We start from the raw sequence: 123,707 nt of genomic DNA, 5'->3' as shown, positions 1-123,707 counted from the left end.
TAAGGTGCAGGCTCCCACTTGCAACAATTTTTTTTTTTGAAAATTAATTTTTTAATGGACCTAACCTAGAACTTTGTCAACACCATCTGATAAAAAAAATAATATATATAAAATTATTTTTAATGACCCTGTTAGTGATATTTTACTCAGTTTACAAATGCTTCTCAAAAAACAAAAGAAATATTATTTAAAACAAAAAACAACATAAAGTTGACACAGAACTGAAGGGGGTGACAAACTAGTGAGTAAAAAGAAATACTTGACATATGTGAAGAACAGTACATTTACCAAAATTAAGCATTTATTTCACAAAACCTCATCAAAACAGTAAATTGTCAGTTATGGTGTCGACACATCATTTTTGTGACGAACAACGTAGGAATAAAACGGAAGAAAAATCTTAATAATGAGCTAAACAGAGCTGCTTGACCCTCTTAGCAAAGGAAGAGAAAGAAAGAGGTCATGGGGTCCTCAGAGGTTCTGATGCCCCCCAATATGCCTGATTTTTTATTTTTTATTTATTTATATATATTTTTTTACATTCTTTTGATGTTTGATGGTGTTTACAAAAACTTGAGACAAATTTCAATTGAGTTAGAAAATATATAAAAATAATTTTTCATTCATTTTATTGATGCTTTTAGAATTATTTATTTGAATACTGATACATAATTGTCATAATATAGTATCTTAGTATTCCCTTATTTGTTTTAAACTACTATAATGTATTGAGTTCTGCTCCAGGACAAGGGATTTTGCAGACTACAATCTTTAAAATAAAAAATATTCAGCAAACACCAGGAAGACACACATTGTTGTGCTCACATGGCCCAGGTTAGTTTAGTCAGATGTTTGAAAGAAATTATATTTTATTAAAATGTTGTGCTTTATCCATAGGACCTGTTTTTTCCCTCTTCTCAAGAATCACCAAGTACTATTTCCCCTCTATTTCCTGGTTATTTATTAGCTTGCCCTTTGTTTGTCACTTAACCTTTCAGTGAAACAAATTGAGCTTCCTGGTTGTAATGTGACACAAAGTGGAAAATGTTTCTGTTGTCTGAATATTTTTGCAAGGTGAAATATTTTAAAGCAAAACGTATGGGACCCTGAAAGGCAACTTAAGACATAAAAACATTTCAGGTCGTATTCAGACTGATTCTGTTTGTCCACAAGTGATCTTAAAGTTGAATGCAAATCCAGTGTAAACTAGCTTCAAGTAATTCTGCCCGACAGAAGAAAAACAAGATGTTTCCCAGATATGAATTCAGCTGGCAAATGTACAGGACTAGAAATACTTTCACTTTCACCAGCCTTATTTAAGTCTTGAAGACATGCAAATTTTATGGAAACCGATGTGTCTTACAAGTGAACAGACGATGACTGCTCACTTTGATGCAGATGCAAAAACACAATTGCGAAGAAGAAAGCTATTCCAGTTATGCTAATCGGTCGTTTCTACAGCAGTGTGAAGTCGTTGCATGAATATTTAAAGACAAGGAAACATCACAAAAACATTTGCTCGAAAGGCCTCGAAGACCTCTGATCGGCAGGTTTACTGAATCAACACTGAATAAAACCAGCATTCGGAGCGTCTAATCGATACATCTGAGACATTCCCTCAGACTGAAAATGAGAGAGCGAGGCAGCAGAGCAGCAACTCAGGTCACTGCATCGCATACAGATTTGAATTTAGCCAAGAAGAGAGGATAAATACACATGATGGTGAGACAGTGGGCAGAACAGAAAAGACTTGGACCTCTGCAGCTCCATGATCCCAGGAGTGTCAGTGACCCGATACTTAAGGGAACAAAAGAAAGAAAGTAGGGGAGGCTATAGCAGGGGCAGCAGGCAAAACTTTTCATCTGCTTTAAGCTCCTTGGACCTGCCAGATAGTGGGACCATGGTTTCTCTCTCTCTGTCTTTCACACACACGCGTGTGTTTGTTTGCAATACTTTGTGGGAACCATTTTCTTGACACATACCACATTGTGGGGACCTTCTGCTCCTTGTGGGGACCAAAGCCTGGTCTGTCACAAACGACCAGGCTTTGTATGTGTGTGTGTGAACACACACACATACAAAACTTTTCCATTAGTAGCCAAGAGACCCGCAGCGTACAGTTTCATAGCCTCAGCATATTCTGAGCAAAGAACCTCTAAAGATAGCATGAAGGACAGCGTCTCCTTGTGTGCCGATGGAAGCAAACGAATCCATTTCCAAGAGGCTGATAGTGAGTCGGAAATTTAACACGGGTGTCTCTCTGCATTCCTCTCGCAGAGGCAAAAGCGCACACAATAAACCTGAGAGTAGCATCAGGCTGAACCATAAGAGCTCACCGCTTATCATAATGGTGAAAGCAGGATGGCTATTTAAGTGTGCTTCATGTGGAACGTCCCCGTTCTCCTCTGCTTTCTGAGTTATGTCACTGGAGTATTAGCAACACCCCCACAAGATGCTATACCACAGTCTGAAGAGATTTGGAGGCTTTCTGAAGGGAAAATGTTTCCTGCTCATTTCTGAGATTGTTTGCAGGCACACGAGGATGACTTTCAGAGCTTGTTACACAAGGCAGGCTACTGTAAATATGAGTGACATCATCTCACAAGCGGCCAAAAAGTCCCGCTCCAGTTCCAGAGGATGACACAAACACCCTGGATGTGCAAGATGTGGGATTTTGTGACAGTGCAGTAATTTTCACGATTGGCAAAAACAAAAATCAGCTGTCTGAGTGTTTCACCGACTTAGTGTCGTCACATGTCAGAAAAAAACTGATTTAATCAGTGGTACATGTCTGGATGAAGACCACCATTTCCCTCCTCTTTTGTGGTTTGTTTTTCATCCTTCCTTCCTCTTTGTCTGTCCCTCGTTCACTGTTGTTTGCTCTAAAACTACATAATGATTGTCACAGGATGGAGCTTTGTATACCCTGAGATGTTTTTCTAAATTTTTTCACGTTACAAGCACAGACAAACCCAAAACAGTGCTCACCAGCGAAGCACAAGGAAATTATAGATGATTATTCTGGATTTATCACGGAAAAATGACAAATATTTTACCCCCCTGTGTCAGTTCTTCATAAAGCCGCCTTCAGTTGCAATTACAGCTTGTTTTTTAGGTGCCCACTTTGCACAGATAAGAGATTCAAATATTCCTATCTCCTTCTTTGCAAATTAGCTCAGCCTCAATTAGGATGAATGAATTTAGAATTTGTAAACACTTCCGTCGTGTTTAATTACACCCAAGTGGATAAAACTGACTGATTAAGTGACTTCTGAAGCCAGCTGATTGCACTGCATTTTGCTCAGAGCAGAATGAATGCAAATGCATGCCAGCTTGCTTTCTGATCATTTTGTGAAGGGATTGATTTTTATCTTCCACTCACCGGTCCACTCACGGTGCATTGTAGAGTTAACTTGAGTAAAAGCGAACAGGTTGAAGGGCTACGGATACTTCTGCAAAGCGATTCAAGAGTTTTTTTTCCTCTTGAAGCGTACCGACAGGTACGACCCCAAGGTGGAATTCCCACCGCCAACAATGGGTTTTATTTAAAGCCCTCAAGATGCAATCGATAGTTTCTTTTTCTTTTTTTTTTCTCCACTTACAGCAATGCTCAGGTGTTATAGAAGCTATGCTTAACCTGTATTTCTTCATTCGTGAGACGGTTATTGTTTTTTTTTTTATATTAACTAAAGCAGCATAGTTCACGCTGAGCGAGAGCAAGAAAGGTTTGACGTATCCACTAGATGTCAGCTCGGATGGCAAGAAGCAGAGTTTCCTGGTGGGAGTGGCGGCAGAAGTGACTAATTAACACTGCTGGAAAATCCTTACACAATGGAATATTCTTTTTATGGCTCCCGGTGCAAAAACATGAAGTCACTGATAAAGACAGAAACGTTTCAAAGAAGTGAAAGCAGAAGTGCTTCCTCTTGAATGACTTTTCGGTTTCTTCTTCCAGTTGTGAAAGACGCTAAGGATTTCGGCAGACACAGGGGCTGTGAGCAATTAAAGAAGAAGAAGAAACAGACAGTCACATGAGGTCAAGTTTGACTGAAAAAGATTTGATAAGTTGCTATTTTAAGCTCCCTTTTTTTCCAACAGTTGGTGACGGCAGTGACCTGATGAGTAATGCCAGGGTTTTTGTTGCGTTAATCTTTCAGCCCTCATCTCTACGGCGGGTACGTCATTTGTTTGTTTCTTCTTTTGAAACCTTAAATAGGTCTTCTGGAGCTCAGGGTGACCGTTCTGTTTTCTGCCCCGGGTCATTTTGGCGACACGTGATCGCCTTGTGTCGAAGTGCAGCGGAAATATGTGGCCGCTCAAGTCATTCATTAAGCAACGTCGGTGGATTTTCTTCTGTCTGCCGGTCACACTCCAGTTACTGTTCTGTTTGTTTGTTTGTTTGTTTAAATGGAAAAACTTTTTTTAAAAAAATTTAAATTTGATTCTCAATCTGGTTGTGGGTTTCAAAGTTCTTGTGTTGTGTCAAACTCAAGCTTTGACACAATAAAGTTTATTAAAACTATGATGCTATAAATGGATCCAATTCTGGGAATAAAAACATTTTGTTTCCTTTGTAGCCAATAGAGTGCTAGTTAGTTAGTTAGTTTTTTATTTTTCTTTACCTCACATTGAGCTTTGAATCATTTAAACATCGATTGCTTCATTTGTATGGATTTGTACAGACGGGGTAAACAGATCATTTTTTAACATGATATTACCTCTTTTGTTGTTGTTGTTGTTATTTTTCGCATGTCAACAACGCAGCGTTTGCACACTGCATGTTAAACGTTTGCATGTTGGTAAAGCAGCATGTGAACAACACATCACATTCAGGTCTGTTGGAGAAGATGAATCGACATGTTGCAGGACGGGGAGCTCTCCTGCATCCCTGAACACACCGTTGACAAATAGGTTTGATTTTCCATAAGCATTTCAGATTTGTCGCATTGTCAACACACAAACAACATGTTGTCGCTTTGCATGCATGTTGTTTTTTCACATGGTTTATGTGAAAAAAAGAGCACGGTTTCACCTGCTACAATAGTTCACTCATAAACACATTTTGCTCTGATAAACAAATTATTTTTGGACCCATTTACCTGAAGCACTGTCCAGGAGATTGTTTTGATTAGAAGGTTAACAGTGTTTGTGGGACTTAAATACCCTATTGTGACTTCCTGTGGCTCATCGACTTGAATTGCCTCCCACTGATCAGACTCAAATAATATAAAATCCACCAAGGTAAACAGAATCAACTTCCGTTGCGCAACTCAATTTGCTTACATTAGAATATGATTAGATTATTGATAACTTATCGGTTATGTGAATGTTGTACAGGAATGGCATTAAGCATCTTGCGGCAGGTGACTCCATGCAGTACCTAAAACCCACCAGGCTATTCATCAAAGTGACCCGCACACGTCAAAAGACGAGCGAGCTGGGAACCCGGAGCTTCCACGCGTCTGGAGTCTCGGGAATTCACCTGGCTGACGTCACACGCCGCGCGCTCATTCCCTAATGAGCCGCGCGCGAGCCGGCCGGCAGTCAGAACCGCAAAGTGTCCCGAAAGAGCAGCAGCGATTTGAGGCACTTCCTCGTCAGCAGGCTGAACAAGACGGGGAAGTTCGGGAAGAGCGACCTTTAAAAGGCTGAGTTTGGTAGAAATTCAGGACCAAGAAAGTTCGAGAAGAGAAGAGAGAGGTGAGTTACTGAACTTTTAATCCCCCCAGTCTTTAGTAGAACTTAGAAAGACGGTGTTTTGATTATTGGGACAAGAGTCCAGTATCCATCCACCTGTGCTCGCTTCCTCGCTGTAAAGCGGGTTTCGACGTGCCCGTGTTTATGGAGGACGGGTTTTGTTGTTTCTCTGCTTCGCAGCGGAGCAAACCGTGGCAAGAAGAGGAGCAGCGTTGCTCCCTCAAGTCTGCTCGCTGTGCGGGTTCGTGGACGCTCTGAAGAAGCTGCAATGAATCACGTGACGTCGAACTTTTCTGTGTTTAGCGCTGTCAGTTTAGCGCTGTTTGTTTAGCGCTGTCTGTTTTACTCTGGTTCACATAAAAAACTCGAGCTGAAACACAGAAACTCATAAAATAAAGTCCCCTTTAAAAAAATGGCTGTATTTTGGTTAAATATAAAAATAAAATAAACCTCTTTAGATTGAGCAGTGTATACCCTCGGCCTCTTTCACTTGGGTAAAAAAAATACATCAGTATTTACACAATACTTATAACATGGACTAATGACTTTTCTGCAAAACAAAACAGTAGCATTACTATCACTACTAAAATATAATTTATTATTGCATATGTATTGCTGTGCTGTATTATTATTACGACACATGAAACCAAATATACATTTTGTTCTCTATAAAAATAAATACAGCACAGTAATAGTAATTCTAATAATAATATTGATTTTATTTAACCCGGATGATCAATATGCGTTTTGTTTCCAAATAATTGAGTTTATTTATTTTATGCCTGCAAGGAAATCAAGCGAATGGCAGTTTTTTTTTTTTTCAGTCAGCTGATGGGCAGTGTGCAAGAGTTAGTGCTCGTACCTCATCCTCACACTTTCTCACTTACATGATTTTAAATCTTTAAAGCCTAAAATTTTAAACTTGCCTCTGAAAGTCAGCCCGTGCCTTGTTCAATAACTTTTAAAATGTCGAGTCTCTATTTCTAAATTGAAGTGCAAGAGGACTGTAATTTGGTTAAGTTTGGATATTAACTCTTATCTCAAGGACTATGATGTCTATTACTATTAAGTTTTTTTTTTCTTCTCCCGATCCTGTTGATTTTTGTCCTATCTCATCCCAGACCTGAAAAACAACAACCGGGCACCTCTGGTTACCGTGGCTTCAACCTGCCAATGTTTATGTTGTGCACAGCTGAGACTAAAGTCTATAATTACGAGATATCAAAGGTGCCTGCCTTAACTGCACGGGCGTTTAGTTGTCTGTTAAGTGAAAATGTTGGGCTTCAAAGTCACCGTCTTCATTTGACCTTCTGAAACCGCAACACCTTCCGATTCACCGGACCCACGCTGCACATGACCGTGTTTTGAAATGTGCCCTCCACTGGTTGCATAAGTCTTGAGTCACCCAGTCTGCAGTTGTGTTTTTGTTTTTTTGTCGAGGCAGCGCAGCTGTAGAGCACGGGTAACATTATCTGGCTTAGTGCTGTGTCAGTATAAGCTTAGGGGCATTGTGGTTTGCTTGGAGGATACAGCAGAGACATCTGCTCAGAGAGGAGCTGCCTCTCTGCACCGATCACATGAAAACAGGACAGGCTGTAGTCGCATGGATGTGCAACTATTTAACAAGAAACGCTGAACGTTGTCATGTTCTTAAAGAGTAACGCTGAGTTTTGTATTTGTAGAAATCACCCCTATTAGAGATCGGACTGTGTAACACCTGCACAGACCTGTTCTGACAGGCCTTTCTAATAATGGACAGTGAGAATAGATGCTGTACCTCTGAATGTCTTAGAGGCAGATTGGGGTTTAGTATTTTGCCTAAGGTCATTTCCACATGCAGGCCGGGATCAAGCTCCTAAACTTTAACTGGAGTGACTCCTGAGCCACACTACCCCGCTTCTGCTGCTTGTTACTGTTACAAATGATCTTGTTTTTCTCTCTCTCGTGTTCTGCTACATTTGAGAGAAATGACACATCATATGTAGCTGTTAGTCTTGTCAAAGCAGAGATGCACAAATTAGGTTTTCTCTGATTTTATTAAATTTTTGTTATTTTCAAAGAACCGCAACAGAAAACATGTTCATTTATCGACGTTGCATTTTTAACTATTTTTATTCTGAAATTACTCGGATATCTCCAGTTATGCATCTAATGTTTTTAAAATAATCGGACACACGCGTCAGTCAGTCAGCCAGAGGTCAGAATCAACTAGTTTTTCAAACTATCAAATCTGATCAGTAATCATCACAAAGGGTAAAAATCCGATTTTTTAAAAATAAATTTTCCGTATTCATTAAATAGAGTAAAGATAAAGAGTCATATTTCTATTAAAGCTTCAAACATTGCTAATAGAGCTTAGAGACATGTTTTGATGGCTAAACATAGACAATGGTGTAAACGCTAATTTACTTTTGGATTTAAAGCCTGTGCTTCTGTAATAGCTGAGAAACATCATATTCAGCATTTCAAGGAAGAACGACAAAACAAGAACTAATCAATTCTCCGATATTCTATTGAACCTTGTTAATAAGACATCTGCTCTTAATTTGCACGCAAAGGCAAACACGCACTTGTGTTTGAATTCCTCACAGAATCAGTTCTGGGCGCTGATGGCTTCGCTCATCACATGCCTTTGTGCTTTTGTCACTGCTCCTCTCTTTGTCCCAAGCAGCCGCTCCTCCTCACAACCTGGCATCCTGTTTGACTCCTCTGGCTCAGAGGCTGTTTTGTCAGGCTTTAACTAAGCCTTTGTGAACTGTGAACGAGGCAGAAATGGATACCCCCTGTTTAATGCACGCAGAGCAAATGCGGATGTTCAGTCTCTCAACGCGGAGGCAGGATCCTTTCCTCGTTTGTGCAGCGGGTCTGACGTGATTTCAGAAGTCGGTGGGAGAAGCAGGAGAGCAACGGGGGAGGAGATGCAACCCCTTGACTCTGTTTGTCAAGAGACGCATCTCCTTATCTCTGTCACTTTGCATCGCAACATAATTTGATCGCCGTTTATCTATGTGTGGTCTGGTGCAGTTTGGTTATTAACCTTTTGTTAGGGGGAAAACAACAACCGTCACTACTAATTTTAACTAAATACGTCTTTGTTTAGTTCCTGTTGGTGCACAAAAGTAGACTGGCATACTGTTAAGACAGACATTAATACGACACAATATCTCAGAAATATTTGAGAATGAGGTAAATGTTTGTAAAAAAAAAAAAAAAAAAAAAAAAAAAGGCCTTACTTATATGACCAGGAATGAAAAAAAGACAAATTATGTCACTGAAAAAGCCTCTTCTGGGATAATGAAGTGAGTTTTAATTAAATGATTATCATTTGTAGTATAAACGTAGCTTGGCATCTTCATTTATTATGAATTCTCTGTAAGTTGATACTTTAGGCTGAGAGGAGATGTGACTAAAACAAAATCAGCTCTGATCTCAAAGACATTGTGCACAAGGACACTGTCTCATCGAATGTTAAAACCTTGTCATGTTTGCTTTTGGTGGTCATTTAGACAGAAGATGATGATTGGAAATGGAGTAGGAGGCCGTAGTCCTACAACGATCTTCCTGTGTGAAGCAAATACTGAGAACAAAACACGTAAATAGTTGCTGTTTGATTTGAAAGTTGGGTACATCAAAAATAGCACACTGGCTAAAGCGATTTAAAGAAAAATATCCACCTTCTGCTGGTACTGTCTCTTTAAATAAGTGTCTGCATCTGTGTAACTAACCACCCACTAAAAACATGCACACTACTGAACAATTCATCTAACTTAGTGACTTACAGCAGGGAGGATATTAACTGTTTAATTGTTCCTAATTTCAAAATCTTTGAATTTTCCAAAATTAACAAAAAATGCACCCTGTTTCTCTTCATATAGACCAAATGTATTAATTTGGCAGATTGTGACCACATACTCTGAGTTTGGTCTGGTTAAGCTTTTGGTCAAGAAATCCTCTTATTTTCACTGCCGTTGGTCTTATCTGCATATTTCTATATTTATTTATTAGCATGAAAATGAATTTGAATTCAACCTAATGTCCATCTGCTAGTTCGTCACGGGAACGTAATCGTGTCGGTTGGCGATCGTCTCCAATACGTTGATGAAAGCATGAAGTTTGTGCTCACACACTCATCAGAAGATCGGCGGTCAGGTTTCACAGCTGACCCGCGGGTTTGTTTCATTAGTACGTCCAGGTAAACTTGGGCACGCTGTCAAGACGACGGTGAACAACAAAACAAAAACAAAGCAGGTGCTTGTTTACTTCCAGCTCTAAGTGAAAAAGCGGTGGTGTATTGTTTTTCCTTTATGCCAAGCTCTGCTTGGCATAAAGCAGAGCTTGGCATAAAGCTATGCTGCTGTCCAGCCTCTGTCCATGGGTCCCCATTTGTCCAGTTATAGTGAACTAAAATAAAACCTGTTTTAGCTTACAGACAAGAAATTACACTTTCAGTCTTTATCTCTAGTTGCAGATCTGGCAGGCTCAGAAGACATTGCAATATTAAATCATTTTCTTTCATCCCCAGCAATGACATCTTTAAAAAAAAAAAAAAAAAACTCGATCAATAACAAGCTGGTGACTTTTGGAAAAACATTTGGACTCTTTCCAGTTCGTTCTTGGTTAAAGAAATTAATACACAAAGATAAACCTGCACCTCAGCAGTCAACCTAATCATGCCACTTTTTATCCAAACACCTTGCTCCGATTTGTTTCTTACGTGTTTCAACTTAACGCATTATTTGTACATATAAAGAAATTTAATTGTAAAAACTCTTGATGTTTTCTGCAAGTCAAACCAGTAGCTACTACTACGCACCAAATTCTCAGATCTTAATCTAACAAGTAAGATTTTGTTTGTGTGGGAATCTGGTTTTTCTAATCTCTTCCTGCTTTCCGTCCCCCGTTACATGAATGGCATCGCCCCATTTAAAGCTAGTCTGGAAATGTAACAAATATTCAGCATAAAAACTTGTTCATTTGAGTGATGAGGTAACAGATATCAGCCACTGCTGACTCGGGTCAAGCTTTGGGTTAATGCGTTCAGCTCTCGACTACACCATCATCCTTCAAACAGGCTGGTCTGCTTCTGTCGTGAACACGGTTTAATGGTGTGTCCCGTGGCTCTGTCTTTGATTTATTTTTGGCAGCCTTCTTAAGGGCCCTGGAGAAGGAACACAATGTGGAACGACAGGTTTGCTTGTCCGGGAAGGTGCAATCAGAGAAAGCTTTTCATTTTTCCGAATCTCAGATATTTCCTGCTGTGACTTACTGTACGTGTGGGAACTTGCTCAACCTTCCTGGCATCTTCAACATCTGAAACCTGTGACAAAAGAAAACAAAAAAATGTTAAAATTACATTTACAGCAGTCCTCTTTCAGTGAGTATGTAGTACTATCTAAAAAGAAAAAAGACATTTGATGCATTGGAGTTTTTATAAAGAACATCTTATGCCTTATAACTTACTTTTATTGGCTTTAAAGGTTTGTTTATTCGCAGTTTTCATTTCTCAATGTTGTCCAATATTTGCAACATCCTGACATACTTTGTCCTTTGTTAGACAAGGAGAAAAGCAAAGTTGTTTGTCCTGAAAATATGGCATATGTTACAGTTAAGAGATGTCTCAATCAAGACATTTTAATCTGACCTGTGACCCTGGCAAAATTCCAGTCCTGATATTGGCTGTCGACTGGGATTTTTCTCAGACGTCCATCAGTGAGTGAATTTTTAACAATCACAACCTGTTTTGGTGTTCAGGGCTTACAAAACTCTATATGCACATTTTAAAAATAACAAAACAATGTTTTCTCTCACAATAATAGCCGTGTTTCACTATTGCAAGTGACATTGAAAGTGAAAGAGACGGTGTGGGTGGCTCCAGGTTTGTCATGTGACCTGCTTTCCCTCGGTGAAGGATGCACACAACAACGCTTCTCATTACGTTTTCAATATGTTCATGTCAAAACACAATTAATAGGATTAACAGATGAAGGAGAATTCACACAAGAAGAATTTTTTTTTTTTGTTAAAACACAATTACCTGGAGTCACAATCAAATATATACAGCAAGTTGATGAAAGCAAGTTAGTATGAAACAGAGCAGTAATTAGCTCATCTCTTGAGCAAAATGTCACTTTATTGAAAATTCTGGCTGTACGTGTTGTCAGATATAGTTTTATCAATAACTAATGAGGTGATGTTCATTTTAGGGTTTGTGCTGTTTGAATACTGTTGTAGGTTTCTTAATATAGTGAAGTTGCATTTCACAGCTGTCCTGCAGAAAAACCAGTTAAGGTAAAGTGGAGGTTTGCAGTAGGACTGAGTGATATATATTTTTTAAATGTAGTGTTTTAATACACTTTATTTAGACACAGTGAGATTTAATTATATTTATGGCACGGAAATAAATGTCATGTTGAAGTTATCGAGAAATGAAACTTCTTTAATAATCTATCTGTATCAGGAGGAGAAACAAATCCACAGTTTTACAAGAAGTCGTCTCAGATTTAGCTTGGTGTTGACACTGACAGACTGGTTTCTGCTTCACGACGAAAGTATGTGGAATTGCACACTTATCTCAAGATGGCGAGAGTTTACAGGAACAAATGTACCTCTGCTTGGCAATAACAGGAGGTATTCTTAGACTTCGAACGTGTTATTCTTGTTCCACTCCCCTATAAAATGAAAGAGATGCAGAATAAATGACAATGCATTTAATGATGTGAAAGCTCGTAGCATTTATCGGTGGGTTGCTTGAGTTTGGACTTTAAATGTTTTCCCCCAGAAGACCTGCTAAGTGGTAGCAGCACTACGGCAGCCCACCAGCAGCCCATCGAGTTTTTGTGTTAAAAGTGTACAAATTTACAGAAGTTTGGGGTGCTGTGGTGGCGCGTGGGTTAAGCACAGCCCACATAAGGATGCTTTAGTCCTCGACGCTGCCGTTGCAGGTTCGATTCCAGGTCCGTTGACCTTTCCCTTTCTCTCATTTCCCACTTTTCTGTCAATTCACTATCAAGTAAAGACTACTAGAGAAATAATTTTAACATTAATCTGGAGGTACACTAGGAGATAATACCGTGTGAGGCCAACATGCAGGCGCACGGACAGCCCAACTGGCACACGCCCAGTTCAAAGATCCATCTATAAACCTAGCTTAATCCAATCCAAGAAACCCTATTCCAAATAAACAAACAACATTCAGCCTGGCGGGGAGGCAAGTAAAGCCTGGTGGCCCAACAGGCCTTTGATACACTGGACTTTAAACCCAGTGTTCTACCTGAACAAACAGCAATGTCATGTTTTAGGTGGGTCACTCAAAAGATATTGGATTTATGATAAATATCCTGTCTGGCAAATATTTTATTTAGAAATATAAATAAGGTATTTTAAATCTTTTATCTTTACATTTTTTACTGGTTTCATCTTGAGCAGTTGAGAATTTCTGTTCTTTCTGTTTGTTGGTTTTATATCCACTGCTTTGGAGCGCTTAAGGTTACAAACAATAATAAAAAAGTTATCTTGACCCTGAGCCACATTTCAGCCCCTCTTTTTCACAAGTGGTCAGCGTTGCACATTCGCATCGCAGTTTAGTTCACACTACCCGACTGGGTCCAGCGCTGCCTGAAAAAGATTTAAACACGTTTGACTGCGACTTGTGTGGAGTTTGTTCCCGTCTTCACTTCCTCTAACACTGACATATTTTTGGGCCCCAACTGCTGCAGATTGTTTAAATCTTTTTCAGGCAGCGCTGGACCCCCTCCCCCCAATTAGGTCGCGTAGCCTAAAAAACCTAAAAAGAGCAGAAACTGTAACGCATGCCTTTAACCACAGCATGTTTCGACATTTGTGTTTATCAACGCTCTGTTGCAGTTTAGTTGTTCATTAATCCGTCACAATAAACCAGAATGCACTTTGTCAGACCTCTGCAAGGAAAAGATGTAAGATATAGATTGTTTTGTTGTTTTTTTTTCTTTGGTGCTGAGATACTTTTGTGTTGAGTCAACAGGCTTTAACAACTGCACTTTTTCCACATGTAATTGGAGGAAAAAGTCCAGGTAATATTGACAATACTGTGAATGACTATGTTGAAGTGGGACAGTTTCACTGGCCTGACTCGGTTCACGCTGACTCACTGAAACCTGTGAGCATCCTGTCAAAACATTAGAGGTGCAGCTCACGCTTCAGAGATTTCAAACAATTTTTTTTAATGTACCAGCAGCTGAGCGATGACAGCATGATTAGACAGTACCTGGAAGATATTTTCATACCGGTGATCAATTATATAACAGCCCGGGAAAATTACAAGTTATTTTGCCATGTATTCACACTGGAGACTCTATTCGGCCAGATTGACACTTTATAACGAAACTATTTTCTTACAAACATCATCATGTCAGTGGTCTTTTAACAGCCCATTTATTTATGTCTATTTCTAAAACGAAGATAAGCTCGCTGCTCTGCTGACGCCGTTCTCGCTCACCAGGAGCTCCCGAACCTGTTAGACCTGCTTGATCTCTTCTTTCTCCTTCGGGCCATTTTTCAACTCCTCAAGCCCTGTGAATTATGGGACTTGTTTATGATGCATCCTCTGTGCATGACTTTGATTTTAATCTACCTATTGTACACAGTTACGTACGTTTGGCTCCACAGTTGTGTTGTCTTTAATGCGATCCCTGTCATGGAAAAGTACAGCCTTGTTTCCAATTGATTTCTGTGCCAATGAGAGGAAAATTCTGAGTTTTGCCCATTCAAAAAAAAAAATGCTTAAACAATATTAGTTTTTAAAATTCATATGTGAATTATTCTATAATAATTTTTCTATACTTACTCTATAAAGAGAATTTCATGTGATCTTTATTCCAAAGGTAAAATGATGCATCAAGCTAACAAAGATGATAAACATTGTTGAGGTTTTAACGAGATTTTTTTGGTGAACCTTACATAAATGACAATCTGTAATTGGTGTCGTACAATTCAGAACAGCTTCAATGAGTCCAAATAGGAATTGCTTTTTAAGGGTGTTTGTAAAACATTTACAAAATGTCTTCATATATTAAATGGTGTCATAAATTAACATGGTTTTGAGGGATTCTTTCTGTGTGATCAGGTTCAGGCTTGAGCAAATTATATTGTAGATTCACAGCAAAAGATTTCAGATTGCCTGTAAATCTGTAAACTGTAGTAGCTCATAGTTGGTGGCAGCGAATGGCTAGTCCATCACGGTATTCCCACTGTGGGCAAAAACATTTTACATTTGACTTCCTGACAGTGTTTTTTTTGTTCTCTAGGGCAACAAAAATCTTGCCAGATGAACAATCTAAAAAATTAGGATAATTCTTTAAACAGTGTTGATAGCACACATCTCAAAAGCTCATGTGACAAGATTTATTTTTAATCTCAATACCCTTACCGGCATTTTTGTGTCGACCTATGATATCAAGTGTTTTATTTCTCAACACGCTCTGACCTAATTTTATGATATTTTGTGTGTGTTTGGGGTCTTTTTGCTGATTTTTTTATGTGCCCTAGTCTACCCTCCGGTGATTTGTTGATTTTCTTGCTTCTCGTTTGGCGTTTCCTCTTCCCACTCCTTTTTGCAATTACATTTCTTTCCCCTCCCTCTGGGGAAACAAGACGCCAATGAAGATGTAAGGCAGGGATGATTTTGGACAACACGTATTTTGTGCTAAAGAGACTAATTGCTACTAAAGCATATTTCCATTTGTGAAGAATTGGAAAGTATTTAAGTATTGAGTGAAACATCCCTAGGGGTGAAAAACATATCAGCATCTTGCTGATCTAACTGTGAACAATAAACTGAATATTTCAGGTGCTTAAAACCTGCGTGCAGCAGTACTGCATAGTTTAGCTGCTGAGTAATGCTGGACCTTTCTTTCTTTTTTTTAAGTAGGTTTAGGCTTAATGAACACCTTGGAGACCGCTGTTGACACATCACAGGTTTTTCACTGAACTTGCAGATCATAGGCCAGGACACCTGCCCTAGATTTTACAAAGTCTTTATTATTTTTATAATTATTATTATTCATTCACCCACATTATAAAACAACACACTGCTGCTTGAGATGTGCACATTGTGGCTGGATTTGAGGTTTTCTTTTTACTGATGATTGTGGTTAACAGTAGAAGCTGACAAAGTGGGAATTTCCATCACCTCTCAAAGCTATTTAAAGGCAGTAAAGAAAATGTTCAACTAAATACTTTGTTCACCTAAGTGGAGCAAAACAAGGTCTCTGTCCAGAAAAAGGGCTTAAAATAGCACCTGGATTACCTCTCAGTCTACTAGCAGGGAGGCGTGTACATTCATGACAGAATGTACTTGTTCAGTCAACTGGTGATAAATGTAACATGAGAACAAGGGAACATTATCATCTCATCAAGGATGAATGGTGGCTTAATTAGGAAGAATAATGCTACCTTATAGACAGTGTCTCAGTATATTTCTCATGTCTCGAACTATAACTGGTTCTACAACGTTGATTTAATATCATTTGTCAGATAAAACCTGCAGACTTTAACCTTTTGTCAGATTTTTTGATGGCCAGACTTCAGAAGGAGTTTTCAGGACCGGGGCCCTGAGTTTTGGAACGCCCAAGAAATATATATTTTCTATGATTTTTTATTTTTTTTAAGAGCCCATTTAAATGAGAGAAAATGCGGCTTGAGAAGCTGCCTGGGCAGAAAGCCACTTGACACACCGTTGGCTGGTGTTTACGAAGTAGCCATTCATTTTTCTTGCTACTTACTGGCTGTAGGCCAAGAGAAGAAATAAGGAATACCATGCATGTTAGTTTCTGCAAAAATGCCAAGACAATTTCCAGTTTGTGTACTAATGCATATTAAGGTGTGTTTGGTGTTTGAACTATTAAATTAGGGCACTATTAGTGTTTTCAGCTACTTACTGAGGGTCCACTATAATATTGATGTTAAATCTGCCTGGAGGATGAATGATTTTGAGCTTAACTGTTAGATAAAGACATGCTCTGATTGATGGTTTGTTGTTTCTCTAGGAGTTCGGGGTGAGCGGTCACCATGGCACCCTTTCTACGAATCACCCTGCAGGGTTATGACCTGGGCGCTCTGGACCCCATGGATGGCGCACCGACTTGTGCCGTCAGGATCAAAGAATCTGTCAGTACAGGTATGTCCAAATATACGTGCATGCAATTGTAGTTTTGAGTATTTGTACTCATGCGTGACGTTCCTATAATTATCCTGTTTTTCCACAGAGCGAGGAAAGACCTTGGTTCAAAAGAAGCCAACCATGTACCTTCAGTGGAAGTCCAGTTTTGACGCTCATGTCTATGAGGGTCGTGTCATCGAAATGATCCTCCTGAAGAGCTCAGAGGAGCCTATGGCTAAGGTCACTTTGGGAATGTCTACTCTGACGGAGCGCTGCAAGGCCTTGAAAACCAAAAGCCAATCTGAATTCTGGGTGGACCTTCATCCTTCGGGGAGAATTCAGATCTCCATGCAGCATTTCCTGGAGGACACGGATATAAGTAAAAAAAAAAACTTCTGCATTGGCCTGATTTGGCATTTGTAGTAACTTAATTTGTCGATAAAATTTCCTGTGTTTTGCATGCTTGTGTTCATGGACTTCTTATAAAGTCCCAAGACACTCAGATCCTATAAGTTCCTTAGTTTGTCACAATACATTTTAAACAAGAGGGAATATAAGACATTTTGGAATGACATTTATTTTGGGGTACAAGGTTTAAAAACAACTAAAAAGTAGTTCCCTGACCGGGAATCGAACCCGGGCCGCGGCGGTGAGAGCGCCGAATCCTAACCACTAGACCACCAGGGACAATTTGTGTGTTCAGGGGCTGCAGTAACCTTACACTCACCATAAACCCTGTGGTCATGCAGCTCCATTGCCTTCTACTCTAGTGTTGTATGTTGACCTCTACTGGAGGAAGTGCTACTAAATAGGCTCTTATTTTCTTGAAACACACTGGTATTCAGGGATATATATTACCTTAATCCATTATCTCTAAGCCATATACATTTAGCTATGTAAAGCTGTATGTCCAAGAGATTTTTTTTCAGTGAGTTAGTCTTGTTGGGTTAAATAAAAATCAAATTACTCTTGATTTTTCACATTCTTATTTTAATCCTTTTAAAGTTAGTGGTTGATGTGTAATTTTTCTTTGCTACTTTGCCCTTAATTGCTTTTTTTAGGTCTGCGTTCCCAATTTTTGTCATTCTGAGCATAATACGAGAAAAAATGGGTTGCAGGTTCTTTCATCAGTTTCAAATAGAACATCAAGTTAAAAAATAAGCCTGTTCCCATTGCTACATCAAATCTTCCTTCCGTAACCTTTATTTTAGGGTTTACTAAACGCAGAAAAGCTTTTGATGCTGTAGATCAGTGGTGTACAAACTTCCCATAGAAATCAAAATCCTCAAGTTGAAAAGATGACAAAGTAAAAAAACAATACATTAAAGATGCAAAATGGTGAGAACTAGGTGTCTTTAAATTGGTTTTGTATTGTGGGAGTACAATTTGAGTGTTTGGACCTCTTTTAGGAACAAGCCCCACTCTCCATCAGTCCACCCACCCACTCCAGTGTTCATTTACATATGCTTAAACAGCTCTGTGGCTTTTCCCCCCCTGCTTTTTCAGTCTAACTTTCTCTTCCAACAGAGGGAAAGTTAGATTATATCTCTCGGTTTGTCACTCTGTTCTTCCAGAGGACATTTGTAAGACTGCTTCTCTTTCAGATTGTTCCTATGTCAGCCCCTGCCCTCCTCCCATCCTCCCACCTTCTCTTCTTCTCTTCCACAGCTTTTGTCTGCTTTGTTTGCTTCTCCCACACCTTCCACGCTGTCTCCTCTGAAAGACCCCCGCTGTACTGACTCTGAGCAGCTCATTTAAAAGAGTATTTGTCTGCATTTAGCCTCCAAACCCAGCTCAGTGTTTACAAGGTCATGCCCACATTAGAAAGATGTATCAACTGTGAGATGGTGAAAGCCTAAAGAAAGGTGAAATAACTTGATTACTGCTCTGTACGTTGGGCAAGGAAGGTTTCTGAGCAGTTCTGGTTGACAAAATGAACACGTTAATCTTGGGATTTAATGTATAAATTTACGTTTCCTCCTCTGTGGCAGGCAAGCAGTCAACTAAGGCTCCTCCTCCAGAAGGCGTTATGACTCTCAACAAAAGGAGAGGAGCCGTTAAGCAACAAAAGATTCACGGCATCAAAAACCACGAGTTTATTGCCACGTTCTTCCGCCAGCCCACCTTCTGCTCCGTCTGCAGAGAGTTCCTCTGGTGAGACCATTTCCAGTCTCTGTTGCAGGCCAGTGGTAACTTCAACAACATCTGACTGTTCTTTTGTGGACTTCTCATGATTGTGTGCCCTTCATACATTTATTTAATCAAATTATGCCCACAAACCTCAGGTTAATGGGATTTAATCTGATCGACCAGCACAAAATCACACATAATTATGAAGTGGAGGGTAAATGCTAAAGGTTTTCCTAATATTTTTGGGAAACTGCAGCAAGCAGGGATTTTTTCCCCTCTATTAACTCTGCATAGCTGGAGACCAGGTTTATCACCAGGGATTGAAAATTTTATTTTTTATCTGTTTAGAAAGGCCTCCAGCCTGTGTTTTAACAGTGACTTATATTTACTTACTTATATTTACTTACAGGAAAAACTCTTATCTTGAGTTTTTCCTGTAATAAAAGCAAAACCACCAAACACACGTTTACATGTGGAGATCATTCCATACTGATATTTTTCAATATGTCAATAAGGTAGAGATCTACAAACAAGTCCTGGTGCGACAGTCACTTCAGGCACTTCAGTCCACAAATATTAAAATATATATATATTTTCTCTTTCATACAGGGGTCTCAACAAGCAGGGGTACAAGTGCAAACGTAAGTGGCTTCTAAGCTGATGTCCTCATGTCTGCACATTTTTACCCTCTGGACATTTGTAACCCAGACTTTTTTCCTCACATCCTAACTTTAACATTACATGTCGTTTGTCCCAGAATGCAATGCAGCCATCCACAAGAAGTGCTTTGAGAAAATCATCTACAACTGCACTGGAACAGCAACAAATAGCGTTGACACCATGGTGAGTGGAGTCATTGTCCTGCAGCAAAACGTCAACATCAAATCTGGCAACGGCAGCGATTATCAAAATTTTCCTTTTTGTTTCCATGTTGTGGTTTCAGCAATGATTTGAAAGTTTCTCTTCATCTGAACTATTCGTCACACCAATAACAATACCAGTGTTTAATTTTGACCTTTTCCCTACAACCAGCTGACGCGTTGTAATCTCTGTTCACGCAGTTCCAGAGTGAACGTTTCAACGTCAACGTGCCGCATCGCTTCAAGTTCTACAACTACAAGAGCCCCACGTTCTGTGACCACTGCGGCAGTCTCCTGTGGGGTCTCGTGAAACAGGGCCTGAAATGCGACGGTGAATACCACAAAACGCCTTGTTTTCATTTGTGTACATCCTTCTTCCAACTCTGCTGTGGTGCTAACATCCTCACTTCTACTTCACGCTCCGTCCTCAATCTAGCGTGTAACATGAACGTCCATAGTTACTGCCAGGTGAAAGTGGCCAATCTGTGTGGCGTCGACCAGAAAATGTTGGCAGAAGTTCTGGCCAATCTTGCCACGGTGGGTGCAGAGTTGAGCTTTGTACTCGATTGTTTTTAGAAACTATGTTGATGCCCACCCAAAATAAAAATACAAATGTTCACTGCAGAAAACTGACACTCAGGAAGAAAATGGTTCAGAAATTGGGATTTATGACGACAGGAGTTCAATCACAGATCCTAAAGGTAAGAGTTAAACACCCACTTTTATCTTCCTTGTATCGTTTGGTTTATTTTTTGAAATACATTCTTGAATTAAAATGCTTTGATCATAATTTGCGTGGGTATCTACATAGATAGTCATGTACTCAAAGTGTCCAAATGTGTATTTTTAGCTGGCGAAAAATCCAAGAGTGTGAGGCCGGCGCCGGCGCCTGGCTCAACCCCGGTCCAAGACCCAACGCCAGCCCCGACCTCCCAGCTCCCCCAACTCAAATTGGACGACTTTGTACTCCATAAAGTTCTGGGGAAAGGAAGCTTTGGCAAGGTAGGCCCTGCCATGTCCGTCCTTAAACAACCTCCTCCTGGGATAACATGACGGCCAGGTGTTTAATAAACCTGTGTGTTTCCCCGAATGTCCCGCACCTCCAGGTGATGCTGGCAGAGCTGAAGGGGACGGGTCTCTACTTTGCTGTGAAAGCCCTGAAGAAGGATGTGGTGCTGATGGATGACGACATTGAGTGCACCATGGTGGAGAAAAGAGTCCTGAGCCTTGCGTGGAACAATCCTTTCCTCACTCACCTCTACTCCACGTTCCAGACTAGAGTAAGAACGAACACTCCTGCTGCCTTCCACTTCACAATTTTGCATGACCTTCTGCTGGTCTAACACAAGCATATTATTCTACAGAATTTACTGCTTTCGTTTTTAGACCACCAGCTAAGTAAGCAGTGAAACTTTTTTAGCTTATGCTTAACGTTTTCCCGTCTTGGCGCTTGTCGTAGCGCCAGGGTGAGTCAAGTGCAAATCATCTGGGATGTGCGATTGAGAAGATCCTTTTTATTTGCGTACGCACCACTCTGCACTTGTTGCAGTCCTTCTTGCTTTATTTCCTCAACAGGTTAAGCTATTTACTCCTCTATTTACATGATACTAAGTAGATTAACACAATTTTATATCATCCATTCTCGTTTGGTTTCCTCTGCATGTGAAACTGAGGCTTTAGTGCTGAGAATGACAATTCCCAGCTGTTCGTTAGATAACGCCACACAAATCCACCCTGTGTTATCTGAACGCCCCCCACCACCCTCCTCTGCTCTTCACATCCCATTTGTGAGCTGACAGTTATATCTCGTTTCCCCAGGAGCACCTCTTCTTCGTAATGGAGTTCCTCAACGGAGGAGACTTGATGTTCCACATTCAAGCGAAAGGCCAATTCAGTGTCGCCAGAGCAACGTGAGTACGCACCCAACCGGTGGCGCAAAGGTTTGCAGATGCAAAGCCGTCTGGACTGACGTGAAAATGGTTTGAATTTTCCCCATAGGTTCTATGCTGCTGAGATCGTCGTAGGACTTCAGTTCCTTCACGCTCGAGGAATCGTCTACAGGTAGGACTCTGCTCTGGTGCGTTCGGATCAACCTGAAAAACTGTTTCATTGGACGTGCATGTGTCTGTTTGTCTACAGAGATTTGAAACTGGATAATGTTATGCTGGACAGCTCTGGACACATCAAAATAGCAGATTTTGGCATGTGCAAAGAGAAGATCTCTGCAGAGAACAAAGCCGGAACGTTCTGTGGGACGCCGGACTACATCGCACCTGAGGTTAGTCCGAGTCTCCTCAACAAATATCGTCATATATTCTGTTACTTCATTTAAACGTCAAACCGCACTGTTCTTTTATTTGTATAAATATATACATATATATGAATAAATGTGTGTGTCCCTCCTGTTGGCCTTTACGAATATTGCACCTGCATGCGACGCAACTCCACTTGTCTCTTCTTTCATAGATCCTGGCTGGACAAAAGTACACCTTCTCAGTAGACTGGTGGTCATTTGGTGTGCTCGTCTATGAGATGTTGACTGGTCAGTCGCCATTCCAAGGTGGCGATGAGCACGAGCTGTTTGAATCCATCCGGTTCGATACCCCTCACTACCCCGACTGGCTCACCAAGGAGTCGAGGAGCCTGCTTGAGGAGGTGAATAATTAGTAGCGTCAAGAATAGGATCGCACACTCTACGTTTCTGTCGTTTGCGATTCAGTTGTATTTCCGCCTGTCATTCTTTCAGTTGTTTGTGCGAGAGCCAAGTCGCAGGTTGGGTGTGGTCGGCGACATCAGAGCCCACGGCTTCTTTCAGTCAATCAACTGGTCAGCACTGGAGCAGAGACAAGTGGAGCCGCCGTTCAAGCCCAAAGTGGTATGGGAGGATATTAGAAGTTCACAGTAAAGCAGGAGACGGGGGAAAAAAGTGTTCCTTAGAAATTGAAATATTGTAGTAAGACCAATAAAAAGGTATTTTATTAAATAGTTTTATTCAAATAGTTGCTGAATAAACTGTTCGTTCTCACTGGTAGGCCACAAATGGCCATGACTAAATAAGTCTGTAATTCTGCAAGCATGTTAATGAAAAGTTGAGTGGAAGGAAAAAATGTGTGCAGGCAAACAAAATTAAAATGGAACCGTATCAATTGCTCATGGGTTAATTAAAGCAGCATAGGCTTCCTGGACACCTCAGCAGAGCGACAGGCCAATTGCAAAGGAACACTGAGGAAGACATTTGTGAACTTTAACTTATAATATGTCTCAACTTTTTAAATGTCTCAAGTTACTTTAGTTTGTCGAAGAACTTAATGAACTTAGGAGTGGATCTACAGAATGGGTTTCACTTATTGACTTACTGATTGTGTTGCAGCTGCGTCTGCATCTGTCCCGGTTAGTGGCTGTTCTGAAACTCATTGAGCTCCTTTTGTTTTTGCTCCTTTGTGTCCACAGAAATCTCCCAACGACTACAGCAACTTCGATCGGGAGTTCCTCAACGAGAAACCGCGCCTCACTAACTGCGACAAGAAGCTAGCTGCAACCATGGACCAGTCTGCATTTAGAGGCTTTTCCTTCGTCAACCCCAAAATGGAACAACTGATGAGAAAATAGATGGAAAAAAAAAACTCAGAAACTAAAGTTTTAGCTCAGGACACAGAAGTAGGCTCTTCTTATGTTATTCTGTTTATCTTCATGTGGTGTAGGGGTCAAGTGACTTTTGAGCCTGATTGTAAGCTTTATGGTTCCTCTGACACATCAGGAGATAAAACGACATTCACTGGAGGTTACCTCATCTCCTCCGTCAGACGGCGCAGGTTTCCAACGGAGCATGAAGCTTCTGAAATGCGAGTTGGATTCGTGGACCAGCGTCGCGTTTTGTTTATACTAAGGGGTACAAATCAATTGCGAGTTTACTCTTCATTTGTTAATCGTGTTTTCTTCATTCACCGTATACCGTATCACAACTCTTTAATACGCAGGCACAAGATTCACACTTTGATTTGATGAAACAGTGACACTGTCTAAACCTGACAATGCACATGCAAACTACAAGAGTTGAATGTACGCCGAGAGCACATTCATTGCAGCACTTTTTGCACCCAGACAGAGATTATAAGGACTTTTTCTTTTCTTTTCCTTTATTTTTTTTTAATATGCAAAATGGTGCCTCAGGTTGCCACTACCGTTTTGTTGATGCACCCGGTTTAGCCCATTTGGGGTGAAATGTACTGTAACAGTGTCGACGGTTTAAATTTGATCTGAACTGAAGCGTTTACGCCATCAACATTTTACTGTCATTGCTTTCCTCTGTTATTCCTTTATGTTTTGTTCTATTTTTAATGTTTTATTCTGTCTTGATGTAAAACGAGTATGAAATAAAATGTAAAGGTGTAAATCAAAATAAAGGAGAGTACAAGTGAAGTTTTCTGGGTCCTCGTGGAACTCGGTGGAAGAATGCGCGGCATGCGTTTAATATTACACCCATATGTCTGTGTGCAATGAAAAATGTTGTTTCATAAGAGAAGTGGCATTACTGTGTGAGAACGGATCTTTAATATGTCATATGTATGTTACAATATTTAAATACCAGGATTTAACAGGGAAAGGATGCAACTCTGTCTAAACAAATTATGTATTCAGCTGTTAACTGCTTGATTTTAATGGAGTCCTTTTGAAATGTCCATCTTTTACAAATGATTCTGAATAAATATACTTGTAAATTGAACATTCATTCTTGTCTACTGTCCACATTGCACTTGATTAGCTTTGGGTTTGAGGCGTCTTCAACGAGGCGCTGAAGATCTGGGCCAAAGGTAAATCTACCCTTGGGAGATTTACTTTTGTGTAACTGAAAAACATTTTGCATTTGAGGAACCAGTTTGTCAAATTCAGCTTTCCCGTGAACTGAGGTTGATAAGAGTCGTGAACAGCTCCACAGTTTTGAGTCAAAACAGTGTATCGCTTGCTAAAAAGGTGAAGATGAACAGGGATTTTGTCATCCATAATCCCAGCGAGACCAAGCTGTCGTCCAAATCCACAACTTCATGAAAACAAACTTGCTTTGGAAAGTCTAAGAATGTGGGCCCACCCGGTGATGGACATTTTAGTTTGATGGTGAGCAAACTCATACAAACAGGTTTTTGCATATTTACATATTTCAGAAGCAGTTCTGTTTGTTTTTCTACTGAATTGCACAGGGTACGTGTCATATTACATGAAGAATAAACACTGACATTATCTACCTTGTAAACCTTTGATAGCCACTGTATTTAGTCTTACTTTTACATAGAGAAATTAAATGGGACTCACCCCCTGTTGAGGTTTAGAAATATGTGACAAACCTCTATGTTTGTCCACGTGCTGACAGGAAGTTCTAAAGAAAATGCTATAATTCTATCAAGTTTAAAGTGTGATGAATTGTACCGATAAAAAAGAACAATTCTCTGTAATTTTTCACTCTGTTCATCCATTTATGATTCAGTTCAGCTCAAATGTTTTCCATAGCGCTAAACTAATTGCAATAATTTTCAACCTGCACACACACACACAAAAAAACTAGGCTGCCATCTAGCGGCCACAAAGTGACCTGCAGCTCCCTGGTCGATGAGGAGTCGAGGGGAAGAAACGTGCTCGCGTCGCGCACGCCTCGTCCTCATCCTCTCTTCGGTCTGGACCCGGCGGTGTCTCAGCCGTTCCCGCGGGATGTTCCCACAAAAACCAGAAGTTCTGCGCACGCATCAGCCGCACAGTGCTCGTTTTCAAAAGACATTCCTTCCTCCAAAACATGCGGCTTGAACCTTCCGTGGCGTTAAAGTTGGAAGTGCAATTGTGATGGATATTCCTTGTTAGGAAACGACACGCGCAAAAACAAAGATGCACGACGTGTTTACTCTGAAGAAAGAAAAAAAAACGCAGCTTCTCATTTGGTGTCGCCTTTTTTTCCCCTAAAAAAAATGCTTCGCAACAGCAGCAGCACCTTTACTTTTGCTGAACAACATATATGAATTAAGGAATAAATTCCTCCCCCTTTGATGAATTCATTTATTGCACCATGTTCGCAGTTTGTTTCATTTCTATGGTCCATTCCATCAGAACGTGTTCACATCGGCTGGATTCTCTTTTCTCCTCTCCTCCTTTTGTCATAACAGGGCGAAGGGTTGGTCTATTGTGGAGGATTATTTCTCAGCAAAAGCCTTCTCTTTTTTCCTTCTTTTTTTTTTTTTTTTTGTACTAATTGTTCGCGTTGAGCCGCACGACGTGTTTCAGCTCCGCGGTTCCACAGGAGCGGCTCTCGCAGAGGGAGAGAGGAGGCACTTTATTTGGCCGGGGGAGGCGCGTTTTGTGTTGACAAATGGACGGACTTTGCGCGCTGCACTCAACCTCTGTCAAAACGCATATTTTCCAGCAGTTTCTCCCGCCCTGCGTTCCCAATCCGCCGTGCGGGGGTCACAACGCGTACAGAGCCGCCATGCGATTCAATTAAAAGTACTAACTCGCCCTCGTCTTCATATCCCCCCCCCCCACACACACACACACACACCCATCCGCCCCACTCCTATCAGAAAACCGAACAAGGAAGGAAAACAAAGCAACTCGCTCGTGTTTAACAACATTCTGTCCACTTCTTCGTCTTGCTTTTGACGGGAACAATGCGACGCTTATCGAAAGTGGGCCGATCAGCCCCGTGTGCGAGCGGTTCGTTTCAGCTGAACCCAGCAACTATAAGTCCAAATTCCGCAGGGGGTTTAAATAAAAAATAAATAAATAAATATTTCCCCTGACGACCATCCCTGTCCCTGTAAATGAATGTCAGTGGGAAATGTAGGGGTATTTCTTTCATTTTGTGTGCTTGTTATGATTTTCCGTCTCCACTCTGCTTGTCGGATGTTTTATTGTGTGTGTGTGTGTGTGTGTGTGTGTGTGTGTGTGTGTGTGTGTGTGTGTGTGTGTGTGTGTGTGTGTGTGTGTGTGTGTGTGTGTGTGAAGATGGAAGCCGGGATGATGATGAAGCCAGGCTCAGAGGCATATAGGCGGCAGAACATGCGCAGTGGACGCTTGTGCCATATTGGAATGAGGTCGTGAAGGAAAAGCGCATCGAGCTACCGGAAGCTCGGCGACTCGACCCTCCGCAGTAAAAGGGGCCCCCGCTTGTTGCCCGGGGCGACGGTTGGCGCCACAGATATCGAACGAGTAGAAGCCGCGCGAGCGTCCGCGCCGCCGCCATGTTGAAGAACTGCGACGGGAAGCGGACGATCTGCTCGTCTTTTGTGCTTCGGTTGTTGGTGTTTCCAGCTGGAACAGGGGGAACGTTCTGCTGAGACCTCAGAGCTGCTGACAACTCTTTAAAAAATAGAATCGGAACTAAATGAAACACCGCATCTGTTAAATAAAACATCTGATTCACGCTGCCAGTCTGTCACGGCCATTGTGAATAATTTAACCTGCAAGAATATTTGAATCTAGGAGCAGCTGTAGTTTGAAAAATGAACTTGAGTCACTCTGACCTGGTGGCATGACCATGGATAAAGACCCTAGTATTATGGATGACACTAATAAGAATGAGGGAATAACTACAGTAGATGAACAACAACAATAATAATAATGATACAAATAACACAAATGTGTTTTAAATAACTTCTGCAATTTAATAAAATCTTTTAAAATAATTTTCATCCCAGAGGAAAATTAAATAGGGAAATTAAATTATATAGTTCAGGGGCAAAATGATAATTTCATCAGCATAGACAAAGTAATAATAATAATAATATAATAATAATAATAATAATAATAATAATAATAATAATAATAATAATTTATATAATTACATAGAATTATAATATTTTGTTGTATTTTCAGAGGTAAATCGAAATAAGGGAGCATTGTATACTTTGACTTGAACACCCACACATTCATTTGTCTGATATATCACCATTATTAGCCATTATTAGTTCTAAAATACATTATTATTCACCGGATGGCTCATCATTGTTTGCTTAAAGTGAACTTTTGTGTTTTTTTTCTTTCAAATTCAAGCGGTACGCCATGCCCTGGCGTTGGTTTCCAAGGCGACACGCCACTCCCAACATGGCGCCGCGCTGACTTATCGTTTCCACGGAGCAACAAAGCCAAACCTGCGCCTCCGGCTCTACGTCTATGGCGGCGGCGAGCCGGCCGTCTTATTTTGAAAGGCTCCCCCGGTTCTCCGGCCCCTTTTTTTTTCGCTCACGCTGGATTAACACTGCTGCGAGAGCGAGCAGGCGGAGAGGAACGGCATCTGAAAAAACCGACTTGGAAAAACTACTTATCGGTAAGTGGGGAATTTGGCGACCAATTATTCACGTACTCTGTGTTGTTTTTCACGCTCCCCCGACGGTGTTTGGCGCAGTGGGCGCGCGTTCGCCTTTTTTCCCGTCTCTCAAAAAGATGAGTCGGCTTCGGTCGAGTGTAAGCGCCCTTATTGCTCACCCAGCTCGCTCCCGTGTTGCTCCCCAGCCGTGACGTCCAGTAACTTGACTCGGACACGGTCGGTCCCACCATGTGTCCAAAGAGTCCCCGCACGGCCCTGACACGCTTTCGGGCCGGGGTTTCTAATTCACCGGGTTCGCATTTTTAATCCAGTACGTGTCAGTGTGAAAGTTGGAACGTCAGCGCAGTGTTAGTCTCTCTCTGCAAAAGCCATTCTTGGCCCCATCTCTCTCTCTCTCTCTCCCTCTCCCTCTCTTTCTCGTCTGTGTTTCTAAATGCAGCGGTTAGTCCGAACAAGCGTTGCAGTCGCCAGGCTAAAAGCACTTAAAACATTCTGTGGAAATTTCCACTTATTTGGCCTTGAAGAACTCCGTACATTTCTAACGCCGGAGCCTTACATAATGAAGGTTGCACGACCCCATCCGATCCGTTTCCCCGAGGCGGTCGCCCAAATAAACTAAAACGCGGGTTTGAGAGGCTGGCGAGCGCGAGGATGCGTTGCACGAGCCGAACTGTTGACGTTTTCCCACGTTGACTCGAGGCAACCGATCATTCGTGTGGCCTCTTAACTTCCCTATTGTGCAACTTGAGTGATCCGCTGGCAGCGCGCTGCTCCGGCAGCCGCAGCGGCTTCTCTGCAAGCGCACAAATAATAACAATAATAAAAAATAAAATGTTTTTAAATTTGTTCATCGTGGTGTTTGGTCCGAAGTTGGAGCAGGGTGGGTGGATGTGGTGGGTGTAAGCAGGCCAGCTCGTGACTTTTAGAGACATGTTGTCCATGTTGATGCAGTTGGGGAAGTTGAAGTTATGAAGATTTCGGTATGAAGTGTGAGCTCCACACTGCTCGTATCCCAAAACTACGTCATTGGTCAGCCGTCATTTATCTTTTTATATTTAAAATTAAGTGTAGTCAGATTTTGGAAAAAGAAACATAGTCGAAAAAGTCAACAATTCCAACTAGATATCAGTATCGGACCTGGTCGGTGCAATCTGACTGAAAAAAATATCCGATTTTTGATTTTTTTTTGTCATATCGATTAAATGGATCAAAACTCCCACATCGACCAACGTTGTTTACCTGGCTGCTCTGCTTTGTTTAGTTTCATAAAAAGTCACATAATTTTTGGGAAAAGAAGGGCTTTGATGCATAAGTAGACATAATCTTGTAGTTCCTTCATATAATGTTGGGTTTCCAAATTACTACCTGACATCAAAGAACCCGCTGCTGTCCCTTTCTCTTTTATCTTTTCTAGTGGGTTAGTGGGGGGGGGACATGGACTCTGCATGTCACAGCTGGAAGAAAAGTGAAACCGGGATTGGCCAAGAAAAAAAAAATCCTGATCAGGGATCCTCTAATTAAAATTTGAACCTCATCTTCCCAGAAATACTAGTCAATATCACATTGTTTACGTTCATTGGAATATAAAGCATTTTTCCATGTTGTGAACTAGTAGCTACAGGTACCTATTAGGTTCTCACGATTTGATAATCTTTAGTACAAAAATACAACATCATCACCATGTCAAATAGCATTATATTCTTCTATGTATAGCATTATGTTTCTCTATTAAAAAGAGAAACAACAATCATTCATTATTCTGCTAAAAGCAAACGCTACCCTGTTTGCTATTTTGACTCTATTATGTGCAGTTAGCATGTAAACGTAGCGCACACATGTTCTGTTATTTCTGTTTTTTCAAACAATGACATTTCTCTTTCTTTTAAGCAATGTTAAAAGAAGCGTTCGGGATATATATATATATATATATATATATATATATATATATATATATATATATATATATATATATATATATATATATATATATATATATATATATATATATATATATATATATATATAGGCCAGCTGACCGGCAGTGCTCAGCAACAGGTGTGCTATGCTCTGTATAACTGACAAAAAAACAAACAACAACAAGGAAAAACTCTGGTGAGAACTAGAAGGCTGCCTCATGTTTTAGCTCATGTTAAGATGCTACATGCTAAGTACAGACAACTGCTGGCTCCATTTGAGACTAATTAACCAGCTGATATCCATTATGTATACTTCATGTTTTTTTTTGTTTTGTTTTGTTTTTAAATTTACATTGTTTGGCTCCAGTTATTACATTTTTATTAAAATAACCAACAACTCATCTATAGGTTATAATTAACGTTTACATTCAATAATCAACATATCATCTTTGCAAGTGTTGAAGCAATTGATAGTTTCCTTTAAATCAATTCAGTCAAGTCATGTTACGTCTGCACATACAGCTGATTTTGCTTTAATGATGAATTCTGTGCTCGTTTTCATATTGTGAGAGTCTCACACAGACCCGTGCTCGATAAATACTTTTCAGCTGCGCTAATTGCAGGAGAAAAATCCCTTTCTGTTTCTCCCCTGATGGAAAAACATTGAATGGTAAGATTTTTAAGACATTAATACGCGTATTTTTCATTTTTTTTTATTTTTTTTTACAGCTAACACAGCAAATACACCTTTTATCTAGTTGGATGTGTTGTCACAATAATTGCATTTAAAAAATGATACCAAAGGCATACAAAAAGATTTATAAGTGAACACATCCGCTTGGTTTTAGAAATGATAGTTGTAATGACGTATTGTTTGCAATATGTTGCACAGCATCAACAACTACAGTGATAATAGTAATATTAGGATGATTTAAGATTTACAGGGGTGGAGGGTTTGAAAAAGAAAAGATTCTTGAATGTGATAATTTTCCTTCTATTCTACTGTTTTCTTTTTAATTAATTTTTTTTTTGTCTTGGAACCCCGTCCTCTCTGAAATCATAGCAGCGTGCGCCTTGTTTCTATGCAACAAACGCGAGAGCAGATGAGGGCTGCGAGTCTCTGCTGAAGGGATTTTTCTACTTCGGTTCATTCACTTCTGCTCTTTTGTGTCCAATACTTTGCTTTTTAGTTCCAGTCAAACTTTCTTTTCTTTTCTGCTCGCGCTCTCTTTTTTTTCTTTTTTTTTGTCGTGTCACAGGAAGGTCTCTGAGTGATTAAAGAAATTGGCGGTGCCGGATCATTTTGTGGCGGTAATTACAAGCCTTCACGGACGAGACCTTTTCTCTGTTTTGTTTTTTTCCCCCTTTTTTCTTCTGGAACATCTTTCTCTCTGGAGCCCAAACTCACTCTTCGTAGCTTGCATTCTTCCATTTAGCGTTTTGATTTCTGGCGAACGTGATGCTTTCTAAATTATTTTTTGGGAAAAAAAAAAAAACAGCGTAACTTCAGGTGAAGCAGACTTGCGTTCTTCACATCCTCGCTGTTGACGAATCTTGCTTTTTCTCCTTTTTTGGCCGAACCATGCCTTCGTCCTGCGGTGGACTGATGCCAAAACATCTCCGGCAGTGCAGGGACTCGCCTTCACTTTTTCAACACCTTGCCGTCTCCCCTGCTGCTCAGTCCGAGGCTGCATTACGTCTCAGTCAACCGCAGTGCAGAGAGCAGTTCGTTCAAGAAAAAAGAAAGAAGTGATTCATCTGGGTGAGTATTTAAAGTTATTATAAAGAGCTCTGGAGCTAAAGCGCGCTGTTTTATCAGCCGCGATTTAGTCGGTTCCAGAGCAGCCTCAAAATCTCCATCTGAATGATCTTCCCTCCCCGTTTTTAGCATCTTGTCTAATCTCCACAGAACAGGCCGGGTCTCAGTCAGCGTCACGTTCTGTCCGATAGTAGAAGCAAATATGCAGATGAGCTCACTTTTTAAGAGTCAAACTTTGCGAAAGTGCGTTTTACGAGGGCACAAAGGAGAAGGAGACAAGCATATATAAAGCTAACCACCTATGAGTCTTTAGCTTTTTTTGGTTTGTTTTTTTGCCTACATATCGTGACAAGAGGCAAGCTTTGAAAGTTTCCGGCAGTCTTTTTAAACTTTGCATGCAGTCAGAGCCTCGTCTAAACGATGAGTAAAACTTACAATTTTTCTAAAAAGATGCTTTGCCGCACCAAATCCGCAAAGGACGCAATTTTATTCCTGTTTTTTGGATCTTAAAGTTATTGAGCCCCCTCCCACACCTGTTGCTGCACACTGCTTTGTAACTTGGCTAGAAGAAGTAAGCCATAGTTTCCCTGCCATTTTTAAGGGATAACAAGGAAGCTGAGAACTAGAAGGCTGCCACTTTTAGCTCATGTTAAGATGCTACATGCTAAGTACAGACAACTGCTGGCTCCATTTGAGACTAATTAACCAGCCGATATCCATTATGTATACTTCATGTTTTTTTTTTTTTGTTTTTTTTTATTTAAATTTTTTGGCTCCAGTTTGTACATTTTTATTAAAAGACCAACAACTCATCTATCAGTTATAATTAACGTTTACATTCAATAATCAACATATCATCTTTGCAAGTGTTGAAGCAATTGGTAGTTTCCTTTAAATCAATCATTTTCATATTGTGAGAGTCTCACACAGACCCGTGCTCGATAAATACTTTCCAGCTTCGCTAATTGCAGGAGAAAAATTCCTTTTTGTTTCTCCCCTGCCTGATTGCCACTCAGGTTGGAAAGCAAGCGCCTCAGACGCCACCAAGCGGAGTTCGGGGCGACGTCTGTCTGTGTTTTAGCACGTTCATACTGTCGGGTTGCTCTTCCCCACCCGGGGAGCGTCGGAGGCTCAAAAAGGCATTTATTTATTTATTTTAGAACTGTTAAGAGGACATGATTCAGTAAGTGCTTGCAAAGGGGATGTGCAGCGTGAATCTCCTGTTGCCTCTGAGTGCCTGTCGGCTCTGGACGTGGGCGTGTGCACACGTTTGGAAGCTCTCGTCTTTCGGGTTCAGTCAGATTGTGGGTTGGCGCGAGATCGAGGCGGACCTTTGCTCGCTGTGGTCCACGCAGACCACTGTCTGCTGCGTGCAGAACAGGGAAGTCGCTTTTCTTCCTGTCTGCCTGAACCAGCTGAACATCTGCAGAAAGCTACGGCTGCAGAGAAACAAAACCTTGGCGACTGTTTTAGTCTCTCTTGTGTGAATGTCTTCGCTTTGTCTTATTTTATGTACAAGTAACTTTGTAGGAATTTGATTTAAGTCAAGACTTTCTGAATATAGTTTTAAAAAAGTACTTTATCCATTGGGAGGTTATTTCACTTATAACATGTGAAAAATGTCTTGTAAATTTTCATCAATAATAAGGGATTATTGATTGAGAACTATCTCTTATGTGTTGCTGAAAAGTTATTAGTAAGTTAGTTTTATTTTATTTTAAGTGAACTAAGGTATTTGTCACTATAGAAAGTGGACCAAAAAATACTTGATAAATGTTTGTATTTTTGTGGTTTAAAACAAAAATTGGTGGAAGTTACGATCAAGCTATAAGTGAAATAATTTGCAAATGAAACAGGACATATTTCTTTAAAATATTATGATGTACTTATAAATAGTACGTTTCCATCAATATTAAGGCGCTATTGACTTAAAATAAGCTCCTATTTCTTCCTGAAAAGTCTCTTTTAAGTTTGTTTTGTATTATTTCAGTTATACTGCGATGTAGAAAACTATAAGACATAGAAATTAGACCAAAAATACTTGTGTTTTAGCAGAGGGGCCTGTTTGTTTGTATAGGAAAGTTAAAACCACACAGGATGTTGGAACTGGGTTGATTTTGTTGGGGGGGTTTTCAGTCGCAGATTTTGACTCTTTTTTTTTTTTTTTATCATAAAGCAGCAATTATACTTTTTTTCTCAACTGCTCTTTTTTTTCCCTCTTCTTTTAACCCCCCACACAGCCCTTCCCTGCCAGTACAATGAGGACCTCTGGTTTGTGTGTCTTTTGTCAGAGTTAGAGGGTGTTGGGGGCCGAGGGGGGAGACAGAGAAAGTCTGGTGCGGGGTCGCGGGTGAAAGGCGGCGCTGGTCCCAGCGGAGCACCGGGGTCGTGGTGGCAGCCCGGCGGTCGGGGAGGGGGTCGGCCCTCGGCGGCGGCCCCTGTTTTAATAGAGATGTCAGATGTGACAAAGACGAGGCTGACAGCGCGGCTGAATGGAGCCGAGGCCGAAACCGGCGCTCGCCCTGTCCCTCCTTTCGCATTCACGCCGCCGCCTCTTGTTGCTTCAACTTATTTCATCTGCTTTTCACAGTCAGGCCTGGGGTCAGCTCCGAGTGTCAAAACTATCTGCATTCACGTCAAGCCGCCGTTTGAATCGTCCACGGCGGTCTGAAAAGAAGCTCCCAATTAAGATGAAAAAAAAGAGAATTCAGATTCGCCCGTGGAAGCGACTCCTTTGCGAGATTAAATTTTCCAGCAATCTGGGTTGCTACTTAGGTGTTAAGTGCAGGGCAAGAAGAGAGGCTTTTGGAATATTAATGTTATGACTCAAGATTTGGCAGCATTGTTTAGCAAAAGTCAGCACTCCTTCGTTTTATACTTTCTGAAACAAGGACCCCGATGCAAATTAAGGCAGCAGAAATTCTCTTTGTTTTGAGTCTGAAATTCCACCAGCCGCTGCACGTCGCTCTGGCTGACTCCATTTTGGAGAACTCAGGCATCGTGAAGTGCTTTGCCTCGCAAAAAAAGTACTTATACCACTTTTTCTCACATTTTGTCATGTTAAAACCATGAAACATAGAATATTTTGTTCTGTCTTTTAAAGTGGAAGCAAACCTGAAAAGTGTGGCATGCATGTGCTTTCCACCTTCTTTACTTTGGTAACATTCAGTTCCACAAACAGGCTTCAGAAGTCACATTATTATTAGATTTTTAAAAGCAGTTGTTGAATGCAGTTGATGATTAGCTAGTTGTGAGAGGTTGAGCTCTTCCTCAAACTACATCCCCCAGAATGCTGTGCGGTTTTGGATCACAGTTCAGTGAATATTCAATATATCGATATTTATTGTTATTGACTTATTATTGCTGGCATCATTGCAGTTTTTTTTCCTTTTTGCTCTGCTGGCCTTTATTTATTTCAGATTGGAAAGTGGGTAAAGAGAGAATCATCAGGCCGGGAATCGAACCCGCGACAGCCGCGTTGAGGAGTAAGGCGTCGTGCTTATCCCCTGCAGCACCACAGCACCCTGTCATCGCAGCGTTTGCAGCCAGCTAGAAGATTTGTGGGACTTTTTTTTTTTTTTTTTTTTTTTTTTTCCATCTTACAAATTTTTTGGGGGCAGGTCTATTATTATGAAGCAGAAATGGCACCTCGCGTATCTTACTGTCATGTGTCTTACGATGGCTGAAATACTTTCAGTCCTCGTTTGGTTCAGCAGAGGGAGAGTTCACGAAAGAGAACACCGAACAGGCTGAAAATCTACCATTGTTCTTTCTAGATCTTTGGAGCGGTTTTGTCTGATTCGCTCGCTCTCGGTGGAGAACAATCCTTCTCATCTGCTCCCTCTCAGCACTCCGAGCCTCAGCCTCGAGGGGGCCACCACTATGAGCCAGGAGACGCCCGACTGTGGTAGGAACTTCTCTACGAGTGGCTGCTTAAAGCGAGTCGCCGGAAAGGAGCGCATGAATATAAATGTGTGTGTGTGTATTCCAGATGGAGACTGTGCTCAGGATGTGGCTGACTTCAGCTGGGACGACTACCTGGAGGAGACGGAAGCCGTGGCTGTGCCCCATCACGCCTTCAAACATGTAGGTGCAAAGTTTTTTTCTTCTTTTTTTTTGGCTTAGTTTACCTAGGTTGTAATATGAAATTATAATTCAGATGATAAGTTAGAGTCAGCCTCCCAGATATGAACTCAAAATTCACAACATGTTTTTTTGACGTTGCGCTGAAATGACCAATCAGATTAATCGCAATGAATCTGTGAATGAAATTGGAGTAATTGGAGTCTACAGACTCAAATAAAAAGGTTATGTTCTGAAAAAAACAACACATTTAGAGCATTAATCAAGCCAAAACTGTACGCAATGAAAACACTTTTTTCTGTAGTTATGTTTGACCCAAAACTCTTCATAGTTTTAGCTTCACTAGGCTCAAGTTCACAAAAGGAATGTGACTTTATTGCAGTTTATGTAAGAAAATCTGTGTTTTCTTCTTTTAAAAAATATTGAAGTGTTTATTTGTATTTGTTTTGCATGTATTTCTAATATTGTTTAAAGAAAAAGGCTCAAGTGGTTAAATAAAAAATCTATAGAATGTTCCCATTTTAAAAAATCTGAATAATCGATTAGTCGTCAGAATAATCAATTACTAAAATATTCTTTAGTTGCAGCCCTATAATAGAGCTGTCCTCAAGTTCCTTTATTGCCTCCATTTGCATGAACTCTACTAGAGTTCATTCATGAACTCTAGTAGAGTTCATGCAAATGAACTCTGCTGTTCATTTGCATGAAGCTGACTTCAGACGATTCTAACCCAGTGTTCCTCGTCATGCCTCAGGTGGATCAGGGGCTCCAGACGGGTCTGACCCCAGGCATGAAGCTGGAGGTGTGCGTCCGCTCAGAGGCCGACGGCCCCTACTGGGTGGCCGCTATCATCACCACGTGCGGCCAGCTGCTGCTGCTGCGCTACGAAGGCTACCAGGACGACCGCCGCGCCGACTTCTGGTGCGACATCATGACAGCGGACCTCCACCCGCTGGGCTGGAGCCGGCAGCACGGCAAGACCATGAGACCCCCTGAGGGTGAGCTGTTGGTTCTGACCCAGTCGGACTGGAAAAGTTCTGAAAGCAGTTTCAGCGCATCAGACAGTGATATCTGCAGTTAGAGATGAGATTAATAATACTGTGATATCTTTAGCTAGATCTGTTCCTTCTGATTAGGGTGCATAAAAAAAAAAATTCTTTTTTTTGTATAGTTTTGGCTTAACTGCACTTCAGTTAACGATTAATTGATTGCCAAGTTAGTTGGCAATTATTTCATTATTACGATGAATCTGATTAATCGTTCCAGCCCTAATACCTGGCCAATGACTGACCTGTTATTTGAGTGCAGATTTTATTTGGGGATATCAGAGTAAAAGGAGCAGAATTTCTGTCTTGGCCATACTTTTAGTTCTGTCCCTTTTAAAAAACAAACGTCAAAACCATGTGACATTTTCCTCCCACTTCACAATTACATGCTACTTCATGTTGGTGTAGCACATTAAAAAACCCAAAAGGATGCTGGACATTATGAGACATTTTGTCTCATTTTGTTTGTATTGACATAAAATATAGGAAAATCCAAAGGGTGTGAATTCGTCTGCAAAGCACTGCGTTCATTTTGATGTCAAGAAGCTGCATAACATGGTTTTATCTTCAACTTTATAGCCATTTTTATTCGAAAGAAGAAGAAAAAAAAAATCCAAGGCCGAGTCCTAAATTAGTAAATATTGCAATAAGTCATTTGCTTCGACTCTTTTCAGATGAGTTGGAGGAGTGTGTGTGTTCCTAAAGGCCTCCTGGTCCTGTGGTGGCTTATCTGAGCGCTTTCTGTGAACCTTTTGCTGTAGGTGTGCGTGAGAAACATCCAGAGTGGGAGGCTCTGTTGGAGAAGGCCTTGGCTGAGGAGTGCAGCGCGCCTGCCAGTCTGCTGGAAATGGTGAGGCGGTGCTTCACAACATCTGCTCACCCTTAAACTCCTAAAGGAACCCAGCTATAATATCCCGAACGCTTCTGTTTGTTGTCTTTAAACAACAGACTAGGAGCCAGTAAGATTTAAATAAGCACATCAAGGTTCCCACAAGAAAGTCAGACAAAAGCCGTCTCTCTGTTGACATCAGTATTTATGACTTAGAGAGGAGAAGAAGAAAAACTGACGGTTTATAGCCTCAGGTGATCAGAGCAACTGATTCAGAGTAAAACTACCATGTTTCACTTTCTGTTTTACTTTCAGTATGAAAACTCATAGTTGCTGCAACTTTCACGCTGAGTGTGCCTGTCGCACTGCAAAAACACAAAGTCTTACCAAGTATTTTTATGAGAGTGCAAATATCTTAGTTTTGTCCTTTTTCAAGTGTACTGACTTACAAGTAACTTTTCAGTGAGAAGTGGGAGCTTTTATCAAGTCAACTGCTCCTTAATGTTGATACAAAACTACTAGTTGTAAGTGAAGTAATTTTTACAGTACAAGACATTTTTCTCATATCATAAGTTAAAAAGTCTTGTTCCATTGGCAGATTGTTTAATTTATTAGTTTTGTCTAATTTCCAGTGCAGTAAGACATTTGCACTAGAAACTAGACCAAAAATACTCTGTAATATTTTGTGTTTTTGCAGTGTGGCAAAAGCTTCAGCCTGAACTAAATGAGATTTAAAAGTCTGGCATGTGCAACTCGCATGCAGTTGGTAAACCGCAGCACAAACTGAGCGTTTGTTTACACCACTAAGGCCGAGACGCTGAAAGCACATTCACAGTGTGAACAACCTGTGAAATTCTCCGCCGCTGTTAGTTAGCCTCCAGCGGCCGAGCTTCGGTCTTGCCACGTTCTCTCTCTCCGTGCCGAGGCGTGCGTCCGCATTCACGACCTCTCTCGCTCCTCAGCCCCAGCGTGGCAGGGACCCGGTGGAGCTCCTGACCGCCGGATGCTACGTGGAGCTCCAGGACGGCGCTGACCCGCGGTCGGCCTGGGCCGCCGAGGTGGAGGAGAACGTCGGAGGGAGGCTGAAGCTGCGCCTGCTGGGCACCGAGGGCCTCCCAGACACGCCTGCGACCCTCTGGCTCTTCTACCTCCACCCACGCCTGCACCCACCCGGCTGGGCTAAAGAACAGGGCTGCACCCTGAGGCCTCCTTCAGGTTAGCGGCTCTCAACTTCTGTAGTTACGTGGAGAAAGGCATGAATCTAATGGATGTAAATGAAAATATGAACAAAATAATGTAGCAGAAATCATTTGATCACTAACTGCATTCAGCGTGTTTGTTCTTCAGTACTGACAAGAAAATAAAGGGACAGTGACCCAGTAGAGCTTGAAATTAGTTTTCCATTCATGATTAGGGCAATTTTCAAGACTGAAGCCTGTAAATACAATCTTGTTTGTATGCAAAATATAAAAAGCCCTAATGGCTGTATACTGTACGTGATGACACAGCTGGTTTCTCTTCTGCTGCCGCTACAGCTAAAGGCTTATTGATTTTTAATGCCAGGCCCTTTTCTTTCTTTTTTTTTGGCTAATGTAGTTTTTTTAATACATCTGGACACTGCTTACAGAAGCAAGAAGCAGAAAATAGCTGGGTGTGTATATATATAGATATATATACATATATAAAAAACTGGAAGCTAACTTTGTGTAGCCAAACAGTTTACAAAACAAGAAGGAGAGTTGTTATTATCTAGGTACTTAGAAATAGAGGTGGGATGATGCATACAAAATATTGCTGGGATCTGTTTTTGCTGTGGTTCACTCCATAAATAGCACACATTAGCAACAGACAATCTGTAATTTACTGACTTTAAAACATGTCATTATCCAGGTGTAAAGCTAAAAGGATGAGACAAGTTGGCATTAGTTGTGACAGACTGAAGCTGGATATTTTCCTGTACATTAAACTAAGAATTTTCAAAACCTTTTGTTGATGCTCAGCTCAGACATAGTCAAATTGTGGCCATGTGATCATCTTGCCCTTCTGGTGTTTTTCTTAGTTTTCCGGTCGTGCAGAGAGAAGTGCATTCATGGCCAAGTTTAGTTTTTTTCTACCCGCTGTCGGTTTCCCAACCAAAATCAAATCATTGCTAAAATCACAAGGAAAAACCAGTATTGACCGATTGACCTCTAGGTCGTGTCAGGTTAGCTGCTAGGCTATTCCTGTTGGCGGAAAAGTCAGTATAAAAGGGCGCTAAAGCTCTGCTAAGTCAATGTTGTGATCTAGAATGCAAAATGCTACATTTATGAAGACAAAGAACAAACTTTTTCCTAAGTCATGTCTGCACAAAACTGCATTTAAGAATGTAATATTCAAAACAGAGAGGAAACATGCTAACATTAGCCTAGCATTTAAAGAAACTGCTGTGGCTTAAAGCTTTGTTGACAAGAGCTGCGCGGTTCTCCATACAAAGTGAGACTTCAACGTCAGAAATGTCATTAGTGAGTTTGAACAAGTTCTACGTTTTCAAGTATAGCGCTAATTTTAACAATGTATCAGACTGGGTCCTGGTAGGGGGTGATCACCGTTCTCAAACAGCTTGCATTAGTAAAAAGAAAATGATAATAAAGTCATGACTTCCCCAGTGTTCGCCTCTTGTCAATTGCAACGACACATGTCGCTGTAAAACAGCCATGTGCTTCAGCTGGAGCTTTTGCCTGATATCACCTTTCTAAAAATAGTAGAAGTTGTTCTTTCTGTGAATTTAAAACCCCTTTCATCTAGATGAGCCAACAAACATGTTGTTGCTGCCGTAAACAACATATGCTGCTCACTCAGAATGATCTCAGTTTTAAAGATCATTTAAAACTGATGATCTTTAAAACTAAAGCAGTCAAAAAATGAAATGACTGCTGAAATCCTGGTCACAGATTGGGGTTGCAAAGAGCCAGCAAGCATTTTTACCTGGTAAATTTAGCTAGCGAATTCTGGAAATGTCCAGGAATTCATTGAATTCATTAGAAATGGTTGGAAATTGAAGTGAGTTGATTTTGCTTAGTGATAAGCAAACATCCATGTGATATTTTTACAGTAAATAACATCATGATGACTTTACCAAGTCTCATCAAAATTTACTTCACTTAGTGCATTTAATCTGGTGCCATAGTCAAGATGACGTCAACAACATGTCCAGTTTTGTAATTTAGTTCCAGTTAGTTCTGTTGCATTTCCTATTTATTCTCATAAAAAGAAAAAAAGAAAAAAGATTCTAACTAAACATTTTCAGAATTTCATCAAGACCAGTCTAGTGGGAAACATGCTACACACACTGCATTCAAGTCGCATTCATACTCTCGTAAATATTAATAATTTACAAATCTGCATTTCACTTTATAATGTTTGCATTTTGCAACAAACTATAAAAAGAAAGAATAGCTTAAGTTGAGCCTTATGACAATCTATGCTTTTACTGTCCTCTAACTGGTATTTTTAAACAGGGTTTTTTTTTTTTTCCCCAAAACAACGTTGGAAGTTTATTTACTACAATAAAACAATATAATTAAGCAACAATACTTGTACTTTATACTTCAGCAGCTGATTGTTGTGGATTTATTTCCTTCAGAGCTGCTGGCGCTGCGAACCGAGGAGGAGTGGGAGGAGGTGAGGGAGAGGATCAGCGACCTTCCCGAGGACGAAGCTTTGACGGCAGAGCTCGCTAAGGTAACGCCGGCGCCGCTGGGTTCTTTTACGGAAACACGTCTGTTAGTGCAGCGGTGATTGTTTGATCGCGTCTTCGAATGCGAGCTTCTGAAACGGACTCACGCGGAGTGTGTGTGTTTTGTGTGTCTCGTTCAGGACCAGCCGGCTGTCGCAGATCATTGTTTTAAAGACGGGATGAAACTCGAGGCCGTCGACCCGGCTGCACCGATTTCCATCAGACCTGCGACTGTCACCAAGGTAACAGCGTTTCTCTTACTGCAGCAAGGTCTTTGCTGATGTTTGTGTTTATTATTGCCTTTATTATTACCTACATATATTTATATTCATCACTCCAGTCGTCCACATAATGTTCATTGCTTGGCACCAGAAGTTACTAGTTAAATTTACTTGAGTAACTTTTTGGAAAAACCTACTTTTGGGAGTATTTTTAACTACTGCAATTCTTACTTTTACCTGAGTAACTTTATTGTGAAGTATCGGTACTCTCACCTGAATAAAATTTCTGGGCCCTCTAACCACTAAGAGTAACTTCACCGAATGAAGAACAAGCTCGTTTTAACCAAAAATTAACTAGACACATGCCGGCAGTTTTTGGTTGAAGTTTCAGAAGTTTACACTCTTTTCATCTCCTTCTTTGTTAACCAGGTGTTTGATGAGAAATACTTCCTGGTGACGATGGATGATCTCTGTGGCATAGAGGAGTCGGAGGCCGCGGGACGATCCTTCCTCTGTCACAGAGACAGTCCGGGAATATTCCCAGCGCAGTGGAGTCTGAAGAACGGTCTGCCGCTCTGCCCCCCGCCAGGTCTGCTCTTCACCGTCTCGCTCTAGATTCTCCGCGCCGCCTCCCTTTTCTCTCCCAGCTCAACTCACCTGCCTCCTCGTCTTTGTCTCTCCTTCACCACAAACAGGTTTCCAGGGTTCTGACTTTGACTGGGCCGACTACCTGAAGCAGTGCGAGGCCGAGGCCGCCCCTCAGCATTGCTTCCCCGTTGTGAGTCGTTTTCTGTCTTGCGACCCATTCTGTAAAAACTGTGCTTCCCATTGACCTAAAGTGGAGTGATGATCTATTACTCTTTTGTATGTGAAGGGTTCTGTCTTGTTAAGGCTGCGCTAAATGTGGCCTAAAGAAATTAAGTGGGCATGTGCAGATGAACTCCTTTAGACCCAGCTGGAGCTGAGTGCTGTTTATCATTATGACTAAAGGAGGCGAAGTGGTTATTGTATTTGAATTTAAGTAAATACTGGATACAGATAAAAAAAACAAACAGAAGCCTTTTGGAAGTTTGCAGCTGCAGTTTTACCAGTCAAAGTGTCAATACTTTCACATAAGGATGGGTTTCAGACAGAGTCCAGTGATGCCTGTTGGTAATTACATATTAAACACCGTTCCACATACTGTCGTAGTTTGGTTTATCTACTGCAGACGTGAAGAAACTTGGCACAGATTATTAAAAATCCTTTTAATTAACTAGTTTTTTTCCCTAAGTACCATTTTTTCACAGTTGAAAACGTGAAAAAACAAGCTGTTTACATATTATATCAAATGTTCCTAATGATTGACAAAGAGAACGTAGGAGAATTGTAAACAGCTTATTGGCTTGTTTGATCCAAAAGAACAAAACTTGTTCTGTTGGAAACATTTAGCGATTCTTGAATCACATTCTTGAAGATCACATTTTTAGATTTTTTTCTTTTTTCTTTCCGTAATAAAGAGAGTCAGCCTGCCCGGGGCAGCCATCTTGTTTTACAGCGTCTATTTATTTGGACTTTGAATTCAGGTCAATTCTAATGACATATAAGGATGAGGCAAAGGTTTTTTGTTTGTTTTTTTTTTAAAATGAAAATAAAGCCAATTTTAGAAAAAGACAGTGGTAATAATATGAGAATAGAGTTTTGATGTTACCAAAATTAGGACAATGGTGTCCTAATCTCGCACACAAAAAATAGCAAAGTATTAATTTATCTAATCTTTCTTTGTCAATAAAATAACTTTTTTTCTTCCAATTCTTCCAAGACACTCTTCTGGTGAAATTATGTCTTTATTCTGCTAATATTATCAATATATTCTCTTAATTAAACACAAATTCTTATAGACTGGCCCTGATACCATGTCACATAACTCTCAAAAAGAATTATTGAAATAAAAAACACTTTTTAAAAAAGAAGGCGAGGGGGAAGGAAATCATTTAAAGTCAGATCTATTCGTAAAACATTTTGCTCAACCGCATTGGAAATCTTGAATAAATTCTGTTGTAAAATGGTTCTTTTCAGAAAATACATTTGTGTGGGACTTTCCACTTTCCATTTGAGTGTTTATTTGGCCCAAATGTTTCAGACCATTTTCCTGCTAACCGACCAAACCGTTAGTTTGGTACCGTGAACCGTATTTGTATTTCTATAATTTCACAATCAAGAGCTTTGGGAAGAGGAATCTTCCTGCAGCATAACAGCTCAGCTGTCATATTCGATGGAGTGAACAGGAGTTTTTCTGTTTTATTTCACCTCGACAAAGTTTGTTGCCAAACTCTGCATATCAGCGGCTTGTTATGTAAATGGCATTTAATTGTTGTTATGGCGACTTGGTGAGAAGAAATTTTCCTCTTTCGCACGTTATATTTATGCAGGAAGTCTTTGTTGCATTCAACTTTTGTTTAATGACTTTGAGTAATAAAGCCAAATCTATTGGCCAGTGACGCTGCTGCAGTAAATATTGATTTATTTTAAAGCTCTGGGGTTTTTTCACATCTTCATGTGGGCTGCTTCATGTTTTTTGCTGTCCAGCCCAAACTTTTGTCTCCCCTCACAAACGTTCAGAAAGAACAAAACGGAGACAATGAGATTTCATCCGCGCGACCGGCAGCGTAAAGAAACGGCGGCGATAAAAAATCAGGTTTTCATCACTGCCGTTTTGTTTGTACAAGATCCGCTGCTGAACCCCAGTTGCTCTGTCACTCTGGTGTTTGCAGGAGCAGGGTGAACACAGCTTCAAAGAGGCCATGAAACTGGAGGCCGTCAACCCACTGTCACCCGAGAACATTCACGTGGCGACTGTCACCAGGGTCAAAGGGCAATACCTTTGGCTCAGCCTGGAAGGTGAGATGGGGGGAGGAAAACTGTTCAGTTCGTTTAAGGAAGCCAAATAAAGTTGTTGTTTTTTTTTCTTTCTGCGCAGTAAACAATACTGTACGTTACACTAGAAAACTAAACAATAAATTAAATTTGAATTTAGATGTTTTTTTAATGTTTATTTAATTCTCCTGAAATAACTCAACATATAAGAAAAAAGGCCATTTTTACTGCGATGTAACAATATGACTAAAAGCCGACCAGTTAAATTTAATAAACAATGTACTATAAAAGTTCAAACTAAATATTTGATTCATTAGATATTGAAAATCGTCATTAGTCCACAAATGTGAAGGCCAGCGTTTTAGGATGAGACCCGACCTTTCAGTTTCGTTGCCACGGCAAAGCTGTCACAGGAAGTGACGCGCTAACATCGCTGCTTGTGGCTTGTAGGTCTGAAGCAGCCAATGCCAGAGCTGATAGTTCACGTGGATTCGCTCGACATTTTCCCCGTCAGCTGGTGTGAGACCAACGGCTACCCGCTGGTCTACCCCATCAAACCCTCAGGTAAACGACATCGGCCGTCGCAGTGGATCCTCCTGATCGCTGGCGTTAAGACACCGACCTCCTTCCCACTTTAACTCACCCTGAACGCTGAATAACATTTTGTTTGTTTTTGCTGGATTTTCTTTTTAGTAGAGAAAGAGAGAAAAATTGCGGTGGTGCAGCCAGAGAAGCAGTGAGTATCAGAGTGAAGTACAGGTGTATTATTGATTGGTCTGTCAACTTCTTGCTGAGTTTTTGCTGCTTTTACAGCAGGACTCCCCCTAAGTCTTCATCTCCTGACGCCATCAAGCAGCAGATCGCCAATCAGTCTGAGACAGGAGGTGAGTATGTCTTAGGATTTCCAACTATGTTGTGGTTTAGTGACTGGCTGGCCTGTGGTTGTCTTGTCACCAACCTGCGATCTCGCCGAACAGGACAGGGCAACGGTAAATACTGCTGTCCGAAGATCTATTTCAACCATCGCTGCTTCTCCGGGCCGTACCTCAACAAAGGTCGCATCTCGGAGCTGCCTCAGTTCATTGGTCCGGGGAACTGCGTCCTTGTTCTTAAAGAGGTTAGCCACGCACTCTGGCCTACAGTAACACACAATACTAACACACAAAATAGAAGACAAAGTGCCTCGCAAAAGTGTTTGTAGCCTCCCTCACGATTTGACACCTAAAACCTACAAAGTCCAGCATGTTTTTATCAGTGTTTTATGTGGCATTTTTTAACATCCCACTTCATGACTCTGCTTTGTGTTGGCGTCCATCAACATTGGTCGATGTGGTTTAGTTCGGCCCCAAGTGTTTGGCTCGTGCTTCTATTACAGCCGTATCTTCAGATCGCATGGCACTAAGCATATTGTTTAGAATTTCTAATTAAATTAAAGTTGGTACCAAGAGTTCACCCCACATCAGAACAACCTGCTTTTCCAAAATTAGATTTTATTTTTGTTCAGGGAAGAAGAAAAAAAATGCTGCCGCCACTCACCACTTGACACATAGCTTTTGACAAAGGAAGTGCTCTGAAACGAACTTCTCGGCTGCTTGAGTTGCTGTTTTTGTAGCGCTTTTTGAGAGAAAAAGGGAAACACAACCGCCTCCTCGACACGCGAGAGCCGAGCACCCATCCTGCTAAAATGTTTTCCTGATGCAGCTAATGATCTCTGTGTGGGAGGTGGATTAGTAGATGTTAAGCATACTTTGCAGAAATGCTTAACACCGTAAATGCTAAAAAGCAGAAGGCCAGTTCTGTCCCTTTTATTTGGGATGCTTCAGCTAGCATTCGTCTTGCACAACTGTTTGCCTAAAGTCAAGGATTATTTCTGTCATAAAATGTCGAGCGGCTGTCGCCGGCACACAAACAACAGGACTTCTTGGTAACAATCGCGACTCGACACATTCGTCTTTTGAGACACTGAGAATCTGAAGTGTTGCAACCGTTTCCTTTTGTATCTAGGTGCTGACCCTGCTGATAAACTCCGCGTACAAGCCGAGCCGTGTGCTGAGGGAGCTGCAGCTGGATCAGGAGAGCCGCTGGCAAGGCCACGGAGAGACTCTCAAAGCCAAGTGAGAAGAAACGCTCTTTAATCTCAGCTCAACGTACTTGGCTCCTTAGAAAACCTCCTAAAATTGCACAAGGGTTTGCAGCTGGCCTGTTGAAAGGCGTGCGGTGGTTTAAGCACAAGTACAAGTGTTTTCAGCTCAACAAAGCTGCTGCTCAGTCTCCTTCTGTGAAGTTGTTATTGCACCGATCGCTCCTAGGGGACTTTAGCTTGACCCCGCCCGTCTAGGTGGCCTACTTTGACTAGGTTCAATCGAAGCAGAAGTCTGAAAAAGAGTCTGACACACTTCATTTGTTGTTTAGTAAGAAGTCTGCTCCCCCTTACCAACACAATCTTTGTATTTGTGGAAGAAATACCACAGTTTTGTCTCTTTACCAGTATTTTTCTTTACGTATAAGGTACAAAGGGAAGAGCTACCGGGCCACCGTGGAAATCGTCCGCACAGCCGATCGTGTGGCAGACTTCTGCAGGAAGACCTGCATCAAGCTGGAGTGCTGCCCCAACCTGTTTGGACCTCGCATGGTTCTGGAGCACTGCTCAGAGAACTGCTCTGTCCTCACCAAGACCAAATACAGTAAGTGTTTATAACCAGAAAGGGTTGATCTCATAATGTTTACATTTTAACACTTTTACAGAGGTTTGGAGACGCTTATTTGAAAAGTTGGGGAAAAAATCAGGCAGAAATGTCTGAGTTAGTTTCGTTCACATTTATGCAGCAGGTAGTTGGATATTCCAACGTAATCTTTCATATGTGGATACAAGAACCTAACTCGGCACAGATGTTCTCACAGGCTGCCTTTTTTTAAAAAAGTCAAAACGATAGAAAAATTCAAGATGGCTGCCACCACGGCTGTCGAATAAAATTTGCCAATATTTATCACAAATGAATGTCTCAGTATCAAATTGGACTCAACTGGACCCATTGAAATCATATTTACTGATTCTATTTTTTATGTTTTTTCCAACATGCCTGACATAAAAAATAAATTTTTGCACTAGAACCACCAATGAATGTGTTTGGTGTCAAATCGTAGCCTAAATATTATTATTCGTAGAAATCAGATATGTTCTCTTGAACTTGCGTTTTCTTTTTCTGGTGGACATTTTTCGAAACGGCCGACATTAGTTTCAATAGAGCATATATGCTAACAGTAGCAGTCGTTACCGCGCAGCTTATCAAAAAGCTGGGTTCTCTCACCCCCACTAAGCAAGGACCTTAGCTCTGCTAATGCTAAGACGCTAAAGACATTTTAAAAAATTTGTGAAAGCTCACGCTGACCATGCAGAAGACTGCCTCTTACTCTGTGGCACATCTCCATCTCCTTCCAGTCGTCGATTGGTGTGACGCTTCATCCAAGTCATGACAACTTTTAGCATTTTATGACAACGGTCGGCTTAAAAGGATAAAAACTGCGGCCATCAAATGGCGAGCATTCACATTTTATCCTTGTGTCCACACTTGAAAGATGTTTTCAGTAATACGCTGCACTGCTTGTACAGAACAGCTTTGTTTGGAGTCGCATGTCTCAAAATAAACTGCAGCTGCCTCACAGATTTGGCGAGAACAAGCCGATGCGATCAATTTGCATATTTTTCAGATTTCCCAAATGTTTGTTGGCTCCCTTTGGGGGAATAATAGAAGTCATAGAATGATGTTTATTTGCGTCCCTCCCAGTAATACATTAATTTCACGCTCAATGTAGAATGCAACATTTCAGAGCTGCCATGTTGTCTCCTCACAAGCATATTACTGCGGAAAGAAGAAGAGCAAACGTGTCGGCCGCCCACCTGGGGGTCACACCAACCTGGAGGGCGGAGTAAAGAGGAGGGGCCGCCGGAGGAAGAGGAGGAAGCAGCTCTTTGTCCACAAGAAGAGGCGCTCCTCAGCATCGATGGACAACACGCCTGCTGGCTCCCCACAGGTAAAGGACACGAGCGTTTTCATCAGTTCTGGGAATAATCGCACGCTTTTCCCGACACACTTGTGCTCGTCTCGGCCCACAGGGCAGTGGAGAGGAGGAAGACTTGGATGAAGACGACTCCCTGAGCGAGGACACCGGCTCTGAGATGCAGGATGACCTCCAAGATGACTCTGAGCAGTCTGTCGAGAAATCTCAGCCCGCCACGCCGTCGCCCTCCCCGCCGCCTACACCCAGGCCCTCACGGAGACGGCGGAAACCCCGCTCGCCTTCCTTCTCCGATGACGAAAACCATCCTCCTTCACCCAAGGTGATGAGAATAAACAATAAAAAATGAGTATACTTTGAGTCTTAAGTTATCAGAAAAATTGAAATCCCAGGTGGCGATCTCACCAAGTTACAAACAAGACATTTCTGTGTAATTGTTGGGATAGAACTAAACAACACAGAGAATAATTCTGAAGTGGGAACACAATATGAATAACTTTCATGCTTCTCTGTTTTTGTGTTTTTTTTTTGTTTTGTTTTTTTACAAATTAAAATCTGAAAAGTGTGGCGTTTATGGACTGGTCTGTGCTGAATTGGACCATTCCCACAGCACGATGCAGCCACCACCCTGTTTACCAACAGGGACGACGTATTGAGGACAGTGTGGAGTCTTTTGCATATTTCTTTTTTTCAGAAAAACTAACATTATTTTAGCATCCCACATGCTTTAAAGTTAACAAACCAAAACAACCTTGAAAGGCACATTTTCAAACAGCTATTGTGACTAAAGCGTCGTTTCGTGTAGAAAGTGTGTGAGATCTCGGCCTGACTCGCCATATCTGTGTTTCTCCAGACGTCAAAGGTCGAGCCTCCTCAAAAGCTGTGTCTGGACACCAGCCCGCTGGAGTGGAGCGTTTCCGATGTGGTGCGCTTCATCCGGACCACTGACTGTGCACCTCTCGCGAGGATTTTCTTGGATCAGGTAAAAAAAATAATAAAAGTGGGGATACACGTGTTGCCCGTAGCAGTCGTTTCGATTGGCTTCACGTCAGATTTTAGCTTCAGCGGGGCGATGTCGGAAACGACGCAGAAGTTTAATCTCGTGTGGAAAATGTGTGTTTGCAGGAGATCGACGGTCAGGCCCTTCTGCTGCTGAACCTCCCGACGGTGCAGGAGTGCATGGACCTGAAGCTGGGGCCGGCCATAAAGCTGTGCCACCACATCGAGAGGGTCAAGCTGGCATTTTATCAGCAGTTCGCCACGTAGTCCATGGGGAAAGTTGCCGGGACATGGATGCTTCCTGTTCTACAAATTGATCCTGTAAAAATGTGGAAGAAGTTTTATTTAAAATAGATTTTTTTTTTATTTCATTTTGTCAAGTTTTGTTTTTTTACACTGGACTTTTTTTGGGGGGGGACTTTTTTGCATAAATTGCATTCTTTCAGATGAGCTTGGATCTTATGAAATGAGAAAGTGACATCTTCTGACATCAAGAGGGAGCCAAAACATTTCACACACTCAAGAAGTGAATGGGAGACACATTGATGGCGCAAAGAGGCTTTAAATCGGAGGACTTAAAGCCTCCATCAAATCGGGTGATGTTAAGAGTCAAGACTGTTCTGTTGAATTACCAAGGACCTGCTGTCAAGCTCCAAGCAGCCATTGTGCATTTTTTATCTTGACCTTCCGCCTTCTGTGTGTTTCGGTTCCAACCTTGGTTTTTATGGCTTCTGCTTACAGAGACTTCTTTGATAAAAATGTTTAATATTCTTTGTGCATACAACAGGCTTAAGTGTTAGCCACTAAAAAAAAAACAAAAAAACTTGTTTCTCAAAACATCTTTCAACGGAGAGATTACAGGTGGTGCTGTAAATGAAAATAAAATGCATTGAAATCCCTTTGAAGTAAGTAAAAGATGCAACACTTTCAAAGTGCAGGATTGGCTTTCTCAGAAATGAGGAAGACTGCTGTTCCAATTAACAGCCAAACGCAAGCTGAAAATAATGAGTTATTTTTGTATAATGAAATTGTTTAAATGTTGGTGGTTTTTGTTCCTACAAAGACCAACTTCGTTCTTCCCACGCAGTCGGAAGATCGGTTTGCGCCGAGGGTTCTGCAATGCAAGCACAAGCGAGACGAGGCACTGAATGGTGATGTAACCCCAATGCATGTTTGTACATAGTGTACATAATCAAATCTTTTAGTAAACAGGGTGATTTGGACAAAAGAATTCTGCGTGAGCAATGTGTAAATGTCCAAAAGTACACAGAATATTTGCACAGAACAGGCCTCCAACCTTCACAAGAGGGGAGTATAATTTTGTTTCGGAAGTCGGTGCAGCTTGTCATATCGGAGTTGTTTTTAGCAAACAATTGGCAGCTCTACAATACGACGATCACCAGAAAATGCTTCTGTAATTTGCCATCCCGTGTACTTTGGATTTGTATGCGCTTCATTTTATGCCCTCCATTCTTTAATTTGCTTCTAGGTTCCTCTGTTCTCAGAAAAGCAGAACAAACTTGTGTGTTGTGTAAAAAAAAAAAAAAAAAAAGAAATACTGCAATAAAGATCGACGAGCCCGGGTAGTCTGTGGTCATTTCACTTCTTTGCCGTTTGGGCTTTCGTGGTTTTGGCAAGATTTTTTTTTTTAAAGCAGTTAAGGTGATAAAACCTTATTTAAAATAATACATGTCAAAACTCAGCTGTGGAGAAGCAGGAAAAATGGACAGATTTTTCTCATATTCTTACACTCCCTGCACCTCGACTGAGGTGTGAGGTGCTTCTCCAACATGTCAGAATCAGCTTTATTGATCAAGTCTGCTTTGTCTAGGGATTAGACAAAGCATAACTACCTCAAATTTATAGGAACAGACAACAAAACAATATGTATATGTGTTTATAGCCATTATTTTGCAAATGTATGCCATCACTATGGAAGCAAAAACAATTTTTAAAAACATACAAGGATAAAAAAAAAAAGTAATCAAAACCTTTGAAAATTGGTGTTAAGAGTCAAGACTGTTCTGTAAACTCATCCATGTTTACGTGGTGAGAGGAAAATATCTGGTACGACAACAGAAGCAACAGCGCCTCCTACAGTCAATTTAATTTGCAAAAAAAATAATAATAATAATTTTCTGCATATCCCATTTTGACCGTTTCCTAAATCCTCTCCCCCGTCCCCCAATAAAAAAACTGCTAATTTAATATGATTATCTTGATGTCTAAAGTCACTTCTGTTTGTTGTTCCCGTCTTTGACGCGAACAACAGTAAAGATGCTTCAAATAATGAAAACATACACATAATATATATTCATCATATAATGTTTGAAATATTTATTAATTTCCACGTTTCATGAATTATAGATTTTATAGATGTATATGTGTTTATAGCCATTATTTTGCAAATGTATGCCATCACTATGGAAGCAAAAACAATTTTTGAAAACATACAAGGATAAAAAAAAAGTAATCAAAACCTTTGAAAATTGGTGTTAAGAGTCAAGACTGTTCTGTAAACTCATCCATGTTTACGTGGTGAGAGGAAAATATCTGGTACGATATTTTCATACCAGATATTATATATATATATATACCAGATATTATATATATATATATATATATATATATATATATATATATATATATATATATATATATATACCAGGAGAAATACCAGGGCCTCAGGGAAGAACTGGAGAGGGCCTGGAAGGTGAAGACCACAGTGGTGCCTGTGGTCATCGGGGCAGTAACCCCCAAACTGGAGCAGTGGCTACAACAGATCCCAGGAACAACATCAGACATCTCAGTGCAGAAATGTGCAGTCCTTGGCACAGCCAAGATACTGCGCAGAACCCTCAAGCTCCCAGGCCTCTGGTAGAGGACCCGAGCTCAGAGGATAAGAACCACCCGCGGTGGGTGAGAAGGGAATTTTTTTTTTATATATATATAAAAGAGGGAACACTCAAATAACACATCCTAGATCTGAATGAATGAAATAAATATGAAATAAATATGAAAATAATTTCCACCTGTTGTCTATTCCATTTGCACAACAGCAGGTGATATTGATTGTCAATCAGTGTTGCTTTCTAAGTGGACAGTTTGATTTCACAGAAGTTTGATTTACTTGGAGTTATATTGTGTTGTTTGAGTGTTCCCTTTATTTTTTTGAGCAGTATATATTAATTTATTTCACTATTTACTGAATTGGGTCCATCTCACTCTATGGCACATTTCCCAGCATGCAGCTCGTGTGTCTGCGCTCCGGTCACGTGACGCCGCCTGTCAACAGGAGCGGAAGCTGCTGGGCAGGGAAGCAGCTGGAGGGAAGCAGCTGGATGTGGCCGAGCCATTATTTCCCATTTCTAAAAGTCTCTTTTTCACGGACTTCTCTGAGTGCCATGAGCGACAGGACAAGTTCCGCGTTTGACGTAAGACAAAGTTGAACTTCGCTAGCTTTAGCATTAGCTCAGTTTAAATGACAGACGCTAACGCTCTCAGTGCTAGCAGCAGTAGCCGGACGGATTTTGACTCCGAACCAGAATTTCTATTTCTTTTTTTTTCTCCACTTACTGCTGTCTGACCTACGACGCGACTCGGGTTAGAGGGGCTGTCACTCCGGGTTTTATTAGATACATAGCTCACATTTAGCCGCCGGTGTCCGTTTCGACGCAGGTTGAGAAAACAAACACATTGTCTCGCGCACCAGGCGTCTGGTTTTGGCTCTAACGTCGCAACTTCTTGTTCAGACAGCTTCCCCTCTCGACTGACCGAGCAGCGATGGCCGAGCGCTGCGGAGCCGGAGAATGAGCGCAAGCCTTCCAAGAGGATGCGACCGTCTTTCAGCGAGGACTGCCCAGCTTGACCTACCCACCAGCTGACGGCTACCGGGGAGAGTCAGCTCATCGAGCAGAGCGGTCCGGATAACTCCGCTGCAATGGCTGCTGTGAGCGGAGGAGACACGCTGGCGGCCGGGCCGGGAGGCGCGGCTCTGCCCGCTGTGTCTGCGGCCAACGCGTCCTCCAGCCCGGCCCCGGATACTCGGGGCTGCGAGAACGGCGCCCTGATGGCCTCCTTCGGGATCTTCCTGCAGGGCCTGCTGGCCGTGATGGCTTTCAGCACGCTCATGTGTGAGTATGATCCAAAACGCTGGTGGGTGTCGGATATCTGACACCGGGCTGCTGGAGGAAGCCGTCTTTGTCCAATCGCAGCACTGGATTAACCCCGTGCTGTATTGATCTCAGCATCCCCCTCTTCACTCTAACACTTCACCTCGCTCATGGTTCCTGTGTAAACGTTCATTTTCTTCATTTATTTTGCTACAAATCTGCCGAGCCAGCCAAGAAAAGTGGACATTCTTGTTATAATCAAGAACATGACTTTTGGAAAGGGGTTGTCTTGAGTAAATAGTGACTTGCAAAAAATATGCACCTTCTCACGTCCTAGATTTTGTCAATGACCTTGAATTTTTGTGCATTTCACTGGGAGGTTATGTGGTCGACCAACTCCAAGTAGTGCATAATTGTAAAGTGGAAGGAAAATGCAACATTAAGACAACATTACTTGTGAGGGTGACATGTGCAGTGTTATACATCTGCAAAACATGTTGCTGCATGTATGCCAAAAAAAAAAGTTAAACGTCAGTCTCATGTGACCAAATTGTGACAAAACATAAAGTAATTTAATTACAGTTTTCTTTACATTCAGTGAAGTGTTTCCTTTTTGTCAGCGCTTTAAATCATGAGTAATATCAAGTGGAATTACCATATCTTCATAGTGCAGTACCACCCATAATACACATTACAGTTCCTCTGCTATTTTTTTGTGCCAGATTTGTTCTGAAATCTGGCACAAATTGGTTGTTTCAGAAACTCATTGCTAAAAACTGTTTCTTCATGAATTGGAGAGATGTTACATCTGGATATTGTAGATGCCCTTCGCTGTTTCCAACTCTACGCACTCTGATGTTTTAGCATAAATTCTTAAACTTCAGACTGGAAGAAATACAATCTGTTAAGTTCACCAACAAGTTAAGTTTTTTTTTTCTTCTTCTTTTTGTAGTTTTTTGTTTTTCAGTTTTGTGCATGAGGAGAAGTTTAGACTTCTGCTTGCGGTCGCAACACACCCAGCTGCACATTGCAGGGTGTGTTTGGTCTGAAGTCAGTGTTGACGTCACAAATCGAGGTCATCGTTTGCAGCTTCTTCACACTAAAAAGACACTATTAATTTTCAAAACCCTTTTTTGAGATTGCTACTTTGTGATTTACAATTTTGTTGTTTTGTTTTTTTTTTTTTACTATTAGTCCTCAGAGACAAACAAAACAGCTCTGCAAAACAAGTGGCTATTGTGAGGCGCTTGACTTGTGTTGGATGTCTCGTTGCTATTGGTAGCAAGCCTGTTCGCACCCCCCTCCTCATTTGCCTTAAAACATTATAATCTTGTTTTGTCTCTAGATCAGCTGCTGTTTATTCTACTGTCAGTTATCACGGGGCATTGTATAATTATTTTTTTGTTTGCTTAAATCTTTTTATGGATTTCAGGAACCAGTCTGTTCTCTTTTTTTGATTTGATAGGCAAAAGCGTAAAAGCTGAAAACTATCTGTGTGGCCCTCTGTTCTTTACAGTAAAACGCTTCAGGGAGCCCAAACACGAAAGGAGACCCTGGAAGATTTGGTGAGTCAAGTGAGCTGATTAACGCTAATGTTTTTTTTGTGAACCTTGGAACTAACTCAGCGCTCTGGATTCAGGTTCCTGGACACCTCAAAGCAAGCAATTGGGATGCTCTTCATCCACTTTGCTAACGTGTATTTGTCAGACCTTACGGAGGAGGATCCCTGCTCGCTGTGGGTATTTTCCTGGCAACGCATCGCCAAAGAATGTTGAGATTTTTTTATTTTCATTTCTCTATCTCTGCAAGAAGGTTACAACAGGTTTCTCCTTTGTCTTCTTTTCCAGATACCTCATTAACTTCTTGTTGGATGCCTCTCTGGGCATGTTGCTCATATATGCAGGTGTGAAGGCTGTCAGCGCTGTTGTTGAATGGAGGCAGTGGGATTCTCTGCGTTTTGGAGAATACGGTGAGGCCAACATGTCTGTGTTTCTCAGTCTGTCAGAGTAGAGGGCTCTGTCTATGCCTCTTACGTCCACTAGAGGGCAGTAGACACTTACGTTCTCAAACTATGCATCAGAAAGTGAAGGCTGACTTGTCTCACGTAATTTTTTAATTAAATATGAATAAAATGCCTTTTTTAGTCTTTTAATTTTGTTATGGTTTGCATTCTTATCTGTGCAGGAGAGCCAGTGCAGTGCACTGCATGGTTGGGCCAATGCATCCTGTACATCCTCATCGTGATGTTCGAGAAAGTTCTGATGATGCTGGTCCTACTTATCCCCCAGTGGAAGAAGGTAAAAAAATAAAAAAATAATAATACCTTTTATTTTTTCCACACATTTTTCTACATGTTAGGGTCATGTTTTTACAAGACAACAACAAACTTAAATTTTATTTCATTGTGATTTTTGTGATTTACCAACACAAGGCAGTGAATTATTGTGTATTAGTAAGAAAAGGATTCATTTTCTTTTTACGTGTAGGTGTCAGGACATACCATTTCTTCTCCCACTTTTTAGTTTGATTCCTCTAAATAATTTCCAGTACAAACAATTGTCTTCAGAAATCATTTGAATCTGTCCTGTTTAAAGAGGAAGAAAGCCCTGTTAACAGTTTGACATTAACCATGTTGGAGATGCAGCGAGATGGTTCTATGCAGCGTTATGACCATGTGTTTTATTGTGTGCTTGCGTCCCAGCTGGCTCTCCTTAATCCCATAAAGAATCCTGACCTGGAGCTGGCCATTGTCATGCTCATCGTTCCATTCTTCGTCAATGTAAGTCCGCTGATGCTTGTAAGTCATACAGCCTCAGTTGCTTCATGCAGGTAACACTTTGTTGTTGGGTGCATTGTTTGGTTTAGGCCCTCATGTTTTGGGTGGTTGACAATTTCCTAATGAAGAAGCACAGGACAAAAGCAAAGCTTGAGGAGAGGGAAGAGGACTCGCGTGGGAACAACAAAGTTCGCTACAGACGAGCACTTTCTCACGATGACTCAGAATCAGAGGTAAGACTGAAATGGGAAGTTATAACTAACCTCTCAACAAAAAGTACCTTTCCTTTTCAATTTACAAGAAATCTTGTTTAGTCCCTGCAGATTACAGACAGGTCTTTATAGATTTAGTGTGGCTAACTGTGCCATCATGTCTTGAGTTTGGATCGTGCCTTGTAAGAACTTCAGATTTTGCATGTGATTTGTTCTTAAAAAGAGAAATTCCGCTCTCCTTTTTCACTTCATCGTAAAACAGTTTCAGTTCAGAAAGCAGCACTCGCCTGGAGCAGCACAAACAAAACCCAGCTTCGTGTGTTTTTTTTTTTTTTCCACTTCCTTGCCTCTGTGCTGCTGCTGCTGCTGTTGGAGCAAGACTTTGAGTGCAAACGTGGGGGGTGGGATCATGGGCCGTGCTGGCACAGATGTGCTCTGAGGGAAGCTGTGCTCTGTCTGCACTGTGAGGGCCAGTGGCGCAATGGATAACGCGTCTGACTACGGATCAGAAGATTCTAGGTTTGACTCCTGGCTGGCTCGATTCTTTTCCTTGTTTCTATTTTTAGTAATTTAAGCCTTAATCTATACAGATGTAAAACATCTTTACCTTATAAACATTCTGTTAAAATGTAAAGGTTGTAAGGCCAAATTACTTTGATCACTGAGTTGTGGTATTTGAAAGGAAATTTCAAGTACTTGAATATTCAAAATCTCCTTTGTTTCTGTATTTAGTCCAGCCTGCCCCCAACTTTGCTAACAGAGAGAAAGAGTGGGATGCTACACACTCAGTGAGTGATTTAGAAAGTTATTACTCACTTCCAGAAAGCCATTCTTCGCCTGTGTTTTGTTCTAGACTAGGTGGAGGTGCAGTTGCTCTCAACGGGCCAGTGGCGCAATGGATAACGCGTCTGACTACGGATCAGAAGATTCTAGGTTCGACTCCTGGCTGGCTCGGTTCTTTTCCTTTTTCCACCAACTTATTCAGGTGGATTGTTGCAAAATGTGCTTCTGAATATGAACATCTAAAAAGACCCCATATCTTTATTGTTGAACCATGTTCAAGTAGCTCTTTGATGGAATGGAGTAGAAATGTTCTTTATTTCCCAATGTGGGGAAATTCACTTATTTCATTTGGGTCTTAACTACCTATAAAACTTGCCCAAGTGTGTGAAATAAAGCAACCAGTTGTTTCTTGGCAATAAGTTCATGTTTTTTGGTGTTTGGAAAAATGAGTAGTTTCAAAAATCTCCTGATTGTTTAGTTACCTAGCAACCTCAGCCAAGCCTTTCCCCTCACATAGAAACCCCTACCCCGTTACCTAGCAACCCAAGGAGCGCTCCAGTATGTTAGGTCAGCTGGATACAGCCTATATTTAGGCCTTTGGAAAAAAAAGACTATTTGATTTATAAGCTTATTTATAAGTTTATTGCCTCTTACAAAGATTTAGTGGTCAAGTATTACAGGATTAGTCAGTGTATATATATATATATATATATATATATATATATATATATATATATATATATATATATATATATATATATATATATATATATATATATATATATGTGTGTGTGTATGTATGTACACTTCATGATCTCAAAGGGAAATTAAATGTTCTTATGACTCATATTATTCTAGGCTCTTAGGACTTGATGTAGACAGTGATGCTTATAGGCAGGAAGGATCTCCTGTAGCAGTCTGTATTACAGCAAATTTGAAGAGGCCTCTGACTGAAGACACTCTGTTTTTCTATGACGATCTCAAGAGAAGGACACTCAGGATTGTTCATAATATTCTCGATTTTTACATAAAATCAAATAAAGTGATTTTAATCACCGGATCCGTCTCCAGAACAGAACCAGCGCTTCTGTATCAAGGACTTCCTCAAGAAGGCCCTTGTTGTAGACGTTGAAGACTTTGGTAGTTTTTCTGTCCGAATAGTAAACTACGGTTATTTAGTCTCTATTAGGTGTGTTTGGGTTAGGTTGTGTCATGTTTTCTCTGAATGCTTTCTACAAGTTATAACCTGACTCTGCCACTTGGGGGTATGTCTGAAGAAATAAATCCAACTCATTTACACATCTATCGTTTCTGTTGTTGGAACAAGTTCATCAGACTAAAACTAGATAACGAAAACAAACTAGACAGCAGCACTGTTGTTTATTTTACCTTTGGTGCTTTTGTTCTTAGTTTTTCTCTGTTCCTTATTTGTGATTAAAAATTAGCTGTCAGCTCCTCTCAGCTTGGTGAAATTAATGACCAGTGACCTTTTGACCCATGTCCAAAGACTAGACCCGGGGTCAGCAACCTCTCCAAAGCCAAGAGACATTTTTGCCTTGAATCCAGATAAACAAAATGTTTTTAGAGCTTTAAAACCTACATGAGACAAAATGAGCGAAAAAAAATTCTTCTGTTCTTTATTTTAAAATCAAAATTTTACAATAAAGTTTTGATTTTTAGGTTTAATGCATATTCTTTGCATAAACCATACCAAAAAAGCATGTAGTTTGTAACACAAAAACAAAACACCACAAGCATCATCCCTGTGAAACTGTTATTCATATATTGCATGGAAAAACTAAAGAAGCTAGAACTTTTTTTTTTTTTTTTTATTTACCTTCACATTTTTAAATATTACTTGATTCCTTTGGACAAACTTATCAAAAGCCACATTCTAAGGATCTAAAAGCAGCTCCGGCATTAGCATTGTGAAAAACTGATCTGGTTACGATCTAGTGACTTTCTAATGGAGCGTTCACACCAAATGCGTTTTGAGCACCAGGCGCGTCGAGTTTACATTCAGTGTCTATGTGGAGGCGCATCGACACTGAATAGGTCGGCAGCGGAAAACAACAGCCAGAGCGATTCTGACGCGTCTGACACGCCTCCACATAGACTTTGAATGTAAACCAGACGCCACTATTGATCAATACACATTTTCAGATTTGAAGTTGTGTTCAAACTTGTCCCACCCACCTTTTCTTGATGTTCCTCAGATCCTCTTCTCAGCAGACGATGAGATGGACGAGTCGGATGAAGACGACGTCCGTCGACTCACCGGTCTGAAGACGGTGAAGAAGAAAAAGCTTCGAATGGGGATTCCCGTTTGATGATCTCGGCCGCCTTCACGTCTAAAAACTGCTCTCTTCTCCTCAAGTCCACCTTCATTCCTGTACCTCCACAAACTACTTGGAGTTTCCTTCCCTGATCATTCCCAGATCATTGGTACGGAAAAAAATAACGTTTTTGACCCGTGACGCCGAAATACACCTTTTTTTTTTTTTTTTTTGCAGATTTACCTTTGGATAATTGCTGCATGTCGACTTTGCACTTTGAGAGAACTGTTGTGTTTGTAGACGGTTCAGAGAAAGACGAACCCATCCCAGAACAAAGTGCTAATATTTGCATAATGGGCAACACTAAATTCCTAACTGAACTTGTGCGTCTCGGATCATTTCAGGTGGTGGCCTCAAGAGACAGATATGCAAACTAACCCATCTGAGGCACCATTTGCATTTCCTTCCTTAACGTGTTCCCTACATATTTGAAGCTCTGATGCGACCTTCACTTCAGCTTCGTCCTTTTGTGTCGAAGCGCCATCATGGCCTGCCGTGTATAAACAATACAGGTGTGGACATTCTTCCTCCCTTACAGCACAGTAACAAACTTAATCACTGTACATCTTCCGTGGGATCTTACTTTTGTCGAAGGGAGTTTGATGATTCACGGAGTTTAACAGACTCCATGAATCGTGAAGTTTTCTAGTGTCAACTCAAGTCTGCCAGACATTCAGTGAAGCACTCTCATTTGTTTGGATTTGCTACGAGTTTTGTTCCTTTGCGTTTTCGGATGTTTGTTTGTCTTTGGTTTAACTTTTCGATTTGCATTTTCTTGGGCCAAAAACATGACTCTGCTTGCCTCCAAAGTGTGTTTCGTTCCTGCAGAGAGACTTTATAAAGGAGATACGTTTTTTTTTTGTTTTTTTTTGCACATGTTCATAACTTCTTGTTTGTTTTTCCCTTATCTTTGTTTTGTCCTTTGGTGTGTGGAGTTTGTTAGTACGGACTGCAGGTCAGTTCCCTCCTTTACCCGTTTCTGACCCGCGCCCTTTGTCCCTTCCATAACGTATTACACCCACATACTTAAGCGGTTGGCACATCAAGTAGGGTTTGATTTATTTATCTTTTGTCTGTTTTGTGGTTGTCAGGTTTTTTTTTTTTTAAGATGTGGAGTTTATTGAGACGGTTTCATATTTTTGTTAGGGTTATATTATGTCAGGATTGCATTTGAGTTCCTCTTTTCTTTTGATGTTGTTCATTCTGATCTTTGTTTGGGCAAATTGACAGCATGAGGATGGGGGGAGAAAAAGAGTGACTATAGGGGAAACATTATAACTTTATTCTGAATTCCTTTTCTTGTGTCTTTCCGTCCATCTGTCTTCTCATCAATCTGTGCTTTCTCTCGTTTCTGCCAAAGCCAAATTTTGGACTTGATGTGTTTAAATGGATTGAATTCTGGAAATTTGAGCCTGTATTTTTCTGTTGGAAAAACATGTAGAAACTCTGAACTAAGAGCAGCCTTCTCTCATTTCCTATGTATTGAAGTAACCATATTTTCTCATATTGGGCTAAAGATATAAAGCAGAAAATTACTTAAAATCATCTGTTGCAAAAGCGGATACAAAGCATTAATGGCAACATTCCTTCTCTTTTTTTGGGCACAAAACTGCACAAGTACGAAATGACGAAGGAGGCGAAGTGACCTGCACCTGTCAGTATTTTTTAATTTTTTTATCTTTTGCCTGCAAACGGAGCTTCAGATCTTCAAGCATGAAGCAGCACCTGGCGAGCTCTGATGTTCAGAATGTGACTTACTCTGACCTCTAAACTGTAAATGATGAGTGTGGACCAGACAGCTGAGAGAAAGGTGTGTAGGTGTGTGTGTGTGTGTGTGTGTGTGTGTGTGTGTGTGTGTGTGTGTGTGTGTGTGTGTGTGTGTGTGTGTGTGTGTGTGTGTGTGTGTGTGGTGTGTGTGTGTGTGTGTGTGTGTGTGTGTATCCAAATATACTTACAGCTTCTAGCGTGCGATGAAATGACCTCTGGTTCTCATTAACAGTAAACTAAGTTGCATAAACTGTGAAGACTTATTTGCTTGTTGTGTTTTCATTCATTTTCAACATTTTTTAAGTGGAAAATTTGAAGGCAGAAGCCCCTTTGCAGCAGCTCTTCTCATCGGCGACATTTAATATAGGCGGCAAATTTAGTTATTCTTCTATTTTAAGACATTGGTCTTTTTTATTTTATGTTAATGTTTTTATGTTTGATAACCAAAAAGCACTTTGCTGTCTACTTGCATCTTCCCAGCCTTTTCCAAATATTAACTGAGAAGAACACGGTTATTTGTAACTTAAAGACACTGTAAACGGGAATTAAAGGGACGTGTTACCACTAACTATAGAGTGTTGACAGGGGTTTAGAGTCTCCACTAACTATAAAGCTAAATATATTTGGTGTTTCCATATTGGATTTCACTACTTTAAGTATTTATTCCCTCAGGTTTTCAATGAGATTCGTACCATTTGGGATTTTCTCTCCCCCCAGTGCGGATCCAAGCTATCCAATCATAAAAGATATAAAGATGTGGGTCATCAGCATACATGTTGAAAGATGTAGCTTTGGGTATTATGTGTGATCTGCTGATTTTACGTTTTTATCCAAACAAAAGTACAATTAAGGAGAGATCTCATCTTTTAGGTCCTACGTAAATAAACTAAATTTCATCATTACTTATGCTTAAATATAAGTGATGATTTCAAAGTAGTTGAGGAGAAAAAAGCTGAGCTCTTCATTTAATCCAGAACTACTGTGCGATGTATCACCACATTCCTAAAAAAATAAATAAAAGGCCTGTCATATTTTAAATTTTTTTTTTGCTAAAAATTATTTTTGTAAACAAAGCAAAAATATGTATCACTGAAAAATGATTGAGGCCAAAAAAAAAGAAAGAAATGTCACTTTTGGCCCAAAAAAAAACAAAAACATGAGTTAGGCCATTATTTTAGGAAGGTGACGATGTGGAAGTGTGTGCTCATTTTCTGTTCTGTTACAGTGCCGCATCAAGTGTGCGACTTAAAAAAAGCAGTGAGTCAGTTTGCCCACCAATCGTATGGGCGACACCTCTACAACTTAAAACACTGACGAGAGTAATGACTAATATTATTTTAGCTGTTTTCTTTCTCCTCTTTAAGCTTCGGCTCACACAATCATTTCACACAGCAAAACCTGTTTCAGAAGCACAAATAACGTTTGTAAAGCTGTATGAGTGCAATCCGAGAGCCGGGGAAGTTTTGTCCTTAAGACTATTCAATAGTTAAGCTCCTGTGTTAACGTGTTTTCCCAAAAGCTCCCACACCCAAAACGGAATCAACCGTGGATTAGATCAAGTTGTGGGAATCCCTGCCTCTGAAGCAAGGAGGTGATCCCGGACGGACAATCCTCTTTCCGTTCCTGTGGAGTCTTGAATACTCAGCTGTCGTCCTGTGAGCCTTTTGGGAGACCCGTTCCAGCTGCACCGTCCGTCACGTCACTCCTAATAATACACACTGACAACAATGTTTGGAGGGTCTGCCTGGCTCACGGGTTGAGGACCGTCCGGGACTATATATAATGTCAGGCTTCCTAGCAGAGAAGTAACACACACACAGCAAAACAACAATCAGCTCATCAGGACAAACTCTTGAAGCAGTAATAAGCATGTCACAGGTAGGTTATATCAGATGTTTTTTGGGTTGTTTTTTTTTGCAGGCTCTTGCTTCCCTACAGAATTTAACATCTTGCTGTTGAACCATTTAGTCAGGCGAGGTGAAAAAGAAGAAGCGGCCACCGATGAAGGTGGAGGACTTGAAAGGAGCTCGCAGTAAACTGGGCCTGAAGGGCGAGGTCAAAAGTAAGACCTATGAGGTCATGGTGGAGTGTGGTAAGTACCGTCTCTCAATAACGTAGTTTCACTCTGACACTGAAACATCAAGAAATGTGTGCAGTCTTTTAAAAAACAAAAATAAATAAATAAATAAAAAGGCTATTCCTCTCTTATACAAGCACTTGGTCCAAGACATAAGATGTTTGTTTTGTTTTTGCCTGTGGAGCTTAAAGATCGAGTCAAGGCAGTGAGAAATAAGCAGTATGAAACATTAGCTTGCAAAAGTGGAAATCTGTAGGTACATTAATTATTTGTGTTCGCATTACTGTCGTTAAATTGAGAATATCCATATACATTTATCAGAACAAACATAATGAAAAAAAAAAGTAGTTCCCTGACCGGGAATCGAACCCGGGCCGCGGCGGTGAGAGCGCCGAATCCTAACCACTAGACCACCAGGGATGGTATGGGAACAGAGGAACACCGCGTTCATTTTGACTTTCTGAAGCTGCGTCAGTGCTGAACTGCTGCGTTCAGGTTCTTGTGTCTGATAATGTCTCTCATCTTGTGTTCAGAGCGTGTAGGGAAGGTGGCTCCATCTGTCTTCAGTGGCGTGAGGACGGGCACAGAGACGGTTCTCTCCCAGCCTGCTGCTCCCAAGGATCCTTCAGCCAGTGTGTTCGGCAAATAGTCATAAAAAATGAAAACATTGTCGCTTTCATAGGCCTTAACTGGACGGTGGTAAATGTGAAGTGTGTGTCTGTGAGGGGGGCGGATAGGCCAGCTTTGCTCTGATATTGTATTTTGATATGAATGTTTGTTATTTTTGTGCTTTTATTTTTGTATTTGCCCATCTGTTTGAATAAATATTATTTGCAATATATTTGTTACTGGTATGTCCACTTGCAAAATTTTCTCCAAATTTGAAATAACCATCTTACTTGAACAACGCAACTGAACAGACACAGTTTGTTTTGAACCAATATAAATGCAAAAAGTGGGTAAAACCAATTATGCTTGTTTTGTTTTGTTTTATTTTTGCACATAGGTGTCCATTTATCAGCCGGACAATGCTGTCAGAAACTTCATATTCTCTGCATGTTGAGCAAACAAAGGTTTAAGTATCTTATCGCCCAAGCAGTCTGCTCTGACTGGACTCTGGCTTCCTTTTGTAGGTTCTGGTTCCTTTTAAGGACAGAGAGTTGTTCTTGAAGGCCAAAGAGGGCAGATTTGATAAGTTGCGGGGTGGGGCAGAAACACCTTAACAGTCTCCCCTGGTGTTTATATGACAGCGGAGAGGTCTGTGCTGGAGCAGATTGACCAACCTCATGATGAGGCAAGCAGAAGAAGGGTGATATTCTAAAACTGGACTTTTCAGCAGGGGCATAACTTCAGGGGCACGGTGGGCCCCTGGGCCGGACCGAGGGGGCTAATCTTGACGGGAGGCAGAATATGATTTCAGGGATCCAAGGTTTCATTTGGCTCCATGGTGTATGTAGGATCATATAGCATGATATCCCAGTCATTGTTGACTCATAGTTGCCAAAAACTTTAAAGACCGACTACTTTAAGTGACATAGAGAGTGTAAAATGTTGAATCAAATGTTGTGCTACTGTTTATTTTCATTCTTACATTAAACTTTATGACGCACACAATTACAAGTGCATCCTCCATATTGTCTCCAAGTGTATTCTGGGTAAAGCTTGTCACCAGCTGTCTACGTTATCATCAGTCACTTGGTAACAGATGGCAAACCAGCCAGAGCGTTTTTACAGACTAAGTTAACAAGAGTGGAGCTCCATGGAGCGGCCAAGTGAAAAGGGTGACTTTAGATAGCAAACTAGTTTGCCAGGCACACTTTGACTCCGTAGCATTAGCCAAAAGAGTCGATAATGTCTGTTTTTTGCTTCAAGTGGGCCTATCTGAGGTAATGCTGCCGTAAGTGGGAGTGTTGGGTGGATGGTGGACTGAGCCCGCTCCGGAGCAGAAAGGCCCTTTTTGTTTCAACGCTGCCAATTGGCAGGGAACATTTCCCCCTAAAGCAACCTCGCACTTAGCCTCAGGACTTGAATGTGCAGCAGCGTCGAGATACCTAGTGATGAAGGGGAACACACCAGTGTATTCATTCATTTATTTTATTTTATTTTTTCTTTTTAGTTTCATTTTTGCTTCAGTCGTAAAGCCCCCGCAATAACATGGCATAATAATAATAATAATAATAATCTGCTGGGTTATATGGATGAGTTCCCCAAATTCACCGCTTTGTGAATTTGGGAAACTGGTGTCAACAGGGCCGCATCGTGCCATGCAACTGACTCACCAGATGAAAAACAGAGCACTTTGCCAGTTCAAACACACATACAGCTCACAGAAAACCAGAGCTCCAACGTCACACAGAGCTTGCTTTGCACCTATGGCGAGAAAACAGTTTCGTTATGTGTTCAGGCGTGCAGGAAGCACAGCGATACTCAAAGTCTGAAGTGCTCATTTGCACAGAGTGATGATTATATTTTCGACTGAAATATTCGATGTTTATTTCTAGTGCCGGAAAGTGGCGGACATAAAACGGGAGGGGGGTGGGGTGGAGCAAAGTACACAGTATTTCAACATAGCATCACACTCACCTTGTTTTCTCAGGGATAACCGAGCTGCAGCACAGATACCTCACTGTGGCTCGGCATGTATGTGTTGGTTACCTCACTCACTTATCTCATACACTAAATACAGTCACAATTGTTTGTGCGTGTTTTGTTTTTCTTCTATATTTTTCAGCTACAACTTGCCAGGTAGTTTCTTTTTTTTTTAATTTATTTATTAATTTTTTTTGCCAAATGTCTGTTTAGGTACAGGTTGGGGTTGAGTGGAAGCACTCAGATATCCACACTTTTTTCTTCTTCTTCTTCTTCTTTCAGCTTTATAAGTACCACGTTTGTACCTCCAGGCCTCCAGCCAGCTGAGCCCACATTTTCTGGTCAATAGTCAAGGGCAGCTCAGCCGCCCCCTCTGTCCCTCCTACTGGAGCAGGGAGGACTTTCTTTTTTTTTTTCTTCCCTTCTCTCCCCTCAACACTGGAGCGAGTCAGAGTTTGTTGGGAGTTCGGTCATGTCTGGTCCATCGGGTGTCCGACTGCTGCTGCTGCTGTGCGGCTGTGGCTGCCTCTGGCTCGCCAGCCCAACATCTGGAGCGCTGATCATCTTCGAGGACGATGAGGCTCCCGAGGTAAGTCCATACTTCTATCTATCTATCTATCTATCTATCTATCTATCTATCTATCTATCTATCTATCTATCTATTATCTATCTATCTATCTATCTATCTATATCTATCTATCTATCTATCTATCTATCTATCTATCTATCTATCTATCTATCTATCTATCTATCTATCTATCTATCTATCTATCTATCTATCTATCTATCTATCTATCTATCTATCTATCTATCTATCTATCTATCTATCTATCTATCTATCTATCTATCTATCTATCTATCTATCTATCTATCTATATATCTATCTATCTATCTATCTATCTATCTATCTATCTATCTATATATTATATATATATATATATATATATATATATATATATATATATATATATATATATATATATATATATATATATACTGTATATTTTTTATTTATTTATTTTTCTTTTCTGATTTTTTGGCAACACATTTGTGTTACAGGAAATGACGAGAGCCACCAAAATACTTCAGGTGCTTGACTGAAACTGTTAAAAAAATGTGTTTTATGTTGGTGGATGTAATGTATTGGTTTAATTCATTTGAGCAAATCATAATTAAGCAAGCAGAATTTAATTCATGTTGGTCAGTATAATAATATTAAGCTTCAGTAATCTAGTGAACACGGCTATGAGCAAATTATTCTTACGCATGCAGAATTTAAAATTCTTCTGGAGGGGAAATCAATTTTATTTATTTGTTTCTTTTTTTTTTTGCTCTAATTAACACAAGAATTTCAGCTGAAAGGTTATTGTTGCAATTTTGCAATGTTTTAATATACATTTCCTGTCTTGTTTTTTTTTCTTTTGTTTGCTCTCTTTGCTGCAGAAACGAAGTACAAACGAGGCAACGGTAAGCTCATTATGTGTTCTGTCAGTGAAAGGAGACCCTTTAACTTTTCCGCATTTATTCAAGTCGCAACGTCAAACTCCAATGTGCGCCAGGCTTGAAATATCAAGGGATATTTTGTGTGTGACGTGGTTTGGAAACTGCAGATTTTGCTTGAGCTGTTTTGCGAAGAGGAACGGTGAGAATGCGTTTTAGACCCACTTTTTTCGGTTTCTGGACCAAAAAGTGGGAGTGACTCACCTGGGCTCAGAACAAATGCATGCCACACTATTCAGATTTCAGGCCGCACACAAACAATATCGACAGCCTGCGTCACTTTGTCTTCCCTGCACAATTCTGTGCTTCTTTCTTATCACTTGAAATCTATTAGAAGTTTTAGGCTGTTAAATGGAAAAACATGGGGGAAAAAAATTGAAAAGGAAATAAATATTTCAGGAAGATCCGGTACTTTTTCAATACTTTCCACAAACAAAAAATGGATTCATTTATTTATTTATTTTTACATTTAGTATGAAAGAAAGGGTTTTCTGAAAGCCTTTTAAATATCTACTTTAAACAAAAGTAGATATTTATGTAATATAAAGCAAAACCTAATGAAAATAATTGTATTTTTTGGAAAAAGCCAGTAATATAGTCGTCGCCGTTATTCTCCGTGAGAAGATGCAGACTCACAGCAACACTCCCAGGGTGTAAGAGGTGACATAATGTCTCCTAAACATCGTTTCCTAGCTGCCGTGTGTTTGGCATCAGCATCGTGGAAATTGTATAAAATTTTGCAGCAATCTTCTGCCCAAAATAACTACGTTAAAAGATGAGCTCATGACAAACAGAGTGTGTCAGAAAGGTGCCGCTTCGACCTCACTGTGTGTAAAAACAGCATCTGGACGTAAGAGGTCATCATATGGTGCCGACCTCGGTTTTGCTCCTTGTCCTTAATCCGCATAGAGGATAAAAACTGCGAATGTGACGTTTGAAACGCTTGCTGTTTGTTAGCGAAACTGTTTGCCCAGTTTTGTTTGCACAGAAGAACTCAAACTCTGCCACTCTTTGACATTTTAGTCAAATCCCAAGGTGGACTGCACAAGAGTTCATTCGTGTGTCTGAACTTTTCCTCACTCGTTCACCAATAATTTATTGGGATTCCTCTGACACAACAATAGAGAAGAGAAACAAAGAGAATACATGATTTGTCAGTCATTTCACTCATAAAAATCTGAAACGTGTGGCGTGTCTGCGCATTCATTCCTCGTGACATTACAGCTTTGAAGACATAAAGACTCATTTTTTTATTTTATTTTTTTCTTTTTTGCCATTCTTCCTGGCGAAATGGCCCAAGTTGAGTCAGACTGGATCTAAAACATCTGTTTAAAGACGTGCTTTTAAGTCTCACCTCAGATTCTTTTGCCGGCTTCAGGCTGGGCTTGAACTAGACCAATCTAACACAATGGATCACACTTTGAGTTAAACCATTCCATTATTAGATTTTCTTCCGGGACGACCCCGTACTTAGCTCCATCCATCCTCCCATCATGAAAAGAGTCCAACACTGTGATGCTTCCACCGACATGCGTCACTGTCTGGATGGTGCGTTCGAGATCCGGACCTGAGCCAAATTGCGACTCTTTGTGACTTCCTGTCAGCCTGGGCTTATTTAAATATATTTTTACTCATACAAAAAGTGGACAATATTTCAAGAAGTGTGTGAATCCTTGAGATAACAGATTACGCTGGATTTAATTTAGGAGTATCAGTGCAAGGCGGCCCGAAGACATAAGCACTCCACACTTTTCAGATTTTCTGGTAGAAAACGTGGAAAGCCATGTTACTTTCCTTCCACTTCCTATTTTAGTGCTATTTTGTGTTTTTCACATCAACTCCCAATGCAATCCAATGGAGTTTGTGAGAAACGAGCTCAAAACTCTCTTGCGCGTCGTTCCTCGGACAAACAAAAGAAAGGATTCATCATTTCAACGTCAAAAATATGAATGCTTATATTTAATTTTGGGATGACAGGTTTCCCTTGTTCCTTGCCTCCCGTCCACAGGTGGAAGTGCTCAGTGTGACGGTGGACTGCACCGTGACGAACCGCTTCGCCCACACCGTCATGACCTCGGTGGCCCTGAACAAGGCCAACGTGTCAAAGGAAATCTTTTTCGACGTGGAGCTCCCGAAGTCTGCCTTCATCACAAATTTCAGCATGTAAGCTAGATTTCAGGTTCTGTTTATCTCAGCCTCAGTCGTTTTTTTGTTGTTCTTAGATTCTAGTCTAAATATCTCAGCACACTTCCAGTGGGGCGATGCTCACTTACGAACAATTTTCTCGGCAAGACGTAGGAGCTTGTTTTAAGTCGGTCGTTCCTTAGTAGTCAAGAAAAAGAGCTTGTTCCATTGACAAGTTATTTCACTTGCAACATGGAGGAAATGTCATGTTATAGATGAAATAATCTGTCAATAGAACAAGCCTTTCTATTAAGGAATCATCGACTTGAAACGAGCTCCAAATAACTTCCTGAAAAGTTACTTGTCAGATAATTTGTCGTTTTCCAAGTGCAGTAAGATGTTTAGGCCGGAAAGAGGATAAATATTACTTGGTAAGGCTTTCCAGTGAAGCAAAGCAATACATATTTTTTTTGCGTTGTCGTTTGTGTTTGTGCTACTCAGGGAGATTGAAGGGAAGGTGTACGTCGGAGTGGTGAAGGAGAAGGAGAAAGCCAAGAAACAATATGAGAAGGCCGTCTCGTCCGGTCAGACGGCGGGACTGGTCAAGTGAGTCGACCGCGACGCAAACTAGTTTCTTGTGAAAGTGACGTTCTTTAAAAGCTGATGTAGCGTTGGGAGCAGAAAGAGATACCTGTGTGTGTGTGTGTGTGTTATTTTGTTTTGTTTTTACTGCAGGGCTTCTGGGAGGAAGATGGAGAAGTTTTCCGTGTCAGTCAACATCGCAGCTGAAAGCAACGTGACTTTCATCCTAACCTACGAGGAGCTCCTTCAGAGGAAACTGGGCCAGTATGAGATTCTGATCCGAGTCAAACCCAAAAACCTGGTTGAGCAGTTCCAGGTGAGTGACCAGATGATTCGTTTTCACTGCCTCCTTATGATGGGATGAACGGTGTCTCTGTGTCGGAAACAGATTTCGACCAACATTTATGAGCCCCAGGGCTTGTCTCACGTTGACGCCCACGCCACTTTCCTCTCCAATGAGCTGCTCCCCCTAGTGGAGAAAACAGTCCTGGATAAGAAGGTGCATATCTGTTCACTGGTCGTTTTGCCTCCCTGTTTAACAACCAAGGCTGATGCTTCACTTGTTCTTTTTCTCGTCAGGCCCACATCTCCTTCTCTCCGACCGTGGAGCAGCAGAGAAAGTGTCCGGGCTGCGATGGGACGCTGATAGACGGTGATTTCATCATTAAGTATGACGTGAACAGGCAGGAGAGCGTCGGGGACATCCAGGTGCTCTATGAACTCAGATCACAGATTCATGTTGTTTGTTTGGCTTGCATATATTTGGCCATTCAGTGCAAGTTGTGACTCTGTTTCCTTCTAGATTGTGAACGGCTACTTTGTGCACTTCTTTGCACCCCCTGACCTGCCCAGAGTGCCAAAGAATGTGGTGTTTGTCATCGATAGGAGCGGCTCCATGATGGGCACGAAGATGGCACAGGTGAAAACTCTTCAGACATATAGTGGGTGCAGCCATTTTATTTGTCAAACAGCAGTGTTCCCCTTGCATAATAATAACAGAAGCTCACATACACCAGCTGTTGATACCGCACATCGCTCCCTTTGAAGGGGCAGCGTTCTATGAAGTCGATTTATTTTTAGCTCTACATCGTATTGCACCATTATCAAAAACATACCTGGAGAGCTGCTTTGATTCTGTCATGCATGTTTAAGAAATCTTTTGATCGCCCCTCTTGTAGCCAATATGACTTAAAGCCATATTGTATCTGGGTGCGACTTCCCCCAGCTCAGCTCCTTCAGACTAGCGGCTGCATCAATTAGCATGCGCCTGGTGGAACTGCTGAGCTTGTCAAATAGGACAGGGGTGGGCAACTCGAGGGACGGTCTCCTGCAACTTTTAAATGTGTCTTTACTTCAACACCTGAGTCAAATAATGAGGTCATTAGCATGACTCTGGAGAACTTGACTCAATCGTTCTTGCAGTCGTTGCTGAAAATGGTGATTCAAAGCAAACACATCATATGTGAGGACAGTTACTTTTCGTAGCAACATTTGTATCGACTTGTGTGCATGTTTGGAAGGCCAAAAGTCACAAGGGTCATTTGGGTAGTTTCCGGAGTCATTTTTTATTTGAAACGAATGAACACGGTTGTTTCACCCAACTACTGACCACGTCAGAAAGAATGTTTGTGTTTTTATCATATGTCTTCTCTAGAAAATGTCCAAGAAAAAAATTTCCAAATTCTGTTGGAGTATGTAAATTTATGACCACGACTGTGATTGTGAAAGCTGCTGCGTCAGTGCTGGCAGGGGTACGTCTTGATTCCAGAACTTTTGCAGACCCGAGATGCACTGGTGGCCATTTTGGAGGACCTCCATGAAGATGACCACTTCGCTCTCCTCCAGTTCGACTCCAAAGTTCTGTCTTGGAAGGAGTCTCTCACCAAAGCGACCAAAGAAAACTTGACTGAAGCAAAGGTCTACGCCAGGTCAATCCAAGACAATGGAGGTCGAGACAACAAAAAGTTCAATGTGTCACACTTTCTCAATTTAATTACAGAGTCAAACAATTGACAGTTTGCTTATTTTATTTTGCCAAGCTACTGATATCAACCAGGCAATGCTGGACGGAATAAATATGCTGAGGAGAGACAGACAGGCGAACCGGCTCCCTGAGAGAAGCATCGACATGATCATCTTACTGACTGATGGAATGCCAAACTCTGGTAAGTCTTTCCATACAGGGGCTTCCAAAATTGTTCATATCTCTTAAACTTTTTTCACAAATTTGCATCGTATAGCCTGATTTGGCTTGAAAATTTAAGTGATAGACTGAGATTTTTTACGCATAAAATAGAAGGAAATAATATGTTTTGCATGTATCTGTTCAAATAAATGCAAATATATATTGATTTCTTTATTGGGTTGCACATTTATGCCCTGATTGGAGAACATGACTCTGTGTGCCTTTACATGAATCGAGCATGATTCTCCAGAAGTGAGGAATTTTTCCAGGGGAGCCCCGGGCCCCTCTCAGCCCCCTCTTTTGGTCGCCACTGTGCCAGTAGAGCTGGAAGTCTTTGTGGATGTGTTTCAGTAACCTTCATATCTCTAGAAACTAAAACGTTATATCTGGAGTGTTTTAAAGTGTGTGTGAAGCAGTCTGGCTTGCCGTCAGCCTGTAAAACAATGCATAAATATAAGTCGTTGAGTTGCTCTAGTCTAGTACATAAAATCCTAATAAACCACAAAGAAGCTTGTGGTTGTAATATGGCTTACCGGGCTTCGAATACTTGTACGAGGCAGACTGTGAGATAGATCTTACCTTTTTATTTTTACGTACTTTGTATTTATAACATTTTTTGCGTGTGCATCCGAAGGAGAGTCTAGTATCCCAAAGATCCAGGAGAATGTGCGTTCTGCCATCGGGGGGAACATGTCTCTGTTCTGTCTCGGATTCGGAAACGACGTGGACTACAACTTCCTGGATGTGATGAGCAAAGAGAACAAAGGACTAGCCCGCAGGATCTTTGAAGCTTCGGACGCAACTCTGCAGCTCCAGGTGAGCGGTTTGAGTTCTGCTCGGCGAAATGAATCTGATGCGATGCAAAAATGGAATCAACTGCAACCATTTGCAGGATTTCTATGAAGAAGTGGCCAGCCCTCTGCTGATGGAGGTGGACCTGATATATCCAGACAATGCAGTCGACTACGTGACCACCTCTCACTTCCCTCAGTTGTTCAACGGCTCAGAGATTGTAGTGGCGGGTCGGTTGATGGACAACGACCTGGACAACTTCCTGGTGGAAGTCCTTGGCCAGGGCGTAAGAAATAAATTCTACAGAAAAAGAAGTCAAAGGGTTTCGTCGGGTCTTCATCCGTCCCATTCAGAATAACTTTCCCCTTTCCTGTGTAGTTTGAAAATAACTTCAAAGTGCAAGGCCAGGCCGGCGTTGTTGACTGGAACGTGATGTACCCAGATGAGACTTACATCTTTGGAGATTTCACCGAGCGTCTGTGGGCATACCTCACCATCCAACAACTCCTGGAGAAAAGGTCTGTTGCGAAAAGGAAGCAAGAAAATGAAATACTCAATGCATCAATTTGAGGCTTATTGGCATAGAATTTGCTTTGATTGTCAGAATCCAAGTAGTCCGGATTCACGGGGAAACTCTTCAAATTAAATTGAGCGTGTTACGTGGGAACATCCAAGTAAATTTTTCCCGTGTTTCGTACTTTGATTTCGAAAGCAGCAGAACAAGGAGGATTCATTATAACTTTATTCAAAACATTGAGATTACTAAAACTACCTTTCAGGAACGCCCAGATGATGATGTCTGGCCCCAGAGATGAGCATAGTTTGGTACTAAATATCCAAATGAACCTCACTATTCCGCCTAAATAGACGTAACTTAATTTCTGGACTTATCCGGGCTCATTTCTTTGTGTCTGATACTTGAGTTGTAACCGACACCCAGTGCGGTTTTCACCGTTCATGAAAAATTTACTTGCTGAGAAAAGATGTTGATCTTCGTTTTCCCTTGCCGGTTGCGTCGAAAGCAGTGCTGATTAAATTGTATTTGTCAGCCATCGCTAAATAAAAATCCAACATTGATGGCAATATGTGTTTTTTTTCTCATCGCAGTAAGACTGGTACAGCCGATGAAAAGGCCAACGCCACAGCCAAGGCCCTGGAAATGTCTCTGCAGTACAGCTTCGTCACTCCTCTCACCTCCATGGTGGTGACCAAGCCTGAGACAGAAGACGGCACAGACAGTCCTCTCATCGCGGACAAACTGACCGAGGGTAAAACAAAGTTTTCCTCCCCTCCGATCTATCCAGTCAACCTCTTGGCGTAGAAAATAAGCGTAATTTACATCTTTGACTGGATTTTGTGGTTCAAAACATGTCAAGTTGCCCGTTGCTGGTCTTTTTTCACAGAGCAAAGACAGCAAGCGGAAAGACTGAGACCGATGGGTGAGACAAGCATTTTCTGAAAGAAAAAGAAATGGAAAAAAAAACTACTCAGTTTCGGTAATTTATTAAAATGTTTTTATTTTACTTGTATTTCAATGTACAGCATACTCACGAGTTCGATCAAATTTCTTCTCTGCACCAGTGCATTATGCATCTCCTCCAGTGTTTTTAGGTAAGTACATTTCATCATTTCCATGACACTTTCATTTTTAATATATTTTTCTGGAAGTATTTAATCTGTACAGTCGTTGCGGAGCAAACAGAATAAAGCTAATGGTCTGTTGTTGCCATACGATAATTGTCTCTGTGCGTTTTCTCCAGAGTTACAAAATGTCATTTTAGTTCTTAAGCAACGCGTTTAAAGTTTCAACCACAAAGGCAGAACTTAACAATTTAAAATTTGCTTGAAAAGCAAGAAAAGACAAAAAAAAAAAAAGACAGACAAACAGACAAAATAAAGAAACACAGCTTTAAGCTTTTTCACAATGAAACGTTTCAGTTCGGATTGGTGGACATAAAAGAGTGACGGTGGTAATCGGAGCAGCTGAAATACTCTGGAGAGAGTGTCAGAGTGACAGAAATAGTCCTAGTTTGCAAAATTTCTTCAGATGTGATGGTTGGGAGTGACTAACGGAAGAACCAAAAGACTCTCCAGCTAAAAGAGGCAGATAAACCACAGAATAACTCCTGCCTTGCCCGACGCTGATTGACAGTAGCAACTGCATGAAAGTATTTGAATAATTGTTCAGAGCAGAAAATGACAGACTAAATAAGCTGTGAATACATGTGGGAAATGATGCGCCCCCAAGGATCGTCACGAATGAAACTCGTATTAGGACCGGTACGAGTAAACTGTTTCCATCCAGAGCAACTATTATGAAATGAAATGGTGTCACAAACCAGAATGCCCCAGTCGTTTATACATTTCATTTTCACATCAGCGTCAGAGGACGTAGCAAACTAATGGAAATGTTTAAAAGCAGCTGAAGTTGGTTTTGATCTTTAGCTTCTAGGATGAGCGAATCCGCATTTGTAGCAAGTGGAGGTATTAAGGACAGAGCCAAGCTTCAAAAAATACAGAGCTCTCACTCCAAGCGCCACCTTTTTTAATTGTTTCTGCTACTGTTTGTGCTGCAGTGGATGGAGATCCCCACTTCATTATTGAGCTTCCTGGGAGGAACGACTCTCTGTGCTTCAACATCAACAACGCGCCGGGAACCATCTTCAATCTGGTCCGTGACCCAGAAGCAGGTCGGCAAACCAGTTTCAAACAGTTCGCCCTCTGACGTTCGACCTGTCCGTCCTTTCTGCACTGATCCCCGTCGTCTCTCCTCAGGTGTTTTTGTCAACGGTCAGATCATCGGAGACAAGATGATTCCTCCTGATGGGAAAATTAACACTTATTTTTGGCGTTTCTTCATCGTCCACCGGACTTTGGGCGTCAGCCTGCAGGTGACCACTCAGTACATCTCCGTTTCGCAGGACGGTAAAGACGCCAAGCTGCTGTGGACAGATACAGCCTCTCTGAAAGGACCCAAGTGAGTTGGAGCTGTTTGCTTTTCGTACCAGGAACTCAGAGTACGCTGAGGTCCTGGAACTGCTGCCTTTACAAGGTTTAGTTCCATGTTTTAAGCAAAAACTATAGTTTGACTTTAGTTTGATCAGCTCCACCAAATCCTGATTGTCGTCACCCATGTCTACTTAATAGTTTGCTTGTTTCCTCCCGTGAGACCAGCGTTGGAGGAGGCCCAGTTGGGTTAAACCAGGCAAAAATGGGGGACGTCTTTCAGCAACCTCCAGTTTCTGCTGCAAAAAAACCAACATTTTATTATGTTTTTTTTTTGTTTCCCATCAAAATGAAAACGGTTCTGCTAAAGGAAAACTTTAAAAGTGTTCTTCAGATTAGCTCGATTGTGACAGTCTTCGTCATGTTGTGTTTCAGCGTGGATGTTGTGGTTACTAAAGATGGCAGCCTGACCGTGACGCTACGGCGCTCCGTTAAGTTTGTGATCCTGCTCCACAAAGTGTGGAAGAAGCACCCTTACCACCGAGACTACCTCGGCTTCTACACCCTGGACACCCACCTTCTGTCCCCTTCAGTTCATGGCTTGCTAGGTGCAACATGATGGATTTTTTTCTGTGTGTGTGTGTGGTGGGTGTGTGTGTGTGTGTGTGCGTTTTTACCCTTCCTGAATAGCACTACAATTTAAATTCAGTGTTTTTCATAGTGACCTGGTTTAGTAAAACATTTAAAGACAAGAATGCACAATGCAGCAAGACGTATTTGGATGGATCTGGCACAGATATAAATGCAGCAAATCATAAATCACTTCCTGCATGCGCACAAGTACATTACCAGAAATTAAAAAGCTGAAGTATTTCAGTCATTCAACTGAAAAAGTGAAACTTCAATATTCTCACACAGTTCTCATGTTAATTTGTTAAATTTGATTATTGCATATGTATACTGTAAACCCGAAATTCAGTTTCTGACAAGATTAGAACCAGGAAGTATCAACCAGATTTAAATTTCCTGACCTGGTGTTGTTTGAAAAATAAATGTGCCTGCTTTGACCTGTCCTTCAGGCCAGTTTTACCACGGGGTTGAGTACGAGGTGACAGACTTACGTCCCGGGGAATCTCCAGAGAAACCAGACGCCACCATGTTTGCAAAAGGACACCAGCTCAATGTGACCAGGTAAGTCGAGAGGGTGGGGCTGGTTGTCGTAAACGTCTGAACGCGATCCCGACCTGTTCTCCTGGATCCGCAGAGGCTGGCAGAGGGACTTCAGAAGAGACCTGAAGAACGGAGAAAACGTTCCCTGCTGGTTCGTCCACAACAACGGATCGGGCCTCATCGACGGCGCAGCGGCAGACTACGTCGTGTCGAGCCTTTTCACTACGGTCTGAAAGCAAGCGGCGCATTCTTCTGCACTGCTCAATAAGATCCAAATCAAGTTTGTTGAAACAATGAGGAAATTCGGCTTGACACTCTTGCAGAAAACAGAACTGTCTTATTTTTTTTCCAATATTGTGGCAAATTTCTAGGATTAGAAGAAGCTTTTTAAAAACACTGGCAGGTGAAAAATGAACCCAGTTTGGGTTATTTCCCCTGTTGTGGACAATTTCAGTACTTTAAACTGAATGAATTTCAGACTTTGTCTTTTGTTCTGCTGTTCAAATAATCAGACTAGCAAACCAGACAACAACAAAAAACGTTAATATAATGTGCATCATGGGCCAGTTTGCCCCCTTGCCAATTTGTTAACCTCATTTTACGTCGACACGTTGCCATGTCATCATCGCCTACGAAGTCCATTTCATCAGCAGAAACAAAGCAGGTCACATCCGTGTCTTCAATCGTGGCGCGTCGGTTCATTTCTGACACTTCTGATGACTTCCAGAGATAAATAATCACACAGATTCTCATATCTCACATATAATTTTGTCGTGTTGTTTTACATGTACTAGAGAATTTATACATCTCCACCACATTTCCATTTTCTGCGGTTCAATCCTCACATCTGGTGTCTACTGAAATGTTCTGACCCTGGATTAAACCAACTTAACTCTGATCGCATTGTGGCGAGGATGACCTGTTCTTTGTTAAAAAAATAAATCAACTGCACTACAATAAACATATTCTAATTGTTTTGTTGTTATTTGGTTCATTTAGACAAATAATGCGGATTTTGTGTTCCACAAAAAAATAAATAAATAAAAACATGACGAGAAAGATTTGCTTTTTGGAGTTAACAGATGAACTGTTGAATTTAATAAACAAACTTCACACTCTATCACAGACTGTGGAATGCGTTTCTTGTCTATATGGACTTTATGATCAATTCTTATTAGTATTTGTCAATGCGTGATTCCTGAACGTAGCTAGCGCTGGCGCTACGTGTGCAACAAAGCGCTATCTCAGGAGTTAGAAACTTTCTCTCCAGAGTGAACGAAAGTCATGAACATCATTTTGTTGCGTCACTTTACCGTTCCTATTCCATCCTGAAGAAGCGGTTTAATAAAGTGGGATCAGTCGCTGACTACAAAATGGCGACCTGTGAAGTATGAGGAGTGTTCTTGTTTCTTGGCTAATTTAACAAAATGAGTCATAATTTTTGATTTTCAACTCCTGCTCCAAAAGCACAAAACTTCTTGTTGCTTTTTGTTTTTAGTGTGTGTGTGTGTGTGTGTGTGTGTGTGTGTGTGTGTGTGTGTGTGTGTGTGTGTGTGTGTGTGAAGTGATTATCGACGTTGGGGAAAATTCTGTTTATTTCATTGTAGGGGTCAAAGTTCTTACAAATGCTCTCAAGCTATATTTTGTCTTTATTTATTCATTTAGGAGGAGAAAATCTTGTTTCAGTAAATTCTCTTGTGTTTGTTTCAGCTTTTATAAACAGGTCAAAACCTACCCGAGGTCCAATATGCTCATTATGCGACATAATGCAACACCAGCTCATATTTAGTTGTATTACAAGTCTCAGATCTTGTAATACAAGACGGTTATTAAAAGTGCCAAAAGGGCCATTGTCATGAAAATGTTTGCAACCCTCTGCTGCAGGACGAAGTGCAACCACAACACCAAATAAAAGCGACATTAACAAACTGCTGTCTTTATTCCGACTGCGACATGAATAGTCTTTATTCATGAACATGAACCTTCTTGTTTGGACAGGATGAGCATCCCCACTATTCATCCCTAATCCCTGAAGACATACCATGTACATGAAACCACATGCACACACATATACACAATCTTTGTTCAATAGGTGGAGGCTCCCTCTTTTTTTTTTTTTTAATGCTCAGTGTGGGCGGAGTGACTTTTACAGGAAGATTTGATCCCACATGCTTCGAATTCCCTGCACGCAGTTTCCAGCTGTTCTGGCGCTGAGGCCCTCTTGCCTCTAACTTCTTCCCAGGATGCTGCTGCTGCTGTGGGTTTGCATCTGCATCAGTCCTCCGGTTCAGGTCCAGGGAGCTCTGGTTCTTTCCCGAAGAGACGGCCTGAGACAGGTATTTACTCTGAACAACATATGAAGCAATTTGTATTTGTTTTATTCGCTTTTCTGCAAAGGAGCTTTACTGTATATCAGAGAAAAAGAAGATCTTTCTCTCTCTCGCTCTCTCTCATTTATGGGCATGCAGGCACTGATATGAACTGAACCGTGGCTGCTTATAGACAGTTTACATAACCTCCTTCCATTCAGGCGTTAATCGCGTTGGTACTGCTTATTTTGCACCCCTGCAGATTCACATCATTTTTTGAACGTAAGGAATCCTCCCTTTCAAACCAATCCAAGCAATTTAACTTAATTTTTGACTTGCAGTTGCTTTCTTTTCTTGACAGAGCTGTAAAGTTTTGATCACGAAGTATAGCAAAATGCATGAAATTCCTTTTGGAGATTATGTTTGAAACCTTATACTTCCCCATACCCCAGTCTGATCTTATTAACTTTGATTACTATGTGATGCTATGTGTTTAAACAGGCCTTTTCCCATCTGAGCCCCCTGTTCTCGCCTCAAGTGCCTCTTCTAAAATCCCTCTCTCTCTTCTAATTTCCTCAGTGCCCAGAATCAGAATCTCAGATTGGGAAGGAAATAAACACGTCTATGATCATAGCCAGTATATAACATGGACTGTCCTTTCGTGCCAGTTTGACTTTTGCAAACAGCATTCTTGTGAGTCTTCCACAATAAGCTCTTTGTCTGATCCTGGGAGCAAACATAGACATAGACATGCACATGTGCTGTATCCTCTGTACGCTGGAATCACTCGCTGTACAAAAAAACATAAAAACAGGAAACGCGTTAATGTGTGTCAGCAGGTGCCGACTGCTCGTCGACAAAACAACAGAAAACTTGTTAAAAGCTTAACAAATGAGGTTCAAGTCCACTTCTCACAGTCTGCTCCTTTCTCTCTGCTACAGCTGGTTCGGCACAAGGAAGCTTGATATGAATGCTCAGGCAAGTTAGTACTGCCATCCACTAAGTTGTTTCTCTGCCGTTATCAACGTTTAGCTGCGCATACGTAAGCTTGATTGAGAGCACTAAGTCCTTCTTTATGCCTCTGATTAGTTGTCGGAATAATATCCCGTTCCAACGATTCGATTTCCGGACAGCAGAGAAGACGTTCCACTGCAACATGTCCATTGTGTATGAAACCGCCTGCTGTTGGAAAGCGCTGCTAATCCACTTTATTTGCTTTTGCAGATGCTCTTTAAATCTCTCCTTGGATGGTTACAAAACCGGGCAGAGAGATGTTAAAGTAGGGGATAATTTGACTCCTCACCAAAAAGAATTTGCCCAATTGTTTAGATCTGGATATCCCAAGCACTTTCAGCTACCGATTCCTTTGTAAAGAGTCTGAAAAGTTGCTGCACCTCCTGGAGGCCAGACATGTCTGGAACATGTCTGTTTGGCACATGTTTATTGCCAAACGGTGAGAAATTTCTGGTTCACCATGTTTTTCACTGTTTTCAGGATGCCAGAGAAGTTACGGGACACAGTTCAATAAAGGTAATCATCTTACATGAGCTGTAATTAAATGCATTTATAAGCAACCGTAACATCTCTTTTCAACTTCTCTCCCACAGAAAAGAAGTACAAACTGGAAAAATGTAAGACACACAGATGATTATTTCTATTGACCTTTATGTTTGGATGAACTGTGACTGGACTATGATGACCAGCAGGTCTCACAGGAATGACGCTGTTTTCTAATTCTAAAGTCCAAAGCTGATCAGTGCCTCCAAATGCAAACCGCTGTGCTTGTTCTGTCTTTTCCCTCAAGAAGTTTCCTTCTTTTTCTGTTTTGACGACGTAAACAAGCAGAAAAACTGGAGATGTTTCCGCAGCGCTGTGTTTACACTGGTGACTTAGTTTTATTTACAGACAATTTATTTTCACATGATTTCGGTCGAGAGCCCAGAGCGCCACAGGTCGACCCTCATCTTGGCCACCAGCCTCTGCTGCTCCTCTGTTCCACCACATCTGTTTATAGAGTCTCACAACATTTAAAGCGTTCAAAGAGCAGCCAGGGGAAAAAGAAAACAATTCACATGCCCCGTAAAGTCACAGGAGCAGAGCAACAACAAAGAAGAAAGTTTTTGGTGACGTCTTAACATGAAAAACAACCACAGAACAACAGCATGGCAAATTAAATTAAATCGTCTTCACCAGATATCAAGATGATTGAGAGTCCATCTTTCTTTATAGGGTGCTTTTTTTTGTAAGAGGAAAGCAACAAGAATTACAAAAAAATCAAACAAGATTGAAATCTCAGTTGGGTTCAGACAGAATCGTTGACAAATAATTTCGCAACTCCATTAACATCGTTCAAGCTTGACAATGCGAGCCGACACTTTCAACAAGACAAAGGAAGAGCTTCATTTCAAAACATTTTTCTTGTTTCCTGACCACGTTACCTTTCCTGTTCTGGAAAAGGTGGAAGTGCACAGTGTCAGAGTCGCCTGCACGGTGACGTCCCGCTTCGCCCGCACCATCGTGACGTCCAAGGCTCTGAACGCGGCAAACAAGTCGGCTTTGAAATGGATCTGCCGAAGACCGCCTTCATCACCAGCTTTAGCATGTCAGTCAACGCTTCGGCTCCGTTGAAAAGGTCCCAGCTGGAACTTTTGACAAATCTCATCGTGTCTCTCACAGGGAGATTGACGGTCACATCTACGCTGGAGAGGTGAAGGAGAAGGAGAAAGCCAAAAAACAATATGAAAAGGCTGTCTCCAAAGGGCAATCTGCTGAACCTGTCAAGTACGTGGCACTGGGGGAAATAAAAAGAAGGCCAGAATGTAAATGTTTGAACATTCATTCGTTAAAGTCGTCTCTTTCCGCTGCAACAGGGTCTCTGGGAGAAAGATGGAGCAGTTCTCCATGTCCGTCAACGTTGCTGCGGAGAGCAGCGTGACTTTTGTTCTGATCTATTTGCAGTACTCTAACAATATTTGTGCTGTTTCTGCAGTGGATGGAGATCCTCATTTCATAATTGAGCTGCCAGACAAAGAGGAGGCGCTGTGCTTCAACATAAGCGACAGACCGGGAACCATTTACAATCTAGTCAGAGACCAGAAATCAGGTCGGTATGGTGGCTTCTTTTAAACCGCATGTGTCTCTCCTTGAGACAATTGAAGGAACAAGAACTGAATCATGAGCATTGCTTTTCAGGTTTTGTAGTGAATGGCCAGATCATTGGCAAAAAGACATTCACCCCTCTAGCCAAGAACAACACATACTTTGGTCTTTTTGCTGTCACCCACAGAAAGCTGGGGCTGCAGCTGGACGTGAACACTGACCATATATCAGTTTTTCACAATGGCAAGCATGTTAGGTTGCAATGGTCTGATACGACCTCAGTGAAAGACGACAGGTGAGTAGCGTTGCTTTGCAATAGATTCCGTCACACTCTCTGGCATAATTAGTTTTTTTGTGTGTTTCACTGTCACTGTCTTGGTTTTAGCTTGGTGCCCCAATTTTTTTTCCCTTTCTCCTCTAGTTTGGACATTAGACTGATTAACAGCTGCAGTCTGACCGTATCGCTCCGGCACACAGTTAAATTTAGGATCATCAGACACACAAAGATTTGGAAGAAATACCACGACCAACAAAACTATCTGGGTTTCTACACCCTGGATAGTCACCACTTATCCTCCTCAGTTCATGGACTACTTGGTAAGTAACTACATTAAGACTTTATTATTGTGGTGCAGTGATACTGTACTTGTTGAATGTTTCAGTAAGCCTTTAATCACACTCCACAGGTCAGTTCTACCATGGAGTTGAGTTTGAGGTGACAGATTTGCATCTAGAAGTGGAGGGAAAGTCAAATGCGATTATGTACATAAAAGGCCAAGCCATCAATGTGACCAGGTAAATGTTTTTCTTTTGGAAAACGGGACTTTGAAAAAAAAAAAAAGGACTAATTCTTTTTTAATTATTATTTTCAATACTCTGAAGACGCTGGGAGAAAGATTTCAGCAGGGATGTGGAAACGGGAAAGAACGTCCCCTGCTGGTTCGTGAACGATGATGGACACGGCCTCATCGACGGATCAGCTTCAGTCTACACTGTGCCTCACCTTTTCACTTTTTAGATCTTAGAAACTCACCATATCCGCAACATGTAACATCATCGGTCTAAGGTGGTAAAATACAGTGGATTTTGAATTTTCAATTGTAAATCATCATGCAATTAGAACTCCTTTGTAAGCTGTGTTGAAGGAAGGTGCTACAGGTCGCTGCAACGCAAGTCGTGCGCTATTGTCTAATGCTAACGTTTACTGATTTGCTTAGAAGTGTTCGTGCCTTGTTTAAACTTTTTGCTCATGAGGCATTCAGTGGTAATCATCTTAAGAAAGAAACTAACTATTGGCCTTGAGCAGTGTTCATATTGTCACCATTCCCTTCCCACTAACAAATAAAAGTCTTCAAAGTGTGGAATTCATTTAGGTTCAATCCATTTTCCAATGATACTTCAAACATAAATTCTTTGTGTGCAACCGCTTTCAGAAATCAATCGTTAGCCAATAGAGTGAACTTGTGGGTAACATATACAGCCGTGAAGGCAAGGTGCTTTGCTTAAAACGGTGTCTGCCTTTTTCTAATTAAGTGAGTAATGGTTTATAAACCCATTTTTATAATCATGGGCATTATAAAAATGCACATGATTTCTGTTTCTAACTGAAATTAACAAATACTTCAGTCTTGTGTTTACACTACAATCATAGATTGATCAAATTTATAGTTTTCTTCTAAGTTTCTAAGTCCTAAAAGTTAGGCCAGTGCTGCTATTATTTCCTTTCTCAACTATTTGAAAATCAAAAGCAGAAAGTGAGTTGCGTATATATTCCACAAGGGGCAGCAGTGAGGCAAAACTAACGCGTGCCCACGTTTATTTAAGCGCAAAACGAAAAACGGCGGGTGTTGAGTGTTAGAGGTTTATAAGCTTGTTTTTGTTTTACAACAAGAAAAACCCGACGGAAACCGAGAGCGACATCTAAATATTTTGGCAAAGTCCTTAAGAGAAGGTTGAACTAAATGTTAAACTAGCTTGAAATGAGCTAGCTAGCTGTTTCCACGGAATAGCGTCGAAGAAATGAACCGTTTCTTAAAGACTCTTCTGCAGAAAAGTCAGTTAATTTGACCCGAAATATTCGCATTGTCTTATTATTGGGATATTTCTGATCGTAGCCTTTAATAATTAAATCGTAATGCGATGAAGGTGACTTGTTTAATCAACCCGAACAGGAAAAGCATTGAGGTATGTTATGTATTTTCTTGAGCCACATCAATTTGGTTCACATTTACTGAACTAATAAGGCGCCATTTTGTACCTGAATACATGGAGAATGTTTAGGTTAGGAACTAATTGCCCAATTCAACATTTTGTCACACAACCTTAAAAGGTGACAGGACCTCCCAGCTGCCATTAAATTCTGACTGGGAATATTAAGGATTTTTATTTGTCTCCAGTAGAAAAACAAGCAAAACGTTTTGTCAGTGTCTGCAATATTGCTCGCTCTGCACTTAACTGAAGAACTCACCAGAAACAACATGAGTCTGACTGTAGACGTCCCTCATACTGGAGAAAAATCATCAAACTCCAAATCCAGCAGTCATGTTGTAGCCTGCAACATGACTGGAAAGTAGGGATGCATGATATAGCGATATCTGCCATTATCAGTCATTCATATCTGTATCAGTCAGATAAGTAAGACTGATATTAACTACCGATATTTGTTTCAATCTCACCAAAACTCTGACGACACTTGAAGTACTTTGGCCCTTATGACAGCCGCAAACTGAAATTGATCAGCCAGTTATTAAAGTTGCTTCCTCAGTTGTTCATTTGTTTCTGGAGTCTTCACCTCAGCAGATATTTGTCCCTCTCGTAGTCATTGCTTCTTGAGCCAACACACAAACAGGTATTCAGAACTTGGACACGTTGCGTTCCTTGTGTTGAGTCACCCACAAACCAAAGATAAACTTCAGTACTGAACTGCTGCTTAATGCTTGAAATCTTAAGTTTCTTAGTCTCTTAGAGGAAAATAAAGTTAAGTTTGAAATCAACTACCCAGATTGGAGGAAAAAGAAAAGATGAAGAAACAAATCCATGTTGTTTGATGTCAAAGCCTCCACAGTCAGCGCCTTATACTTACCTCTGCTTTCAAACTTTATGGAGATGCTGATTGCGTTTTCCAGTGGGATTTGATCCCTTTTCATACAAAGAAATGTACCAATACCTGGTTTAAAGGCCATGGTAGAATTGTATTTGATTGGACAGCAGTCTGAAGCCATTAATTGATGTTTCTGTGTCTGTACGTTGAATTCTTGACATTTTACTGAATGCATGTTTACATGGCAGGTTGGGTCTGAGCAGGGTACCTAAAATCTATTATGTGTGTGATTGTATGAGGAAACTCCTTGTACTCCCTGCTCCTATTTCATAGCTATGTGTGAGCTCTAGCAGACACAGGGCAAGTGTGTTAACCTCAGTCATGTCGGAAGTTCAGGAGTTGAGAGGGATTTTGTGGTGGTGGTGAAGGGCGGGTGGCTCTGTGCAGAAGTGTTTGACTGTGTGCATCTGTCTCCTTGTATGCTGGTGTTTTTGCAAGCCTTGCTGATTAACAGCAGATGTGGAGAGGCTCTGGGTGTCGGGGGCCAACTTCAGAGGGCCCCCCACTGTAATAAGTTTGGGCTCTGTTGTAGAAAATGGCAGCCTCTTCACACATGAGTGATATTATTGTTTGCTGAACACACTCTTAACCCCAGCAATATTGGAAACCAGAAAGAAAAAAAAAAGTCAGTCTGAACTTAAAGGAGTAGTGGATGATTGTTTTATGGGGAGGACGTACATGTAAGTCTCCTGCTTGTCCAGCAGAGGGCATGAGAGAGCTGTTGATCCAATTTCTTCCAATGCCACTGGAATCGTGAAGGTCCTGCCGACTGGGTTGACTGCATTGGCTAGTTTTATTCAAATGAATAAAACGAGTTCATTATTAAACCATTTTTAGAAACTGGCTTGATTAAACATTTGATCAGCATCACATGTTGGCCATATTTAATATTTGTCAAGCTATTTTTTGGCTGTCTGCTCTTACCCTGACAACAACCTCATGAAGTCTGAAGGATGGCCTCAATTTGATATTGTCAATGTAACAACCAAGTACTAGTTCAAAGTTATGCAGTTACTGTCGCTGATATTTCTTTGTTGAATGTCCCTGTCTGGCTAATTACTGAAAATTGTTACCTTATTAACTGTAAAACAAATACATATTTGCACCTTCATATTTGCACTAATCCCCCAACCCCCAAACACACGCGTTTTTGTTTTGTTTTTTTAAGAACGAAACAAAAGCCATAAATAAGCCAGAATCGGCCCTCCTCCTGCAGGGAAGTTTTTCTTAAAACATTGTATTATTTCATGTCAGTTCTTCTTTTCTAAGTCACAGTCAGACAGTTTTAAAACTTTCTCCTCCAGCTTCCTGTCTGCGAGTTTTTGCCTCCCAACCCGCACATCTCTCTACCTTTTGTCCCCGTATGAATATTTCACATTGCTGCTGCCGCTGGTGCGTGATGCGGAGCACTGAGCGCTCATTGTGTGAACGCAGTGTGGGTGCTGCGGTATGCAGCCTCTTGCCGTGCAGTGTGTCGTGACAGGCGTGTGGCTGCTGACGCCAGCCGGCCGCCTGTCGGTCTGTCCGTCAGTTCAGTGACACCTGACCATTGATTACATTGTTGCACCCACACGCAGACATCGGAGACCAGGCTGCATGTTTTTCCTTCGTGGACAAAGTTCTCTGTTCGCATTTGTCATTCGAGGGTGACACAGATCTGTTATGTTGCCTTTACTACGTAGGTGCAATGCTACTAAAATATTTTTAAAATGGAATTTATATTTTTTTTGTAAAACAAAAAACAAAACAAAAAACTACAAACATGAAAATGACACAAATGGATAGCTAAAATGTGGCTGCACTTCTATTGTAAATTTACAATAGTAAATTTACTATTGTAATTTTTTTTCTGAATATGTTAAAGTTATAAGGACTTGGCAAAAACAATGACACACTTTGTAATTTTTCACACTTTGTTTATTTAAAAACACATTAAACCAAACTTTAATGTGTTTTCATTTGGATTTTGATTGGTAGAGCCACACAAAATAGCACATAAATGTGAAGTGGGAAGGAAAATTAAAAATAAAAAAACTAAAAAGTGTTGTGTGCAGCCTCCTTTAGTCAAAACAATAACAGCTGCGTCTCTTCTGGGGTATGTTTCTACCAGCTTTGCCCATTTTTGTGCACAATAGCTCAAGCTCAGTCATGTTAGGTGGAGAGCAACTCTGAGCAGCAGTTTTCAAGCCTTGCCAAAGATTTTGAATTGGATTTAGGTCTGGACGTTTATGTTATGTTTTTGTTAAACATGAACATGCTCTTCTATCACAGACTACATTGCAGCTCAGGCTGTATGATTTGCATTGTTGTCCTCCTGTGAGATTAACCTCCACACAAATCTCAAATCTTTTGCAGCCTCAAATAGATTTTCTTCTATGATTGCCCATTTTTAGCTCCCATCTAACTTCCTATCAATGCTGACCATCCTCTTTGTCCCCTCTGATCAAAAGCATTGCCCCAGCATGATGCTGCTACCACCATGTTTCTCTGTGGGCACAGTGCATTTGTTAGTTATGAGTCACACAGTGCTTTGCATTTACAGAAAAAAAAATTAGAATTTTGGTCTTGTCTGATCCGCTGGTTGAAGCTCTTTTTGGTTGGCCTGTCTGCTTCGGATGGCCGCGTCTTGATAGGTTTGCAGTTGTGGCAAAATCTATCAAGCATTTCAGATGGCAAGAAATGCTTCAGGAGACGTTTGAAGGTGCCTTTTAAAGCATGACTTTGGATTTTATTTAGATCTTTAGTATTTTTAGTTGCACAAATATTCAAGAAGTATGAGTACTTTTGGAAGGAAATGTAATTTAAACGTTGCGGTATGCATTTTTCTATAGAAACTGTATTATTTTACAAATAATAGAGTTTTTTGTAACTGTACAAAAAACTGGTCTGTTCGTCTCTGCAAAGCATCAGGGGACGAGGTGACATTGCAGCGCGCTTTGGTGTAATCCTCGGTATTCAGTGCATCTCTCCAACGGCAGAGGTGAAAAGTTGAACCCAGTGTTGACCTTCTCCTGAGAGAGGCTTAGCTCTGAAGTCAGGCGCAGGCCAAAGGCACAGGGAGGATATTCTCAAGTTCCTCTTTCCCTCCCTCACGTGCTCCGCTTCTCTCCTCCGCCACCCCCGCCCTCCCCTCGCACACGGAAACAATTAGCATCTGTGATAAGATGCTGTACATATTTCCACCATTTCATCCCACCGGTTGTGTTTGTTTGTTTTTTCCGTCGTGACGAAAAGCCTTGTGTCCTCCTGTCACGCCGCCGTTAATCGCCGTTCCATCGCATCTCGGTGCAAGGAGTTGGAGAAGGAGAAGGGCGGAGAAAGAGACTGAGAGGGGCCTAATGTTTATCACTGCGGGGAGTTGGATTCCAGATGTTGAGATAATGAAAAAAATAAGCAAACAATTATGCAAAAATAGACAGAGCGAGGGGGGAAGAAAAGCACGGCCAGACTGACAGACGACAGGAGTGATTTTGAATGCAAGTTTTGATTTATCAGATGTAATTATTCAACAGTTTTCCATCATCAGCCCAAAGCAGAAGGATTTAGGACGTTGTAGTTTCCATAGCTCGTCTTTTAATAAATGAAAAGATGCACAGCTTTGACGGAGGCATCCATGGGACAAACACAAAAACAATTTGAAGACTTCAACAATGTATGTATAATCTTACGGGACAGCATGTTGGCCACTGTGTGAGACGTAGAAATCTTATCATGTGTCGTATCGTGAGCCCGGGACCAGCTTATCCTTGCTATGTTTTGCTAACATCAGCCTGACCCAGAAACCTCTAACCCAAACTAAGTCTGACATCCTCCCAGTCCTGCAGAGCAGGGCGATACACTGCCTCCAGATATGAGACTTGACAGTAGATGCCGGACTGCCCCCCACCTCTCCTCTCCCCAATCTGTTTTAGTTTTAGAGTGGTTGTGATAACCTCGGCCTGACCCCCTGATTGGTCTAATCTCCCCCCTTATCTTTTCTCACCAGTCAGCTGACGGAGCGCCGGGCGGCGATTGGCGGCGGACTCGGCTCACGGAGGAGGGGTTTGTTTGGCGTTGCGTTGATGTTGCAGTTAGACAGTGAGAAGTTTAGTCTGCCGTCTGAACCACCACAAAAGCTTCAAAACACAGAGGCAAGGAAGGGAATGTTTGGGGTCAGGATCCAACAGGGCGAAAGCCACAACTCGATCAGAGCTGTAAACTGTGAAATAATTCTCATAGTTTCACTGATCCCTGGTAATGTGCACAAACATGATCCCCTATCAGTAAATTCTTGTTGTTATAGCCTCTGTACACAAGGGGAATGCCTGTGTGTGAACTCACGCTTCGATTCGTCACTGCAGTAATGTGAATGGGTCTCGGTCCGTTTTCATCGATAACTCACAAGGTGTAAAAAATGAAATAACTGCATTGCTTCGGTTGCTCTGGATGAAAAGACAATAGAAGATGCAGTTAGGAGCGGTAGCTGCTCCAGGCAGCCTGTTTGCAAGGCTTTAGAGTCAGATTAGATCAGAGGACTGCTCTGTTTGTTTGTTTTGATTTGGGAGGGGTTACACTCCTTAGGGATACCCCCCACACACACATCCACACCCATATACACACACACCCGCTATCACACTGCTATGCCTCCCCAGGATCCCCCCTTAGGGCACAGTCAACTGGAGCCCCCTATGACCTCCCCGTTACCCCTTCCTGACCCGTGTTAGCCAAGGCAAGCTCAGAGCAGAAAAAGTAAATGAAGGAAGACTCTGCTGTGTCTTTAGTGTCTGCTGGACCAAATCACAACCAGACCGGCTCTTTCTGGGGGTGCAGGCATTGCCACCCAGGCATGCTGGCCCCCCTCCAGCCCGGTCCGGGCTTGTAAGAGGTTCATCTCGTTGCTGACCTCTCTTTCATCTGCCTGTGTGTCTGAGGTGTTCTCCAGAGAAAGACTGGCTTTGGGCAACTACTGCACCTCGTCCATGTTATGTAACTGACGAGGTGGCAACTCAAAAGATGGTGTTGGAGAAACTTTGTATCAAACTTTATTGGTGGTGAAGTGCAGTTAACATAGAGATGCACTGGTAAGTTTTGTAGTAGCTTCATGAACTGACATCTTGACTTGTTTGAAGCTATCAACCAATAAAAATATATATTTCTAGCTTTTCCGCTTGTAACAGTCATTGTTTGTTTATATTGGAGGAGGGAGTTTGATAAGACAGGATTTCATTTTTATCTCAAAGACAAAAGTATTTCAACTTCACTTTATAAGTTTTCTTTAGCATTTTTGAGTATGATTTAAATATGTAATATTAATAATAAAATACATATTAAGTTAAATTGAAAAAATAGACGACTTTAAGTCTCAATTCAGTAACACATTTCAAACAAACAAGGTTGAACATGAACTTGGTGTGACAGTGGCGTTTATGAATGCTGAATTCACATTCAATGCATTCAGCATGTTATCTGCTCAAAGTCTTGCTCTCTCTCTTGCTGCTCAATTGAACACCAGACATGTCTTGACCTCTTTGCATTCTTAAAAAGCACCTAACTCTTGTCTTCTTTGCTCAGGAGAAACTTCCACACTGCACAGTGTGGCTGTGCAAGCAGAGTAAACTCACTAATACGTCCAGTCTTCCTGATATCTGCTAAAGTCAATGTGTTCCTTCTCCAGTTTGATGAAACATCCTCCAGGCAAGAACAGATTAATGTCTTGTGACAAGTGTTTAGTTTCCTTTCTTCACTCAGTAGGATTCTCCACACTGAACAGTGTTGTGCTTTTCACCATGATGCATACATTAGTCAGAGAGAGATTGGATTTTTTTTTTAGTTTCCAACTTAAAAAACTCCAGCTAGTGATCCAGACCACCAGCTGGTTGCTGTGGGTGACTCTAAAAGTATTTTAGAAGTCCAAGTTAGATTGTCACAATACATTGTTTCAAACTCTAATATCCCCGTATTGAAAAATAGTAGACAACATGGCGTTTAGTAGAAATGTTAACATTGTTTTGGAACAGTATACCTTGGCTTAAATTGTGCAGGAACTACGTTTTATTGCTATTTTTATCCACTTGCCTGTCACCATGCTGCTAATACAATACAATTGCAGCAGTTCTGTTTCTGGTCATTTTTTGTCTTATTTGTTGGACCAACTAGAGTATTTTGCTACTATTTCTGACTGGTTTCTGCTCCTATAGTCAGCTTCCACCTTCTGTTAATGATTACTCCTTACATTATTAGCCACATTTGCAGTTAATTCCTTTACAGTCAATCAGAGGACTAATTAGAGGAGAGTAGAGGGATGTGCTATTCATCGTGTGTCCTTATTTAATTTGGTTGTGTTATGCACCTTGGTTAATTTGTACTTCAGAAGTTGCACCATGCAGACTTCACAGAGGGGAAACCCAACAGAGCACAGGTTGTAGTGCAGCAGCTGAAGCCGGGCTTAATTCCAGTTGCTAGTTTCCTTCGGCTTTTCTGATTTGTTTCATAGAAACTGATGAACAACACTTTTGGTTTGGGCTTTGCTTACAAAACTAAAGACGGTCATAAAGGGTCTTTGCCATGTTAACAGAGTGTCATATTTCCACCAGCAGCATCTCACTGTTTTGATTAGCCCTTAGCCTAGGGATTAGCCAAGGCAGAGGACAGTCTGTGTTTCAGCAGCGCTGTTGTGTAAAGCTGTATGCCTTTTGTGTCAACTTTGATGAAACGGTCATTTTAAATGATAAAATGTTTCTGTATTGATTCTTTTGAACTGTGATAACCATATATATTGTAAAATCCAAGAGTAAATCTTAAAATATTTTTCTGATGCTTTAAATCCTATATGAAACTCCACATGTATTTTTCCAAATATTTTTTTCATGGCCACGGTTTTTTCATTTCTCCATCATTCCATCTGTCTGCCTCCCTACTCTCGATAAAGAACATCAGCCAAAGGCACACACCGTCCCATGCACACGAGCCTGCGCCTACTCTCGGAAACATTTACGCACACACCTCTGCTGACCTCCTCTTCATTTCCCACAAGGCCCTGGGGGGAGGCAGCCTGGCACCAGACAGTTATTCAAACCCTCAGGCAAGCTTCGCAACAGGTCAGAGGCAGAAACACAGAGAGGTAGTGAGAGGAAGAGGAAGCAGCTGATTATTTACTGGTTAACATGTGTCTCAGCGTCAGATGGGGGATGATGGACTTTTTTTTTTTTTTTTTATGAAGAAGTGAGACTTTGTGAAGTATCTTTGTTTTACTCACATCGCTGTCTTCTGAAATATAAATCGTAATATTAAGCCTCAGGAACTAATTTGCTTCTTTCACCAGTAATTACCTTTGTAGATTTCTTTAGCGTTTCAACCCATCCCTTTAAAACAGAAAAAAGAAAAAAAAAAGCTTTTTCAGCTGTAAATTAATTTGTTTAATATATTTCATTTAATTTTTAATCCCATGAAACAGGAAATAAAAGCCACGGGGATGCTGTGATTGGATTAAAAGTCGCCTTTGTAAACATCGTGACCCATGTCTTTGACACGCCTCTCTTCTTTTCTTGAAGAAAGTCTCTTCATAACACGAGCGCTCAGAGATGAAGGTTCCTTTTTCAGAGAGGACATGCGGATGGCGAGGCAGACTTTGGAGTCTTTGTTAGACACGTGGGCCTGTGTTTGTGTCGGTTTTGTTCTCCTAAATCCTCCTTGGTTTGTGTTTGTCTCTCTGAGCTCTGCTTTGAGCGATTAGGGATGAAGGTTTGAGCAGCTCGGGTGAATGAAGACATAATTTCAGCTCTTTATTGCAGCTTTGAATAGTCCTCCTTTATATCAACAAGCGAGGCCGGTTTGAACACCAGCCTCGTTTTAAGGTTCGCTCTTTAAAGAGATGCAGCAGAGTTTTTCTGTCACTTTAGATTTCGAGGCTGCTTGATTCCTCACGACTCGGGAGTTTATTGAATTGGGCGAGTGATGCCGGTAAACCCTGCCACCAGAGATGAGCCATATCACGAGAGGCATCGCTAGAAATCCGAGTTGTGCCATTAGACAGAGAGAAAGGCAGTATCGTGAGGGAGAGAAGAAGGGGAGAGACACAGAATGGATTGTTCCACAACAGACTGACGGACCTTTTAGCCTTATCTGCCAGAGCTACTCTTACAGAAAACCAAGGAGAGAAGCCTAAAGAATGCCCTGCTCTTTCTCTCCCTCCCATACCCTGTTCTCCTCCTCATCTCTCCTGTCCTTTCCCTTCCTGCTTGATTTCTTCTTCTCCTATTGTCCATGTTCTATACTGTGTATTTCTTTAAAAATCCTCTTAACTTTTGAACTCCTTCGATTGCCCCCTCTTTGTGGTATCTTCCTTTGATGTTTTAATATCTCTCTCTAGGGGGATCAAGAATTTTGGAAGCCACTGTCTGATTATGGATATTGGAAAGCTCTGACTGACCAGTACTGCTTTGCTTCAACTTTCTGCATCAATTGATAATTCTCTCTCAATAACAAGACTATTAAGATTGACTTCATAAAAAAAAAAAGTCTAAATTGACAGAATGTTGGAAACCTGACAAAATCTAGTCTTAAATTAGTTTGGAAGTGGAACCATGAAGGAACGGCAAAGCTACTTGGGAAAAAGTACAGTTTCCATTCTTGTAGCTATCCCAGAGCTGCCAAGTTGTGCTAACCACACCCCTCTTTAGTGAGGAAGTTGTTACTGAGAAAAGACTTCGTCTGTTACTGTAAGTGAGGTGTTTAAATCTTTTGGTAGGTATAGGTATGTTGCCTTCTCCGATCATGTTTTCAGTGTCTCAATTTCGGACCAGTCAACTGTTAAATCATCTATCTGTGGAAACCAGTTAGATGATCGAGCTTGTTCCTCTCCTCGCCCTTTACTACCTCACCCCAAGCACGTTTTGAGGCCCTTTTGCTCCCAGATTATGTACGATGGAAGACATGCAAGTCCCATCTGAATCTTAGCAGTGTGTAAAACAGATCCCTGTCTCCATCTCAGACTTCACCCTGTATGCATGACAGCTACTCAAGGCTCCCGTTCCCCTGCAAAAACATCTTATTTGCATTTGTTTACATGTGCCACTTTCTGCACGTTTGGATTTTCTGCATGTCACAGTGTTTTGGTGAAGCCCCTTGCCCATATCCTGATATATATGCACTCTCACTCACTCACACACACACATGTGCGCTCGTACACACACATAGGGGCAACAGTATTTGACAACTGTGAGTCGTCCCTCTCCTCCCTCTCTGACAGAATGAAACGGATGGATAATTAGATATCAAAGGAAAGCAGGCTGGGTGTGGCGAGGCACAGGGGCCCCTACGATGGTAAAGCACTTATTAATGAGATAGGCCTTATCTGCTCTCCTCCCAGGAATTCTGCCTTTGATCGGCCCCGACTCTGGACTTAATACATTTTTGATTGATAGGCCAAGATGACAGAGAAAGGCGGTGTGGATGGGTGCAGGGGGGAGCTTGGGTGTGTGTGTATGCAGCAAGAGGAGGGGTGCAGCCCTTATACAACTGTAACAATGCCCTTCACATGATTAAATAACTTATGACCGTTACGTTGTAACTTATGGAACAGGATGTACTAAGATGAGCACCCGCAACTGATCAATGAATCTCAGTGTAACCAGGAAATGCACACTACGCAAACAGTCATGCATAGAGCTTCACATCCCTCCACTGACACAGACATAATTTCTCAGAGACAGCCCAAACAGACAGGTCTATTCAGTCACCTTAACTCCAACTATAACTCACACACCAGGGCACCAGGAAATCTTTTCCCAAAGACGGAGCAGGCAAGGGGCAGGTCTGCGGAGGGGTTTACTGAGATAAGACCCTATCCTCATCTCGAGATGAGTTATAGCCCACCCAGGAGGATGTGGCTAGCAACGACCCATGCGGACACGATGCTCAGCATGCTGGGATTGGAATGGGCGGTGTACTCCCCTGTTAGTGAGGCGGCAGGCGACCTCATCGACAGAGATAACAGCCCCGCTCTCAATAACACCTTGACCAAAGGGAGGAGAAGCAACAGCACTGATTCATTGAGCTTCTTAGTACACACAAATCCGCACGCACACTAACCAAACATGCTCTACACTACACTCACAAACTCCACTCGCATCACGCGCCTCCGCCCACCCTGTCTGCCCGACAAGAGGTGACTGAGCATAACCATTACAGACCCTTGTCAGCTCGTTATGAGTCTCTGTCAGTGTGAGGCGTCAGGTAAATTAAAGCCATAACTGCAGCTCCATCACCCGTCCATCATGTCCCATTTATTACTGTGCCGGCAGGCGTAGCCGGCCGATCGATCAGCGCGACAGAGACGTTGCAGGTCTTCAAATCAATCACACGGACAAATGCAGGTGAAAGGAGAGGAATTTGTAAAGGTCTGTATTGTTGAGTTTTTGAATGAGTCATGAGAAAAGGCCTGAAGAAAGTCTCGTTACCTCAGCAAACAACTCAAACTCTCAATACTCTGAGAATCAGAGTCTTCGTACCATTTCTGATGAATGCTATTTCCTTGAAAAAAGCACAGAACTTGGCCTCCCGCTTCCTGGTAAATTAGCCAATTCTGATTTCTCTTGTATTTTCAAAAGGTACCAGTATTTTCAAATGTAGCAAATGATGGCATAGTTACTTTGGAAAAGTAACTTTAATCTGACTACGGAGCACTCCTTGAAACAGTAACTTTGTTAGATTACTGATTTCCTGATTTGAAAAGTAAGCTACATTGAAAGTAATGATTTTAGTTACTTTCATCAGCTGCTAGTAACAACAACGCTCTGCCACCTGTGAAAATCACAGTGAGCTTTACCAATACTTAATTGGAAGTTATTTTATAACGATTACATCAACAATGTGTCTTCACTTCTTTGGTTGAACAGAAGGGGAGATTGTTTAATGCTTACAACAGTACAAAACAACTTTAGCAGTTTGTTTGTGTTTTTGTGGGTCTATTGTCTGGAAAACTATAAATAGAATATATATATATATTATGGATAAATGGCTTGAGACCTTTTATACCACAGCAGTTATGGAAAACCACAAATGCAAAAATTAAATCACATACAAATCTTCATGTTAAATAAATAAAAATATATTACTTTTTATTTAAGTATTTATGTCCGCTTGAGTAACAATCAGAAGCAAGACATTGCACCAAAAGTCCAGTGAGCTCACTGATGAGGTCATAGATGACATCATGTCCATCACAGTAGATCAAAGAAGTTCTGATTCTTAAATACTTGAAACCTTAAGTCAGAACCAGACAGTTCTTAGTGATTGATATTTGGGCGTAGAAGAAATTTTTAGTTTATCGAAAGCTTTTGTTCCATTTTTCATCCCGCTTGGTTGGGGTCTTGGCTATGCAGTGACGACTGGTTTGAAAAAAGTTTGCAATCATTTCTTTCCAGGGGAGGATTCTCGCAAAGACCATTAAGGTGAGGAGGACGATTTATTTTGGACGGGCCTTCAATCTAACACAGAGGAACAAAACAACTCGGCGATGGATGTTAGAAGGACTTTGGACTCTGCCCAAACTCAAATTGTATGTCCAGAGACATCCGTACAAACACGCCAGCCCCTGGACATAAATTCAGACGGTAGAATTGACTTGGATTTCTCACCTGTACGGAGGACACCAGATGCCGGACTTGGACAAGCGGAGGAGAACTACAAGTTCACCAATGAGCTGCACAACAGCTGGATGAACGCTACCCTCCAGAGTCTCCTTAACTTGGACGTCACCAGAAGGTGCTTTGCTAAGGACAGGGTTTCTCTGGAGGCATCGTCCATCCCCTGTTGTGTCAGCCTCATCCGCTCCGCTGTCCGCCAGCCTGGCAAACATTTTTGTCAAAAAGACCTTTCCCAAGTGCTGATGGAGCTGGGAGAGAAGCTTCCATTAGATGTGGGGAGGGACTATGACATCAAATGTTTGCTGGAGTCTCTTTTGGCCTACTTGGGTTCTCTTGGCAGAGACACAGACAGGGAGCTTTATTATGAAAATATTGCGCCAACTGTCAGACTCTGCTCCATGAGCCACTGAACAGAGGCCCCCTGATTTCACTTCCACCGGTACTGTTTTCGACAAGCTTGGGTTCCCTATTGTACTATTGGTTGGACTTGCCGGGCAAACGACGTTGTTCAAGCTGTGGGTCAGCCTTAAGGAGGAAACACTGCCTGGCGAATAACAACGTCCTGGTGTTTTTTTCTTCATAGGCTGACCAGGAGACATCAAGTTGTGGCCAATCGGACGCTGGATGTTCCTGCGGACAGCGACGGTGGAACGGAGACGTACCACCTGTCCTCCGTGATCTGTGGAGATCCAAGCAATTTCTATTCGTATCTGATGAAAGGAGGACAAACCGTGAAGGCGAGAACGAGCATGTCGTCACTGCAGACGACTGCAATGAAGGGTTTATGTCTATATATAGTATATATAGAATATATATACTATATATATATATACAGTATATATATATATATAGCATACATATACTATATGTACATAGCATATATATACTATATACATACAGTATATATATAGAATATATATACTATATGTATATAGCATATATATAATATATACATACAGTATATATATATAGCATATATATACTATATGTATATAGCATATATATACTATATACATACAGTATATATAGAATATATATACTATATGTATATAGTATATATAGCATATATACTATATGCATATAGTATATATGCTATATATACTATATTTATATAGCATATATATAATATATACATACAGTATATATATACTATATGTATATAGTATGCATACAGTATATATATATAGCATATATATACTATATGTATATAGTATACATACAGTATATATATATAGCATACATACAGTATATATATAGCATATATATACTATATGTATATAGTATATATAGCATATATACTATATACATATAGTATATATATGCTATATATATACTGTATGTATATAGTATATATAGCATATATATACAATATGTTTACTGTTTATTTTGGTCTGATATTTTCATACAAAGTACTTCCTAGATCATTTGGTGCTTCCCTGACTTCATTTTTAAACACCTTATTGAAGCTGACAGGGCTAAGGTTGAGTGTCTATCGCTTAGCAACAACTTCCATACCACAGAGTGTTGTCGTCACGCTGCCTTCAGTGTGGATGGGTAAAGTTCAGATTTTTATCTCGACTTTGGCTGCCAACTGATTCCGGGTGTTTTTTTTTTGAAAATGTGTCTTGTAAGTTTTCTACAGTTGAATTTGTTTGATATCCATGCGTGTGTCGCTGAACAGTGGTTGCTGTGTCAGTGGTGGAAGAACAACCACAGGCACACTTAAACCGACACATCAAAGTCTCCTTTAATAGACAGAGCGGGCTTCAGCGCGGGGACGCAGCGTGAGAGAACGGCTTCATGAGATTCACGGTGAAACGGAGGAAGTGCTGAACAGAGATGGTGTGGGAAGTGAGACTGCAAGAGGAGGGGGGTTAGATGATAAGAGTGGGAAGAACTGATAGAGTGGAAAAAAGAGAAAATGATTAAAAACAGCAATCACCCGTTGGAAACTGATAAACCAACCAGTCGTTAATTGGAAGCGTGCAACTCGTGGGGATATGGTTGGATTAGATTTAATTCTTCCTCTTTTCTCCAAGCTGCTTTTTTCCAGCTCTCTTGACTTAGGGATTGGCTTTAATGTGTTTGCCTCATTTTAGAAAGGATCCCAGTGTATTTAAGATTTCTTTTTCAGTTTTTGTCAGCTATTAAATAGCATAGATTTAGTAGTCTTCTGTACTGTATATCTAAAATAAAGCGCAGACTGTAATCTATTTAAGGAGGGGAAAAATTGCATCCAGGGATGATGGAGACAAAAAAAATAGGAAGGCGCTTGCTGGTTTTGAGTGATCTTTGGTTTTGGGACATATAGGAGATGGGAGATGGTCCATAAACAAAAGGCTGACAGCCCACCCATCACCCCGGCAGGTCTGGCTTGTGCTGCCTAGATAAAGCGAGGCTGCTTCCTCCTGTATCAACACCATCCATCATCTATCTTTGCCTGCCTACCCGCCCTCTTACTCGCCCTCACGTCTGCCACTTTCACTCTCAACACCTGCTTGGTTTTTCTCCCACCGGATCGTTTACTAAACTTTAAAAAATACAAAACCACTATTTTATTTCCCACCATCTGTTTTGTTGTATTAGAGCCACAAACTTTAAAGTTAAAAACAACAAATCAAAACATTTTACATTATTATGAATTTGAAAAATGTAAAAAAAAAATATATATATATATTTTTTCAAATAAAACAAATCTCAAAAATGTAGAGTTTTAATTCTGCCGTAATAAAATTTGGTAAAACCTACTGGCTTCAGAGGTCCATCTCGGTGGCAATTTAATTTCAGCATAAATCCAGTTGTAAGCTGTAAACTTTTTAGAGAACATCAATACACAAAGGAAACCAAATAATGCTTAGGGATGGAGGTGGAGAGACGTTTAAAGCAGGATCAGGTTTTAGCACAGCATCATCAATGTCCGCCTGACTGACAGGCTGGCCATGGGGACCATTAATTAGAAAATAATTTTAGAAACTCATGGGAACTCTGAAGAAGCTGCTGATAATCGCTGCTCTCTGAAGTTAGTCAAACGCTTTAAAAGTCTGACTTTATTTGAAAGAGTAGTCAGAAGAAAATCCTGATTCAGGTTTGTCACGATTCATGGAGGAAACTCATCAACCAAATGGGAGAAGCAATTGCAATTTTTGACAAACATACAAGGCACAAAAATAAAACTTTAGATGCTCTCTGTCCACTAAGCATGAGATATTTAACACAAATTAATGTGTGCCTCACTTTTCCAGATTGAAACTCGTAAAAGAAAAATTTTGAACAGTTTTATGTATTTTTTTGATCTTATTATGGCTCTGTAAAATAAAATTACAAAAAATACATTGTAGTTTCTGGTTATAAAGCGATAAGGTAAATAATTTTGTAACTTTTTGTGTTTGAAATGCAGCTGTGATTTAAAGCTACAGCATGAACTGTGGGCTTCCCGTCTGTGTTTTTGATGCGATTTGGAAGTTGCTGTCCTCAGTGATTTATGCATCTTAAACTCAAGTTTAAAAGGCATGAACATTAATCACCGGTCCACCATCCACTGCACCTGTATCTCTCGCTGTTCATCATCGTCTTGCTGACAAGTGAAATGAAGGGCATTGTTTGCTTTTTATTTCGTATTTGAATATTTCAGGACGATTTGAGTCCGGCTCACACCGCTCGTCAAATCAGACAAAGCCAGAGTTTGACTGAGCTTTGGCAAAAAGTGCACGTTTCCAAAACTAGCCTGACAAAGTATTTAGCCACAAATTTGAAAAACCGAGCCCTTGCAAAATGACCCTTCAGACCACCATTGTTCGCTCGTCAATTTTGGTTTTTGTATGAGCATCTCCTTCTTTTCTTTGTTGCTTGTGAGGAATAGAAATTATGCAAATGGAGATGGGCACCGTGAAGAAAGAATGTTGACATCTTCCATCCATGCTACCCCCTAAATACACACAGCATTCATGAAGCTCTCTCTTGGCCCAGTTTGGTGGCTCTGTCGCTTTTGGCTGTCTCTCAAGCAGACTTTAACAATTGAAGCCGTATTACCTTTGCCTCATCCTTTCTTCTAACCATCAGTGGCCATTTTAGTCCGACTCGACAGGTGCCTAGAGAGGAAGACAGAATACTGTCAACAACTGTAACAAATAATACCGGGTTATCTAACTGGGGAAGGAAAACAATAGAGAAAGGAAAAGTTGTGTGTTTGGATTCGCCTCTTCACATGTTGGAAATTTTAAACACACAGACGCATGATGAATTGCACTTTCTTACTTCAAACACACAGGAGACCCTGAAACTTGGCCAATGCAGTCGAAATGTCTTTGATGCCATTCAGTTCCACCAGTCAGAGGGGAATTAAGAGATAGAGAGACCTGGAGCCCAGGCAGAGCACTGACTCCGGGGAAATGGATCAAATGGAGGATGAATTAAAATGAATAAAAGACAAGAAATAGGAAAACGGACAATCACTTGTGCAGCATAATGAACAAAGTGCAGATATCACTGTCTTTGTCTGCCGGGGGGCAGGGGGCTTCAAATGCCATGTTCTCACACTAGATGTACAAATGAGAGGGGGAGAGCCAGAAACTATATGATAATTCTCCATTAGTCTGACTTTAAACTTTACATCCCGCTGTAGCTTTGGGGAGGCTAGTTTTTTCAAGAACCAGGAAAAACTATATGGTGACCTCATCTCCTTTGGAATAATATTATTTGTGATTGGTAAGAAATCATTGCAGATCCGTAGTTTCTAAAAGAGTTAGATCAGCCTGTCTGGCACAGACAACCACGTCACATTAAGGTAGTTTTATTTCCTGACTTCGGCATCCTAAAAGCTCGGCCTTAACTTCAGCACGTCGTCTACTCAACGCATTGAGTTGCTGCCATGTGAATGTCTGATCCTATGTTTGTGTGAAGCAATCAAACAAATCCATTTGAGGTTTGTGCTGAGAGTGCAAGGAGTAGTTATTTAAGGCATAACAAGACTGTTTTTTTTTTCCCCGACATTTCGTTTCTTAAATCTAATAAAAATGATTTAAACAGAAGAAATTTCCAGTCGACATCTTTCTCGGGGAACTAAATATTCCTACTTGGGGACATGACAAATGAGCACCATCATGGGTCCATAATGAGCTCATGGCCACGTACCCTGATCTTTAATGATGATGATCTTGAGTCACGCGTGGCCAAAGAAAGAACGTTTTGAAGTTAAGATCCTTGCACTTGCCATTGCCTCCATTAACCCCGATGACTTAACTGCTCTCTCTAACCCCATCCCAGTTTAATGTTCACACATCAAACGGAGTTACTCATTTTGTGTGGTGGGATTGGCATGATCAGATTTGACTTCAGTGGACTGTGTGTGAACAAGTGTGGCGTGTGTGTGCGTGTGTGTTGAGTGTTTCCTTGGAAGAAAAATAGCGAGGGGAAAAGCTTTTCATGACATTTGTGCCAAGGAATGTTACGTGCTGGAGGTCATGTGAAACACTGCTGGCACTCCGAATAACCTTAAAGAAAGCTATCGCAACATGACCCGGAAGTAGTCAGGTCATGTGTCAGGGCAAAAGGCTCCGCTCTGTTGACAGCACCCTTTCCAATCTATACACAAGTCTTACTCCTCAACTTCCTGGGAACCTTACTCCCTGGCTGTTCACTTCCTTCACCCAGTGACAGTCAGGTTGGCGCGACAGGCCATAGCAAAGGAAAGCTTTACTCAGTTTGAGTGGTGGGATTGACATGATCAGATTTCACTTGATCAAATATAATCAAGTTAACAATAGCAAATTGGTAGCATAGAAAAGCCAACACTATTGGCTGTTTGGATATAACAGGTTTTCATTTTAAATAAGGAAGGAGAAAGGCTTTCCCAAGTAGGTGTGGTACTGCTATCATCACTGATCACATCTTTATTCCACTAAAGTCTGCATGGAGCACTGATACTAAAATGTATATAAGAGAAGAATATATAGATGGGTGAAAGAAGGGCTGACGTGGAAAAAAAGGAGAAAAGTTCAAGTTGTGTGTTAAACAAACAACTAGACCTTTGAGTCGCTGAAGTCTGAGGTTTTCACATGTTAAGTAAATTAGTGAACATTTGAAAAAAGTAACCTAATTTTCAAAGAAAACAAATGGTGGAATTTTAATTGAGTGCAATAACGGTCAGCTCACGGGACCGAATGGGGGAAATAAAGCAAGACCAATGGAAAGACTAATGTGTGGACGGCTGCCACAACGATTTTCAGCTGACTTTGCTTCCTTAAGCTGGGAGGACAAATACAACGAACATTTGAATATTTGATTTAATACTCAAAAAAAAAAAGGTGCACAGCAGCAAGGAGGGTATAATGGCACAAATTACTATGTCAGTGTTCATGATCTGATAGTGATCCCATGTTTCCAAAAGAACAGTAATTAGCATGCAGAATGGTTAAAGAAAAGCTTCCAAACTAGTGATTATTGATAAATCATGTTCATTAAGTTGTAGCTAACTTTAGCCCAGCAAATAATAGTAGCTGTTTTTTTTTAATTAACTTCCTATTAGCTAAGTTTGCACCTTAGTTAATGATAGCAAATTGGTAGAATAGAAAATACTATTAACTACTTTTTGCTATTGTGCTATTAATAGTGACCTTTTAACTAAGGCTAAAATATTAGCAATATGCTAAAAGCTAATAAAGCATTTTAGCTAGTTATAGTACAGGCTGCTGGTAGCAAAGTTGATATAAAGGTTACTATGTGAGTTTTGGACAAACATATATGTTATGTATGTGTTGCTCTTTTGGAGTTAATTTAAACTGGAAAGCTTTCAGTTTTTCTTTCTTATCTCACTGCCTTTTGCTTGTCTGATGACGCTTTAGGTCTAAAACTAATTTACGGTGAGATTTGCTTTATTAATCCCAAGAAAGGAAACTCATTGAACAGTTCAAGCAGAGACAGCTGATCTTCAGTTTTTCTCTAAAGATGATTTTCTCTCCTAATATTTCTGGAACTTTATTAGCAAGTGTTTGTTTCAGTTCAGCTTTTTAAAAAAACCAGCTTACGGATTCATCTCAAAGCATTTACCCTACATTTTTGCAAAAAAGAAAAAAAATTCTAATGATTTTTAATACAATTTTATGGTTAGATTCTGTACTTGCTCTCTTTTTTTAGGAAAGGAGATCAAAAATGTTTACGTTTAAAAATAATCTTTGAAGACTATTGTTGAAATTAAAATATTATGGTGAAAGTAAAACAAATCACGCTGTTTGGCCATTAAAGCGCGTCTGTGTGTGTTTGATGAGCCATTTTTGTTACCTTGATAATACACAAGAAGCCCTATTTAAACAAACCCGCTACATGTCAGTTGCACGGCTTTTCAGCAAGGTCAGAGGAGCTCAACTTGTCAGTGTGTGCACTTTTTGCAACATTAGTGTGTGTGCATGCAGTAATGTGGGTTTTAATGTTTTAACATATGCAACCCCTTATAAACAGTGTTTTATGCAAACAGTGGCAGCGCGCCCATCAGATAAGACTCCAGAACAGGAGAAGGTTGACTGCCTTGTGAGGAAGGGAGAGTGGGGGTTGCAGCAAAAGCAGAATGAGCTGAGAGAGGAGGCCATGTGAGCAAGAAGCCCAAAATACTGAGAGAGACGTTTTTTTTTTAGTAAGGGCAACTTTCAAACGGGAATACAGTATTTGAACCGTTTTAAGTCGATCTTTTGTGCCATTTGAGCCTAACATTTCTGTTCACTTTAAGTTACGTTTTTTAGAGTGGGGTCATCCTGACATTCCTTATTCCCTCTGCAGAGCCTTTCAAAGGCGTCCATGAGCTTTGAATCTGTTATTTTCTGAGAATGATACAGACTACAATATAATTTATAGAGCTTCCATATGATAAACCAGCACTAAACAGTGCTTAACTGTGAAAAAGAAGGAAAGCATGACACATTTTCTAAAGTTTTTACAAACGAGATCTGAAAAGTGTGGGATGTATTTGTATTCAGCTCTAATGAGTCAGCACTTTTTGTGAACTTATAGTTAAAAATTATTTAGGTAATTTAAACTAAGACTGAAGTGGGAGCTTTAACTGGATCAATCTAATATGTAAGTATGCTTTATCCTCAGCTGTTCTGTTGTAGCTCAGGTTGTATATTAGCTGCTCTGCTGGAAGGTGAATATTTGATAAATGACAAGTCTTTATCAACTTGTATCATGGTTTCTATCTTCCAGGATTAGTGAACATTTGAAAAAGTAACCTAATTTTCAAAGAAAACAAATGGTCAGAGTTTTACTAGCTTACCAATTCAACCAAGCCTAGTGATATGGGGGTAAAAGCCTAAACACCAACTATGAAGTCTTAAAAAAGGCAAATTTAAAAAAACAAACAGTTAAGCTAAATATGAACTTTTTTGCACTTGAGTTGTTTCATCCTAATTAAAGTGACCAGGTTTTTGTTTTGCCACCTTATTCTCTGCTGTCGATGTGTAGAACGGTAAAGACAGAGTGTAGTTACGGAGTCCCGGTGAATAAAAAATGACCCCTGACCTCCGAATTCTTGTGTGTTCACATTGTTGCCATTGTGCTTCAAGCCATTTCACCAAAAAGACTCTTTAGCTCACAGTTATCACTGTTACTGGTGTACAAAAACATTTTTAATAAATAAACAAAGGATGGTCAGCCTGGTGGCCCGCCAGGCTGATAATGCACTGGGGGAAATCGCACTGTGTTATTGGCTCCATCCATCTTCCCATCAAACTAATCGACTTTCCTATACTAGCTTGAAGAAAGGCATCCTCACAGCATAACACTGCCAACATGACGGTGAATTGAAAAGCGCACTTTGAGATATTTGCAGTTTGGAATGTTTTCTTTTTTTAAAACCTAATCCTGCTTTTCTTACCGTTGTCCCTGACTTGTCTGCTGTGTTCCTTAGTCGCGCTGTTCCACAATTGTCTCAAACCTCTGAAGCTGTCACCAGGTAAATGTATTTATGCTGAGAATAAACATGAAAATGATATGTAATTTTGCTTTCACTTTACAGACAGCTCTGTCTTCTGTAATCAAAGGTCCTAATAAAGTAGCTGTTAAAGCTTTTGATGATAACGTGGCTAAATGTTGAAAAGATGAAAGATTAAATGCTTTTGCAAAGCACGGCACATTCACAAGCTCTTCGAAGCCGTTGTAGGTCTAAAGAAGAAGCCACGTGTTGTGACCCTCGTATTGCTACTTGTTAGCTTGTTGATGTGATATCGGCTGTCCACTGGAGTCCAGAGTGTATCTGCAGTTTTTACGTGTTTTCTCACTGTAATCTCTGACACTGTGTGCATCTGATAGCAAAGGGCAGCACTTTATCACTTCTATGTGATCTTCTGCTTTCATTTAGTTGCTGTACCAAGACAACATAAAAGACTGCTGCCCAATAGAGAAATACAGCACAGGAACTTGGCCTGTTGTCGCCCCAGCTGCCTCTCTTCTGCTCCTCCATCCCATGTTTTCCCTTCCCAACAGCTGAGAGTATAAAAATTTGCCTCAGTTTGATCTTTTTTGACTTTCTTAGCTTTTCTCCTCTCTGATTGCTGATTTTCCTCTGTTTTCGAAAATTGAGGGAGCACTGTGATGTTGACTAATACTCTGCCTCGCATCAGATAAATCTTTCATTTTTACCCCCCTACCCTCCTCGAATTTCTGTCACTCCGGGAGACAAATGTGCATCTCTGAGTTTCCTCTCCCTTTGCCCACTGGCTTCCTGAAACTCAGTTACTTTTGCTCTTTGAAGTGCTGCGTGCAGAATGGAGATTCTTTGCATGGTAAATTCGCGGAGTTGCCCGCAGCGTATCCATTACACAAGTTTAAAGAATGCTTCTGAGTCGTTTTGGAAGGGTCCTTTCTCCCACCGCCGCCCCCTCAATCCTAAACCAATTTCTCCGTGTTTTGAACTTCGGTAGTCGTGAGCCATGTAATCTGCAAATTGGTCCCTTTCTTCGCAGCTCGAGCTCCACCATCGAGCACCGTTTGATGTGCAATTATTTTGCTCATTACATGTTAATTTTATTGTTATAGTTTGCAAATGTTTCTCGGGGTCACGATGTTAAAAGTTTCTGAGGAAGTAAAGAAGCGAGAGAATTAGTGAGTCGAGCGCTCGTCACGGCCAGCTCGGAGAGCTCCACTTTGAGATTGCCAGAGCCGGCTCGCTATCTGCTCTCTTTTAAGTCATTTAGAAACAACCTGCTGGGTGGTTTCTGTACCCAACCAGACGCTGCTGTGGGATTTGGTATGGAAAAAGGATCTGAGGCTCTTTATCTTCCATAAAAGGTTGGAAAAAAATGGAGATTTGTCGTGTTTGTAAGAATGAAACCCTAATCTCTGAGCAACATGGGAATCATATGTTTTGTTTATTTTATCTATTGGGCCAACTCTCACTTCCTATGTAATTTTATGTGTTGATATGCAGTTTCTTTTCTTTTCTTATATACTTGGGGTAGCTCTCTCCAGGCAAATATAGAGTTGATAATTAGATGCTGTTTATGAACAAACTATTAAGATGGTAATTGTTCAAACTCAGCGGTAAAGAGCCGGACCTCACACAACCACGCTGCATTACATTTGGGTCACTGAATAAAGCGAGATCTATCTCAGTGTAACATCCGGCATTATATGGGGACAAAAAACAGCAATAAATATATAATAAATAAATAATGACAAAAATAAAAAATGTAAAGTCCTTTATAAATATATTAAAACCAAGTAAAATTATAAGCAACAAAGGTGACTGAAAATGAAATCTGTTGTCGTTCCTGTGCTTAAAACCTTTTCCTGCATCAATAAGACAAATAGTGATGATGATAATAATAATAATACCAACAGTCTTAATAATGATAATAAGTTCCAGAATTAGTCATGCTGATCGACCCATTTTGGACCTGCATGATATTACAACTTATGCAGGAAGAAGAGGGTTTCTGTCTCCCACAGATTAACATGTTGCTGTGAAATATGAAACATAACAGTTCAGCTTCTGCTCTATATTAAATAGGAAAGAAACCAGCTTCTTTTTAAATTAAAAGAAGCTGTGTCGCTGTCCACAGTGAAGCAGCTCCGACAGAAAGGCCTTCAATCCAAAACCAACACTAGCGAGAGGTTAGAGTTCACAACTTGGGGACAAAGATCTTAATTTTTGGAGACTTGTCTGACCAGACTAAGTTTCAAATGTTTTGCTTTGATGACCATCGCAGCACTTGGAGAAAAAAAGGAAGAATCTTAATCAAGAATGTATCCGTCTGTGTGTGAGTGTTTCCATTTTCTCATTTTCTTGTATATAATTTCACACCCCTTCACTTATCCCTTGTGAATTCATCAGTATTTCTTATTAACTATATGGAGAATTATACCTTCAACTCTCACATTGCTTTCAAATTTTGCCGTCTATTAAGTCTTAAAAAGATATCTAAAGCTTGAATTACAACCCATTTTCATGTAATTTGGTTCTGGTTCCTTTGCTGCTGGTTGACTCCTTTAAAATGTGAAAGATAAGAGTCGCTGATTAGAGAAAATAGGTCACTAAACCGCATTTCCCTACTTTACACAGACTGTAAAAAATATATTTTAAGGTGTTCGTTGTCAAAGTAGGAACAAAGCGTCCCCATTCTGTCTTTTTTGGGGTTTTTATTCTCCTGACAGATTCACCTACAAAATGATTAAAACTGCAAAAGTATCAAAGTGTGACGAGGAGAAATGCCCAACATCCACAAATTACTAAAGGGAATGAACGAATTAGCGGATAAATCAGACGTGTTCACAGCTTAATCTGCTGGAATGTATTATTCTATTTAATTTTATGATAACACATAACTCAGTTGGTAAATAAAGTATTGTCATTTTTTGGGGTCTTTGTTGCCTTTAATAAAGACAGCTGCTTTACTCTCACTGTTGTTTCATGTTTGATCCATTCACCGGAGCTCAAATATATTTTCTAATTAGCCTTCAGCTGTGGGACAGAATAACTAACACGCACGTGTCCAAATTGTTTGTAGACTCCCCTTTTCATCTAAGGAAGAGATACGTTCTTTCTTTTCACCCCCTCTTTCATTTCGTTCTGACTAACAAATTCTGTTTGACTGTGTTCTTTAATACCATCAGTGCTAAATAAACTTTGTTGACAACAATAGCTTCTGGCAAAGCGCCTCCACCAACAAAGCGGAGCCATCAGGTTCAAAGGCAATGCATCACTCTGCTTCTGACTCTTCATTATTCATCCTACTGTCTTTACCTCTCCTTCCTCTTGCTCTTCTCTGTCTGTCGGTGTGTGTGTGTGTTTCTTTGTGGCTTTGTCTGTTAAACTGCTACATGTTCTGGATGCTGAGGCTTATTAGCTGTTGAGTTTAATTAAAAAAGGCCATTCATATGAAAATGGGAGTCCGATAGCGATTGCTGTCCCCAGCAGCTTCCTCCTGTTACTTTTAATTAGACACCCTCTTGATTGACATCAAGCCCACTGGCGGCTGGAGCTGTGTGTGTGTGTGTGCGCGTGTGTCTGCGCGTGTGTGTGCGTGTGCGAGGAGAATGAGTGTGTGCTCCTGTTCAGGAGCCAGTGTGTACGCTTGTTATGTGTGTGTAGGCATCGTTCATTTTCTTTTTTTCTTCTTCTTTGCGCAAATATATCCCCCCGCCCCGACGTGCAGGAATACCAGCTCTAAGGTCATTAAGGCATTACAGTGGGGAGAGTGGACATCAAAGTCAGCTTTGTCGTCATGAGGTAATTATCGGCACAGTAGCACGGACCTCTGCTGCCCACCTTGTCACTCATGTCCAGCGGGTCGTGTTGAACAATGAACAGTAACCTTGTGATTATGAACCGAGCGCGCACTCACACCAGCTCCGTCCGCCGCCGCCGCCGCTGATGGAAAAGGCGATGAGCTGCTTTTTCTCTGCCGCCTCTTTTCCCTCTCTTGCTGCTCTCGCTCTTTCTCTTGGAGGGCCCTCTTTATCTGTTTGCAGCGCACGCTCCGGCTCTGGCTACCTTATTATTATACTGTCAGCGGCACGTGCCCGGCTGATAGATGTTCCTCTCAACTGTTTACTGCGAGCAGATGATTTAACTAAGACTCTCCGTTCAACTTGACCTCTCCGCTTTTCGTCTTCTTCTTCTGAAACAGGACAACTTCATCTGTTGTTTACAACAACTCCATTATAAATGAGGAGGTGGAGGAATCAACTTTACTGTTAAAAACACAAAAGTGCTTTTAGGAGTCGAGGCGATAAAGTTAGTGCAGATTTTTGTGTCGTTTTTACATAGCAGTGTAAGAAAAACAGCAGGACTCTGTTGATATTTTATGTGCACAGTTGGGAAGAGAAAAGTGGAAAGTGGGGGATGCATTTGTACTCAGTCCTCTTGAGTCAGCAGTTTGGAGAACCATCTTATGATGCAGTTACGTTTTTAGTTCTTTTACCAACTTTCTGCATCGAGAGGCAACATTTTTTTCTGCTCAAGCTCAACCAGAATGGGGAGAGCGTCTTTAAACATCAGTTTTCATGCCAGATTCTCACTTAGATTCAGGTTCGAATTTTGACCTTTACTATAACACATAAATATGCAATGAGAAAAAGCTTTGCTTGAATCTCATGTGTCATTCACTGCAAAAATGTGAAATCTTACCAAGTGTTTTTGGTCTGGTTTCTAGTGCAGATATCTTTAGTGTTAGTTTTGCCTGCACATAACATTTAGCATGTAGGTAAAAAAAAAAAAGAAGCTTGGTATCGGTCTCCTCTGACAAGAACATCTTACCTGCAAACAGGAATTTGTTTGGCCTCCGTTCAACAGCTTCCTTCTCGCCACTTTTCTATCGTCCACTCACTTTCTGTAGAGGGTCATCAGATTCTCCGCCCTGAGCAGCGAGTGTCTCCCGCTTCTCCAGGCGACCTTTGGCCTCTTGGCTGCTTCAAAGATGAACACTCTCACGCATGTTTGCGTTTTTATCATACTCTTTCCATTTTCAGGCGCTGGTTTGAACTGTATTCTGTGAGAAACTTGAGATATTGTTTGATAACCTAAGTCTGCTTTAAACGTTTGGGGATGTTGTCCCTTTGCTGTCGTCTGTGTCCCTCGGTCTTTATGACGTCGTTTGTTCAACCATTTTGAAAAAAGGTCAAGTCACTCATTCATAACTGTTTTTACTAAGTAAACAAAAATGAAATTAGTTGCTTGTGCTGGACTCAGCATAACTCATTTATTGGATACTGTTTACAAATGCACACCAAGCTTTTATATTTTATTTAAAAAAATGATATTAATATACTAATTTAATGTCCCTTCCTCTTGAAGTTATATGATACTTAATCTATCTCAAACATCCCGAAAATGAACATGCACTGAAACCGTTAACGGCTCCAGCTCTCCGCAGCGAGTTGCAACCTGTTTCACGTTAAAGGCCGAGGAAGACCCACCTCTGCTCAGACGGCAGGCTCCAGCAGAAACAGCCCATCAGCAGCCGCTGCTCAGTGCGCTTGTGTTTCCTTCCTGGTGTTTTGTTTTGATTTGCCTGACATTTGAGAACGAGAAGGGTCTGATGCTGGGAAGGACGCAAGAACAGAAAGTACACAGTGGAATTTGTAATTGATCAGATTACTTTGTATTATGACTATGTCATCTGCTGCTCAGATGCACTTTGGGTTGCATTTCACGGTGTGTCAAGACTGCCTGTTTGAAGTCAGACGTCAGTATAAAGACCATCACCAGTCGGTGGAAATTTTAAGTTAAAATCCTTACTGCAAATTGGCTATAAAGTAACTACGTTTAGAAGTGTGTGCTGCAGCATTGTGGATCGAGAGAGCTCAAAAGTAAAGAGTAAACTATTTTTTCAGTCAGGCTGGCGAATCAGCTGATTTTATGGGATCTAAATTTACTCTTATCTCTAATCCTACCAAGTCAGTACCACAAATGCATCAACTGTAATTTTAATTATGTAGCACATTTTAAACAAGACAATACAAAGTGCTTTATAGGAATTAAAAGAAAGTACAAACAAAATAAACCAAAGGAAAGAGCGAAACAAGAAAAAGTATCTGATGTTGATCTAAAGTATGTAAGCTTGGTGCTCCGGTTGCTAAAGATCCTCTGGTCTATTTCTATTTCTAGGTTGGAAGAACAGGAGTCCAGAGAGTAGTCTAATAATGTGGATTCAAAGTATATAAACTAGATAAACTATATATTATTATTCAGGGTTGGCAGATAGGTTTAAGTAAGTATCCTCTGGTTTTATTTCATTTTCTGTGTTGGAAGAACAGGAGTCTAAAACGTAGTTTTTCTGAGTCCTAAGTTTTTTCTAATCCCTGTTCTGGGTTGCTAAGTAAGTAGGTAAGTTTCCTTTGGACGTCTGGGTCCAAAAACGTCCAAAGGAAGAAGAAACCATTTAGTGCTCAGAATTAATAGAGGTTAAGCTTGAATGTTGACAAATTAAACAATCCAATCTTTTTTTTCAAACTTATTTTTAGTTACTTATTTAGTTCAAACTTATGGAACTGCAGAGCTGTGCAACACCAGACACTTTTCCCAATATAAATGATATATTTATATAAATATAAATAAATTATTGATCACAGAAAGGATGTTTGATGTTCTCAGGAAGTTATAATAACTGAGTAAAGAATTTAACAATCTACCACATTGCAGGAAATTAGCTCCAAATATTGTAATATGATCCACTTCTATATTTTGAGCAACTCAAAAAAAATGGTTGGTGGAGCCATAAATTGTCTGAATGTCTGTTTTATTAAAAAATGAAGGCATTCTACTGTATTCATACAGTTTATTAATTATTTAGATATCTTATTTACACAGATACAGTGTACATTTCATTATTCTTTTACTGGGAGATGTTCATGGCACCAGGTCATAGCAAAAAAGCTAAAAATTTCCAGCTTGCAGCACCTGGACATTTGGATGTAATCAAGGTTGATTTAACAGATAATGATTTGGTGAAAAGCCAGTATATTAATGCATGTCTGATAATTCCTTGGTTTCATTCTCATTAAAGCAGCAAACCAATCAAAGTGCAAACAATTCATAAAACAATGTCTTTGACTTCATCAATGGTGAGTACAATCTACTTATTTAGCAACCGTATTTTTGGAAAATATACAAACATTTTATCACTAGAACATGTGATCATTTAATTTGGCAAACTATTCCACTGACTCGTTGCAACAAAGTCACAGATTTTCAGTGATGCGAAGAGAAAAGAAACGCTAATTTTGGTCTTTGCCCATTATTTTGAACATTTATTAGCACTTCAGTTTTTGATAGATGGTGAAGTGCAATCAGCGGGTGAGAGGACAGTTGAAAACCAGTCCCAAACTTTTTGATCGGCGTGTTTGCAGCAGCTTTATTTGATTCTAGAAGAGTGCCATGTTGAGGTCCCTGGGCCTCCTTGTCGCATTATACAGCGCTCTCCTCTTCCTCTCAGACAGATTAAATCACTTGTGTTACTCGGAAATGCTCCAAGCAATAAGGCAGGATGGAGTTCGTACAAAAGAGCCTAACATGGTTTGAAAGTGCAGGCCGGGCAGCGAGAAGGAGGGGACTGTGTTGATGTAACGCATCATTGTGGCGACTCTTCTGAGTTAACACCATTATCCGCCCGGCACAGAGGGTCCAGCTGTCTCCGTGAGCTGTTGGGCTGAGTTACCTGGGCTGACTTACCTACGTAGGGCCAAACACACCGCCGCCGCCTCCACCACCCGTAGGATACAGTGTTTCAGTCAGGCTCCCTGTCCTCCCCTCTCCACAGCACTTAGCAGTGATTAACCCCGGATTCAGCCGGCCCACCTGCCATCTGACTACCATTACAGCCGCGCTTATCTGGCTCTCCATCTCCCTACAATGGGACCGGGGCTGGGCTCAAGGATTGGGCAGGGGAAGGCAGCCTGCACTGCTTAATAATAAATCATTAGCTAAATACTTTTTGTCCATTTGTGTCGTGTTACACGTACTTTAGTTTTCTGCTTCGTCTCTGCCCGTCACCCCGTCTCGCCCTTTGTTTTGTTTTTTTCCTGTGTCGCCGTTCATCCTCAGCTGCTATCCTCTGTCCTCCAGACTTTGTCCTTCTCATCTTTCTTTTGTCCCCTTCTGTCCTTAAATGTTCTTTCTGAAATGATCGTCATTGAAACGTTGTGGCCCTGAAGCCAGTTGTTTTCAGTCATTTGACTGGAGATAAAAAAACAACAAACAAAAAAACATTTTGTGCTTCTTTTCGTGAGATTTCAGAAAAGAAAAAAAAATACAACACAAAATCAATTTTCCACCTTGGGTTATTAATTTCATTATGCTGAATGGTATAATCCAAGCAGACATGCTGCTTATCGTATTTATGCTTGTTTCCTAGGACGCTTCATTTTGAATGGCACCAGCTAAATTGGTTCATATAGTCTGATCCCGCGTCGAAGCCGTCCGTCTGGGACATATCGCTAATATTTATGCTTCGCTGTTCGCCATCCTTGCATGGTTACACCCCAGAGAGCCAAGCGCCACGCATTTGCTTGACACAACATAGACAATCTGGACAGCGAGGAGGAGATAAGTCTCTAAGTTCATTTAACTTGTATAAAGTGATTATAGACATGCTGGGCCCTCCATATTTAGACTTCTTGACGCCCCCTTCTCGGTCGCCCCCCTGGTCGTACTGTTGTAATCTAATTTTCCGCTGACAGAGGCCATGGAAATCCTTGGGTCACGGTGCGAGTCCCTCATGCCTACCCCTTGTCATCCTCCCCTTCACCCTCACGCTCTAACGAAGGAGTCGCCATGCAGCAGACAGCACACATTAGATCTGTCTACTGCTATGTCAGCTTGCCCCAGCCAACCCATAACGCCACGTTGCATTTGCAATCAGTGATTAAAGAAGACACAAAACAGCAGAAATGAAAAACAGTCATCCTTGTATCCACTTTTTGTGGTTCGTATCATTGCTCAGCACCTTTCTCTGTAAATTCCTTTCAATTTTAAGACCTGCCATTGGGGATATTGTAAGATAAAATGAAAGAAAGCAGGAGAAAGTGATTACAGGAGCCTCCTGCTTTGTGGCTGAGGAAGAAGGCCACACCTGGAGAGTTCTTGCTCCTTGTTGAACTTTTGTCTGTTTCAGGTCTGACCCCTCCACAGCTTCACTATACATCACTCTGCCTCCCAACTCTTGCCTCAGGCGTTCACTCTCACTGCTTTCTGCAGCTTTTTGTGTGTGATGTGTACAGACTTGTTACTGGGGAAAGATGTTAGGTTCTTGAACTTGAGCCTTTTTGGATGACCACACAGACTTTTGTGACTTTGCTGATTGTTCATGTGCTTAAAGCTGCAGTTTGTAACTTTTTATTGGAAAAATGTTTTCTTTTTTACATGTTTGTTGAAACTCTCACAATGTTGTTACAATATGAGACAGATAATCTGTGAGAAATTTGAGCTCCTCCCACTGCTCCTATTGCCAGCTGCAGAAGGGTGATTGACAGCACTAAGACCCGCCTCCTGGCTCTGATTGGTTGTTTCTAGTTTGCACTGGGAGAAGGCAGGAGAGGAAAATTGATACATCTAGTACAGGGGTCAGCAACCCAAAATGTTGAAAGAGCCATATTTGACCAAAAAACAAATCTGAGTAAAAGCTTTATATAAGGCTTATGACGAAGGCAACACAGGCTTTAAATGTTTTGCTATTTTAGCCTATTATCAAGAAAACTAAGTGTGTACATTCATGATCAAATGTTTATTTTTCCTGCTGTGCGTCCTGGAACCACATGTCTGTTGTACGATGGTGCTTTTTTTCCCCCATTACAATATGAATGTTTTATGTTTTGTTGCATTGATAAAATTAAATAAATGCAATAAACAAATCAAATTTTTTATGCTATTTTTATTACAAAAATTCGACAGGGAAAGATATTTTTCCTTTTGGAACTTGGAAAAGCTGCTCTCAAATGCAGTTTGCATAACAACAATCACTTATTGTAAATAATCACCTTTAAGTGTGTGAGTGAAAAAAAACAACAGAACGAAACATGCATAATGCGCCACTTACCTGGGAAACAAGCAAAGTGCAATAAAACGCAATAATATAAAACAGCAGTCTTTTGAAAAAGTAACATATATCAAATTAAATTAGTACAGTTTAAGTTTGATGTTTGTGCAAATGCCAAGCAAGTCAGTGCAATGATAAAACATAGCAGCATCTTCTCTTTTGACACGCAACCAACGCAACCATCCTCGGACCTGAGCAGCAAAACACAATATCGCTAAGTGTCGTTCTAAATATACACTGACAAAAATCAGTAAACAATTTATAAAAACCACATTGTTACTAAATATATGTGCCCATGGCAGGATTGTGTCCTTACGTGTTTAATGTGACTTTTACTTGTCGATGCTGCAAACTTTCAACTTAGTGCCGACAGATGATGTTTCTCAAACGGCAGCGGTGAAAGGAAAACTGTCGGTAGATTCAGCAGTATGTGTGGATGTTTTGGTACTTACTGAAGCCACACAGTGAATAGGAAACAAAAAAGCTTCTACAAGCTGGCTGATTTACTGCAGAGACATTTAATGCTAAAAACATTTATTCAAGAAACAGAGGAAAGAAAACGTGGAGGCAAGAGAGAAGAAGGAGGCACCAAGAGGATCACTGATGCAACCCAAAGAGTCAGAGAAAGAGGGAACGAATTATAGCAATGTAAATAGTTTAGATTATCTCTCATGCCAGCCCAGCATAGAGGTCATGTGAGCAATTTATTTCAACAAAGTTGTTACTATGGAGAGAAATGTAGCTGAGAAGGAACAGAACAAACAAAAAATGGGAAGCAAAAGACAAGAGAGAGAGCCAATATGGAAGAACAATAGTTTTCCATGGTTAGAAATGTTTTCTTCCATTAACCTCTGTGTTATTAGGTGGAAGACATAAAAAAGCCAAACGGTACAGAGACTAGGGAGAGCACCTAAAATGACAACCAGGAAGGTACAAAGAAACAATTAAAAAGTTTTTTATAATTCAGACTCTGATTTGTTTGTTTTGCTTTGTATTCCATGGATTTCAACTTTTCGAGTTTGACTTGTTTAAATAGCAAAAAATCAGCTAGAGCTAGCTAAACTAGCTAGCTAAAAATTTGTGGAACCGCCTGTTAGCTTTCCTGAGTACTTTCTTGACCTTGCAGGAAACTATTATTCCAAAAAACTTCACTAGAGACAAAAAAAAAAAGAAAAAGAAAATCCAAACAATCCTTTTGAGCAGTCATGGTAATGTGGCTAAAGCAACTCAGGCTGGTGTGGCCAACCAGTCTGTTTTACTGTGTTTAAATTGCCTATTTTTATAACCTGATTTCAAAAGCTGAATTTTGTGCCTTCTTGTTGTTGTGCGCCCTCATTTTCTTCGACTCTCTCCCTCCCACTCTCCTCCCAGCCGTAGCATAGCTAGCAGCTGATAGCATCTCCCCTGGAGTCTGCTGCAGTCTGCACCGGCTTCAGACAAAGTGCCTCCATCAGACTGCTGAGGCTCCCTGGGAACCTCGCAGCAGACCCATTGGCCCCTCGACCAGTCTGCGTGTGTGTGGCTCCATGTGATTACAGTACATGCATGCTAGCGTGTGTGTGTGTGCGTAACAAGGGATTCAACTTGTTTCTTTCGCTTCATTGTGAACGTTTTTTCGCAAACAGAGGAAGTTAGTTGGGGATGTGCTGCACCGGCATAAACGCCCGGTTTGTTTTCTCTGCTCATCTGGAAGCAGTGCACCACATTGCTGCTGATTGTTCTCAAAGCCCTGAGAGAGCGTAGCACACTGCCACAATCATGCCAAAGAAAAAAAAAAAAAAAAAAGCACACAAGCGCCGCTGGACGCAACAACACACTTCACAAGTCCTGCTCCCCTCTCCAATCTGCTCTTGGCATCAGGGCACTTGGAAACGTTTGACTTTTTGACTTTCATCATAACTAGAAAGAGTGGGACCAAATGGACACAAAGGAAGAAAAAGGAGGAAATTAGAAGAAGTGCTTTTATCAGGGGCCCACTCCTCTTAGCCCGGCTCACACACACACACGCTCATCCTGTACCTGACCCTCGTGTGACCCCCATAAGTTTTCAACATTTAGAAATGCAGGCAGAAAGGCTATTCTCCCACTGGGTTACATTTATGTGTGTGCATGTTCATGCATTCCTGCTCGCCTATCGTCACCATCGCTTGACGAGAATTATATAATTGCGGCCTGTGATCTTATTTTCCCTCAAAGAGAATTTTTGAAGTTTCCTTTCCTCTTTTGCACATTTTGTTTCCTCTGTCTCCCGCTTGCAGCACTGCCACTCTGCGGCGCATTAACTTTCAGCTCACTTTTCCCGTTGTTTCTGTTTGCTTTCAGAAACTTCTAGGCATCCAGAGAGTTAACTCACATCTGGGAACTTTTATTGGTCTAAAAACACTTCAGCCGGTGCCATTCACGGGTTCCTCACTCATGAACACAGTTGTCAAAAATACTTGATGAGATTAGATTTTTTTTTTCTCTTCTCATAAATGAAATAACGCTGTTTGTTTTGATTTTCTGCACATTTTATGTATTATTCTAAATTATATTTATTGAAACTTGTGTAGATGTTTCAACATATGTTCTTGTATCAAGATCTCGTATCAGGAGTAGAATATCTTCGCTTCGTTCTCATTTTGGGTAAGACTGTGACTTACACAAAAGTAAAATGAGTTCCAGTGATATGTGTTAATGCCATACATCAATCTGACAACCTTTTCCTTTTCCTGCTCCGCATTGTTGTGCTTTCTGCACATGCAACCAGTGAAATTTCATTCTAGCATCTCAGTTAAGTGCAACCAGCAACTCCACGCCCCGTCAGCCGCAGTCCTCTTCGCAGTCAATAGAGGGCAGAAGTGATCCACATGGGCTTGTGTGTGAGAGTAAACAGAGACATAGAGTCTGCTGTTGTGTGGCGATTCCTGTCACTGGGCCATGTGTGCTCATCTGCCCGTCTCTATTCCTGTTTGCTTGTTTATGCCTTTAATGAACCTCGGGATGACACGGATCCAGCAGCTCCGGGTGGTCGGGTTTTAATGGACCCTGGTGGAGTATTGTTGAGGTGAAAAATAATAACAATAAATGGACGTCCAGAGTAGAAAAAGAGCAATAAATGTGACAAATGGAACATGATCAAGTTCTGTTACCTTCACACGAGTATAGAGTTATTGTTTATTAGGGTAATTTTTCAAAATGGAGCAGAAATTGACTGCTGGAAAATGTTTGAATTAGAGAGACTGGTGTGTTTAGAGTTTCAGGTCTTACCAAGACTTTTAAAAGTTTCAGTTTCAGAACTTTTTTTTTCTTTGTTGGTCCTCCAGATTAGAGGCGTTTTTTTTTTTGTTTTTTTTTTACGAAGCTTCAGAGTGACACAAAGCTCCTCCTCCCCTACCTGTTGCTGCACACTACCGGTCAGCTGGCTGAAATGAGACTCGTTACACTATTCCCTCGCATTCAACAACCACAAATTAGGCTGCTTGGACAAATTTCTGGTCAGTGGCTTTGCTTTAGCGGTAGCGTTTTAAAATTTCAGATTTGGATTTTTTGTTTCATAATTGATAACATCACTACAACTCTAATAGCCTGCACGCTACATAACATTTGGAGCAGAATGAGGTGTAGGTTATTTTCTTTTTTAAATAATAGTAACTATATTTTTCTTGAAAAACAATCACTTTTGATACACAGTGCGCTTCTCCCTTGCACCCAACATTTACGCCACTTCATGTAATTTTGCCACAGATGGCTCTTCTCTCCTCGTCTGGCTCTCTTTACACCGTCGCTTGTCGTCATTTTGCTTCCTATGAACCGCAGTAAACTGCAGTGCTTCTTCCTGCTCTCATAAATCAAATAGCATCGAATATATGGAGGAGTTAAAACCTGTGCCGCCCCCCCAGCCCTCCACACTTCCCCCTGCTCCTGGTGGGTTTTAGTGGCTTTATTGTCACACAGTCCTTATCTCTGGTTGACACCTCTGGAAACGTCCCAGGAGAGCGACAGATTTGCTGCAGGATTAAACTAATTTACCAGATGATTGAATGTGAGTCCAAAGCCACTCTTTTGGAAAAAATGCAAAAAGGGACCGATGGTCATCCCCCTCCACAGTCTCCAGTAGCCATGATACATGAATGACTTGGCAGTCACGCTCAGATCCCGGTGGACATCTATAAACCTGGAGCGTGTCTCTGCTGAGAAATTACACAGGACTTCTGAGTGAATTCCAGATGTACATTTCATCTAATTCTGCACATATCTATATATTTTTTTATTTCTTTCAAATTGCTTTTAAGATGCAGTCTCACTGTTAAGGGCTTGGAGATTGCTGCTTTTAAAAGACGACAGCCTGACACCCGAGCCAGGCACCATCTCTGGATTTGCGGCATTAGCGGCAGACATGAATCATCGTCGGGATCCACGGCGAGCAGATGGAGACGAGCGGGAACGGCTTTGAGACTGACAGTTAAGGAGAACGAGGCGGCTCAGCGGGCGAGGCTGCACACAACAGCGAGCGCATTTCCCCACATCTTCTACGTAAAACTTTGCATTTTCTTCACGTATGTCAGGGTCTCCCAAAAAAAAAAAAAAAGGAAAAAAATATGGGGAACAATTTCAGTGTGTCCAAAGACATTTGTCGCCCGAGGGAATGTTTCTTAATTGGAACACATTCAAGAGAACACTTACAAGCTCCCGAGAGGTGTACAAAATATTACATTAATTAACATGCAAAACAGTCACGCTCTGCACATGCAACCGCGCGCGAGGGCCCTGCGAGCGAGCTAAAAGGATTGCAGTGACAGCAGAAAACAGAGCAAAAAGGCAAAATAAGGGTAAAGAATAGGAAGAAAATTTGCTCGAAAATTTAGCTGTAAGCCCGCCGAAGATCTTATTACATAGGCCCGAGATAGAGATCTCAGCTGGAATAATACTTAGCACATGCTGCCCTTTTAATTAAGCAGTAATATCTGCAGAGGAGTGGAGAGCAAAATCTCCTTGTTTCTGCCTTCGACATCCCCGCTCACTCACTTTCCGTATCGCAGTTCCCCATCTTTACCCTCTGCTCCTCGCTCTCCCTGTAATCTCCTATGAAAGGGACGGGCCAAGGTGTAGGACGACGGTGGGATGGGGGGGACGCTCCTCTGTGATGTTTAGTGTCTTTGAGGCCTTACACATGTTTCTGTGCCTCATTCCTCCGTCGATGGCCCGAGGGTTTCTCTCGCAACGCATTTCGTGTCTGCTCGGCACAAGCGAAGACGGTGTCTGAAGCTGGCGGGCAGCGCGATGGCACCTCTCTGCCGAGGCCCGGCCCCGGCCCGGCCTCGGGCTGCGATACTCTGTGTGAGTTTTAGGATAGGAACCAGTTGTCCAAACAGGCTCTCCGAGTCTGGTGGGGTCTGAATATCAGGATGGCCCACCATGGGGGCGGCTGTCGCGGCGTCAACTCGCCGGGCCTGATTCAGGCTCAATCGCCCAAAATGTTTTCATGTCAAACTCAACAATATTAAAGTTCTCTCTTTGTTTAACCTGGTGCGATCACAGTAGCGTCTCCTGTTCTGGCTTTTGAAGTGCATGAGGAGAGCTGATAGAGTTTCATAATAGGAACATAACACTGGCAGTAATTACTGTAGGTGAGCTGAATGCAGGCTTTATGCGCCGCATCGCTGTTCTTAGGTAAAAATCCTCTAATCCTCTGAGTATGCTATTTAATCTAGTGGCTGGGTGACGCCTCTGTGCACTTCCAATTGTATGACATGCGGCGCATAAAGCCTGTATTCAGATGTGTTAACCATTGCGCTGGGCTCCATACAAGTGCAAATCGAGTTAGCGCTCTCTGTCTACACACCCCTCGCCTGTGTCGTTTACCCGGGGCTCGTTCTGTGTGTCTGCACACACTCTCTGCACACACAGGAGCTCCGAAAGGCCACATGTTAATCAGCTGTGAGTTGAACTTGCAGCAGAGAAAAGACAACAGATCAGCTCAATTAACACAAAAAAGAAAGTGGTGTCTACGCACACACTCGCACACACGCCGCCTTATAGCCATTGCACCTGCAGCTGAAGGAGCATTGTTCCAGCAGCCCCCTCCTCATCCTTTCCCTCTCTCTCTCTCTCTCTGTGAGTGTGTGTGTGTCTCTCTTTTTGGAGGAAAGCTGTTTTGTGGCTGCTCTTTTCTCTCTTCTTCGGGCCTTGGCCTTTCCATGGAGCAACCCCTCCTCTCCCTTTGCCACTGGGTCGCTACTTTCTTTCCAAGGTGCGGGGCGCCCCTCGCCTGCCCCAACGCAAACACAGCTGACAGAGGGCTGCTCACGTGCCACTCGCCAGGGCCCCCAAAATCCCTCCCGAGTGTGCGAACGAGTGTGTGAGGGTTGAGGATAGCTGTTGCCATTCATCCCGTTTCTCAGTCTGTCCGTTTTCAATTGTCTTGTTGGATTGTTTGCCAGATCACTCCATTGTATGGCATGTTTTTTTTTATCACCTGCAGTCTGTTCATTGTGCTAATAAAGGTACAGAGTCTTGCAAAAGCATTCAGACCCCCTGAACTTTTTCATATTTTGTCACATGAAAACCACAAACCTCAGTGTTATTGAAGGTCTGAGAAGATGTAGCAGCCTAGTGGTGCATACTTGTGAAACAAAAGGAAGTGGAAAAATGGTTTGTTTTTTCTAACACAAATGTTAAAAGAGTGGCTTACTTTTGCATTCAGCCTCAGTGAGACAATACTTTGCAAGTCTTGTCTGTACCTGCTGCGCACATCCACAGACAGGAAGTTCTGCCGTTCCTCTACTAGATAGCTCAGGCTGAGTTAAATTTGAAGGAGAGTTTCTGTCAAAAACAATTTAAAAGGTTTGGTAGAACTTTGCTTTAGGCCTGGAGTTTTAACAAGGCTTTGACACATTGCAGTTCTGGTCGCATGTTTGGGGTCATTCTCTTCATGGACAATGAATCTCCCCTCCAGTTTCAAGCTTGTTCCCATGTCAAGGTTTTCTTTCTGTGTAACTGACTGCATTTCGTAATGTTGACCTGTGTGCTGTGTTCGTCAGTCCTCATGATGATGGTTGT

At 41.1% G+C, this 123,707-nt stretch overlaps 5 protein-coding genes and 4 non-coding genes across 15 annotated transcripts; 7 read left to right on the top strand and 2 right to left on the bottom strand.

The window, feature by feature from the left end:
* Positions 1-5,500: 5,500 nt before the first annotated feature.
* On the top strand, positions 5,501-24,550 carry LOC129358207 (protein kinase C delta type-like). Its single transcript, XM_055027098.1, has 17 exons — positions 5,501-5,700; positions 16,719-16,849; positions 16,938-17,210; positions 18,823-18,985; positions 19,571-19,602; positions 19,719-19,804; positions 20,023-20,152; positions 20,258-20,358; positions 20,447-20,522; positions 20,672-20,823; positions 20,928-21,101; positions 21,640-21,731; positions 21,820-21,882; positions 21,961-22,099; positions 22,288-22,476; positions 22,568-22,696; positions 23,272-24,550. Exons 2-17 carry the CDS (start codon positions 16,741-16,743, stop codon positions 23,428-23,430), a joined length of 2,067 nt encoding a protein of 688 aa, XP_054883073.1. The 5' UTR covers positions 5,501-5,700; positions 16,719-16,740; the 3' UTR covers positions 23,431-24,550.
* trnae-cuc (transfer RNA glutamic acid (anticodon CUC)) lies at positions 17,447-17,518 on the bottom strand. Its single transcript has one exon. It is a non-coding gene; the product is annotated as a tRNA-Glu (tRNA).
* A 3,354-nt stretch (positions 24,551-27,904) lies between the features above and the next one.
* sfmbt1 (Scm like with four mbt domains 1) lies at positions 27,905-51,153 on the top strand. 4 transcript variants are annotated; one of them, XM_055027345.1, is made up of 22 exons: positions 27,905-28,126; positions 31,675-31,804; positions 35,578-35,708; positions 35,793-35,887; positions 36,639-36,882; positions 37,692-37,780; positions 38,722-38,974; positions 41,382-41,479; positions 41,615-41,716; positions 42,125-42,284; positions 42,391-42,473; positions 44,449-44,575; positions 45,002-45,115; positions 45,248-45,287; positions 45,368-45,435; positions 45,529-45,668; positions 46,556-46,665; positions 47,060-47,235; positions 48,405-48,583; positions 48,666-48,890; positions 49,422-49,550; positions 49,694-51,153. In XM_055027345.1, the coding sequence occupies exons 1-22, from the start codon at positions 27,973-27,975 to the stop codon at positions 49,832-49,834; spliced, it is 2,988 nt and encodes a 995-aa protein (XP_054883320.1). In that variant the 5' UTR covers positions 27,905-27,972; the 3' UTR covers positions 49,835-51,153. The 4 variants fall into 4 exon arrangements, with proteins under 4 accessions (XP_054883320.1, XP_054883319.1, XP_054883318.1 ...); XM_055027344.1 differs by having other exon boundaries at positions 45,365-45,435; XM_055027343.1 differs by having other exon boundaries at positions 45,245-45,287.
* A 1,707-nt stretch (positions 51,154-52,860) lies between these two features.
* LOC129358351 (store-operated calcium entry regulator STIMATE-like) lies at positions 52,861-64,471 on the top strand. Of its 4 annotated transcripts, XM_055027337.1 has the most exons (11): positions 52,867-53,001; positions 53,320-53,700; positions 55,196-55,244; positions 55,319-55,414; positions 55,527-55,648; positions 55,864-55,976; positions 56,381-56,458; positions 56,545-56,688; positions 59,667-59,774; positions 63,522-63,645; positions 64,164-64,471. In XM_055027337.1, the coding sequence occupies exons 2-11, from the start codon at positions 53,508-53,510 to the stop codon at positions 64,277-64,279; spliced, it is 1,143 nt and encodes a 380-aa protein (XP_054883312.1). In that variant the 5' UTR covers positions 52,867-53,001; positions 53,320-53,507; the 3' UTR covers positions 64,280-64,471. The 4 variants fall into 4 exon arrangements, with proteins under 4 accessions (XP_054883310.1, XP_054883309.1, XP_054883312.1 ...); XM_055027335.1 differs by lacking the exons at positions 63,522-63,645; positions 64,164-64,471 and having other exon boundaries at positions 52,861-53,001; positions 55,145-55,244; positions 59,667-59,789; XM_055027334.1 differs by lacking the exons at positions 63,522-63,645; positions 64,164-64,471 and having other exon boundaries at positions 52,861-53,001; positions 53,324-53,700; positions 55,145-55,244; positions 59,667-59,780.
* Positions 57,135-57,207, top strand: trnar-acg (transfer RNA arginine (anticodon ACG)). Its single transcript has one exon. It is a non-coding gene; the product is annotated as a tRNA-Arg (tRNA).
* On the top strand, positions 57,549-57,621 carry trnar-acg (transfer RNA arginine (anticodon ACG)). Its single transcript has one exon. It is a non-coding gene; the product is annotated as a tRNA-Arg (tRNA).
* On the bottom strand, positions 63,979-64,050 carry trnae-cuc (transfer RNA glutamic acid (anticodon CUC)). Its single transcript has one exon. It is a non-coding gene; the product is annotated as a tRNA-Glu (tRNA).
* Positions 64,472-66,259: 1,788 nt separating the features above from the next.
* itih3a.1 (inter-alpha-trypsin inhibitor heavy chain 3a, tandem duplicate 1) lies at positions 66,260-78,638 on the top strand. The gene is made up of 23 exons (XM_055027055.1): positions 66,260-66,375; positions 66,502-66,808; positions 67,279-67,308; positions 67,663-67,686; positions 69,728-69,882; positions 70,345-70,449; positions 70,579-70,741; positions 70,814-70,924; positions 71,005-71,133; positions 71,228-71,344; positions 72,205-72,373; positions 72,465-72,590; positions 73,245-73,426; positions 73,503-73,688; positions 73,781-73,920; positions 74,510-74,670; positions 74,806-74,841; positions 74,945-75,013; positions 75,979-76,092; positions 76,178-76,379; positions 76,784-76,956; positions 77,428-77,539; positions 77,613-78,638. Exons 2-23 carry the CDS (start codon positions 66,692-66,694, stop codon positions 77,749-77,751), a joined length of 2,760 nt encoding a protein of 919 aa, XP_054883030.1. The 5' UTR covers positions 66,260-66,375; positions 66,502-66,691; the 3' UTR covers positions 77,752-78,638.
* Positions 78,639-79,761: 1,123 nt separating this feature from the next.
* On the top strand, positions 79,762-84,294 carry LOC129353065 (inter-alpha-trypsin inhibitor heavy chain H3-like). The gene is made up of 11 exons (XM_055022270.1): positions 79,762-79,854; positions 80,407-80,464; positions 81,322-81,357; positions 81,435-81,458; positions 82,285-82,429; positions 82,504-82,646; positions 82,817-82,930; positions 83,020-83,221; positions 83,348-83,523; positions 83,613-83,721; positions 83,809-84,294. The coding sequence occupies exons 1-11, from the start codon at positions 79,762-79,764 to the stop codon at positions 83,942-83,944; spliced, it is 1,236 nt and encodes a 411-aa protein (XP_054878245.1). The 3' UTR covers positions 83,945-84,294.
* Positions 84,295-123,707: the final 39,413 nt, after the last annotated feature.

Source organism: Poeciliopsis prolifica, unplaced genomic scaffold, assembly GCF_027474105.1.
Source record: "Poeciliopsis prolifica strain line A6 unplaced genomic scaffold, Auburn_PproV2 SCAFFOLD003, whole genome shotgun sequence".
NCBI classification, from domain to species: Eukaryota; Metazoa; Chordata; class Actinopteri; order Cyprinodontiformes; family Poeciliidae; genus Poeciliopsis; species Poeciliopsis prolifica.
Note: the sequence above shows the minus strand (reverse complement) of the source record. Positions and strands in the feature narration are given on the sequence as shown.

What these genes read in the sequence shown, in the direction of transcription:
- itih3a.1 (XM_055027055.1), top strand. Translation starts at nt 66,692, where the DNA reads ATGTCTGGTCCATCGGGTGTCCGACTGCTGCTGCTGCTGTGCGGCTGT. An exon ending in ACCTGGTTGAGCAGTTCCAG is followed by an intron (nt 70,742 to 70,813) that starts GTGAGTGACCAG and finishes TGTCGGAAACAG; the next exon opens with ATTTCGACCAACATTTATGA. An exon ending in TGGAAGTCCTTGGCCAGGGC is followed by an intron (nt 73,689 to 73,780) that starts GTAAGAAATAAA and finishes TTTCCTGTGTAG; the next exon opens with TTTGAAAATAACTTCAAAGT.
- sfmbt1 (XM_055027342.1), top strand. Translation starts at nt 27,973, where the DNA reads ATGGCGGCGGCGAGCCGGCCGTCTTATTTTGAAAGGCTCCCCCGGTTC. An exon ending in TGACGGCAGAGCTCGCTAAG is followed by an intron (nt 41,480 to 41,614) that starts GTAACGCCGGCG and finishes TGTCTCGTTCAG; the next exon opens with GACCAGCCGGCTGTCGCAGA. An exon ending in GCGTCCTTGTTCTTAAAGAG is followed by an intron (nt 45,669 to 46,555) that starts GTTAGCCACGCA and finishes TTTTGTATCTAG; the next exon opens with GTGCTGACCCTGCTGATAAA.
- LOC129358351 (XM_055027337.1), top strand. Translation starts at nt 53,508, where the DNA reads ATGGCTGCTGTGAGCGGAGGAGACACGCTGGCGGCCGGGCCGGGAGGC. An exon ending in AGGAGACCCTGGAAGATTTG is followed by an intron (nt 55,245 to 55,318) that starts GTGAGTCAAGTG and finishes CTCTGGATTCAG; the next exon opens with GTTCCTGGACACCTCAAAGC. An exon ending in ACGATGACTCAGAATCAGAG is followed by an intron (nt 56,689 to 59,666) that starts GTAAGACTGAAA and finishes GATGTTCCTCAG; the next exon opens with ATCCTCTTCTCAGCAGACGA.
- LOC129358207 (XM_055027098.1), top strand. Translation starts at nt 16,741, where the DNA reads ATGGCACCCTTTCTACGAATCACCCTGCAGGGTTATGACCTGGGCGCT. An exon ending in GCTCGAGGAATCGTCTACAG is followed by an intron (nt 21,883 to 21,960) that starts GTAGGACTCTGC and finishes GTTTGTCTACAG; the next exon opens with AGATTTGAAACTGGATAATG. An exon ending in CGCCGTTCAAGCCCAAAGTG is followed by an intron (nt 22,697 to 23,271) that starts GTATGGGAGGAT and finishes TTGTGTCCACAG; the next exon opens with AAATCTCCCAACGACTACAG.
- LOC129353065 (XM_055022270.1), top strand. Translation starts at nt 79,762, where the DNA reads ATGCTGCTGCTGCTGTGGGTTTGCATCTGCATCAGTCCTCCGGTTCAG. An exon ending in CGGGACACAGTTCAATAAAG is followed by an intron (nt 81,358 to 81,434) that starts GTAATCATCTTA and finishes TCTCTCCCACAG; the next exon opens with AAAAGAAGTACAAACTGGAA. An exon ending in ACCTCAGTGAAAGACGACAG is followed by an intron (nt 83,222 to 83,347) that starts GTGAGTAGCGTT and finishes TTTCTCCTCTAG; the next exon opens with TTTGGACATTAGACTGATTA.